Below are 142,154 nucleotides of genomic sequence, written 5' to 3'. Positions count from 1 at the left end.
TCTCTCCTCCTCCCCTGCTCATGTTCTGTCTCTTTCAAAAATAAAATATAAACATTAAAAAAAAAAAAAAGGAAAGGGCCTCAAATGCTCCTCCAGGGGTATGGACTCTGTTCTGGAGGCAGATGAGAGCCATGAACAAGTCTGAACTCACTCTGCTTTTTTTTTTTTTTTAAGTTGATTTATTTTGAGAGAGGGAGAGTGCATGTGGACAAGGGGCAGAGAGAGAGGGAGAGAGAGAATCCCAAGCAGACACTGTGCTGTCAGCGCAGAGCCCGACGTGGGGTTCAATCTCACAAACAATGAGATCGTGACCTGAGTTGAAATCAGGAGTCGGACAGTTAACTGACTGAGCCACCCAGGCGCCCTGAACTCACCCTTCTAACTCACATTGTTTCCATATCAAATCACATGGAGAAGCATCCTTACGGATTTAGCAGGACAGGATGGGTCCTAAATCCAAATGTCACCAAAGTGGATTTTTTTTCCTCCTTTCTCAAAATTATCCAGGTTACTTGCTACTAGGCCCTGCTTCAGAGGCTGAGCCACTAAGATGTGGTACTCCCTCTGGCCTCCTAGGAAGCCTGGGGGAAGGCAGCAAAAGCCGGTTCTCTGCCCACCCAGGAAGGCCCTCTTGCCTCAGACAGATTGATTTGCCTCCTGCTCTGGAAAGGAAGAGCTAGCCTTCTGCTGGTGGGAGAAGGTAGGGGTCCAGGCTTCCTCCTAATGGTACCATGTGCCAGGCTCATCACACTCATTATCTTCTCCCCTCGTGAAGTAAGTAACATTATTATTCCCACTTCACAGATGAGGAAACTGAGGCTGCCATTCTAGCCCCTGCAAATGCCTGGCCCACTTAATAAGCATTTCATCTTCCCATGAATATTAATTGAGCATCAACTGTGTGCAATGCTCCCCAGAAGACCCTGCTCCTTTTTTTTTAAATGTGTATTTATTTTTGAGAGAGAGAGAGAGAGAGAGAGAGAGAGCACAAGTGGGGGAGGGGCAGAGAGAGAGGGAGACACAGAACCCGAAGCAGGCTCCAGGCTCTGAGCTGTCAGCACAGAGCCTGATGCGGGGCTCGAACTCACGGACTGCGAGATCGTGACCTGAGCTGAGGTCAAATCCTTAACCGACTGAGCCACCCAGATGCCCCTAAAGAGACCCTACTCTTGAATAAGCCCTACATATGTCATGCTCAGGCTGGTCCCTTGACACAGATTCCTTCACCCCCTAAGAAGCTCCACGGAGGCTTCAAGATGCCGCTCAGATGCCATTTCTGTGCCACCCCCAGGCAGGACATGTCACTCCCTCCTCCACCTCCCTCCCACCCTGCAGGGCCCCCTACACTGCATGAGAGGGTCCGCCTCTCCGTTTGCCCTTCTTCCAGGGCAGAGACTGGGCCTAGCATGCCATCTGGCACACAGTAGGTCTTCAAAACACATTGGCTAAAGGTGTGAATGGATGAACGACCAAGTAGAATGGAAGGTGGGAAACACGCAGAGCTGAAATGGAAATCAGGAAAGGCCACCTTCTGCCTCATCCAGCCAAGCCCTGGGGTGTGCTCAGAGCAAGAAGGGAGGCGGCCCCCTCCAGCCAGGGTAGATGGACAAGGGCTCACGGAGGAGGCAGCTGTGCAGGGCTTTGAACGGGGGCAAAAAGCACTTTCATAAGAAAAGAAGGGAGTAGGGACCGCCTGGCAGGCTGGGACAGACAGCGGCCACGCTCGGGGGAAGCCAGGGGTTGGGGCGCTCGTTTAACAAATGGAGCCAGCATTCATTCCACAGCCCTTCACGGGAAGGACAGAAGTAATCTTTGGGTTTGTAGTTAATTTGTTCTTTTAATGGACCCATCTTGTTATCAGCTATTAAAATGGGCTTTCCCCATTAGCTACTGGAGTCCAGGGAGTCGGCTAGCTTCCCAGCCCCTCTGCCTTAACAAGGAGCAAATGCACCAGCACGTATGCGTTCCAGGCACTGGGGGGTGCGGGGGGCAGTCAGCTTGCCAATACACACCCGCTCAGGGGCATTGGAACCCTGTGCACGTGCACAGTGAAACTCACACAGGATATTTTGGACACAGAACATCGTGAATCCCACCAATGCCCACATATATGGATGGAAAAGACCCAGTGATTCCTTTAGGCACAAAAAGGCAACGCTGAAAAGGGCCCTGGGGACCATTGAGTTTAGAGCCCTTCTTTTGATAAAGAAAGGGAAGAGAAGCCCTAGAGAAGGCTTCCTAGCCCAGAGAAGGAAAACAACTTTCCCAAGCCTGCACAGCACGTTGATGTCAGAGCCGGGACCGGAACCCAGGTCTCCAGGTGCCCAGTTTCAGTGGTCTCCTAAAATACGAGTGACAAAGCCTAGTTCAGGTCCCTCGGAGCTGGGGTTCCCAACAATCCCCCAGGACTCCCCCCGTTCATTTTTCACTCTGCCAACCTGTTGTCTAAACACAAACCTAATTAAGGCATCACAGCTCAGCTCACAATAGTTATAATAGTTATACTCCCTGGCATATAGGCAGCACTTTACAGTTTATAAACCGCTGTACCTCATTAACTCTCCATCTCAAAGGTAGGCAAAGCTGGTATTATTTTAATCCCCATTTTCCAGATAAGGAAGCCAAGGCTCAGAGACAGTAAGGGATTTGTCCAAGCTTGCAGCTTGGAAAGATAAGGCCGAGACTCAAAGCCAGACCTTCCAAATCCAAATCCCAGAACCCCCCAGGGCCGCTCTGATTGCTGTGTACAGAAAACCAGGTTCCTTCTCCTAAAGCTGCACTCAGAAACCACACGGGAACCCACATGGGACCATCATCCCCACACATGCGTCTGAACAAACGAGCAAGACGGGATGTGTGAGCAGACAGACGGCCTCCCCTCTACTCACATGGTCCTCCCCACAGCCAAGGCTGGCCCAAATCTGCCGACACTCCCGGGCACTTAATAAGCAAAAACATCAAGTCACTCGATCAATGAGCTCAGCTGTTGACAACAAGCGAGAGCTGAGCGCTCCTAAGAGCTAATAATGCTTTGAGCTATAAACATGGCCATTAGCCGGGCTTCCGCCCTGCCATGCGGGCTCTGCGGCTGTGGGCAGGGGCACCCGCGCCTGTAGCCGGAGGCCATGGCATTTCGAGTTTGGCTGAACGCACCCGGCCTGCCCAGACCGGGCTGCTGCTGCCGTCTCCCTCCCCTGACTTCCTCAGGTACTCCTGAGGGGCCCCAGCTGGATCCCACCAGAACACATGGAAACCCCAGATCACCTCCAGGACTCCTACCTTTGAAACCCAGGCTGGCTCACATCCACGCAGTGTCACCCTCGGAGAGACCCCCAGCAAAAGAGGTCACACACCCAGCCCTCAAGAAAACCCTATTCAAAGAAGATGCTAGACTCCCAGCTCAGCCACTTATTTGCTGTGGGACCTCGGGCAAGCTCCTTAACCTCTCTGTGTTTCAGCTGCCTCATCTGTAAACTGGAAATAACCACCACCTCCGAATGGAATTTTGAGGCTTTAATGTGTCCGTTGTGGCTAACAGAGTGCCCAGCGCAAGAAAGAAGCCTGGCAGTCGAGGCAGGAGGAATGTGATCTGTGGGAGTTGCCTGCAAGGGTGGGAGAAGCCAGCATGACTGGAAGCGGGGAGGGGCATGAGCCAGGAGACACGCCTTGATCTCAGGCAGCAGCTAGGCAGAGGGTCTGCCTCTTTTGAGCTGTTTCCTCCAGATGATGTCTGACCTTAAAACTCCTGTTCAGCCAGGACAGGTGGGGGAGGTGAGGGATTAGCAGACCTGGGTGGCATGGGAAGACAGTGACCTGCCAGGATGCCAGCCCTGGATTAAGGAGGGCATTTTGGTGCTATTACCAATCCTAAATCTGAGTACAAGATTACACCAGCCTCTCCTTTTAAATGAATCTCAGTCCCGGCAGGGAGTTGAAACATCTGAGGGTTGCCCTTAATTAGTTGTTGTTCCAGCAGATAGAATCAGGGGGCACGTATTCCCCCAACTTCCCAGAGGAAAATAACATGACTTCTTAGTAAGTAGGATGATTTGAAAGTGATGTCAAAACAAAAGCCATTTTTTTCTCTCTCTCTGGAAATCTCTCAGCACTTCTGACTTTCCAGTGGCTTCTCCTGTCTGCACCTGTGTGTGTGTGTGTGTGTGTGTGTGTGTGTATCTGTGTCCTTTTCTGTCTCCCTCTTTGTCTCCCTTTATATCTCTTTGTCTCTCTCTTATCTCTCAGTCTTTGTGTGCATGTGCATGCATATGCAATCTTTTTTTTTCTTCTACGAAGACTCAGAATTCCTGAAAACTTTTAGATAAGTGTTCGTTCCCACAGATGTCCCAAGATAGAGGAGGGGTAAAGTGCCTTGGAGGCATGTGATTCAGAACCATGGACAGAGTTTTGCCTCAGCCTCGCTAGGACCTCCCGGCCTTGAGAAAGCAGGTGCCGCCCACAGGGTCCCAGTCAGGGTGAGCAGGCTGGGAAAAGGCTGAGCAGTTTGGGAAGAAGCTCCTAGAAATGAGAGGGTGGAAGAGGAGGAGCTTGAATCCACGGGCGTGGGCAGGGCTGAGAGCAGAGTGAGGGTGAAGGGCAGACACATGAAGAAGAGAAGGTGGGCTGAATGTGAAGACTAAGGCTACAAGTTCAGGTGTACCTGAGCATGAAAGTCGGGTTAGCAGATAAGGGATAGCCACGAGTGCATAAGACTATGTCTGTCCACTTGAGTGGATGTGGAGGCAAGGATGAGAGATGTGCAAATGAGAGCAACCCAGGACTAGAACTGGGCCACTCTCGGGCTTCCAGCTTCCCTTCTCGTTGCTCCTGGGGGGCAGCAGGGGCCACCGGGCTGAGCCTCAGGGAGGGCAGAGTGGCAGGAGAGCTGAGCTCACGTTTGGAGCTCCCCTTGCAGAGAGAAGGCAGAGAAGGGAAGCAGGCCATTCTACCAGGCTGGCGGGTAAATATTTAGAGGGCTGTTTCCACATGTATAAAAACTCAGCCCGTCTGGTAGGCAGTGTTTGCAGAGGCTGGGAGGGGAGCTCTGGACCTAGGCCAGCCAGGGAGCCTGTTTAAACCCCTCTAACTCAACAGCTTCCCCAGCCCACGTTGCACCGGCCTTCTGGCTCTCAGAGACACACACAGGGCACTCAGCCCACTGGGACACATGCTGGCATACCCCAGCACCCTGCATGCGGGGACATGATTAGCCACACACACGTACACACACACACACACACACACACACACACACACACACACAGTTTTTTGGTTCACACACAGTTTTTTGGTTCTCACACAGATAGATGCACATGTGAACACTCACTCGTGGCACCCAAATACACACCACACACATCTATGTGTGCCAGCTTGCGCTCTCTCTCTCTCTCTCTCTCTCTCTCTCTCACACACACACACACACACACACACACTGTATCACATATACAAACAGACCACACAACTCACATATCACTACAAATACGTCCACAGTGGCCCATACAGTCCACACAATAACACCTACACACACTCAGTTCACAAGGCATCACCCCCACAAATGTACATGTGACTGAAACACACATAGACCAGTCATCATAGATTAAACAATATCACAGGTGAACCAACACATACACAGAACATACACGTGATCTCTCACAGGGACCCAATCGCACACGGAACAGCACATCAGTTACACACAGGAGTGCATGCACACACACAGGCATTTAATACTCACAGACTTAACACAGCTTACACATCATTGCAAATACAGTTTATTTATCAGAGGCCCTAGACCCATTGTGATTGTGCAGCATCACACGTTGTCTTGCACAAGCAACCCACCACCACCTGGGAGGCTTTATGCTGTAAGTTTAATGCTTGCAGGGCAGTGGTTAAGACTCCCCTGGAGTCAGGTGGTCTGGGGTAGAACCCAGCTCTTCTGTTTGCCAACTGCTATTGGAAGGAGCAAGTGGACTTAGAAATGGTACCAAGCAGGGGCGCCTGGGTGGCTCAGTGGATTAAGTGTCTGACTTTGGCCTAGGTCGTGATCTCACCATTTCCAAGTTCAAGCCCCATGTAGGGCTCAGTGCTGACAGCTCAGAGCCTAGAGCCTATTTCAGATTCTGTGTCTCCCTTTCTCTGTCCCTCCCCGACTCACATTCTCTCTCTCTCTCTCTCTCTCTCTCTCTCTCTCTCTCTCTCTCAAAAATAAATAAACATTTAATGGGGCGCCTGGGTGGCTCAGTCAGTTAAGCGTCCAACTTCAGCTCAGGTCATGATCTCACGGCTCGTGAGTTCGAGCCCCGCGTCAGGCTCTGTGCTGACAGCTCAGAGCCTGGAGCCTGCTGCAGATTCTGTGACTCCCTCTCTCTCTCTCTGCCCCTCTCCTGCTCATGCTCTGTCTCTGTCTCTCAAAAAAATAAACGTTAAAAAATTGTTAAAAAAAATAAACATTTAAGAAAAAATGCCAAGCCCATGAGGAACGCTCAATAAACCCTAATTATCACAGGGTTCCCACACATGTCCTGCCCCCATTCCATAAGTAAGGGAGCTGAGGCCCAGAGGGTAGAAGTGACTTATCCAAAGTCATAAGAATGATGATGTTTGGGGTGGGGGAGGGTGACGCTGATGATGACACAGGAGCTGATGCTTATTTTGCACTTATGAGAGAGACAGGTACTACTGTGTTTTCACTATATACATTATTTCTTTCCATCCTCATCACAAGCATATGAGAGAAGCTCTGTTATTATCTCCAGTTTATACTTGAGGAAACGGGGCACAAAGAGTTACAGGATGAGGACAAAACAGGGGTAGCTCCAGAGTCACTGTAGAGTCCAGTAGGCCCCGCCCTGCCCGCATGGTCCACTTGCTGACCAGCCACCCCCAACAGGAAGTCTGGAACCTTCTAGTGGTACTGGGTTTTCCCCCTTGGACTCCTCTCCCCATCTTCAGGAACTTTCTCACTGACTACCAAACCCTCCTCTCTGGTTTGCATTCCTTCCTAGGAACCTAGGCCTTATTCTTGGTCCACAGTAAGGGAAACCCAAGGGGAATAGAGCCAAGAACCCAAATTCTGCTTCCTGGTCTGTCATTCAAATAGTCCATATCCTTCCAGAAAGTCACGCTAGAAAGGAAATGTTTCACGGGACTGGGCATGCTTGCCACATAACTGGATCCACCCCAGGATTTGTGACCTGGCTAAGTTCCTTAACCTCTCTGGCTCCCAGGCAGCCCATCTGTGAAATGGGAACAGCTGTGGCTCCTTCACAGAGATTAGGCAATCCACATGAGCAGTCTTTGTAAGCTCTGGAACTATCGACAGACATTGATGGCAGCATTGGAGAGCTGGGAAGCTCCCAGAAATCCTGTTCTCAGATTCTGCGCTCAAGGCAGCATCAGGATCTCAATTTGGCTTTGGTGGGAATTTCCACATATCTCAGCAATCCTTCTGAAGAAGGGCTCAGGGAGTGACGGTCCTGGGCCAGCAGGGACAGAGCCTTGGAAGCCTACCTACCTCTTGACAGCTATGAAGAAAAGGCATGTATCGGTCAGAATCGGCTATACTACACCTCAGTAACAAATAACCCCTGAATCTCAGTGGCTGAAAACCACATTACTTCTTGCTCACGCTGATCTCCATCATCAGTCAAGAGGGGGCTCTGCTCCCAGGCGTCACTGGACCCCAGACTGATGGAGCAGTTAATATCTTTCCTGTTGCTAGTCCTCTACCATGGAAGGTCTCACTTTGACAATTGTGCTTGGCCTGGAAGTGACAGGGGTCAATTCTGCTCACAGGTCAGGGGTCAGAACTAACACAGAGCCCCACGCAAGGGGACCAGGCAGTGCATTCCTACCATGTAGGAAAGGACAAGTGGGGACAGCTGGAAATAACCAGATAGCAGTGCTAATGATGACCCCAAAGACAAAAGCCACATCAGGTGCACTCCGTCCTGAGGTCACAGTTCCTGGGATGCATCCAGCCTCTGTGACAAGCGTTTCCAGTTCTGTGAAACATCCCTTCCCACTGTGACTTTCCAGAAGGATATGGACTATGGAGTCTCAGAGGCCTGAGTTTGAACACTGGGTCTGCAACTTCCTGCTGCGTGACCATGGGACAGTCATATTCTCTCTGAGCCTCAGTTTCTTCATCTTTAAAACAGCAAGCTCCCTGCCAGAAAGGACACCATGGAGATAGCACCTATATCGTGCCTGCTGCTGTGCTTGGGCGTGTTGAGGGCACTACATACATGGTGGCTGTGTGTCCCATGGGCTAAAGCACTGAAAAGACCTGTCCTCCACCGTGGCCCCAGCCTCGAAGCCTGGCCTTGCCCTCCCCTGTCTATTCCACCCTGGCTCCCCCTGCCCTCACCAGGTTTTTGCAGTCCCATCATGCCTTGTAGTGAGGCTGACCCATCCCTCGTTGGTAGTGCCTACCCATGGAAGGAGAGAGGGGGGTGCTGGCTACCTGGAAGAGGGTGAGCTGAAGAAAATCTCAGTGGCTCGTCTGCATGCTCATTAACAAGGAAAATTGTCATCCACTGAAACCTAGGGACTGGAGGGAGGGAAATAGCTACTTGGAGCTGCGTAGATACCTTCATCCTGAGCACCTCCTTCCTCCCAAAATGAAGCCGGCTGCCTCTGGCCCCAAAGGACTGGTGGGCAGCCCTCAGCTCAGGTAGCTGGAGAAAGGGGGAGTCTGTCCTCCTCCAGCCCATCCTTGCTCAGCTGCCTTATTTTCTCTCTCTATTCTTTCTCCCTGAGCACAGGCATGCACCCCATCGCTCCAGCTACCACCCATAGCGTGCAGCTCCCAGATCTCTCCCCAGTCCAGACCCGCTCCCCCAGCTCCAGTCCCAAATGCCCCTCTCATTCCGGGTGCCTCCATGTCCAAATCCACAGAGAGCCCAAAGCCAGCCTGCCAAACCTCACTCACCTTCTCTCCCCAGCCCACCCCAACCTGGTCTTCCTCCCACCTTCCCGCTGTCAGTGAAGGAACTTTTGAAGCCATTCATTTGTCCAACACAAATTCAATGCTGCCTGCATGCCAGGCCCGGTGCCAGCAGCTGGGGATGCTGAGATGAAAGTCATGGTCCCAGCCCTTGGCAAGTTCTCAGTCTAATAGGGAAGACAGAGACCAAGCACGGAGGGGCAATCAAAAGGGCATATGGGGCAGGGGAAGGAGTGATCAGCTTTGCAGGAGAGGCAGGGGGTGGTCAGGAAAACTTCCCAGAGGAGGCAACCTGAGGGCTGAGTGTCCTGGGCGCAGCTGAGAGGGGGCGCTCCAGGCAAAGGGCACCGCGTGTGCAAAACAGCTGAACAGCAGGACGCGTTCACAGAACACGGTCCTCTGTGGCTAACACCTAAGGTGGGAAACCAGAGGAAAAGAGTTGAGTGGGGAAGACATGGGTGCAAAGCAATCCGGGAATGCATGTTTCGGTGTCGCTTCGCTGGCTCCCTCCCTCTGCCGATGGGGGTGTTACTGTCAGGAAACAAGTGAGCTGTCTCACCTGGGAGCTGGAGATTGCTGGTGATCCCCCAGCAGAGCCCAGGTCCAACCAACCCTCCTACCTGTGGTTTGTGCTTCCTCCTAGCTTCAGGCCCCCTCTTCCCTTGTGCTCACCTGCCTCAATGCCTGAAGGCCCTGACCCTGCCTCCTTTTCCTGGACTCTGTCTTGCACTCTAGCTCCGTGCAGCCTTGGGTTGCCTGCCCTGGAGTTAGGTCCACCCCAGGTCCAGCCAGCCGAAACCCAGGGGAACCTGTGGCCGCAGTGAGGGCTGTGCAGAGAGGAGACTGACATGGTGGGGGTGAGGTGGGAGCGGCCCAGCTGCGTGTAGGTCTAATGCTGCAGCAGTTTCAAGGGGTCTCAGTGGAAACACCTGGACTCCGGGTGCAATGGGAAGCCATAAAGAGGTCCTAAAGGGGGAAAGTGACAATGTCGGATTTGTGAATTAAACAGATGATGGGAAGGTGCGAGCGATGCTCCCCCCACCCCCACAAGTGCTTGGCCATGTAGGGCCTGCTGGAACACCAGCAGCGAGGCAGCCCTGGCCATCTTTCCCTAAAGCAGGGCTTTGGGGCACGGAGCACCCCGAAGGGAGCTAGTTGCTAAAGCAGTGCATTCCCCACACTGGCGGGAGGCAGAACCCACCCCTTCCCACCTGTCATGAACATAAGCAGCAAGAGTCTTGCTCAAGATCAGTGTGAGTTGGTGCCCACGCTGAGCTTGAGCCCAACCTCCAGTCCAGTGTTGCAGAGGCTCTGTAGCTGAGAGCTGACAAGAGAGCCTTGAATGAAGGAAGAAGCCATCCCCAACTCTGTGTAAGAGAGTGGGGAGCCCCCCACCGGCCCCCTTATATGCAGCCTACACCTGTAGCCCCACCCCCACCACATCCCATTTTTCCAGCTTTCTGTGACACGGCCAGAGGTGGCTCAATCAGCAAGCATACTGCTGTGGGGGCCTGGCTATAAGGAGCTAGAAAGCTGTGAGCGAGGTCCCAACACCCTTCCCGGTGTGCACGCGAAAGAATTCCGAAGCTGCAACCCCACTCAGAGATGCACACACAGACACACACTCAGTAATGCACACACAGACACACACTCAGAGACACATACACAGGCACACTCAGATGCACACACAAACACACACTGGGATGCACACACACTCAGACATGCACACACAGACACACTCAGATGTGCATACACAGACACGCTCAGAGATGCACATACAGGTACACACTTATAGATGCACACACAGGCACACTCAGAGATGCACAGACACACACTCAGACGTGCACACACGCACTCAGACATGCACAGACACACACTCAGATGTGCACACACAGGCACACACTGAGATGCACACACAGACACACACTGAGATGCACACACAGGCAGGCACACACTGAGATGCACACATAGACACACACTCAGACGTGCACACACAGACACACTCAGACGTGCACACACAGACACATCAGAGATGCACAGACACACACTGAGATGCTCACACAGACACACTCACAGGGGCACACTCAGGCACACACTCACAGGTGCACACACAGGCACACAAACAGCAGGAGCTGCCGACACCACCGCAGCCCCTCAGAAGTACCTTCGGCTTCCCTGGCGGTCCTTGCTTTGGGCAGCTCTCACTCTGAAATAGGCAGGGGCGCGGCGTGGAGACCACCATACAGAGCAGTAGCTGCTTCCTCCTGCTTCTCCTCCTGGGCTCTGGCCTCCTGAGTCTCCACTGACATGTTCTCAGTCCCTTTCCTGCTTCCTGTCTCTGTGTCTATTTCTATATCTTTCTGCATCTTAATGAGTCTTCCAGCTGGGTCTTCCTAGGTCTCTCTGCATCTCTATCTTGGTCTATGTGTGTCTATATCTCCACGTCACTGTTTTTTTCTATCTCTCTCTCTTTTTCTATGATGTTTCTCATGGCACCATCACAGACGAACAGGGTAGAAAGAGTCTTTAGACCTCATCAGGCCCAACATGTACTTGTGGAAATGAGGAAACTAGAATAAAGGGGAGGGACAGGCCTCCAGATACACCTAAGCCTGGACTACTGTGGCTAAAACCTCTCTTGTTTTATCAAAGCTAAAGCCTTCGTTGCCACTTCATGCTGATGCCAAGTAGGAGCAGGATGTGCAGGAAAGAGAAAGCAATGGTGGTCCCACAGCAGCAAGGTGGAGTAGGAAGAGCTTTGGGCCAGTGGATAAGAACTCGGTTCTAGTAACAGCTTGTCAATGAGCCTGCTGTTCGACCTTGGTCATGTCACTTACCATCACTGAGCCTCAGTTTCTTCTGCTGCGAAATAGAGGTAATCAGAGCAACTCTGCCTGCTTCACAAGCCTCTGGTTAATTCTCATTAGTGCAAGGATATGGAAGTGCTTTGGAATAAACTGCCAACCACCAGGCAGTAATGGAAGGCAGGACAAGGACAGTGATTGATGATTGGTGATAACAATAACCCTGAGTATGATGGTGATGGTGGTGACGGTGATGGTGGTGACGAGATGAGAGCTGTGATGTGGAGGACCATTGTGATCATGGCCGTGGGGATGGTTATAGTGGTGATCATGTTCACAGTAACAAAATGTAACGCTCTGGATCCAGCCTTCTGACGCGGAGATGTAAAACAGTGGGTATGCTTTGGAGACAGCAGCCCCCTCCAGCTCACACCCAGGGACTTCTGTGCACCCTCTGCCAGCCCAGACCTCCAATCCCAACTTCCCCTTTAAGTTGCCCTAAAGCACAGATCCAAGCTCTAAACCTTCAGCTCTCTCAACTCCTCCAGCCCCTCCTCTGCAGATGCCACTCTATCCCGAGCCCAAGTGTCACTTCTCTCTCTGTAGCCTTGGCTCCCCTTCCCTGGCCACCTCCCCAACCTGTTCTTTCCCTTGACTCACTGCAACACCCGAGCAAGGAGGGTGAGCACACCCACCATGGCTATTTATACTCAGAACACCTCACGTTTCCCCTGCCTTGGCTTCCTTCCATCCAGCACTGCCCTGCAGTCAAGCTTTCTAAGATGGGAGGCAGGATGGACAGGGCTGTCTGCTGCCCACCCAAGGCTCTTCCTCAACTCCTGGGACAGGACCACCATGGGATGTATAAGGGCTGCTCGTGGGGTGGCCCCAAGCCCAGCCCCCTGCTTCAGTTTCTGCCACATGGGAGTGACTGCTTAGTCTCCGGAGACTGTGAAAGAGTTTCCTGCCAGTACGGATGAGGATCAGGGGCTTGTAAACTCTGTTGCCACTCTCCTCAGCAGGCTGGGTGAGGGGAAGCTGTAGGATGGGCCGTGTCCCATCTGTGCCAGGGGACAACCACGTCCTGTTCTGTAGCCCTCCTCTCAGCACACGGAGGGGTCAGGACCCGTCAGGAGACCAGGGAGAATTGAGAGCAGAAGGAAGACAAAGCTGTCTGCCAGCAATGAAAGCTGAGGTTCCAAGCTCCAGCATTCTTATAACCACTAACGCTTCTGGTTATGTCACCCCAATCTCCTTGTGCCTCAGTTTCCCTTTTGCAGGAGGCATAGCCACGGACAGATGCAGAGGCCCACTGGTTGCCCTCATTGCAGAACGGACAGGGGCTGGCAGCCTCCCCAGGGTCACTCACACACCGCCCGCACCTCCTCCCCCTGCCGTGGTTGCGCCTCTGACAAGCACCGCTCAGGAATCAATCACCCGAGCAGAGCCAGGCCCCGGCCCCTGACATTCCAATTAAACACTTCACTCTGACCTTGGTTGCATCATCTCGGCTTGGAATAACGTCATCTATCTTCCCCAGACGGACAGAGCCTGCAGGCCAAGCAGGGGGAACCAGAAGCCCCCATCCCCAGAGCTGGCCTCATCACTACAGGGACACGTTCAATCAAGAGGACTGCGGCACTCTCAGGAAGAGAAGCCATCAGCCTTCCCAGGGACAGACATCCATCTCCCTGGGAGGAAAAAAACAGCCATGGTCTCTGCCAAGGGGAGCCCCATGTTTGTGCCTCTGCCCTTCCCATTCGTTGGGCTGTCACCGGCCAGCCGGGACCTCTGGAATCCCAAGGAAGTGGCAAGCAAGGGGAAAGGGAGAAGGTATGACAAAGACTTAGTTTGAGGAGGGCGGGGCCCTTGGTGGGGGAGCCTGAGGTCCCCTACCCCAAGGTCTCTTCAGGCTGACGGGAGACAGTCTTCTTCTGGGGATGTGACAGACTGAGTGGAGAGCCCTGTCCTTGGGAACCCCTTTCCTGATGGGGGAAGCATAGCCCCGCCTTGTGGAAAGCCCTGAGTGTCTGAGTGACACAGGTCCCTCCCTGCCTAGGGGAGCCCCACACCCTGCCCAGGCTTAAAGGGGAACAGAGCCCCTTTCTGATGGCAGACACAAAGCACCTGCCTTGGGAAGCCCCATCTGAACGGCAGACATGGCCTCAGCCATATTCTGAGCATCCCCCTGCACCCCCACCATGTGGGCCCTGGCGAAGAAGAGCCCCTCATTTCAGGACTTCCTAAAGGAACGTTCCTCATCTTTGGCATTAGGCAGACGTGCCTGAGTTCAAATTCCAACTCTGTGCTTTTCTTCCTGTGTGTCTTTGAACCAGTGACTCGGCCTCTCTGAGCCTCTTTTCTTTACCTGGAAAATGGGGCCTGCTCTGAGGAGAAAGTGGTGAGGCTGTCTGCCACAGGGAAACCCTCGGGGGAGGACAGCAGCCTCCAGGTCAGGCCAACTCACCGCGGGATGGGGCAGAGGCAGCCCAGCCAGCTCAAGTGATCCCGGCCCTCGAGGGAAAAGGAGGCCGGGGTTCCACAAGGTAGTAACCAAGCCGGCGGAAGGACTAGAAGCAGGGCCCCAACATGCCACAGCCTTCCTTGGGCCACTAGAAGATGGCAGGAGGCCAGATGCCCAAAGACCATACTAAAGCTGACCTAGGGGCCTAGACTGTGGGGGCAGGGAGACAGGCCCCACCTCTCCAAGCAACTCCAGATTTAAGAATTATACCCCAGAAACAACAGAACAGTTCCTTGGACACCCCCCACCTCCAAAGAACTGCTTTTCAGCTGGCACTGCTTCCTTTGGGGTTATTTTTAGCTTGTTTTCCTGGTAATGATTCTTTTGGGTGGATTTCAGGGTTGTAGCTGTGTGCTCTCTGGGAGACGGGAGCGGTATCCATACAAGAAAAAAAAGGGGGTGTTATTCATAGTAATTCAACTGGATTTGTAAAGTTATTATTAAGCATTTGTCACCACAAAAGTCACTTTGATTTGGCTTTTCCTTGGAGCTGTTCTCCCTGCCCAGTTTTGCTTCCTAATCTTACAGAGGAGGCCTAGAGAGTTTCGAGCGCCTGTCAAGAACGCACAGGAAGAAATGGAGGCCACCCTTCTCAAAAGACAAGGGAGAAGGCAAACCCTTTGGGGCTTGCCTCTCAGAGGTGGCACAGATGTGGATAATAACGGCAGCAGACACACACAGGACTTACCATGAGCCAGTCACTGCTCCAAAGTTCTTCGTGACACTGCAAGGTAGGTAACTACCAATATCCACATTTTAGAGATGAGGCACTGGGGCACAGAGAGGTTAAGGCAGTTGCCCAAGGTCACACAGCTAGTAGGCAACAGAACTGAGCTTTGAGCACAGACAGCCTGGCTCCAGGAATTAGGGTTCGAACCACCCACTAGACAGCCCCGGGTAGCTGCCTATGAGGATCTGAAAGACAGGTGTCAAGGTGGAGACAAGGATGCCTTCACTTAGCTTCAGAAGGGAGGAGGGGAGCCTCCAAGTGAAGAAGACACTGCCATCACCCCCAGACTCTCTTCACCCCCGGCTTTTGGATTTTGAGGAAATCATGAGAAGTCATGGGGAGATCAGCCTCAGAGGACATTTATAATTGTGCTCTGAGCAGGTGACAAGAGCAAGCATTAGGGACAGACAGGCTTGGAACAGAACCCCAGCCCCACCCCTTTCTAAGCTGTGTAGCTTTGGGCATGTTACTTTGCCTCTCTGGGCCTCAGTTTCCTCATCACCCAAGGGGGGTGATATTTACATACCACTCAGCTACATAGTGAGGATTCAGATAGGTGATGGATGGGAAGTGTCTGAGCCATTGCAGGACACGTGTCCAAACCACGATTGCCCCTCTGCCCTTCCTGTATTCATTCATTTGTTCACGAACCATTTGTCAGACACTTGCTGCATGTATGGGACTGTGTTCAGTGTTGTGGAAGGATCTGAAGATGAATAAGATATAATCTTTGTCCTTAAGGATTTTATAAATGAATAGGAAAAGCTAAGAGATCAGGCGAATCCGAACTACAAGGCAGACAACGATTGATTCCATCTGGAGTGATGAATAAGGCTTTGCAGATAAGGCTCCACGAGGAGGTGGGGAAGGAGGAACGAGGCTTCTAAGCAGGAAGAGCAGCAGGCTAGGTGCCCCCAAGGTAGAGAAGTGCACAGCCGATGTCAGGGGGAAGAGTGGCCAAAGGTGAGGAGAAGGTGTGTGTCAAGTGCTAAATGCCAATCCGGGCAATTTGGAATTAATCCTGCTCCAGCGGGGCACCGGAGCTGGCCTTATAGCAAGGATGAGACATAAAGAAGCTGAGAATCAGATTTGGGGGTGGGGTGGGAAGGGAAAGCACGGGTTCCCGTCTTACAGGAGCAGAAAGGAGAACCCCAGTTTGGATCCCAGCTCTGAAGGAGCTCCCTGTGTGAAGTCAGGCGAGTCGCCCAGGGTCCTGGGTCTCCTGGCCCCACCTGTAGCACTCATGGATTTCCCAGATGGCCTTGAACAGGCGTACAAGCCTACAGAGTGAGGGCTTCCTCGCCAACGCTCAGCACACTTGCCTCCCCCTCTCAGCCTCCCCAGCAGCCCAGCCTGGCATTCTCCACCCCAAGCAGGAGTCCCGGGTGCTGCGAAGCCCAGGAGCCTGGCAGAGCTGGCTCCATAACTCTGTGGCATCACAGACGGTGGTTTGGGAGGCTCTGCGGAGAAGCTGGGCCCCGGGCCCTTCCTCCTCCTCCTGCACCCGGCAGTCACGTTGGCGAACAAAAGAGAACTTGAGTAAGTTGTAGGAAAACCAAGAGTTTACTGCCATTTAGCTGCTGGGCCGTGGCAAAGAGAGTGTGCTCGCTCACTCTGTATCTCTCTCTCTCTCTCTCTCTCTCTCTCTCCTCGGTTCTGGCTCTCCATTTCTCTGCTTCACATTTGATCAGAACTTTGCCCTGGAATTAAGTGAAGCCATGTGGGGGGGTGGGGAGGAAAAGACAAGAGAGCAGAGCCCAGGCCCGCATGGCCGGAGTCCAAATCCTCCCTTGGCTGGGTGCCCAGGGGTGGTCCTAGCTTACTGTCAGTGTGTGCCTGAGGGAGGAAGGGAAAGGGGACAGCTAGAGTCAGGGCTGGCAGAGAGTAGGGGCTGGAGGGAGCGTGCAGCCAGGAAGAACCGAAGGTGGAGTGCTCTGGGAAAATGAAACTAGAAAGACCGCCAACAGATGGTTCAGGGGGCAACTCATGTTGCAGAGTTGGTGAGTGTGCATGTGTGTGTGTGTGTGTGTGTGTGTGTGTGTGGCTATGCACACGCATGCTCTGTTAAGACGCTTTAGAAGCATCTCAGTGTCTTTGCCTGTGTACGTGTGAGGGTGTAACTGAATATAATAACGTGGGTGTGCGTGGCATCACAGGCATATACCTTTGTGTGCCTGCTTGCCTCTCCAGCCTCCGTCCCCAGCGCCACCCTGGCTCTCAGTGCTCCGGCCGTGTTGTTTCCTGATCATACTGTACCGTCCCCCTCCCCAGCTCCAAGCCCTCATGAAAGCTGCGCCCTCTTCCTACAGCCGCCTCCTCTCCTGCCCTTCCCCCCTACTTTCCTGATGTGCCCCCCCTTGCTGTTCCTTCAGTGCAGCTCAAAGCTCACCTCCTCCAGGAAGCCCTCCCACCACCCAAGACCGAGGCTGAACTAGATGCTCTTTGTTCCAGCCCTCACCTCTCCTGTGCTTCCTTCTGTGAAAGTGCTCCCAGCTCCCCTACCTCACAATCCCTACCTCTTCCACACAATGGTGAGCTCTCTGAGGACAGAGACCATTTGATTCAGCTAGCTTAGCTCCAGACACATAGTAGGTGGTCAAGAATTCATTTATTCAATAGCCATTAACTGAGCACCCAACAGGTGTCAGGCCAGAGGTATACAATGGGCACAACAGAGACATGGTGCCTGCTTTCCTGGGTCTCCCCATTATAGGAGGACAGAAGACACATGGACACAATGCCATGCATGCTTGGATTCAGGAAACAAGACCCCCCAAGTGCACAAAATAAGGATGGGTGTAGGGAGTGTCCAGGAAGGCTTCAGAGAACAAGAGGTGTCCAAAGTGAGACGGAATAAGTGAATGAGGTTGTAAATGCAATTACTAAACCGAATCTAAGGTCTGAGCTGAACCAAATGAGGGCTGAACCCCCAAAATAACGACCTGGGAGCCTCGATCCCTCCATCAAAGTGAAGACTGGTTCCCAAGTCCACAGCGGGACTGAGACGGGTGGTAAAACTTTGGGGATGGCCACACTGTGGGGCAGGGTGCCAGGCTTATCCTTGCACTGGGTTATATTCCTGTCTGTCAATAACTGGCTGTGTGACCTTGGGCCAGTCACTAGCTCTCTCTGGGCTTCGGGTTTCTTGTCTATACAATAAGAATATAGTGGATTCTTATCACAATCCTAATTGAGAACCTGACCCCCTACTAGGGGGGATGGGGGAGGGTGGGGATTAACCGTGTAGTAATGACTGGTTGCTCAGGACACAGAAAGAAACTGAGCAGGGTAACTAAGCAGGATTTGGACCCCTGCCTGGTGATGGTGCTGGCTGGCCTAGCCTGGCTGGGGCAGAGGATTCACACTGGGGAATTAGCTGTAGCACGGTGCTGTGCAAAGGACACTACCCTCTCATCAGAGGCTCCTGTCCCCGGGAACCCCTGTGCTGGCCTCCACAGCACTGCCTCCGCAGCCGCCCCCCCCCCACCCCGGCATTGAATGTCCCCACTATGAGTTTCTCCAGTCAGAGGCAATAGCTTTGTCACAGGGCATCTTGGGAACTTACATCTCACAGTAAAAGTGGTTAAATGGGTTACATACCTGAGTTGGAGCTCAGCTACTTTCTAGCTGTGCGAACTTAGGCAAGAGACTTAACCTTCTCTGAATCTCCGTCTCCTCATCTGGGAAATAGCAATAATAGTATATACTTTTTTTTAAGTTTATTTATTTATTTTGAGAGAAAGAGAGGGGCAGAAAGGGAGGGAGAGAGAGAGAGAGGGAGACTCCCAAGCAGCTTCTGCACTGTCAGCCCAGAGCCCAGGGCAGGGCTGAAACCCACAAACCATGAGACCATGACCTGAACCGAAATCAAGAGTTGGAAGCTTTAACAGACTGAGCCACCCAGGCGCCCCAATAATAGTATCTACTTAACAGGGTTGTCACGAGAACCCAGATAATAATGCATGCAAAATGCCCAGAACGATGCCTGGCATATCAAAAACACTCAATAAATGTTGGCTATTATATGACTAGGCACTCAATATGGGTTTGTAGAACTAAGCTCTTGAACTTCCCCATCTGGCTCTTGTCTGTCTTATCCAACCAATGTATTCCAGTACCTAACACAATGCTTCACATATAATTAGAGCTCAATAGAAAAAAGTTGAAGTATTTAATAAAATGAATTAACTAATAAAATGAATGAATCAAATGACCTCAGTTTTTGCAGCTGTAAACGGAGAGGGCTAATGTAGGAAATCTCTGAGCCCCTCGCCAGCTGAGCCAGACTAGGATTCTAGGGGAATCCCAGGAACTCCCCCCAAATGGTGACTTCCCCTTAGTGAAGTCCCACGTTGGCCTGTCCATCTTCTCTTCTCCACAGGCATCCTGAAACACGGGGACATGCTGATAGGGCAGATGTCATCAGGTCCACCATGGTGGAAGAGGTGAAGCCAGGTGCCTGGTTCAGCCTAGCTCCCTCGGGGACATCCACGCAGGGCACAGGGACCTGACATAGAGCCCCACTGACTCTTTGGCTGTCTGGCAGGAAGGTGGGGCTGCTCCAGGCAGCGCCCAGGAGCTGGGGATCTAGGACATCCCCAACCATTGCCAGCCCTCTGGCTAGAAAGACACCTGACCCTGAACAAACTGGTAACAGCAGAAAGGAGACGCCACCACCTGAATGAATAAGGCGTCCATTTGGGGAAGAAAAGTACATACATGCCGGTCCTTCCTCCAGTCTGGGCTCCTACCCAGGTTCCAGGTGGGATCCATGAGGAAGCCCCACAGGTGAGGTAAGGGCAGTCTGTGGGTGTGGCAGGAAAGGACTGCAGGAAGGTGTGAGCCCCTTTCCCAGTAAATGACATACGGGATTGGGATTGTTACGGCAGCTGGCTGTGTCTATCTCTGGCCCACTGCTCTCTCCCTGAGCTCTAGAACAGTAACAGGCCCACGGGGCACTGCAGCTGGAACAACTTGGGCATTTTATTCCCCAGGTGGGCTGCCAGCAGCCCTCCACTCCCTAGGGTGAGGAGAACGAACTGCCATTTGGAGCAACAGAGGATAATCAGATATGCTGACCAGGCAGAAGACTCTTCGATTGGGGGGGTGGGGGGGACCAGAAGAACCTGGGACTGAAATTACATAGCAGGCTGCCCCCCTTTCCTGACCTTGTGCCTCAGTCTCCTCCATAAGAGGAGCCAAAATGTATGTTGCCTTATAACTTATCACAGCGGCCATCAGTGATTGGCTGAAAGTCTGTCTTCCCCTCTAGAGTGGAAGTTCCATGAGGATGGGCTAGGTCTGCCTTAGCTCTCTGTTGTGAGCAGGGCCTGTGGGGCTGGAGTCACTCACTGAAGTGTTGTGAAAGGAGGGGGGAGGGGAGGCTACTTTCCCTTCACCTAAGAGCCGGGGGGAGGGGAGGGTGGATGCGGTGCAGAGAAGAACCAGAAGTCTCCTGGGCTCGGTTTCCGGAGAAGGCTGGGAGAGTGGCTGGAACTGCTGGCCCACGTCAGCGGCAGACATCTGGGGAGGATGGCTTGCCCCACATCACTGGGGGCAGTGGGTCCTCAGCTCAGAAAAGCAAACTTGTGTCTCTCCTCTGGACTTACTCTTTACAGGCCCTGTGCCCCCTTCCATTTGGGGAGGGAGAAAGGAAGGTAGCTTCTTTTCCCCCTTTCTTCCATACGCGGAGCTCCTCGCTAGCCTCTCAGTGGGATGGTTAATAAGCCTTTGGGTGACATTAATTGCCGTGAGGCATTAGGGGCCTAATGAGAATCATCTTCCTTGATGACTCCAGCACCTTCCATCCATCCCCAGGGCCTCCAAGTGCCTGGCCAGCCCTCGGTAGCTGCGCCTCGGAGCTCCAGACAGATGTGGGCGTGGGGGAGGGGCGAGAGCGGCTCTCGGCAGGCCCCGGTTCTAAGCTGAGACAGCAACAGCAGGCTGCCAGGGAGGAGGGAGGCTTCCAGGAACCGTCCAAGCCCATTTTCCAAAAAGAAAATGCCAGTTTCCTGGATAACAGGGTTAAGAAGTCTAGGGCAGAGTCAGGCACATGGGGGACATTGATTGAGCACCCCAGCTAGCCTTGTTCTGACCTACCTCACCCCACACTCTCTGGACGCATGCACAAGTGTGGCGGAGTGGCCCTCAAGATCCATAGCCACCACCCGCCCCCCATAAGAGGTATGTCCATAGGCTTGAAGACCCCGTCCCTCCCGAATTGAGTGGGATTGAGATCCGGCCCCTGGGGGCTGGGGCCCGACACCCAAGGATGCTATAAAATCATTGCCATTGATCGAACGCCTGGCTGACGGTTGACGGTTGACTTGTCGGGTCTGATCTGGGTTGCGCTCTAATGGAACCGGCCTGACGGTGGGAAAGAACGCCACCCCTGTCGCCCCTCCCCCTCGTCAGCAGGTGCTCTGGTGAGTGTGCCAGAGGGGCAGATCCCCACCACTACCCGCACGTCCCTTTAAAGGCTTGCAAAACAACCTGTAGAAAGGCACGTCCCCCTCCTCTCCCCCCACCCCCAGCAGCGGACGGGTTTTTCCCCAGCTGCGCCCCAGATCCATCCCAAACGAAGCTGAGCCGACGAGTTCCCGCGCGACGGAGGGGCAGGGCGCGGCAGCTCGGTCGATTCCCACCCAGTGCCCCCCGAGAGCCCCGCAGAGACTCAGGGGGTGGGGGTAGAGTGCCCCCTACCCGCGCCTCTGGCAGAGCGGCTGGAAAGCACCTCCGGCGCCCGGCGAGGAGCGTGCTTCCTTTGAAAAGGGACATCGGTGGTTGCGGTGGCGTCTACCCGGGGGAAATGCAGCCACCGCAGCCGGCCGGCCCCGCTCGGGCCCCAGCGCTAGCCTACAATGGGGAGGAAAAAATAAAACATAAAAGAGAGGCGAGCGGAATCGCGAGGTCGGCCGCGGCCCGAGTCTCATTAAGGAGCCGCGCGCGCCCCCAGGCTGGGAATGCGGAATGGACACGTGGACCGGGGTGGGGGGAGCAGGGTTGGGGGGGGGGGTGTCTCCGAGGCGCGCGAGTCGTGGGCCGCGCGCTCCGGGCCCACGTGACCACGGGGAATCTGGGAGGGGAGGGGAAGGGAGCGAGCGCGCCAGGCTCCGCGCCCGCTACTGCCGGGGTGGGCGCTGAATCCCGGACGGGGGAGGAGGGCGGGCGGGCGCGAGTGTGTGTGTCTCTCTCGAGTCATTTACGGCGGAGCAGCCGGCGCGAGCGCCGAGGAGGCAGCGGCGGCGGCGGCGGTGGCTTCGTGCAACTGTGGCTCCCCCCACCTCCTCTCTCTTTTTGCTCCTTGATTCTTCTCCCCCCACACACGTCCATGGGGAGCCGGCCCCCCTGCCGGCACCTCCTCTCGGCTCGGCCCCGTAGGCTCCAGCTGCCGCCTCCCTGGCCGCGGGCTGCGCGGGCGCCCGGTGCCTCGGCCCCTGGCGTGGCGCCCGGGTCTCGCCGCCCGCAGCCTGGGCTGGCGTGGCGCTCCGCTCGCCCAAACTGACTCCGAGAGAGGCAGCCGATGCCCGGCTGCACCGAGACAGCGCGCGAGCCGGTATCCGGGGGCAGGGCGGGGGCGGCGGGGAGAAGGAGACATCGGAGACTCTGAACCCCCGAAAAGTTCAAGGTTTGTGCAGGTCCCCCCGGGGAAGGCGACGAGCGAGGCGGAGCGGCGTGCCCCTCTGCTGAGACAGCGAGACCTGGGAGGAGAGGGGAGCGGCTCGGGGCCGCGGCGGGCTGGCCGAGCCCTTCTCCATCCTAGTACGGCTTACCCGCCGGGAGGCTGGAGTCGGCACCCCTGGCAGGGAGGGCGCGGGTCGAGCGCATTAGCCGGCTGTCCCGCTCCCCCGCTTCTCCGAGCCCCATCTCCATGGGGCAGCGCGTTCCGGCCGCACCACCCTCGCCCCAGCCGCGGAGCCGCTGCCCGGGCAGGCGGCGCTGAGCCAGCCTGCGTGGAGCCCGGGCCCTGGTCGAGACTGGAGAGAGCGCGCTGGAGCCGAGCAGCGAGCTCTGCGAGGGGACGAGCTGCTGGCCGCCTGCCTCGGGCATTTTGTCCCGGCGTCGCCCAGGGTGGTGGCGACCCGCGTCGCCGGTCTCAGCACCGCACGGAAACTTTTCCTGCTCCAGATGGATTAAAGTTGCCTGGATTTGCTCTTTCTTTGCGAAAGAAATCATTCATTTGCACCTAACCTGGAATTTCTATGCTGGGGCTGCTGCAGGGCGCTTGGAGGAAGGAAGCCGCGCTATCTATGTGGGGTTACTACCGAAACCGAAGAAACTGGGGCTTGCGTCGGAAATCTGCACCCTCGAGCGAGTTCGGGTTCGAGCTGGGCCTCGGGGCTGGGGGATCCAGCACTTGGCTCTAGGCAGTCCCCGAGACGCCGGTGGCCACTGGGCTCCGGGACCGCACGTGCGGCTCCCCCCTCGCCGCACAGATCCTGCAGGGGGCACCAGCCGGGGGAGGTGGAGGCTCCTCCCGCCCGGAGCTGCGCCCCTACCAGCTCCGAGGGTGTAGCCGGCGGCGCCTGGGACGCCCCCCTCCCCTCAAAGTGTCCCCGAATTGCACTCCCTGGCCCCCCAGAGCTTTCGGCAGAGACATTCGGGCGCCACGGCCACCCTGAGTTGGATGTGACCAAGCCCAGACTGGGGCCAAGTCGTCGAGGACTGTTGCCCCCTCGTCCCCTTCCCTCTCCCACCTCGGCCATGGCCCCAAGGATGTCGGGCCGCGGCGGCGCCGCCCTGCTCTGCCTCTCTGCGCTGCTCGCCCACGGTAAGTGTCGCGGCGCGGATTGGGAAGTGAAGATGCGGCGGGTGCCGCTGGAGGGGGCACAGGGGAGACTGGAGAAAGGCGAGCCCCCACCCCCCGGACTCGCAGCCGCGGTTCCCAGCCCGGCATCTCGGGCTGCTGCTCGAGTTACCTTCAGTCCCCTAGCCCTTTGGCGGGAGCGGCGGCTGCGAGCCCCGCCCTGGGGACCGAGCCCGGCTCCCGAAAAGGGCGGGGGGGAGGGGGGTAGGCACTCCAATCCTTTCCTGGTTAGAAAGAAGGGTCCAAACCCTAGAGTCTGGGGGCGTGTCCGCCCACGGAGATCTATGGGGATCCAAGGGATCCGCTAGATCGCATCCGGGCTGCCCCTCCTTCCACTTTCACCCCCGCACCCTGCGGGGCTGGGGGCCGTTTGGGTCCGCGGGGATCCTGTCTTCTCCGCCGCGGGCGCGCAGGCCGGTGCGGGGCCGCGCCGCCGGCCGCCTGGCTTCCTGCGGCGGTCCTCGGGAAGGGAAGTGGACTGACCCGGGCCCCGGGAGCCGCGGCGGCTCGCCGCTCGCCGCCCGCCGTCCTGTGAGCTGCATCTAAATGGCCGGCTTAGCCGAGCCTGGAGGGCGGGGGTCTGGGCCACGGGCGCGGGCCGGGGCGGCGAGCGGCGCGCGGAGGGGACGGGCTCCGCGCTCTCGCGTTCTGCAATCTGTTGCGTCTGCTCCCTAGGCTCGCCCCGGGCTCCGCGGTAAAGGGGGTGGGAGAGGGAGGGGCCGGGGTTGGCGCGCTTTGGCAGTGGGACAGCAGGGATACGGGTAGGGGACAGAGGGTCGCTGAACAGCACCCCCCCCTCCCCAGAGTGGGAACTCCGAGCCGACGGGAGAAGGCTGCAGCGGGCCTTCCGCAAGCTGGAGGCGCTCCAGGAGGCTAGGGGCGCTGACCGAGCGGGGAGGGAGAGAGCTGGGGCGGAGGAGGAGAATGGAGAAGAGAGGCCCCCTACCCCCTCCCAACACGAAACCAGCAGACCTGGGACACATTTCCCCCACCGGGGGGTGGGGGTGGGGAGGGCTTTGTCGCCCCACGCTGAGGGGTGAGCCTGGACAGGCTGGAGGCGGCTTGGATGGAGAGGGCAGGGGGCTCTCCGGGTTGATGGAAGACCCTCGATGTGTCGGGCTTAGCGTTTGCCCACATCTGCCCAGTCCTGAGGGGCCGGCCCAAGCCCCTCTTGAGCTTGCCCCCGGCCTCTAACCGGCTGCCTCTCTCACCCTGACCAAGGCGCGTCCTCAAGGTTGAAAGAAGAAGGAAAGGAATGGGTTCCGGGAATCTGGGGGCCTGGGGTTAGGAGTGGGTGGGGAATAAGGCCCACCTTCCTCTAGGGTAGATTGGCTCTTCTCTGCCGGTGGGAGGGGGGGGTTGACTCTGGGTGGGAGCCGGTTTGAGTTCAGTTCACCAGACACAGCCAACCTCAGTTCTTTATCAGAAAAATGGGCAGGGCAGCGGGAGGGGGTTAGGGGCAGGGGGAATGCAGCTGAGAACCAGAAATCTCGGCTCTGTGTGCAAGACTGAGGGTGGGGAGGGGGTGGGGAGGTGGGCTGTGCCTGTCTGGGCACTGGAGGTGCAGGGGCTGTGCCTGTGACCCGGCCCTGCTGAGCAGGAAGTGTGGGCGCCTAACAGGAGGAAACCGAGCTGGGGCCTGGGTCTAGGTGTGGTTCTGCTCCCCTCCTGCAGTCTTGTGTCTTATTGTCGGGTCTCCTTTCTAGAACCCAGCCATGGCCCCACCTGGGGGCAGCTCAGCCGCTCTTATTAGCTTCCTGACCCCTCAGCCTGGTATTAAAGATCCTTTCTCCTCCCTCACCTGTTAGAATCCTGCCTGCTTCCAGAGACCCAGCCCCAGTGGGGCCTTGGCGTCCTGGCCCTGCTTTTCCTGAGGGGTAGCAGTCTGCTTCGTTTCCTCCTGAGATGTTCCTGTCTTTTCTGCACCCCGTTAGTCCTGGAGTGGTCGAGGCAGAACAGTGGGCTTATTCTCCTCTGTCCCTCCACACAGCCAGTGCTAGTATGCACAGGACCCCTGGCTGACCAGCAATCAGAAAGAAGCTATTTGCAGAGGTGGGGTGGGATTCCCCCACTGACCAAGTGGTTTCCCTTCCTGGTTACCTGGCTCCCTTTCTGAGCCCCTTCCCGGAGTTCCCATGCCATGCCTCAATCTCCCCATCCTCAGGGAAGGGTGCCAGGAGATGCTCAAAGCTTGGGGAACTCCCCACTCCAGAGCTGGATAAGGCCAGAATCGCAGAAGTTCCTCCCCTCTTCAGAAACAACCCGTCTTCCCTGGACTTTCCTCCTTCGGGGCTGTGTGACACCCACCCACCCGGACCGTCCCTCTGTCAAGAAAAGCGGTCATGGATTTAGTCTCACTTCAAGCTAACGGTTGGGATTTCTGGGCTCTCCAAAGATGCTGAGATAGGGGAGGGACTTGTAGTCTTCGGTGCCCGGCAGGCCACTGAGGCCACAGGCTTCTGACCACACAGCCAGACTGGGAGCCAGATAGCCTAGGTTTCTGTCTGACTCTGGCGCCATCCGGCAGGGTGACCTTGGGCTGTCTCCCTCATGCTCCCCATCTTGCACAAGCAGTCCCTCGCGGCCCTGCCCCCCTCACATTCTGCCAGAACCGCTGGGCAGATACCACATGTGGACAGAACCCCACTACGTTTTTAGGGCCCAGCTCAGCCTGTGGGGCAGCAGCCCTTAGCCTCAAGGCTTCTGCCAGAGACTATCAGAGAAGGCCACTTTCCTGCATCTGGTCTTTGGGGAGGCTTTCTGCTCCATTTTTAGTTTGAATGGGAGTTTAGGGGGGCAGGGTGCTGGTTAAATGTGTTGTAGAGCTGATAATGTCAGCCTCCTACTCAGTAACCTGCACTGGCTCCCCGCTGCCTGTAGGATCAAGGATACACTCTTTGGCCCCCCCTCCCTCCTGAGATCAGAGGCCCTACACGATCTTGTCTAGGTCTGCGTCTTCTCCTCGGTGGCACTTCCTGCCTCTCCGCTTGTGCGCCCACCAGCCCCTCCCTCTGGAATACCAGCCTCCAGAAATCCTTACCTCGCCATCAGAACCCAAGTCAAACCTCATCTCGTCCAGGGAGTCTGCCTCTGTTACCCCTTGGCTTCCCACCAGCAGCCCCCTCCCTGTGACAGAAACAATGGCTTTTTCTAGTGCAGCCTTGGCTTTTTGTGAGGCCTTTCCAGCACTCCTCGTGCGCCGGAGTGTGGGTGTGTGAAGGGTGTGCGTGAGCCTGTTTGTGCATGTGCACCCCTCCTGGTCCCCACGTCCTTGCATTTAGCACAGAAGCTATGTGTTCTTCATTTTTGCCCCACTCTCCAGGGCTTGACACATGGTAGGTGCTCAGAAGAAAGGGATGGGGTGGGAAGACAGCCCCGTCTTGAGGGGCCCTCCAAGTCACAATTGAAAAGGGAGCTCTGGGGGCGCCTGGGTGGCTCAGTCGGTTAAGCGTCCGACTTCAGTTCAGGCCGTGATCTCACGGTTCGTGAGTTCAAGCCCCACGTCTGGCTCATCCCTGACAGTATAGAGCCTGCTTGGGATTCTCTCTCTCTCCCTCTCTCTCTCTCTCTCTCTGCTCCTCCCCAACTTTTGCTTTCTCTCTCTCTCAAAATAAATAAATAAAGCTTAAAAAAAAAAAAGAAAGAAAGAAAGAAAAAGAAAAGAAAAGGGAGCTTTGGCGGTGGAAGACGGAGGGGGGGCATGCAGAAGCCAGGACAAGGAGGAGGTAGGCAGAGACACCAGGAAGAGAGCAAAGGAATGGGGCAGGGCCGTGCCCACACCCTCTTGAGGGGCACATATAGGGTACACGTCTCTGGAGTGACATGTTATAACAGCACTCCATAGGATACGAACGTAGCGTCCCACGGCAATCTGACTGCACAACCTCAGATGCGTGCGTCCTCACCTTTTGGTCCCCAGCCTGGCAACCTCGAGCCTCCCTGGTAGGTTGGGGCCACGCTCTCCCCACCCCACCGATGACCCTTTGGAGATGCATGAGGGACACCGTAGAAGAGGGTCAGCACTGACCCCTGGAGTGAGGAATGGTGTTCCCCCCACCCCCCAACGCACACCCCCATCTTGGTCCTGGCCACATGGAGCCCTACACCACAACACAGCCTTGTTATGTTTAAGACCAGTAGGTGGGGATGTGTTATAAACTTGGCGGCAGAAAATGAGCTTTATTAGAATCCTGAGGATAACTCAGTGCTTGGCTGTAGGAGGCAAGGCCACGTTGGAACATGAGGGGAGGGCTTGGGGCAGCCTGGCTGGAACTGATGGACCCCAGGCCTGAGATTGGCAGTGAGTGCTCAATGAGGCTGCAGAAACTGAGACCCTTAGAGGCACTAACTCCAACCCCTGCCACCCTCCTAGGGCAGGGGGGCGGGTGGAGGCGAGGGGAGGGCTCACCTTGCTGCCCTACACATGGTGATGTCCATCCCCAAACCTGTGACTGAAAAGGACCACACAGCCACCGCTGCAGCCCTCACACAGATGAGGAAACGGACACTCAGAGAGGGACGGGGATTGGCCAAGGTCACCCTGCCAGTTTGTTCTGGAATCAGAACTAGCACCAGAGCCCAAAGGGAGTTCCTGGAGTGGCCGTCTGCTCCAGGCCACTTGGCAGGGATCCCACCGTCTCTGTTGCTGCCCCCCCAACCCCATCTCCCGGCTTTGTCCGAAGACGCGTTTCTGGCCTCAAGCCAGCCTCGAGTCCCAGCCAGTCGAGACAGCCAATCACCAGTGGCATTCACAGGCTTCGCCGGGCACAACAGGGAACGTGGAGGGGTTCCGGACATGATCTTCAGCTCTCTTTCATGCGTCCAGTTGAAGAGATGAGAAAAAGGCCCAAATTCTGAAATTCAAGGTAGTTTGAAATCAGAATTCCCTAGGAGAAGGGAGGCGGGGGTTCAGATCCTGAATTTGTCATCCGCTTGCTGTGCAACCGCAGTGAAGCCATCTCCCTCTCTGAGTTTTTTCCTTCTCTGTCAATGAAGGGACGGTGTCCCCCACGCCCCCGTCCACGTCTCTTGTTGTGATGGACAAGCCTGCTGTTTTGTCCCTTAACGTGTCTCTGCTCTGTGCGGTGCCTCGCTGCACAGATGCCCACATTAGATGCTAACAAGGGGATCGGCTTCCCTCTCTCCATTCCCTCCCCAGAGTTCTCCTTACTTCTTCCTTGCAGTACTCAACACAGAATTTTAATAAGAGATTAATGAGCCAGGTGTGGTGGGTTTTTTTTTTTAAGAAAATGAATTTCTTTTTCTATTTTCCTACTCTTTTTACGTGGAAAGGGGGCCTCCTTACCATCAATTCAGTCAGCTCTGCTGCCCTCCAGCTGTCCCCAAGGATGGGACACTGGTCTCTGGGAGGCCAGTGCAATAACAGGGCACAAGCCTCTCTGGGGACACATGCAGAGAGGCCAGAATCCCCTTCTCCTTTCTTCTGTCCTGTTTGCCCCTTTCAGTCCCGCCTCCCCCAGCCCCCCCATGCACACACCTCCACCCCAGGCTCTGGAGACAACCCAGCAGTATGTATGGGACGTTGGAAGCAATTGCCTGGATTACTCAACGCTTGTTGCAGCAGAGAATGAATGCAAGAATGAATAATTCGGTGCCGGAAAAAGGTGGAAAAGGTAATTGAAGAAAATCCTTTTTGGCCTAAATTTTCTGCCTTTGGAAAGTTTTGCTTTTTTTTCTTTTAATGTTGTATTTATTTTTGAGAGAGAGAGAGAGAGAGCGCAAGCCAGGGAGGGGCAGAGAGAGAGAGGGAGGCACAGGCTCCAGGCTCCGGGCTGTCAGCACAGAGCCGGACGACGTGGGGCTTGAACTCCGAGTGGCAAGATCATGACCTGAGCTGAAGTCGGCCGCCCAAACCGACTGAGGCCCCCAGGACCCCCTGGAAAGTTCTGCTTTGTATCAAACTTGAATCCTTCCTGCACTCTCTTGCTACATTCTCGCCCACACCTTCTTGGCCTGTGAGGATAGGCAACCCGTTACTCTCTTCTCTTGAGTGACTTTTCCTGTTCTGCCCACACGGGAGGCAGGGGGCAGGGCACATGCTTACTGGCAGAGTTTAGCAGCCTGTCTCCATTTCCTAGGCCCCTACCTCAGGGCCCTCAGAGCTGGGGAGTGATATGCCTAGGGTCAGCTGGGTAAACAGGACAACACTCAAAATAGTTGAGCTTTTCACAGGCATCTTTCTCCAAGAAGCCAGGTCTGAATGGCATCAGACCCTAGAGAGCAGTCCCCTGGCAGCCGGGACACCCTGAACCCTGAACCCTTGCCCAGGCACCCAGTCCCAGAGGTAGCCAATCCTTAAACAGAATGAGTCACAGTCGCACTGAGTGACAACCTCCCTGCTTTTCTGAGGGACAAAAGGAGAAGAGGGAAAATGTTTCTACCTCCCGGGAGTGCCCAGTATGACAAGGGGCGTCACGGTCTCGTGCCAGAGAAACCCCAGTCCGATGAAGGAGGCACAGCCCAAGCCCTCAGAGATGGCCTTTGTCCCCTTGCATGGTGAGGGTCTGACGGAGAGAGACAAGATGATCACCTTCGCCCAGAAGCGCGGGGCCCCACCTTGCAGACCTCCTCCTCCTCTCCCCGCCGCCCCCAGGGCTGTTGGAGAGCATGGCTCTGGGCCAGAAGCGAGTGTGTTTTGGGTGGATTGATACAGACAATGCAGCAGACTTGTCACGGCAGGAGAACGGTGTCACAGGGAGCTCGCAGCACAGGCTCACGCTCACATGTGCACCCACATGGTCATGGGCACACCCAGACATGCTTGAGAGATCAGGCAGTCCTTTGGGGTTCAGATCCACAAGCTCATCTGAGTTCCACAGCAGCGGCAGGGCAAAGGCAGCGCTTGCGATCCCCATTTTACAGATGGCAAAACTGAGCCTCCACAGAATCCTCACCACACCAGCTCTACTTTCTAACCCTGAACAGGGAAGTCTTCTTTGCTGTACCTGTCTCTCACAGGGAATAAGCACGGACATGGACAGACAGACACGTGGGCTCCCTCATCTCGAGCTCCTCTCCCCTTACTCTCTAGACCTCTTTCAGTCCCTTGAATGAATGTTCTTTTCCGTGCCAGAGCCTCTGGACATGCTGTTCCCTCTGACCAAAACACCCTTCCATAGCCATCTCCTGCTCAGCCTTCAGGCCAGAGTCTAACCACACTTCCTCTTGGAAGCCCACCCTGATTCTCAGGTGGGCAAAGACCCACTGCCTTCTGCAGCTCCTTGCCGATTTGCCGTGTTAGTGTAACTGTGCTGTGTGGCCTCCCGGCTGGCCATAAGCATGAGTGGACCTGGAAAGTGGGTGGCCTCTTCCCGGCCGCTGTATTCCCGTGGTCTGCTGGGAGGTCTGGGACAAAATAGGCGTTTGTTGATTTGTCAGATGAGTCTGTGAACATACCCTAGTGTGCATACTTGTGTACATAGACACCTTCCCCGTCACTCCGTGAGTATTCAGTCGGTGCTTACTGTGGGCCAGGCGCCGTTCAAGGTACTTGTCTTAATCCGTGAATTTAACAAAAATCCCTGCACTCATGGAGGCTGTGTTCTTGTGGAAGGTGGTAAGGCACGCAGACAGCAAGTAATAAATATACTGTATTAAATAAGTGAATTGTATGTTAGAAGGCAAAAGGGGCTATAAGGAAAATAAAAAAGGTAGGGTATGGGGAATTGGGAGTGTGTGTGTGTGTGTGTGTGTGTGTTTTGGGAGGGGTTGTGCAGTATAAAATGAATGCTCACTTGATAAAGTGTCATTAAGCACACTTGAAGGAGGTAGGAAGCGAACAAAGCAAGTAGGGGAATATTACAGAGGGCAGGCCCTAGGGCAGGAGTGGGCTTGACCATTCAGATTCAGCAAGGAGGCGAGACTGGGCTGGACAACAATGCGGGATGAGGACAGCTGCGGCAGACGAGTGGCTCTTGTAGGAACATTGACTTGTAGGCTCAGGGAAATGGGGAGCCATAGCAGGGTTTGGAGCAGGGGTGACCTGAGCTGCAGGCTTGCAGAGCCCCAGAACCTGTGGGGTCAGTGCCGCAGGGAGGGACCTCTGTCTGCTCCCTTTGGCCCATTGACCCTCACAATCCCGGCTGTGGCTGCCTTTCTGGCTGCCCCACAGCCACCCCATCGGGGGCAGGCCCAGGGTGCGGAGGGGGCAGGCTGCAGCAGAGACGATCCAAGCATTGGCAAAGCTGATTTCCAGACCCGCCCGGCCGAGGAGCCGTGTGGCTGTCCGGCCCTCCTCTGATGGGCTTGGACCTCTGGAACTGCAGCCCTGGATGCTTCCACGGCCTCTTCTTGCCAGGCCCCCACCATCGCTTCCGTGATGGATGCCAGATGCCAGTATCTTCATCTCAGCTGGGGCATTTGGGATGCTAAGTTAGCTGCAGTTTATGTCACAGATTTTGATTTTTTTTTAACTAATTATCATCCCTTACCAAAAAAAAAAAAAAAAAAAAAAACCCACTCCAGGGGTCAGGCAGATTATAGGCACTTGCTTGGACAGCGATCTTCTAGACCACTCTGATTTGGGAAGGAAGACAGCCAGGATGTGTGCCGGTTCTGTGTTCCAGGAAAGCAAAACCCAATTTCCCTGGATCCCTGAACACCCTGCAGTGACTCCAGATTACCTGTTGCTTTGACCTCTCTCTCTCTGTCCCTGTTTTATGTCCGCAAGAGCTGGGTTGGTGGCCCCTCCTTCCACCACCAGCCCCCTGCCACCCACATGACCTCTGCAGCCCACGCCCCTTAGGCAGGGAGGCGACCTGCCCCCAGGGTGGGTGTTGGGGGACCGCACTCTCCTGGGCCCTGCCCCTCCTGGGGAGAGAGAAGTGGTAGGAGGCCTTTGTCCAATAGGAAAGAACTCTTGGATTGAAAATAGGAAAAATTACCATTTTCTCAGCTGCCAACACAGCAGAGAAATGATCTCAATTTTCTGTGGCTGTTCTCGGCAGGAGGAACACTGCCAGCCGCCTGCCCCATGCATGAGAGGTCTGAAATGCTGGAGGGAGGAGGCAGGAGCCGGGGAGGTAGTGGAGTGAGATGCGGGGGAGGGGGGACTGGCATAGGGCAGAGGCCTGCAGCCCTCCTCCAGCGAGGCCCCCACTGACCACAAGCCTGTGTCAGAGGAGCTGTTGAATTATCTAACTGCCTCGCTCATCACTTCTGTTAACTGAGTACCTACCTTGTGCCACTCCCTGTGCTGGGCACCAGGAATTGTCCCCGGGGAGCCAGGAGTAGACTTTGGTCCGTTTTGTTTCAGCCCTGATGCCCACAGCTCTCCTCCCCTACCTTCACTTTTTCCCTGTGCTTGACTCTAAAACCAACCTGCCCGGCATCGTCACTTCCTGTGTGACTTCAGGCAAAGCCACTGAACCACTTCGTGCCTCGGTTTCCTCGTCTGCAAATGATTATAAAAGTACCCAACTTGTAGGGTTGTTATGGCTCGATAAATGAGTCATTGTTTCATGTCAGATGTTAAGAATAGTGACTTGGGGGCTCCTGGGTGGCTCAGTGGGTTCAGCGTCTGACTTCAGCTCAGGTCATGATCTCACGGTTCATGAGTTCGAGCCCCGAGTCGGGTTCTGTGCTGACAGCTCAGAGCCTGGGGCCTGCTTCAGATTCTGTATCTCCCTCTCTGTCTCTCTTTCTGCCCCTCCCCCACTCACACTCTCTCTCTCTCTCTCTCTCTCTCTCTCTCTCTCTCTCAAAAATAAATAAACATAAAAAAAATAGTGCCTTTGGGGCACCTGGGTGGCTCAGTCAATTAAGCATCCGACTCTTGATTTTGGCTCAGGTCATGATCTCACGGTTTGTGAGATTGAGGCCTACGTTGGGCTCTGCGCTGACAGCACGAAGCCTGTTTGGGGTTCTCTCCCTCCCTCTCTCCCTCTCCCCTCGCCTGCTCGCACACAAATGCTCTCTCTCTCAAAATAAATAATTAAACATTTTAAAAAAAAATAGTGCCCGCCCATATACCAAGTGCCAAAAGTGAAGGTTGTCAATGTCATTGTTGTTACCATACTAGCACATGCCCGGCACCTTGTTAAATGTAAAAATGAAGAAAATACGGTGCCTGTCCCAAGGGGGGCTTCTAAAGGGGTGCCCTGAGCAAATGAACCATGTCTGCACAGACTGTGATAAAATGCAGTCGTAGGTTGTCGGGAGGGATAAAGTCGTAGGTTGTGGAGGGAGAACTCTCATAACTATTCAAGAGGTCAGGGGAGGCTTCACGGAGGAAGTGCCACCCCTGAAGACCAATCAGTCAGCATCTACTCTGTGTCTGATACCCTAGGGAAGACAGAAACGCAGGGCAAAAACAGTTGCTGGCCTACAATTCAGTCCAGCGAGGGAGAACCAAGCTGCCTGGGAAGGAGTAGCAGGATAGGCAGACTAAATGCAGGGTATATGGTTGGTAATTCTTTACCTGGATGATCTTTAGAGATCTCTCAGAGCTTTGACTCTATGTTCCATTGAGTGCTAGGGAGCTACTGAGTGCTCTGGAGTGAGGGAGTGACATGATCAAAGCGGGGTTCTCAGTAATGAGTTGGTTGGGGCAGTCTGCAGATTGGAGCAGTGCTGAAGAATGCTGGTGGGTGAGGGCTCTTGGGAAGGATGGTAAGTGACCCTAGTTGTCCTAAGAGGTACCACCATATGGCAAGGAGCCCAGCCTTAGAACAGATCTGAGTGCTGGCTCTGCCATTCTTCCGTGGCCTGACTTCTTTCTACTCCTTGGTTTCCACCTGTGAGACCTGATGGCAAATGTGAGGTACAGAGCCTGCAGCGTAAGGCTCAGTGTTTGGAACTGTCTTGATTATTTTAGCAGCTAAGGCCCAGGGAGGAAAGGGCACTTTGGCCCACAGCCATTTATGACCCCTGGGAGGTGGGGGGGAGTGGGAGGCGGGTAGTCAGGAGTCCTGGAGAAAGTGGCTGGGTAGGAGGAGAGAGGCAAGATCGTCCTCAGTATTTTCAGCAAAAGCCCAGCCTCCCTCCTGTTCCCCACCTCCACTAGCAGCCAGGGCCAAGGGGACAGATCCCAGGGATCCCTGCCAGCTTTGGGCTCCAGGGAACTCTCAGACGAAGCCCTGTCAGGTCAGAGAATCGGGGTGGGTTTTCAAGTCATGCAAATGTAGGTTGACATCTCAGCCCTTGCCGCAGTGCAGCCGGGTGACCCAGAAGCCTCGGCTTCCCCCTCTGCAGAATGGGAGTAATGGCATCGTCTCTCTTGAGCTGGGCTGCTGCAAGGGTATAAGGGTGGACATGCCCGGAACAGGAGCCGTGAGCCTGCTGGAGGGCTCAGCCCAGTAAATGTGGTAGGTTCTGTTTATTTCTTCCCTCTCTTGCCTGGAGCCAGGCCTCGCTGCTGGAAAGCATGGTTAAGACAGTGCCAAAGACTTCCCGGAGATCTGTTTTCTGGTGGTTGAGTTTTTTCATTTCGTTTTGTTTGGGGTCTTATTTTTCTTACCCTTATGCCTCCTAGCAACATGCTGCCTGTTTGAAACACAGGAGTGGTCAGCAGCCGGCCCCTCGTCCTCCCTCCATTCCTCTTCCTTTCCCTTCCCAGGAAAGCCCCCATTCCCAGTGCCTCTCCAGGCTGGGGCCAGGGGAGGCGTTCCTGGGTCCCGCAGCCGGCCCCGTGGCACTGCCTGGGTCTCACTGGGCCGGTGAGGCCGTGGCTTCCTGATATTTGATTGCATTCTCAGCAGGTGGCCAGAAATGGGATCTGGGGTTATAGACTCGGAGCCAGGGAGGTTCCCAAAACACGTGCTCTGGTGCGTCCTGCAGCCCAAAGCACGTGGAGAACCTGGTCCCAGAGCTGCCTCCTCCCAGTCCTCCGGTTCAGATTGCCCGTCTGCAAACAAAGAAAAGCAAACCCGTCCTGTAGGGGCGTTGAGGGCAGGGTAACCGAGGTTATGCACCCTGCCGGCACAGTCAGAACTCAGTACAGGTCGAGGTAACCATTTCTTATTCATCTTGAGCCCCTAGGAGTCCCCTCAGAGCCCCGGTCTTGCCAGCCTCCCACCAAATCTTCCTCTGCCTCTGGGCTGTCTCCGCCAACCACCGGCCTTAGACACAGCCTTCTTCCCACTGGAGTTCATTCTCCTTGTCTCTGAAATCGGGGCTGCTATACTGGGTCCCTGAAATCAGGGCTGCTATATTGGATCATTGCTGCCCAATGGAAATATACCACATGTGGAAGGTACGTTTTCCTAGTAATCACGCGAGAAAACAGTGAAAAGAAACAGGAGAAATGAATTTGAACATACTCTAACCGATATATTCAAAAGGTTGTCATTTCAACATGTAATCAGCACGAAAGTTAGTGAGGAATTATTTTACATTGTTGGGTGTTGTTTGTTTTTTTTTTTAATTTTGTGTTAAATCTTCGAAAGCCCCTGTGTCTAACTCTTACACATCGCGATCCCAGCCAGCTGCGTTTCAGTGGCTCAGTAGCAAAGCCTAGAGAGTAGCCACCACTCTGGACGGTGCAGGGATAGATGCTCCCCAAGGACCTTACCAAGTTCTCCCCTGGGAGGTTCCTTGGGGAGCCCTGGAGTCAGCCCCCTGGGACTGATGAGGTGGGCCACTGTCCTTTCTGTAGTCCTTGGAGATTCCCTGCCTATGTGGAGTCGACTCAGTTCCGCCCCAGCCCTGGGGTGATTCGTGGGGGACCTGGAGACCCATCCATGCAGGGCCCGGCAGCTCCCGGCAGCTTCCCCTTCCTGCTCTACCGGGAGATCCTGTAAACCACACATCACACCAAGTCCCTCTCCGGCTCAGAGCCCTCCACCTCACTGAGAGTGAAGGCCAAAGTCCTTACTGTGGCTGACAAGGCTGGCACGATCTGTCACTTTTCCCGACAATACCTCTCTGACCGGATCTTCCTTCTCAGCCACTTGGCCCCCACCACACTGTCCTCTGCTGTCCTCATACACGCCAGGCACAGAGCCTCAGGGACTTGGCCCTTGCTGTCCCCCATCTGGCCTTTTCCCCCCAGATAAGGATGACTCATGCCCCCACGCCCTTCAGGCCTCCACTCAAGTGCATGCTGCGGGAGTGCCCCTCCCTGGCCATCCCCTATCCAAACTGGCCCTGCCCACACCTCCATCTGCCCCCCACTGTTTCCCTTCACCGACAGGTCATGTAGTTACGTGTCTGCTTGTTCATAGACTGACACGCCCTTGGAATGGAAGCTCCTGAGAACAGGAGCCACATCTCTTTTGTTCCCTGCTATATTCCCAGCACCTGGCTCGGGGCCGCACAGGACAGACACTCAGTACAAATTTGTGGAAGGAAAGAATTAAAAGCTTGCTTCTTTCTCTCCTCTCACCTTTCTCCCCAGGGACCCACTGGGAAGAGAGATCTAGGAGTTAAATGGGTGACAGAGACCAGAGGGAAGTAATTTCTTCCTCCCTGCCTCCCTCCCCCCCTTCCTGCCTGCTTTCCTTCCTTCCTCCCTCCTTTCTCCCTCCCTCCTCCCTCCCTTCCTTCTTTCTTTCCTTCCTTACTTCCTCTCTACCCTCCTTCCTCCTTCCTTCCTTCCTTCCTCCTTCCTTCCTTCCTTCTTCCTTCCTTCCTTCCTTCCTCCTTCCTTCCTTCCTTCCTCCTTCCTTCCTCCTTCCTTCCTCCCTTCCTTCCTTCCTCTTTCCTTCCTTCCTTCCTCCTTCCTTTCTTCCTCCTTCCTTCCTCCTTCCTTCCTTCCTTCCTCCTTCCTTCCTTCCTCCTTCCTTCCTCCCTTCCTTCCTTCCTCTTTCCTTCCTTCCTTCCTCCTTCCTTTCTTCCTCCTTCCTTCCTCCCTTCCTTCCTTCCTCCTTCCTTCCTTCCTTCCTCCTTCCTTTCTTCCTCCTTCCTTCCTTCCTTCCTTCCTTCCTTCCTCCTTCCTTCCTTCCTTCCTCCTTCCTTCCTCCCTCCCTCCCTTCCTTCCTTCCCTTCCTTCCTTCCTTCCCACACTCATCTGCCACATCCTAACTTGGTGGTCTTACAAAAATTACTTCACTGCACTGTGGCTCAGTTTCCACGTCTATAAAATGGGAGAATAAGGGCACTGGTCCCATAGGGTTGTTGGGGTGAATAAACACCTTAATGCCAGTAATGTGCTCAGAGCAGTGCCTGGCTCGTAGTAAGTGCTCAGTAAATGGTAGCTCCAGTTTTACTCTGCACACATTTTTGAGCACCTACTCCACGTCTACTGTGACAAGCAGTGGTCATGCGCAGGGAAGACGTGTTCGCCAGCTGATGTGGGACAAGGGCGGAAACCTCCAGTGCAGCAGAATCAGTGCCAGGGCGGTAGAGGCGCCGGTGACTTTGGAGACGCGCAGGGTGTGGCTTCCCGTCATTTTGCAACAACCACTCTCAAAGGCTCTGTGAACTGGTGACTTGAGCTCCGGTAACAACAACTGGGGCAGCCATTCTGTGCAGAGTCTTGCCCGCCCAGTGACTGTGGCATGCTCGAGAGAGTACAGCAGAGCGGTTCGAGAACCCCGTTATGAACAACACCCACCTCTTAGATCATGGGGTCCGATGGGCTCGTGTACGTAAAGTAGCCAGCACTGCCTGGATGCAGAGTGTAGACCAGAGAGACCAGACCTATTATTACCCTGGCTATTGATGTACTGGCCAGAGGGAAGGCAGACAGTGTGAATCTCCCTGCACACGGCGCCCTGCCTGCAGCTGGCACTCTGTCAGTGCGTGTTGAATACACGGAAAGCAGGTGTCCTCTGATGTCCTACCTGCACCGTGGCACAGAAGGGCCGCTCAGTGGGGTGAGATACTTAAGGTCAGAGAAGCTTGGGTCAGGGAAACTATATGGGAGCTAAGTGCCCCTCTCATGCCTCCCATCCATATTTGAAAGATAGGGACACTAAGGTCCAGAAAGGGACAGATCTTGGCCCAGCTCACACAGCGGTCTGTGATAGCAAAGCCACACCTAAGACCCAGGTCCCTGATGCCCAGCCCAGTGGGCTTGCCAGGGTGTCTTCAGAGGTTTTGCATGAGGGCATTAGAGGCGAGGGCGTGGCCAGCAATCACTGGAGGAAGCCGGTTGGTCAATCGCAGATCAGGGTAACCCCGCCATCTCCGGCTTCCCCCACGGCTGTATCTGGGGGGTAGGTCTCAGCGGGCATGGTGTTTACACCGAGTAACCAGATTCCATCTGCAATAATCACATCACAAACAGCATGAAATGCGAACTGTGGGGAAGGCTTTGCTAAATGTGCAACCGGTTTTCTGATTTTCCCTCCGCTCGCTCCCCGCCCCCACTTCTCTCGCCGCCGAATCGCACGCCCGCACATGGATGCACACATACGTGACCTGCATTCTCCAGACATCCAATTCAGGCCTCTGATCCCAGCCCAGCCAAGGTCACTTAGGTCCTTGTTCGGGAGAGCAGTTTCCCCTGTCTGGGGGGCTGGGCAGGAGGAGGGAGTGTTTGAAGATCAGGTTCTCATCCCTCAAGTTCGCCACCGTTTCCTACCGAGACCAAGAGTGTGGTACCCTGGGCAGTTCAAAAGTGGCTACCACACACTTTATCACCTCATCACAGGTAAGCCCAGCTTGTGAAATTGGCAATCCTGATCCCCATTGTATGGACGAGGAAACTGAGGCTCAGAGAAGGGAAGTGACTGGTCCAGGTCATAGAAGGGGAAGGCTGCCTTTGCCTCTTGAGAACTGTCGTCTGCTCCCCCTGGGCCCTATCTCCTGAGTCTGTTGGTCCAGGCCCAAGGCTCCTCCTCTTGCCCCAATATCAGAGGAAGAGTCACACCCGTTCAGCTTGGTCCCAGAGCCATCAACTCACCCATGCAGGTGCCCCAGTTACAAAAGGGGAAACCAAGGCATACATCCACTGGTGCCGGCTCCCCTCCTCATGTGTCACATCTCTTCGCCCACCATATACTCCCCATCCATCCATTTCCTGGGTCCCTGGCTGCTGCTACCCCAGCCTTGAGAGATTTGTCAGAGCGGGACCCTGCAGGCCCCCTCCCCCTCCCCACACCCCTCAGAATCCAGATTCTCCTTCTTGGCAACCCTGCAAAGCTGATCTGCATAAAACCATCCCTGGGCCCTGCCTTTAAAAGTCTTCATCTTTTCTCTTCTCCCTAAACGGCCCCTAAATGATTTCTGTAAATTGCTCTAAGTAGCTCAAAAAAAAAAAAAAAAAAAAAGAAATAATAATAACTCAGCGAGTGGCTGCCTGACCAGAATGTGGATGGCTCTCCTGTCTGGCCGCAGCTCCCAGGTCCTTCAGGCCCAGCACCCACGCACAGGGTCCTCTGCTCCTTAACCCAGGAAGGGGCGGCACTGCCTCTGAGACCCCACCTTGCCTCCTCCCTCAGGCAGGAGCATCCCCCATCAGACAGGAAGATCTCTGGGACACTGACATTCTCCCTTCCCCCTCCCCCACCCCTCCAGCCTGTGGACCCGCCAAAGGTAGGGCTGTGCCTCCCTTCTCAGTCTGGGGCTCCTCCCCCATTAGACATGAGGCTTTCCCAGGAGAGACTGCACCTGCCCGGTCAGGCAGGGGGTTCTCTCTGGGCAGGACTAACTCTCCTTGTTCTGCAACCAGCTGCCCTGTACAGCCTCATTTCCTTCACCCATGTTAGAAGCTTGGGCCCTGATTCCTAGACTGGGCTCCATTTCTATGACTCAGTCAAGCATGCACACATTCATTCATTCATTCTACGAAGCTTTCCTAAATACCTCCTTTGTGCCAGACACTGACTGGGCAGGTGTCCTTCTGCAGAGTTGACTCCTTTATGGTGCTCCTATAAGCAGGGCCCTCAGACATAGGCCTACTTCTCCTGGGGATAGGGTATCTAGCCAGAGGGCCAGCCGGGACGGCATCCCTCATGGACATGAGCCCAGCCTCACCACTTAGCCACCGTGATGACCTCTTGGCCAAGGTGGACCAGAGAGGGGCCCCTCTTGGGGAGCAGAGGCCAGGGGTGGGAGGGAGTTACTTCCAAGGAGACCCTGGCCTGCCCCCCGCTTCCTTCCATAAACTCTCCCCAAGCCCCCCACCCCCACCATCTCCTGGCCACAAGGGGCTGAGATCAGGGCCAGGAGACCTTGATCCTAGCAACCTAAGTCCTAAAATGGTGGCATGGACTTAAACAAGTCTCTTCTCCCTTCCGGCATCAGTTTCCCTTTCTAAGAGATGACAGAATTGGACTCCATCAGTAATTTTTTTTTTCTGACCAGGGAAATACATAATCCATAATATAATATGTAATATATATTGCCAGGGATATACATAATCTATAATGTATCATATACTATATATTACATATGATACGATTACTATAGGATGCAGTCAAAGCAGAGCTACTCTTTAAATGGAGAAGAGAGGTGTCCCCCACTGAGGGCTCATCTGCCCCACCCTCCCCTGCCACCCCAGAGCAGCCCTGGAGACACCCGAGGGAGCCCAGCTGGCAAGCTCTGGGTCTACTTAATCCATCCCTGAGGCCCCATCCACTCTGCCTTTGGGGGGGTCTGGCTAGAGCTGCCTGATTAGGGGCAGTCCTTCCACCTCTCTGGCCCCAGTTACCTGGGGCCACACTCAGTTCCCCTGTGGGGTGAAGCCCATGAGAAGACTTTGGCTTTTGCCTGGACCCCCAGCACCCCCTAGGGTCCCTGAATGGGTCCAGCCTCCGGTTAGAAGTGCTGGCATGAGAGCTACTCAGAAGGTGGCAGGTGGGACCGGCCCCAGGACAGCCCTGTCCATCCCTGACAGGAGGTAGATTGTTCTAGATGGGATGAATCCCATTTGTCACCCTCCCTGCACTCCCAGTGATGCACAGAAGTTGAAAGGGGGAGAATAAACAGACACAGCCCTCCGCTTCCTCTCCGATTTAATTGGAACCCAATTAAGTGAATAACTGTTACAAATGTGAAATCACCTTCCACCAACTTGGGGACGTGAGCCTATGCTCAGCCTGACCCTGTGGGACCCAGGCAGGGACCCAGCCCTGGCCCAGCAGTGCAGGCTTTCCAGGGGCTGGGGAAGTGGTGACTCACAGAACTCCGGACCACGCCCCCCAAAGCTGGGAGAGATGCAAGGGATCCCGTCCAGCCCCTGCTGCCCAAGCACAGCCTCTGGCCTCCACCCTCTGGTGTCACATTTGGCTGCCAAACTTGATTGACCCAGGATGTGGACTCCTCGCCCCAGGTCTCACAGACACTTGCTTGGTCCGAATGCAGGTGCTTGGAAGTGTCACCGTCGAGGCAGGGACGAAGGTCCCCAGAAGAATGGGGGTGAGGAGGGGTGAGGAGCAGGTGTGATGACAGTGTCTGTGGATTCAGGGGCAGGGAAAAAAATAGAACAACTCAGTTAGCAGTTCTGAATCTTGGCTGCACATTCAGGAGTTTGTAGATAACTCCTGGTGTCTAGGGTCCCAACCCTAGTGATTCTGAGGCCACCAGCTTGGGGTGTGGCATGGGCTCCCAGGTGATTCTTCAGACTCGCTACTGGGGCAAAAGGGGTCGGGGAGGAGTGAGACAACTGTCCCCTTCCAGGACCCACCCAGACCCGCCCGCCTGGCGTGGCTGGGGAGGGGTCTGGGAACCTGCATCTTACAAAGCTTCCTAGAACCTGGATGATCCCGGTGGGAATGTCCCCATGCTGGGGTCCTCTGGGGAGGGGACACTTGGAGGGCCTGGGGGCCAGAGGCGCTGGGGTCCCTGGGGAAGAGGAGGAGGCTAGAAAAGGTGTTAAGGATGGGCCTGTCTATTTTTAAGTGATTTGAAGAGAAACTTTCTCTGGTTTTCTCTCTTCTCTTTCTCTCTCTCGCGTGATCCTGTTTCAGGACCCAGAACTCAAGATGACACTCTTAGAACTGCTGTTCAGTTTCATTACACACATAGTAGGTACCCAATAAATATTTATTGAGAGGCGCTTGAGTGGCTCAGTCGGCTAAGCTTCCGACTCTTGATTTCGGCTCGGGTCATGATCTCACAGTTCGTGAGTTTGAGCCCCCATCGGGCTCTGTGCTGACAGCATGGAGCCTGCTTGAGATTCTTTCTCTCTCCCTCTCTGTCTCTGCCCGTCCCCCATGCTTGCTCATGCTCACTCGCTCTCTGTCTCTCTCTCAAATAAAATTTTAAAAATATTTAATATTTAATAAACACTTTATAGGCAAAATCTGTTGGGTGGGCTAGCCTGGGAATGTAACTGCTGTCAATGATACTGGCTCTGTGGAAGAAGGCATTGAAATGTGTTTCTAATACCCAATTTCCAGCAAACTTTTGATGAGCAGCCATGTAGAAGCTGGGATGTGTGTGTGTGTGTGTGTGTGTGAGGGAGAGAGAATATTCTGCTCCCAGTCAGCCCAGCATGGACCTCACCCACCTTGGAGCCCACAGTGAGATGTGATATGGGTACCCGGATTGAACTCAGTGGGCATTTATGGAGATGGCAGAGAGGAATGTGGTCAGAGGGAGGAGGGCCTGAGTGGTGGTTGAGGAGAAGGTCAGAGAAGGGCTGAGGCATCCAGGACAGGCAGACGGGCAGGGGTTAGAGTGGCCAGCGCTGAGCTGGGGCCCAGGATGTGGCTGTGAAGGACACAGATGTCAGGGTCCTTTGCACACGGCCTCCTCCACCGGGGCGGGGGGGGGGGGGCGGGGTACAAAGACAGATCAAAGATTCCAAGTAGAAAAAATGGCTGGAGATGGGGAGCTGTGAAGGGGAGGCCATGAGGTCACGGGACCCCCTGACCTGGAGCTTTAGCCCAGGTCCAGCTCACTGTGGGTCTCTAACAGTGTTTGCTGTGGGAAGAGAGAAGGGACAGTCCCCACCAGGGAGCAGGCAGAACCCAGGAAAGTTTGGAGTGGGGAAGAGTCTCCTTACTGCCTTCTCATGACACAGGATTTGGGCAGTGACAGCTGACCAGAGTCCTGGGAAGAGTGTCACCAAAGACCAAGGAGGGCTCTGGCTCACAACCTTCTAGGGTTTGTAGGAGACCCCAACTTGACCATCACCCCAGCGTCGTTAAGGAATATGGTGGAAAGAAGAGAGAAGCAGAGCCTGGTCCAGAGGCCTGGCCAACAGTGTCCCTTCCCGGAGCCTCTAAAGTGCAAGAATCAGGTAGCATCTCCAAGGAGGAATGACAGTCAGCCTACTGGCCATTGGTCCCCAGGGCATCGCTGTCACTCCAAGGGGCAGCCATTAAACTCAGAATGAGGGGCTTGGGAGAGCCCCCCAGCTCTCTAGGCTGCCTTATATCTGGGACCAGGCTGTCTTTCCTACAGCCAGGCTCAGCCCGGCAGGGTGCTCCGACCTCTGGCCCAAGGCTGTCTTTGTCCCCAAAGTCCCAACCCTACTTCCTGCTGACAGAGGACTCCAGAGAGGCGGCCATTCACAGGAGAGGTGACCCTGATGGCCTTGGGGGAGGGGGCTATCCCTGACCACACAGGGTGACAGTGATTAAATGTACCAGCAGCTGGGCCATCCGGGCCCTCCCTGCTGCTAATTTGGGTCAATTAAGCCAATTTGTCTTTGTCGACTTGAAGTCCCTTCTCTGTAATGGCTGCGGTCCCTCTGGGGCTTCCAAGGGAGGAGGGAGCGGGAAGGGAAGGAGGAGGCAGTGCCCTGGCCTCCGTGGCCATTCTCCCATCCCCATCCCAAAGCCCCAGGCTCAGGGACATTCCTGAACCTTGTGACCCCTCCCATTGCACTGCCCAAGGGCCTCTGCGGCTGTCACCCCTGCAGGGGCCCCATAAGGTAAGTCAGGCAGGTTAATCCCTGTCCCACAGATGAGCAATTAGAGGTCCTCCAGGGAGGAGATGACTCCAGGTTAGCGGAATAGAAAGATCTGAGCCAGGCATTCAAAGCCCAGTCCAGCGCTCCTCTCCCCAGGCCATTTGGACTTAACAATTTCCTGAAGGCGCTCAGTCTGTGCTCCTGGGGCCCAGAGGAGCCCCGCTGCCATGGTCCCTGAGAGGCTCCAAGGAACACAGTTTGGAAATCACTTCCCCACTCTCTCAGGTTCCACCTTCCACAAGAAAAGAGAGGCAAGGACAAAAATCAGTGTCTCCAAAGCAAAGCCAGCTGCCTCTGCTTGGCCTCCCGGCCAAGGAGAGAACGGCCATCTTCTGGAAAGGGCGATAGTGCTGCCTGGAAGCTGGTCCCTGGGAGCGTCTGGACCTGGCCTCACCCACAAGAGGGGTGGGAGCAGCAGCACTTTAGGCAAGCACGGGGTCAGAGGCCAGATCCCCAGCCCGACATGCAGCTCCAGCTACCTGGAGTCTCGTGAGGCCCCTTCGCTCCTCTGGGCCTTAGTTTACCCATCTGTAGCATTGCCGGACCCGAAGAGGAAATTGGGCTAGGACCCTACGGCTCTCACATTTGACAAGTCCTCCTAGAGGGAGTGGAGGTCGAGGGGAAGGAAATGGAGTGCTCCCTCTCTGCCTCCGTTCTGTCGAGGTGAGAGCAGGCGCAAGAGGTGAGAGCAGTCCTGGAGGACTGGCAGGGAGGAGGGGGATCCAGAACTTCACAGTGTCCCCTGAGGGCAGCGGCTGCTCAGATTTCATCCCCAGGGACCCAATCTGGGGCTAACACTCAGGGCAGAGGGAGGGCATCGGCCGGAGCAGTGGTTTCCGGGGGAGGTGGGCAGGAGAAGAGAATCTGGAAGGCGCCACAGGCAGGGTCAGCGTCCGGCACGCAATGAGTCGAGCTCCCCGTTAAGCCCCTACCAGGTGGCTTCCTCAACCCATCTCATGACCAGGGTCACTTGCACCAAGGGCAGAGGGTGGGGGAGCACGTCCAAGTGGGATGGGGTAAGTGCACCGTCTGCAGAGAGATGAGAGTCCCCTCTCGGGAGACCTCCAGCTGCACAGGGCCACACAGTGGCTCGGCCTCCTTGGGAGTTCGTCCTGTAAGAGGCGTCCCAGCCTAGGCCGGGCTCCCAGGAGAGGAGGAGGGCCAGATGGCCGGGGCGGGGCCCAGAGGTAGTTTGTTGGTGCTAAGTTCTTACGTGAAGTCATCTTTGTGGCTGCGTCTTGGCCGACGGGAGACGGGATGGGTGAGGGTCAGGTGCAGGAGTGTGGCAAATGCAGGAGAGCCTCACCTCCCCGGCATCTTCTCCCGGGTCATTCCCTTTGAGGGAAAGCCAGTGTTCCGTCTCAGATGTGCGTGACCTCAGAGTCTATGGTATCGGGGCCCCCAGGACAGGAGGCTAGGGCGACAGACACACAGACCACCTGGAGCCTCGGGGCAGAGGCTTCAGGGTGGGAAGGGACCCAGGGAGGGGCCAGCTTAGCCTCTTCCTGTTGTTACTGATGGGGAGACTGAGGCCCAGAGAGGTCACAGGGCTGGCACGCTGTGCAGACGTGCTCCGTGAAAGCCAGCCGACGACTCCCAACCTTGGCCAAGTTGTTGCCTTCGGGGTCCTATTTAATAAACCTCCACGCCATGGTAGGTGGGAAGAAGGGACATATGCCATGCCCACTCCTGCACAGGCATCCATTTGACAGGGGACACACGGGACAAGGTGGATGGCGGAGCTGAGCAGGCTTTGGCCTGGACCTTGGAGGGAGCCCTCAGGGGCCGTTCCTTCCCTGGGTGTGATCGGTGGCACTGTCCTCCTCCAGCCAGCTCTTTCCCCCGGGTGTCCCCATGTCCCCCGACCCTGCTTTCTCAGCCTCCTTGCAGCTTCTGTCCGTGCCCGCCACTCTCAGCCATGTGCCCTGGTGGGCAGCCCTCCCCCTCGGCTGTCTCGGCCACGCTCAGATCCCTGGGCGCCGGACCCAGCCATCATCCGTGTCTCCTCACACGGCTTCCTCACTCTGGTCACCCACTGAGCCTGGTCACCCCTGAGCCCTCCGTCATTCACTGCAACTGCCCTCCTTCCACCCAGAAGCCCAAGTGGGCAAACTGCCCACCATCTAGACCTCTCCCCCTCCTCCTCCTCCTCCCTCCCTCTCCTGGCCTTGGGTCTGGTTGACCGAGTTGCTTTAAAGTGACAGCAACAAACACTATATGTTAACCAGCTTGGGTTTAAACAAAATTTTTTAAACAATAAGAAAAGAAGAGAAGAGAGAGAAGAGAAGAGAAGAGAAGAGAAGAGAAGAGAAGAGAAGAGAAAAGAGAAGAGAAGAGAAGAGAAGAGAAGAGAAGAGAAGAGAAGAGAAGAGAAGAGAAGAGAAGAGAAGGAAGAGGAGAGGTGAACGTGAAGCCAGGACCAGGCGCACATATGCCCTCGAGCCTGCGCTTCACAGTGACTTCTCTGGAAAGGGCCTCTGCTTCCTCGCTGTCACCACCCTGCTCGGGGCTCCACGTCTCTCTGCTGGACGACTGCACCTGCATCCGGTGTCCGGGGAGGACTTTCAAAATGAAAGTCTGACCGTGTCACCACAACCCTCCCACCTTTCCTAGTTGCCTATGTATGGGGTGGAGGTAATATAGGGTGGCACCAGAGGCCCTGATCTGGACTTGCTCTTTCTCCTGTGCCATCACCCACCTCTCTGCTCTCTCCCCCTGAACACATGCCCTCAGGCTGCCCCCCCACCCAGATGGCCACTGGTGCCTGAACTCCCCAACCCCACAGGTCCCACAGCGCCTCGCTGACCCGCCCATCCCTGGCTCTTCCTGGCAAAATCCCGCTCACGGGCCCCAGCTGAGGGCCCTGCTGAGTCCCCATCAGACTCCATCATTCCCTGCTCTGTGCACCCTCGGCAGCTTAGTTAGCTGCCTGTGAGTCTGTCCCTCTTGGAATCCAGTTATGACCTCTCTGGGCCTCACCTGCACATGGAAAGCCTTTGAAGGACCAAATAAAGGAATGGATGTGTTTTCAGGAAGATCAAGTCCTGAGCCTAATGAGAGTGGTTTATTATTAATAACCATTGCGAGCCTTTATTACTGAGCACGTATCTGTACCAGGCACCACACGCGGAGTTTGCTTCGTATCCTCACGGCACCCCCTTGAAGCATCCACTTTAATGGAGAGGTGGCTGAGGCTCAGCGAGGTTGAGTCGCTCGCTCAAGGTCACACAGCTGGAAAGAGGCAGGGCTGGGATTCAAAGCCAGGTTTCTCCGAGTCCGAACTTGAGCTGCAGACCCTCCCACCCCCACCACTGCTTGCACTCCCGCTGCCCAGAACAGCCCAGAATAATGGGGCAAGCCTGGAGGGGCCGTGCCTACATGGGCAGCACTGAGCGGGACGTGCCTGTCCTCTGCTGCCTGAAGAGCGGCTTGCATTTCCGTATGTAATCAGCCATGAAGTCCTAAGTGAGCAGACTCAGGTCCCTTGTCCCTGACTGTCACACGGGCAATTGGGGCCCTCAGAGCATGAACCATATGATGACTGAGGGCTCAGCCCAGCTCCAGAACCACGTGGTTCTTCACAGCGGAGCCCAGCGAAGGTATCTCTTTTTAGAATAAGGGGTCGGGTCAGCTGTGCTTGGCACCCCCATCTCCGTAGCTACGTGGGACAGGAGGGGCTGCCCCTTTTAGGCAAGTTCCTACGGAGACCCTTCCTCGGTCATCTAGAGCCAGCCTGGAGGAGGTGCCAGTAGCCCCCAAATATACCCCCAGCATCAGAACGGCCTGACCCCGTCCCGCTCTCCCACCTGGGCTGCAGACAGACAGGGAACTGCGCTGTGACTCCAATAAGCCATGGTCTCGTCCACTGGCAGAAGAAGGGCTGAGACGATCTTTCAAAGTCCCTCATCAGCACCAGGATTCCACACATCCAGGAAAGGCTATCAGTCAGCTATTGCCGTGACAATGCCGCGTAACAGACTTCCCCATCTGTCTTAAGGTGTGCCTATTTCTTGTGAGTCTGTCTGGCGTCTGGGGTTTGGCTATTCTAGACCGGGTTTGGCTGGCTGGACTCCAAGCCACTGTTTGGACCCCAGTCTCTCCATGTCTCCCAACACCCTCTTTGGACCAGGTGCTACTTGAGGGCTTACTCTTCTTGTGATGGAAAGTCTCAGTCGTGCAAGCACATCTCAAGCGTCTACGTGCATTTCCTTTGTTCAAATCTCACTAGCTAAAGCAAGTCCCGTGGCCAAGCTCCAGATCAGGAGCTGGGGAGGTATACCCCACCTACCACAAGGCCACGGCCAGGGCACAGCTGCACCGTACGGCTGCAGGACGTTGAAGAACTGAGACCAATAATTCCATCTGCCACCCAGGGAGAAAGTGAGGCAAGTCAGAGCCGGAAAGGGACCAAGAGATCACAGGCATAGAAACTGAGGCCCAGGGAGGGGATAGGACATGCCCAGGGAGGTGCAGGACCCAGTCTCATGCCCTTAGTTTGTGCTTGTGTTGGATGGACCGGACCACCTGGAGTGGGGAGCAGTGTGCACCCCAATCCCATGACCTCTCCTACCAAGCAGAGACATGACTTCTTCAGTTTCTCCAGCTGCAGTCCTATCTGCCCTCCCTGCCCGCGCCTGGACTGCTGAAAAGACAGCGCTGGGCCTCTTATCCCCTCTCTGCATCTCGCACTCACCCCTTCCCCCCCTCCTCCTTTCCTTTCCTCCGCCCTTCCACAGCAGACAGCAGTTCCTAAGAACGGTAGCCTCCCAGAATCTCATGGTTGGAAGGTCATCCAGGCCAACCCTCTGCCTGTGCGGTATCACCGATGGAGATCGTCAGCCTCAGGTGGTTGGGATCCTTCTGGGAATGGGGAGCTCACTACCCCCACAAGGCAGTCCTTTCTGTTGTTGGGCAGCTCCGACCCCAAGAAATTCCCAACTCATTTTTAGTTCCAAGTCTTCCTCGCCCCCCCACCCCAAATTCCATTCACTGATCTTAGTTCAATATGTAGGAAAACATACATGCCAGCCGGGATCTGGGGATACAGAGATGAGAGTCTGCCCACATGTCCAAGGGGCTGCAGTCCACATGGGAGGCAGACAAGGGTACAGGGTGACAGGCATTTGGGTGGGAGGAATCATGGTTGTCCTTGCGAGACGTCCTCACCTTCTTGGAGCGTCAGGACATCTTGTCCTCTTCCCCAGGGCATCTTGAGACGCTCTGGTGTGAGCAAAGACTGTTGAGAATGTGACTCTGTTATCTCCCTTCTGGTTGCTTCCTCTCAGAAATGAGCAGTGTCGTGGGGCCCTGAGAACGACCAGGGGGCATTAGGCCCACAGAGGAGTTTGAGCAGATCTCTTTAGCAGAGATCGGGGAGCAGGTGGCCTTAGCATGGAAGAGAATGTCATCTGCTCTTATATGGCCCCTCCCAGAATCTGAGGGCTGCAGGGAACCTCAAAAATGTCTAGTTGAATATCCATCTGGGTGCTTGGCGTCAGGAGGGGTAGGCACACTACAGACGGACACAGAAGCCACTGTTCCCCCATCCGGCCCTCACAGAAGACATTGTTCATCACGTGTGGCTCTCTTCTTCCCTTGAATGTGGGCTCAGATTCAAGCCACTCTCAACTCCGGCTCCTCTGCAGGAGGGATAAGAATTTCTTGACCAGTCTTGCTTTACAGCAGCCCACACAGGCTTCCTAGAGGAGGCGGGATTTGGGGATTGAAATGAGCAGACATGGGGCGAGCACGTTCCAGATGTGGAGTTGGGGGGACGTCTGGGGAGGGCCCTGTGCTCAGTTCTCCTGCCTTCCCGGCAGGTGCCTGTGAGATCTCTCTCAGAGAGCCTCTGGGAGGCGCTGGTGTGGAGTGGGGCAGGGACAGGGACAGGATGGGAGAGGAGGGAGAAGAAGGCAGTTGTGAGCGGAGGGGGCCATGGGGTGAGGTGAGGGGCTAGGACAGGTGCCCGCCACGGGGTCTGGCCCCTTCACCTCAGGATGCCTGGAGCCCAGGCTGACCTGACAGGTTGTTGCAATAACATAAGCTCAGGAAATTCTTTGTAATTATGGCACTTACTTCCCATGCCCTGTATCAGCCCCTCTGAACAGCAGTTTTATCCGTGTCTCCTGCTTTTGCCTGCTGTCTTGAGTGTATGTTGGGGGTGGGGTGCCTGGGAGGCGCTGGGAGACAAGGCAGGGCCCCACCTCTGGCCTCCCTGCCTTGCTCCAAATCCCTAGGGGCTCCCCATCACCCGCAGCATGATGGCCCAAACTTTTAAAGGCAATTATTCACGTGAAAGCCTTTGTGAAAATCCCTATCTACAAAACCTGCCGAGGACCTCTGTGGCACCCCCCTTGCATCACCCCCAGGCCTTGTAGGGTCTGGGACCCTTCTGCCGGGCCCCAGGGCCCCTGGGAATACAGTCTGAAAACCATTGGGATAAAATCCCCAGACTCATCCGTCCAGCACCAAAGCCTTTCCCACGCCCTCGCTGCCACCTGCTGTCCACCTCAGCTCCCTATGCCACCCAGCCCAGAGCTGCCTTCACCCCTGGCCCCGTTGCCCACCCCCGCTCACTCCGCCTGAAAGCCCCCCACCTCCCGGGTCTCGTCACACTCCTCGGTTTATGTATTTCTTCTACCCTCCTCCAAGGCCCGCCACTCAGTCCCTCCTCCCCCTCCCGGCGTTTCTTGTGTGGGCATCTGGCTCCTCCTAGAACACCCAGCGTACCCTGCACTCCTCCTGAGCCTTGCAGCATTCTACCTTTTAGCGTGGTTATTTATGTACCTTTCTGGTCTCCCTGTTAGCCTGCAAATTCCTTCCAGGCAGAAACTATCTTCTTTATCTCTGGCTCCCTGGCAGCTCCCAGCAGGGTCTTGAGCAGAGAAGGGGCTGAGTAAATATTTATGTGTTGAATATCTTTATTGAGGACTGTTGTACTGGGTGGTCAGGTTGCAAGGTGAAAGGCCCAGCCCCTGCCCTCAGCAAGGCTTCGGTCTAAGAGGAAGCAAAACCTGTACAGAGAAAAATGCAGAATGGTGAATGCGAGTGGCTCAGAAGTGACTAACCAGGTCTTGGGGGCGGTCAAGGAGGGCATCATCGAGGAGGTGACCCTTGGGAGGAGTCAAAGGTCAAGGAGCACCCACCAGGCGGAGCGTGTGGGCAACAGCACCACAGGCATAGGGAACAGCATGTGCAAAGGCACAGAGGCAGAGGGCATGGCTGGAGTGGCCCAGACCCAGGTGTGTGGGCTAGGGAGTGGAAGGAGGTGACTCGAGAGCAAGTAAGGACCCACGACCGGGGCACTGTGGGAATGAAACACTCGTGGGGACGTGGGACCGGGAGGAGGAAAGAAAGCATCCCATAAGGAAGAGGAATGGGTTGCACTGAGGTAGAGCAGAGGAGGAGGAGCAGGGTGTCTATGTTCTCCAAACCTCAGTCTTCTCATCCGTAAAGTGGGTGGTTACAATCAGAGTCTTGAAGACCCCAGCCCTGGATCAGAAACGCCCATGGCGCATCAGGTAGATGACTGACCGTCAATCATTGTGGTGCCAAGAGAAACCAGGCACACGAGGGCCTAGGCTTCGAGGGGCAGTTAGGGTAGGGCAGAGCAGATCCGGAAGGCTCCATGGGGCCGAAGGGGGACACCCGTGAGCCAGAGTCTGTGAGAGCACTCAGTAGGGATTCCCACACCTGTTCTTTATAACACCCGTATAGAGGTGGCTTTCCTTGGCCCCATTTCGTGGGTGAGGGAGCTGAGGCTCAAAGAGTAAGTGGCTTGAATCCAAGGTTGTGACACTGACCCTCTGTTCTCTTCCCAGCTGGCAGGCGAATCTCATCATCCAGGGCTCCCCGCCTCCACCCCCAGGAAACCAGCCCATGTCCTACAGTCACCCTGCGGGACACTTCCTAGTTCTTTTTAACACCCTTTGACAACCCTGTGGGGCAGACAGAGAAAGGATGGTTAGCCTCCTTCTTAAAGTGACCAACTGTGTTTTGCCCAGGACGGGGGGGGGGTGGTGGGGGGGGAGGTGGGGACTGTCAGTATCAGATTGGTCGCACTACTCATTCTGCAGGCCCAGGTCACTCCAGGGGGCAATGCCCTCGTCCCCAAACTCGCCCTCACACACACATATTCCAGCCCAGGGGCCAGCGCAAGAAGGGGCCTCCCTCCCCAGCTACCCAGTTCCCAAGGCCCCAAGCTGGGGGCCACAGAAGACTCTCTAGTGAAGACACTAGACAGCTTGTAAGTGAGTCAGGAAGACCAAGGCAAGGCTCAATGCCGAAGGACAATCATGGGTTCCTCCTCCAGGTCCGGATGCCCAGACCAGCTTGGAGTGCGCTCTCTTCCTTCCTGGGTGGCTCTCTCTTCCCCAGCTGGAAACTCCCCAGATGGGGCTTTGGCTGTGCAGCCCCAGCAGACCACCCCCCCTACCGCCACCCTGCTGACCTGTCCCAGGGGCCAGGAGTCTGAGTTCCAAACCCTGCTCTGCCACAGAACCCCTGAGATCTTGGACAGATACCCTCCTGTCTCTAGGCCTCAGTTAAAACGGGCTCAGAGGAAGGCCCACCTCTCGGACCGTTGTCAGAACGTCAGACCTGGGCTGTGGACGGGCTGAAAAGCCCTGTGTTCGTAATAGCGTCAGCCGCCGGAGCTGTTCTGGAAACACAGCTCAGTTGGTCCAGCATGCCAGGTCTCCTGCTTCCATTGCTTCCAGGAAATGAGCCCAGGGCTAGGGAAATCAGGAGGACTGAAGGAGCCTAACCCCAGCTGTGTGGCCTTGGGCAAGCCTCTTAGCGTCTCTGAGCTTTGGTTCCCTCATAGGCAGAAATAGGGATGTTATTTATTTCCTGGAGTTATCGTGGGGACAGGAGTCTAGCCTAGTGCCTGCGGTCCGTAGGCAGCCTCTAAATATGAGCTGGGCCCCCCCACGGGCTTGCTCGGCCCTTTGGGGCCACTCTGTTCACTGCAGCCCTGACCCCCAGACTGGGCTGGGCTGGGCTGCGGGGGTGAGGTGGTTCCCCAACTGTCCCCAGAGCCTCCCTTCCCAAGGCCCAGCTCCAAACCCCACCCCCACCCCCACGGGCAGACACACACACACACATTCTCTCTCTCTCTCTCTCTCTTTCTGTTGTTTGCGGCTAATTGTTTATTAGGAGATGCGGGGCGGCTGCGCCAGTGGGAAGGCTCAGCTTGCTCCGCTATAATTAGGATAATGCCCACTAGTCATTTAGTGAAACTCAGAGAGCAGCCCCTCCCCCGCGGCTCCTGCTGCAGCTCCCAGGCCCGGCTGCCCAGCGTGCTCCAGTGCCAGGCCGCCCCACCCCTGCCCTCGGCCCACCTCCTTACCCCTCCATCCCCCTGGGCACCCGCCAGGCTGAGGTTTTCCTCCCTCCCTCTCCTGGTTTCTTTCTCTCTGTCCTCTTCCTCTACCTCCCCCCTGCTCTCCTGACTCTAGCTTCCTCTCTCCTTTTCTCAACACCAACCCCCACCCCACCCCCCCACCCAGTTCCTTCATCCTTGCCTCATGTCTGCTCTCCCCCTCCCCTTGCCCTCCTGGGAGCCTGAACCAGAAGCTGGGTTGGGAGGGTCAGCAGAGTAGGTCAAGCCTGGGTTTCCAGGCCCCAGGCGGGGGCAGTTCTAGTGGAGGCTGTGACCTCCTGGGGGACCCGCCTCCCTCAGGCCTGCTCCCTTGGAGGGGCCCTCCTTGCAGCTGCCCTCCCCTCTTCCCTGCCCGAGGCTGGAGGACTGGACTGGTAGAGCAGGGCTTGATCTCCAAAAGCCCCCTCCCAGGAGCACAGCAGTATGACTCTATTGCCCTATCCCCCATGCCCTTAGGGTCTTCCTGAAATCCCAGAAACAGGGGTGTTTGGGGGGTTAGGGGCTTAGGGTTCTGGGTGTGAAAGTGGGGACCACCACAGGAATGGCCAAGCAGGGAGCCGTCCGCCTCACGTGGCCCGAGGTTGGGAGGGGCAGCGGGCTGCTGAAGAGTATCCATTAGTTCACCAGCAACCAGGGGCTCTTCCAGCAGCTTCCTTTTGTTCTGAGCCCCACAGCCACCAGTGGAAACCAGACCTGACCACATATGAACCCCAACCCCTCTTCCTCCACCCTGGACCCCACCCCCCACCCCCGCTCAGCCCTTTCCACCACAAAAGAGACCTCACATCAGACCCATTACAGCTGGGCAGACTGAGGGTTTCACTCGCCCTGATAGTTGTTGCAGGGGGCAGAGGTGAGGACGGGGTCCCTTCCAGCTTTTCAGAAGTCAATAAAAGAGCTATTCCCCAGGGGTGAGAGATGCTTGCCTGGAAATACAAGGCCTCCTTGTCCTCACAAGCCTGTCTGAGCCTCTGGTCCCCATCCTGGGATCACAGATGCAGACAGACTAACAGACAGACACACACTCACGACTCATAAGGGCAGGCTCACAGAGCAGGCACTGGGAGGGGGGCCTGGGACACTGGGCATCTGGAAGGGGCCGGGCTTCTGTCCCTCCTCTCCTGGGCTCCCCCAGCCCAGGAACCCTGTCTCTGGGCTCAGGCTCCTCCAGCCCAAGGTCACCGTCCCACATCTTCAAGTCCTTGCCCCCAAGAGGTCTGTATCACCCTCTCTAGGGCTAACGCTTCTCACCCTCCCTCTCTTCATGGGCCCCAAGGCTCTGGACCCCCGGGCCATCTGTAGCTTACAGCATCCCACAGAGAGAGCAGAAGCTGGAAGGGAAGGGAGTGAGCCTGGCTCAACCAGTCCCTCAGGACCAGGCTTGGTCTTGCCCTGGGACTGCTTCCCTCTGGCTGCAAGGCTCTGGGGCCAGCAAAGATAGTGCCCCTGGGACCAGCAGGGAGCCGGGGAACAAGAGCCCTGGCTCCAGCGGGTCTCCCATCTGCCTTGCTGTGCACCCAGGATGTCCTCCCTGCCTGGGCCTCAGGCCCCCTGCCAGGTGCCCAGGAGCAGGACTGGATAGATGGTCAGCGCCAGCACGCAGGGGCCACAGCAGCTCCCTGGGGGGCACGGCTACCCGAACTTCCGGTGCCCTGGCCCTCCTTTGGGCCCCTGAGAAGCACTCCCAGCCCCCAAGTTAGCGGAGCTTGATACTGTCTCTCATTCACCAATACTCTCCTCCTCCCCTCTGTTTCTGCCTGCATTGGATTTCTCCCCTTGTTCTCAAAGATGACCGGTCACAGCTGAGCGGCAGGCAGCCGCTGGTCTCATGGAGCAAGAATGGCCAGGTCAGAATGCCAGCCCGGGATAGGGCTGGAGCAGGGGGCCTGGAAGCGGGAGACTGGCCCAGACTGCGTGTGTGCACGCGCATGCGGGCGTGCGTGGCTGTGAATCAGCACACACAACCTCCCAGGGCCCCCCCCCCCCACCCCGGTCGTTCATTTGTTCATGGCTCTGTGCAAAGCACCAGAAGGCTCAGACATAGTGAGGAGGGGGAACAGTCACTGGGTTTCAGAGGCTCTCTGGGCCCTGACTCAGGAGGCTGTGTGGGTTCCCTTCAGTGATGGGGACAATGACTGCCAAACCATAGCTGACATTAAAAGAGGCTGACTGTTGGGGCGCCTGGGTGGCTCAGTCGGTTGAGCCTCCGACTTTGGCTCGGGTCATGATCTCATGGCTTGTGGGTTCGAGCCCCGTGTCGGGCTCTGTGCTGACAGCTCAGAGCCTGGAGCCTGCTTTGGATTCTGTGTCTCCCTCTCTCTCTGCCTTCCCCCACTTCCCCTGTCTCTCCCTCTCTCAGAAAAAATAAACATTAAAAAAAATTTTTTTAAATAAAGAGGCTGACTGTGCACCAGGCATGGGTGAAGTACTTTATAGGTCATCTTATAACATGTGCATTTCCTTCTCAGAGCAGCCCAGCGAAAGAGAGACTATCGCCCCCTTGGACACTTTAGGAAACTGAGGTAGAGGGATGCTAAGCCGTTTGCCCAAACTCACACAGCTAATTGATGGCACAGCCAATCTGAGGGGAGCCTTCCTGACCCTCAGTTTCCTCATCTGTAAATGCAGGGTAGGGATCCTGACATCGCTACAGCTAAGGGACCAGGAGTTCTCCGGTAGATGCAGGAAGAGACCTGGCCAATCATCAGTGCCGCAGGCAGCAGGCAATTTGGGTGGAGTGGACAGGTGCCCCTTCTACTGGCCCCTTCCCTCAGCTTGTTCCATCCCGTGTGGCAGGGGGTGTGACAGCATGGGGAGGCTGCCTCCCCAGGATTTGCAGCCTCCTGGGGGCTGTGGGATACTGGAGGCTTGGCTTGCCATGGGTCCTCTCCCTGGAGCTCCTACTCCACTCAGCCCAGCCAGGGCTACAGGCCCACAGGGGTCCTCAGTGCTGGGGGCACAGGAGTCAGGTTCATGGTGAGAGAGCCTCACCTTGAGGGAACCGCTTTGGGAAGAGGCAGAGCGAAGCTGGGGAGGCAGGGATAGTGGGGCTCAGGGTGGGGACAGACATCTCAGGACCCAGACCTCAGGGAGGCACCCATTTCTCCGCTGGGCTCCTCCTCAAAGAGGTGGTTCACCACAGCCCCAGCCTTGGGTGGGGACATACCTATATCGACCAGCCCAGATGGCATCACATAGGGAAAAGGCAGAAGCATTTCTGCATCAGGCTCTGGGCTTGGTGAGCAGAGCCCGGGGCTGGGTTTAATTTCCTGCTGGCTCCCTGGACCCAGCATCTTTGTACAAGACCCAAACTGTTTAACAGTATATAGAGGCCCTGCCTTAGGGGATACGGGAGGGCATTGTTTGGGGCCCACGGGCCCAGCTGTCACCTCTCCTTTATCCGGCTGACCCCTGCCTGGCCCAGAACCCACCAGACTCCCTGCACACATGGCCCCTGCCCACCCCCACATCCCCCATGTGGCAGGCAGCTCAGGGACTGTCTGCTTCTTCCTGATGAGGTCCAGACGGGGGAGGAAACTGCCCCAGTTCACTCAGCAGGCCACCGGCAGATCTTCCTGAGCTGGATTCCAGGGGCCCCCAAAACTAGTAATCCTTTCAGCCTCGGTGACACTTTCGAGCTCCTTGGGACACTGTGCTTCATGTGCCTGTCATCTCTGTACTTGTCCTTTTTAACTCAACAGACATTGACAGAGGGCCTGCTGTGAGCTAAACAATGCATCCAGTGCTGGAGAAAAGCAGATCAGCACTTCTCCCTTCTCACAATGAAATAACCAATACGTGTTGAGTGAATAAATGAATAAACACTGAACGCTGAACACTGACTCTGTGCCAGGAATTACACCAGGCAATTTGTTTATTTAGTCATGGCAACCCTATGAAATAGGTTCTATTATCCTCATTTCCCAGGTGTGGCAATCGAGGCTCAGAGAGGTTAAGTAACTTGCCTAAGGTCACACAGCTAAGGAAGTGTCAAAACTGGGATTTGAACGTGAGTTTGTGTGGCTCCCAAACCACACGGGTTCTTTCTTCCTTTTCTTTCTTTCTTTTTTTTTATTTTCCTTTTTAAAAAAAATCTCGGAATAGCTTCAAACACTTTCCTTCATTTTTAATGACATTTATTGTTTTCTTTCTAATTTTACAAGCAGTACATGTTCATCGCAGACAACTGGAAAATACATAAAAGCATAAAGTAAAAAATAACAATCACCCGTAATCCTCACCCCCCAGAGATAACCACTATTAGCATTTTGATGTATTTCCTCCCGGTGTCTACATCTTTTTATGTAAAATTGGTATCATGCCATAGAGCCAATTTTACACCCTTCTTTGTTTAGTTCAAACTATTTTGTGAGCATTTTCCCATCTGAGTAAATATTTTTTTGAAAACTTGATTTGTAATGCTTGCACACATCCATTCTTAAGCATTTGCTTTTATTTAACCATGGCTTGCTTTTGGACACTTACGTGTTCCATATTTTTTACTTATAAACGTAACATCGCAGTGAATATCTTTTTACATAAATCTCTGAGCCGATATCTATGGACGAGATTCCCCAAGGGGAGTTCCTGGGGCAAAGAGCATGAGCATCGCCAAAACCTTTAAAACGTATCTTGAAAGTGCGTTCTAGAAAATTGTCTACGGTACCCTCCGACAGTAGGGCGTGCAGATGCCCCGTTTCTTAAAACCCTTGCTAATACTGGATCTCACTAATGAAAACAACCACAAATGAAAACCAAAAACCTTCTTCAAGACAGGTTTTTCCCACTTCAGCACCTCACTCCGTGGTTCCTGGCATATGGGTTGATGATTGATTCTCCGTGTTACTGATATGGGGAAATGGGTCCTCAGAAATGGCATGCTTGCCCTGGGTGGGAGCTACTCGTTAGCCAAGGAAGAGCAGGACTGGAACCGGGGCACCCCTCCTCCCGGCCAGAGCCCTCTTCCAGGCACCCTCAGAGGGGAGCTTCCTCCCCTGCAGCTCTCCTGGGCCAGGGGTGTTTCACACCTCTGCTGTGGGCCTGGAGGTTTGAGCTTGGGGGGGGGGGGGCCACTGTGCAAACCCATCCCTGGCCTCTTGATAGTGGACCCATAGACCCCAGGATCCTCACCACCTACAGCAATCATATCTCTTGCTCCCATTCATTCATTCATTCATTCATCTCTTCACAGATTTGGCACCTGTATGTGCCAGGCACCTTTCTAGGCTCTGGGTACTTCATCATCCACTGTCAGCATCACCAAATTATGTCATACAAGTCACTTCAGTGTCTCCCAACCTTTCCCGCTCGGCGCCATGTTTTCCAAACTTCTGTGATAACAGCGCCTGGGGTGCTTGATAAACACACATCATCAGGTCTCTCCCCTGGAAACTCCGATTGTGTTAAGCCTGGGTCCAGCCCTAGAATCTGTTTGCTTTTGTTTTGTTTGCTTCCGCTGATTCTTACATTCAGGCAAGTTCAGGAGCAAGTGCCAAAGGCTCCCCAAACATTGACATCTGGTGTGGCACCTGTGTGTGTGTGTGTGTGTGTGCGTGTGTGTGTGTGCACACACAGGTGAGTAGCCAAGCGGCTCCCAGCGCAGCCCAGCACCCTCAGGCCCTGCTAGGACACCCTGCTGTGTCCCTCAGCCTCAAACTCACCAGAGCTAATGACAATCTTTTTTTTCTGATTTGCAAGCGATTAGTTTTAATTTGGGGACAATTAGAGGTAGAAGCAGGAGGCATCTGATCTTGATTAGAAGCCGGGAAATGGCCAGAGGCACCCCCATCCCCAGCCTGCTTGGCTGTAGCCTCTGTGTAGATTAATTTATATTTTCAGTAGGTTTGTGGGGGTGGCAGGCTGGCCTGTGTGTCTGGGGAGAAAGTGGGAAGGTTTTGTGGGGGTGGCCAGAGGCCCCTGCTGTGCTCCCAGACCACAAAAGCCAGAGCGAGTTGAAGAGGGAGGGCCTCTGTGGGGCACCTGGGTGGCTCAGTCATTTGAGCGCCAGACTCTTGATTTCAGTTCAGGTCATGATCTCACAGTTTTGTGGGTTCGAGCCCTGCATCGGGCTCTGTGCTGGCAGCTTGGTGCCTGCTTGAGATTCTCCCCGACTTCCTGCCCCTCCCCCATTCATACCCTCTCCGTCTCTCAAAATAAATAAACCTATAATCTTAAAAACAAGGAGGGGGGAGGGCCTCTGTCCAGCCACTGGCCCTGCGCAGGTGTCTCATAAGAGGGTAGAACTGAGATTTGTTAAGCACCCCAAGTGCCACCCTTTGCGCTGCGCAAAGCTGGTCCAGGCCCCGTGTCTGCCTGTATCGCCATTGAGCTGGAAAAGCAAAAGCATAAATAAGTAGGTGCCTTCTGGTGTCGGGGGTGGCTTGGGAGACTTCTGCACAGGTGAAGGGGCGCGTAGGCCAGCGTCCTGCCTGCGGGGAGCATTCACTGAAGTGACTAACGAAGCAGTTCGATGGTAATTTGCATGTTACACCCAGACCAAGGCCAAGCTCCAGATCAGTCGGACCCAGAGCTGGACAGAGCAAAGCAGCACCCACGGGTCCTAGTGAGAGGCGTGGGGGAGTGCTTCAGGAGGAGGCAGAGCCGGGGCGGGCGTGGAAAGAAGATGGGACCCCCACACCCCATCCCAGCTGAGCATAACCCCAAAGTGGCCCCGGGTCGGTGCTCCCCAAGGGACTGGGCAGATTCAGTGCCCAGGGAAGCTGGGTGGGGGGAGAAGATTCGAGGAGGATGGGAGTTCAGGCCTGTTGCATCCACAGACACCCCATTCTTCGTTACCAAGCTGTAAAGAGCTGTATCTGCCTTCTGGGGCTGTGGGAAGAAGGAGCTGGCTCAGCTGAGTTGGGAAGGGTCACACTCTGGGTCTAGTCTCGGGGAAAAGCTGGGTCTGCCTCAGCCGCCATCATTATCCCTGAGCACAAAACCAGCATGATCCCCGCCCAGCTTCTTCCCCTGGATGGTGTCTCCGCTCCTGACTGGGGAAACTGAGGCTGTTGGGGGGCAGAAACAGCCAATCCCCATGTGTTCATCTGCTTGGGCAGCCCTAACAAAGCACCACGGACTGCATGACTAAAACAACAGATTTTGGCTTCTCGGTTCTGGAGGCCAGAAGTGCAAGGTCAGAGTGGCAGCAGGGTGGGTTTCTCCTGCGGCCTCTCTCCTTGGCTTGCAAAGGGCCATCTTCTCCCTGTGTGTTCACGTGCTCTTCACTCTGTGTGTCCGTGTCCTCATCTCCCTACTTGTTGGGACACCAGGCATATTGGATCGATGACCTCGTTTTACCCTGGTGACCTCATCTTACCCGGATCACCTCTTTGCAGACCCTGTCTCCAAACACGGCCACATTCTGAGGTCCTGGAGGTCAGGTCTTCCACGTATGAATTGGGGTGGGGGTCACAATTCAACTCCTAACACCCATCATGCGCCCGAGAAGATGTGGAGAAGCCCTCTCTATCAGAAGGCGGCTCAGTCGGTTGAGCGTCCAACTTCTGCTCAGGTCATGATCCCACAGCTCGTGAGTTCGAGCCCCATGTCAGGCTGTGTGCTGAGCTCAGAGCCTGGATCCTGCTTTATACTCTGTGTCTCCCTCTCTTTCTGCCCCTACCCTGCTTGTACTCTGACTCCCAGGGCTGCACCCAAATGCCTCCGGAGGCCCAAAGCTGTTTACACAGAGGGAAACCTAGCTGCTGCTCCGGGGGAGAGTCAAGGCCACTGACAGGAACACAGTGCAAAGGGTGGTCCGCAGGGTGAGCTGGGCCCAGACACAAAAGCAGGAGTTGGGAGCCTGGAGGCCAATGCTCTGGGGAGCAAGTGAGAGGGTGAGGGGCAAAGAGTGGCCAGGGTTCAAAGCCAAGCCTGAAGAACCCTGTGAGGTGCCTGATGTGGGGCCCGAGGGGCGGATGTGCGCCAGCCCGTGAGATCAGCCCCCCTGTGTTGGGGGGGGGGGTCCAGGCTGTCATGTCCACCCCAGCCACACCCCTTCAGCACCTCTCCCCCACCTCTGGGCCCAACCAACCCCAGTTCTGTGTAGATCCTCCCCTCCCCCGACTGTTGTCATTCAGGGAACCTGCCAGCAGCTCTTTCCTCCCAAGGCCAGGCCCTGCTTTATGCTGAGATAACAGGCCAGCACGCACATTAGCACACACACACCTTCCCAGATAGCCTTCCAGAAAACCTGACCTGTCTGCTGACAACTCCACGGGCTTCAACTTCCTCCCCTCCAGCCCCCCACCCACCCCAGACCACCTCCAGGGCCTCTCCCACCTCCCTGGGGAAACTGAGGTCCAGAGAGATCAAGCAGCTTCCTTTATGCTCCAGAGTAAGTGGGCAGGAGAGCAGAGGTTATAGTGCTGGGGCCTCAGAAACACTCACCTCCACCACAGAGGAGGCCTCAGGGCCTCAGAGGATAGAATGACTCACAGTGGTGACTGGAGGGGGTGTCGTGTGTCACGATGACACAAATACGAAAATTGCACCACCCTAATACTGTCTTTTCTGGCTCTCCTTTCTGAAAGCGAGCTGTTTTCTTAGCACAAGTCGCTTCCCCTTTCAGAAACCCAGACTCTTTATCTGCAAGGTTGCTGCCTGCCACTGAGAACCGTCCCCCTCAGCGGCCATCCGGTCTTCTCTTGGATGCCTCGTGGAGGAGGCCCTTGTACCCCACAGAGCATCCCAGTCATCGGGTTCTGAGAATCCCACTCATTCCACAAAAATCTATGGAGGGCAGAGGGGTGCATGCGGACATGGCCTCCAGGCCCCTCCCCCGTGCCCCTCTGAGTCTTCTCCCCATCTGGTGGCTCCTGCCTCCACTGTGCCTCCAAGGGGTCCAGATGGCCAACTGTGGGGTGGGGACAATGAGAGTGTCGTCAAAGGGGACTAAGTGCTTATTTAGCAGCCTTTGGGATCTCCTGAGGACAGTAAGCAAGGCAGGGTCAGTGGTTATGAGTTCTGTGTCCCCAGCCTGTCCACCCCGGATGCTGAGCACTTACTGCTATGACAGCTGCCCTTCCCCAACCCCAGCGGGACAAGCACGGTGGCCCCTCCCCGCCTTGGCCCAATGCCCACAAGCCCTGGACATCCCACCACACGGAGCAGTGCCCCCCTCCTCCTCTCCCTTGGCCTTTTAGCCACTCTCCACATCCTCGTGGAGGGGCTGATGTCACCATCTCAATTTTAGATATGGGAACCAAGGGAAGTATCTTGCCCATGAGTGTCACGGGGAGAACCTTGCACCTGAGTCCTGGATTCTTTGTTTGCCTGCTTCCTGCCGCTTCCAAAGCAGTTTGGGTGGTTTCTGAGCTCTGGCTCGGGCTGTTCCCCTGGACTCCAACATGTGTCACTTGGACCAGCCTCCCCCTGATGGCAAGGACAGCATCTCAGAGACTCCAGGGGTAACTGTGGGGCAGGGACTGTGGCCAGGAAGGCTCTTCCCATCTCTCCAGACATCTTCCTGTCCTCATGTTGGACCTAGCTGTCCGCCCCGCCACTGCAGCCAGCATACCTTGCAGGGTTCAGAGCATCTAGTGGGGAAGGTGGCCTGGGAGCAGAGTTCTCTGGGGAATGGGAGGAGCAGTCTGGTGATTAAAGCATGGGCTGCCCGCCGCACGGGCCTATGCCCTGCCCCAAGCCAAATGCCTCTTTTTTTTGAATGAGGAAATTAAACCACAGATTAAAAAAAAAAAAAAAATAGGCCATAGGTGCCAGATCCTCAAGAGCGGGGAATTTTTAGTTCATTGCCTTTATGAGGAATTGGATGTGAAGGTCTGTAGAATTATCAAGGTTTCATTGATGGTGGCAAAATAATAAATGGGCATAAACTGCAAGGAACCACTAAAGCGTTGCTTAGAAGGCTCTTCCTTGGGACACAGGTCTCTGCAAATCACTCTGTGTCAATCAGGAATGATTTGTCAGAGGCTTGCTCAGTGCACGGCCTCCTAGATAACTAACTTCCATACAAGACAGGATGCGAAGTCCCCTCCGAGAAGGAGAGTCCCAGGGATTTGAGGTCATACCTTGGAAGGCTTCCTGGAGGAGGTGGCATTGGAGCTGGACCTCGGAGGAGGATTCCGATGTGGATGCGTGCAGTTAGGAAAGGGGAGAATTTGATGCAGAAGGCACAGCATGAGCAAAGAGGGCAGATGGGGCAGAATCAGCAAGTGCTACAGGCAGAGATGGTCCAGTCATGCTGGCAGCGCAGGTTTGGGAGGGGGAGTCCTGGGGCAAAGGGGAGCCTGGAACCCCACAGTAGAGGACCCTGAATGCCACACTCAGGCCCAAAGTGAGTCTGGATTTTGTCCTGTAAGCAGAAGGGAGAGAGTCTATAAAAATGCTTACAGACACTGGCATTGCGATGCACAATTTATAGAGTTCTTTCTTATTTGATTCTCGAAAACAGAGCAAGTGACAGCACAACATCCTTTAAGACCGGTATTATTATTATTATTATTATTATTATCAATTATTATTATTAACTTGATTTTAAAGGTGAGGAAAGTGACTCAGCACCGATGGGAAGATGGGAAGAGAACTGCTTCTCAAACCTCAAACCCCCACAGCTTGGTCCTTCCTATTCCAGAACAGTGTCCAAAGGGAATTGAGCTGGTGGTGAGGGGCCAGCAAGGTCTCATTTGTGTCCAGGAGAAACAAATCTCTCTGCTGCTGTGGGGGGGAGTGGATGCCAGGGAGGTGGTTAGAGGGAGAAGGGAGACCCAGTCAGGCCGTGTTATGTTGTCATAGCAGCGGGATCAAGGCAGGGTTCTGGGGATGGAGGACAGGGGGCAGCTCAGGACACCTCACAGAGTCAAGAGGTAGAATTGCTTTGGGCAGGGTCCTGCTCAGATGTGGGGAGGGGACCAGAGATGGCAGACCCAAGGCTTGAGTTGGGTTTGGGAGAGTGGGGTCCCATTCCCTGTGTATACAGTGCATGGGGAGAGGGCGTGGGGGTGGGGGGAGACAAGGGATCTCTGGGGGCCCTGCACCGTCTGAGGCAGCGGGAGCAGGAAAGGGCTTGGGTTTGAGAGTCAGGTGGCCCTGGGTTCGAAGCCTACTGCTGGCCCCTTTGGCTCATGTGGCTCGGGCAAGTTGCTTAAGCATTCTGCACCTTTACCTGTAACATGTGAGAATAAGCTCTCAAAAAAGAGAAGTTGTTGACAGAACACGATTGAATCCGTGGAAAAGGTAGACTGTGTAGCTCAGAGGATCCATCTGAGGATCAAATAAGCTAATGCCGGTGGCGTCAGCGTGGAAGCAGGTTGGAATGGTAAGAGCGCTTTCTGGGGGCCCCCTCTCCGCTCTGGGCCCTTTACCCGCACACACTACTCGGGAAGTCTTAAGCAACCGCACCTGGAGGCAGAAAGCAATTTTATCCTCATTTTACAGATGAGGATGTGGGGGGATAAACCCTCTTTAAAGCCTCACAGGGCTTTGCGCTAGTGTCCGGTTTACACGCACGCTGCAGCCAAAGAAACCAGGCAACGGTGAGCGGAAGGTTAACACAGCAGCACAGGGGGGCGCGCTTGGCGCGGACGCCCGCTGCGGGGTGGGAGGCTGGGGTGCCCTGCCGTGCCAGCACAGCCTCTGCTCACCCCTCTGGGCTCTTTCCCCTGTCTGTCCCCAGCCTCCGGCCGCTCGCACCCGGCCAGCCCCAGCCCACCCGGCCCGCAGGCCGGCCCAGTGCTGCCGGTCAGCTACCGCCTGTCGCGGACGCGGCTGGCCTTCTTCCTGCGGGACGCGCGGCCCCCGCCGCCTGCGGTGGCCAACGGCTCCCTGCAGCGCTCCGAGCCCTTCGTGGTGTTCCAGACCAAGGAGCTGCCCGTCCTCAACGTCTCCCTGGGGCCCTTCAGCACCAGCCAGGTGGTGGCCCGGGAGCTGCTGCAGCCGTCCAGCACCCTGGACATCCCCGAGCGCCTGACGGTCAACTGGAAGGTGCGGGCCTTCATCGTCCGCGCCCGCGTGCCTGCCTCGCAGCCCGAGGCCCAGGTGCTGTTCTACGTGGCCGGCCGCGACTGGGACGACTTCGGCGTCACAGAGCGGCTGCCGTGCGTCCGCCTGCACGCCTTCAGGGACGCGCGGGAGGTCAAGAGCTCCTGCCGCCTCAGCGGGGGCCTGGCCACCTGCCTGGTGCGGGCGGAGCTGCCCCTGGCCTGGTTCGGGCCCCCAGCCCCCGCCGCGCCGCCCGCCGCCCGCCGCAAGTCCCCGGATGGGCTGGAACCCGAGGCGGCCGGGGAGAGTCAGCAGGCTGAGCTCTACTACACCCTCCACGCCCCGGACGCGTCTGGGGGCTGCGGGGGCGCCCGTCGGGGGACCGGGTCCGGGGCAGGCGCCCGCGCGGAGAGCCCCACCCAGCACCCGCTGCTGCGCATCGGGAGCATCAGCCTGTTCCGCCCGCCCCCCAGGAGGACCCTGCAGGAGCACAGGCTGGACAGCAACCTGATGATCCGCCTGCCTGATCGGCCCCTCAAGCCTGGCGAGGTGCTCAGCGTCCTCCTCTACCTGGCCCCCAACTCCTCCTCTCCCTCCAGCCCCAGCGTGGAGCATTTCACACTCAGGTAGGGGGCATGTGGGGGGAGGGTCCGCCCGCATCCCAAGGTCAAATGCATACCTGGCCGCTTGCAGGGGTGAGCCAGCACCCTAATCCGACTTCTTCCGTTTCTCACTTGAGCTACTTCAGGAAGGCACCTTACTTATTTGAGCCTCAGTGTTCTCATCTGCCCAGTGACAACAAAAATTTCTGCCCTACCTCCCTAGCTCACAGACATGGGGAAGGAGAAATGTTCCTTTTCACAAGCATAGGTATCAAGAATGATAGAATGGGGTTGGAAGGGCCCTTGGGCCTTAGCTGGTGTAACTTAAAATGGTGTACCCATTTTGCAGATGAGGAGACCAAAGGCAAAGAGAAGAAATGGAGATCAGACAGCAGCCCGTTGGCTGGGAGTCAGAAATGAGCAGTAGTGTGCCCATGTGTCAGGACATTTGCCCAATCTTGGAATTAAGAGAAAAATTTTCAGGACTCCCAGGCTTTTCTGTACCCTGAACAGGATACAGTCCACAAATTCAGAAATACCTTAAGCCATATCACATCCCCACAAAACAGAATGGAATTTAAACCATGTTGGATGATTCTGAGAATGTAGCAAAGGCCCCACCAAAATATTCCCCCCACCCCAGGCACTATGCATAGGACCCACAACATTGCCGTTAGCCTCCGACTTCTTTGAGTTAAGTATTACCCTCTCTCCTGAGTGTACCACCTTAAAGTTCAGATCTTCCTGGAAGGGATGAGACCTGATTCAATGATTGATACGTGAATGTGAATATGAGTTAAATCAGTCATCACAGATCTTGGGCTACATTAATAGGAGTAAACATGTAGAATTAGGGAGGTGATCACCATTCTGCTTTAGCCAGTATGAATTGGAGCATAGCTGAAGTGTTGTATTTGGTACAGGGCGCTACAGGGTACTTATGTGTGCAGTGTCCAGAGGACAGTGACCTGAACCTGTGGCAAAAAGTAACAATTGGAAGAGCTAGAGATTTTAGGCCTGGAGAAAAGAGAGACTCAGGGAACACCCGCTCCCCTCCGGCTGTCTGAAAACTGTTACAATTGAGACAAAGGAGGATTGTTCTCTCCTGCCCCAGCAGAACCCATGACTAAGTATAGGAATGGGGTTTCCAATCCTTAAGGGCTTTCTGAGAATGGAATGGGATGTGCACAGTAGTGAGTTCCCTGTCACTAAAGTATGCAAGTAGAGGTTTGGTAAAACTTGGCAGAGAGATGGGGTAGAAGCGATTGTAGCCTCCACTGAAGGTCAGCATTTTCAGTCACATGATACCAGATTCCCCAAGTTCATCTCAAGCATGAAGTCTAGGACTCAGGGTAATGTACTCACCTGCTCCCCCTACTCCCAGCCCCAGCCTGGGGGGTGGGGGTGGCCAGGTGGGCAGCCATTGGGCCCTAGGCTGACCCTCTCGCTCTTCTCCCTCCCACTTTGTCCCAGGGTGAAGGCCAAGAAGGGTGTGACCCTTCTGGGCACCAAGTCACGGAGTGGTCAGTGGCATGTGACCTCGGAACTGCTGACTGGGGCAAAGCACTCAACAGCCACTGTGGATGTGGCCTGGGCACAGGGCACACCCCTGCCCCCCTGGTAAGCTGAGGTGGTGCCTCTGCCCACCTCTTTGCAGGATAGCACCTGGGAGGGGTGGGGGAGTTCTTGATGGAGGAAGCCAGACCAACAGAAGGGCTGGGGCTCAGATTGTGGGGGCTCTGGGGTCCAGGTCCGGGCACCTCAGGTAGCTGGAAAAGGCTCAGAAAGCTCCAGGAGGCAGGATGCCAAGGAGGGCAGGGGTCCTCATCGGGGTCCTCATCCCGAGCTGCTCCCAGCTCTTCCTCCCGGGCTCTGCTTCCTTCCTCCCCCCTGCAGGGAAGGCCAGGGGCCCCTGGAGATCCTGCAGCTGGACTTTGAGATGGAGAACTTTACCAGCCAGTCGGTCAAGAGGAGGATCATGTGGCACATTGACTACCGCGGCCGCAGCCCCCTGCCTGACCTGGAGCGGGCGGTCACCGAGTTGACGGTCATCCAGCGGGATGTACAAGCCATCCTGCCCCTAGCCATGGTGAGCGGGGCAGGTGACTGGGCCAGTGGATGCATACATCTGTCACAGGCGCGTGTGTGTGACAGGCACGTGCACAGCTGAGCGTGTGTATAGATCAACACATGTCTGTGTGAGCCTGCGGCCAAGTGTGTGCCTGTGAGTAAAGGTGTGTGTGTGTGTGCGCGCGCGCTCACTGGAGGCAGGCGGTGCTCTGTGCCTGGTGCTCGAGTAGGACAGCAGAGGCTCACGGGGACAGAGGTGGGAGAAGTCACCCATGGAGAGGGCACTCAGGAGAGGCTTCCTGGAGGAGGCGGCCATGCAGTTGAACCTGGAAGGAAGGGCTTCTATAACCAGAGATGAGGAGGGTGCTCGAGGCTGAGGATCATGTGGGCAAAGGTGCGGTGATGGGAACGTGAGTAGTTTGTTCTAAGGAGCAATGGACTTGGGGGTGCCATGGCTGGAGTCACTGGGCCAGCCTGAGGGCACCTGGAATGGTCAGCAAATGTGTTGGATGTGATGCTGAGAAGCATGTCAGATGTTGAGAGAAGATGGTGGGGGACTGGCAAAGGGTTGTCTCCTGGTGGCACAGTGGCTTCCTGAAGGCTGTGGCAGGAGGCCAGGTGAGCAGAGCACCTGAGAAGGCAAGTGAGACTGGGCGGAGGCCCCTCTCTGCACATGCGTGCTGGTGTCCCCAGGGGAAGGACGTGCATCTGAGGAGCGGGGGCTCCAGGAGCCTGAGCCTTGGCTGGCCTGTCGTGGGAGAACAGATGACCACCATAAGCACCCCAGCTCATCACAGTCCCACCCTCCCTGCAGGACACAGAGATCATCAACACGGCTATCTTGACGGGCAGGACGGTGGCCATCCCTGTCAAGGTCATCGCCATCGAGGTGACTGGACTTGTCCTAGATGTCTCTGCCCTGGTGGAATGCGAGTCTGACAATGAGGACATCATCAAGGTGGGCGTCCTGGAGATGGGCCCCCCACACACAGGGAAAGAGGCCTCAGACCTTCAAGGGGAGCGGAGCCCCAAGCCAGTGGGGATTCACATCCCAGGCAGCTCCCCTTGGTAGGCAAGTGGAGGAGAAATGGGGATGGGGGAGAATAGCTTCGCATCCCATGTCTAGCCTGAGGGGGGTGAGGAAAAGCCTTGGGTACTGCTATCCTAGAGGGCTTCCTGCAGGAATTTGAAAGAGGCCATTTGGCAGGCAGAGGGGAGAAGGCAGTGTTGACAGCCTGAGCTCAGTCCAATCCAGCAAGTGATTATTGAGCCCTTGCCCATGACAGCCATCAGGGAAGGCAGTGGGGGTAGGGAGGGAGCCTACCCCTCAGGGACACGCCCTGAACCCAGATGCTGGTGACCTAACGGAGAAGCTTCAGCTCTGGGAGGAAGCCCCAGAAACATGCGAGTTAGTCCAAGGGTGAAGGTCGTGTAAGGAAGGACTCTCTCAGGGCACAGGCCCCCAAGTCCTCCAACTCCCGAAGCCCCCCACCCCCCACCCGCTAGAGCTCCTCCCCAGAGATCCACTCTGGGCCCCCGGTCCTCACAACCCAGCAAACAGGACATCGGTCTGACTCACATGTCCCAATTTGCCACCTCTCCAAGAGGGCCTCCAGATTTGCCCCTGCCCCTGGTTTTGGACGGTGGTCACAGGCCATGATGCACAAGGGTGCAGCCCCAGTATCTGTGTGGTGGGTGAGCTGTTTGTTGGGCCAGCCTCCAGCAGGTGCCAAAATCAGGTGATCAGACAACAGAATCTGTTCCCTGTGTCTGTAAATAGCTCAGCGTGAAGGAGAACGGGAGGAGTGGGCTGTGGGTGTCCTTCTCCCTCTGGCTAACTGGGGCTAGCCTGGAGTATGCTCGCTCTCTCTCCCCACATTCTGTCCCAGATCCCTCCAGGTCTGGGGAGCTGGAGCCTCACTTCACCCATTCCCCACCCAGGAAGAATGCCCCCTTCAAAGTCAGTCAGAGCAGATTGCTGGGTACCACAGCCCCATCCCCTGCAGAGCAAAAGCCTTGCCCAGGCCCTTGGGGCTTCCCGGTGCTGGCAGGCTGCATCAGGAAGAAATAGACCTGCTCTCAAAGGCTGTCACCCAGCACCTGCCCCTGCCCCCCACCTCCACGCTCCCCGACCCTGGCCGCAGAATGGACCAGAACAAAGTCTTGACGGCTTAGATACCAAAGGGGAATTCGCAAAGATGTTAAGTGGAATCTGTTTCTGTTCTCAATGAAATACATTCAGGTTCTTTATGGAGTTGGACTCTGAATGGACTTTGCCAGCCTTCTGAAGTGGGAAATGAACATTTCTGGCAGGGCTGCTGTCCCACGTCCCACCACCCCCATCTGAGATGACTAAGGGAGCTGGCAAGAGTTTGGGACGAGCCAGGGGCTCATCACAGATGAACCACAGCCCCGGCCCCCTCCCCACCCCCACCAGAGCCTCCAGAGTGTCCTACGCCCGCAAATCGCATGATTAGACCCTCCTCGCACGTGCACGCGAGGGTGGGCACCCAGTGGCCTGTAGCGGCAGGAACACTTAAATGCGTTGCACACAAGATTCACTGCTGCGTGCGCCGGGTACATACTGGGCACACTTGACGTGCACACCCACCTACATCTGCCCTGAAGTACCGGCACAGGTGTCCACCAGGATGTGTTCAGCAGGCATGTGCCCACCCAGCGAACCTCTAGGAGTATAAGCCGGTGTCCTGGTGGGCATGCATCCGTAAAAGCTGCACCCACTGGTGGCAACCATCCACCTGTCTGTCCTGATTTTTCCTCTCCCCGTCCCCCACCTCCACCCCAGGGCTAGAGCAGTCCCGGCGCCTGAAATTAACTAGCGGCTCATTTTCCTGGGGCCGCAGGGCCAGATGGGCCATTGAGGAGTCGTGGGCTCAGGACAGGCTCCCTGCCCCCTCTGCACTGTGGAGGGTCCTACCAAGTGACACCTGCACCAGAGCGCAGGCAGTCATGCGGGGGAGGGGAGCCAGCCCGGCCGGGGGCGGGGGGGGGGGGGGGGGGTCGTCTACCGGAAGTCTCCTCTGAGGGGTGGTCTGTGTAAAATCACGGGCACGCTGGCTCCTTGCCAGGGAGCAAAAACCTCCCATAGTAGCCACTGAGAGATGATGCTTGGTGGAGAAACAGTGGGAACAGGGACACCAGAGGCTGACGTCTCCCGGAGGAAATAAATTCGTCACCTCCCCTCCAGCCCACAGGATGCCCCCTGTAGGGCAAGACAGGCCAACCAACCTCCCTCCCCCTCCCCAGGTATCCAGCAGCTGTGACTACGTGTTTGTGAGTGGAAAGGAGTCTCGCGGGTCCATGAACGCCAGGGTCACCTTCCGCTATGACATCCTCAACGCCCCCCTGGAAATGACAGTCTGGGTCCCCAAGCTGCCCCTGCACATCGAACTCTCGGACGCACGCCTCAGCCAAGTGAAGGGCTGGAGGGTACCTATCCTCCCCGACCGGAGGTACAGCCCCTCCACACACAGTGGACACTCGGGATACTCACAGGTGGACACAGCCTTGGCACATAGTCTGATCCACGCATGTGTGTAAGACCCCAGGTGTATACAGTCTGCAGGTCGGTGATGCAGTCAGCAAACTTATATTGAGCAGCTTCCTGTGTGCCAGGCACTGATGGGTGCTTGAGACATGGGGTGGGTGTGGCCAGTGCCTGACCCGGCCATGCCACGAACATGGTAGACACGGGAAGCCCTGTGCGCAGGGAATCGAGTGGCACTAAAGGAGACAGCCACCTCTTCCTCCAGGAGAAGTCCAAGCAGGCTTCCTAGAAGAGGTGACTCTGGGTATGCCTCTCTGGGGCACGTCCTCCACTCACCCCTCATTGCTGCTGGAGAGGAAAGCCAGCAGGGCAGAGAGAGAAAGAGTGGCAGGCAGCTAAGAGGGGAGGGGAGGGGCTGGGGGAGAAGCAGGCAGCCAAGGGAGAGCTGGGCTCAGCTCAGTTCTGTAGAGATTGGGAAAAGCAAGGCCCGGTGGGGTGGATCAGTGGATAGGAGCCTCTCAAATTTGAATGTGCACATGAATCCCCTGAGGGCCTGTTCAAATGCAGATTCTGACCCAGTAGGTCTGGGAGGGGGCCTTCTGCAGGGGAACCAGCCCCTGCCCTGCCCCCCCCCCCACCAGGTGCTGCTTTGAGTCATGACGGGGGAGTGAACTCTGCAGCCAGACTGGCTGGGTTTAAATCCTGACTGCTGTTTACTAGCTGGGCCACCTTGGACTACTTACATAACCTCTCTGTGCCCCCGTTTCTTCGTCCACAAAACGGGCACGTTAACACTTACCTCATAGAATGGTTGTGAGGATTCATTAACACGGGCACAAGAGACCTGTGTGAAGGGATATTCTGGTTGCTGGATGCGTCCAGAGCAGTAGCAAAGCACGAGCCACGCCTTCTGCTCTCTCTCCAGAGCACGCTTCCCTGACAGTGAAATCTTCTGGTTTTAGCCTCTTAGGCAATCTGGATAGGCTGAATTTCCCAAATCCTCAAGTCCTGGCGCCCTTTTGCTTACTAGTGCCTCCCTCGGCTCACCTCTCTGCTCTCAAGTTTCACGATGAGCAGCAAGGGGAACCAGGCCACACATTCCACACGCTGCTTGGAAATCGAAATCGCACCAGCTAAACCTCCGAGTTCATCTGCTTGCCGCACGGCTGTAAGGATACAATCTGGCCGAGCATTCTGGCAGTCTGTAACAAGGCTGCCTTCGCTCCAGTTTAGAGCTGAGAACAGGGCCAGGCGCATGCCTGGCGCCTAGAGAGAGAGACAGCACTTGTCAGGATTTGACATCAGCTTCTCCCGGGCGTGCCCAGCAGAGGCCGGGAGGCACAAGGGAGGGTCAAGGAGGTGCCTTTCTAGGAGAGGAAAGGCTGGGGACTCTGGGCTCCAAGCTTGTCAGAGACAGAAGGAACGGGGCAGGGAGGGGGCTTGCCCCTTTGCACGGCTCCCACCCACAGCGCAAGGATGAGGGAGTGACCCCCCTGTGCCCCACCCCCCCAGGTCGGCCCGGGAGAGCGAGGACGAGGACGAGGAGGAAGAGGAGCGTAGGCAGAGCGCCAGCCGCGGCTGCACCCTACAGTACCAGCACGCCACTCTGCAGGTGTTCACCCAGTTCCACACAACATCGTCCGAGGGCACCGACCAGGTGGTCACCATGCTGGGCCCGGACTGGCTGGTGGAGGTCACTGACCTGGTCAGCGACTTTATGCGGGTGGGCGACCCCCGCGTGGCACGCATGGTGGACAGCAGCACGCTGGCGGGCCTAGAGCCAGGCACCACGCCCTTCAAGGTAGGCACACGGCCAAGGCCAGCAGCTCTGTGGATCTGTGGGCAGAGAACACAGATGTTCCCGGGACGGGATCTCTAGGGCCTCTGGGGTCCACCCCAGCCGGCCCCCAAAACACACTCTCTTCCCCTCACCCTGCCCCTGCCCGCCCCCCCTCACCACCAGAGGTGAGCTCCTTCACTGCCCCCTTGGTGAAGGCTCTCCCTGCAAGCCCTATCAACCTTTACCCATCCGTGTAGATCGCTCAGTGTGTTCCCTGAGAGCAGGTGTGGATGCGGAGAGGCGGCAGAGGAGAGGGCCCAGGGAGGGGAATTCAGGGACCTTAGGAATTCAACTCTGACCCTCCTACAGCGGGGTGCCTGGGCAGAAACCATCCATCTAAGAGGTTGTGAATAATGGCCCCTGGGCTAGGATCTGCCCGCAGACGTGATTTATCTGTAAAGCAGTGGATTCAGTGTTGAAATCTTGGGAGGTTTCTCATTTTTCAAAATCTAGATTTCTGGTTTTACAAAATACCAGGCCCACAATCCCACCTGGCAATCATCAGCTGGTCGGTACTGGTGCCTCCTTGACATGAGCGTGAGTTCTATCTGCCAAGGTCCCTACCTTCCCCCTTTGTCTCTCTGACATCGAGGCCAAACATCAATGGCTATTTATCGCTGTGGGGGGCTGTTGTTGACCTTAACATCTGCCCACCTGTCTCATCCGTGTTCCTGCCTGGCTCTGGCAAGCCCCTGACCCTCACCTGGCCTCTGGACCCTGGTTTCCTGTTGCAGCCCTAAGGCAGAGCCCAAGAGTCTTGCTCCCCCCAGCCTGCCTCCAGGGGTGGGCCTCTCTTGCAGCACTGGCTTTTCTTCCCAGGCTGGGAATTGGGGGGATGCTCTCCTGGCCTTCGCCCATCCCTGCCCCACTCTGCCTCAGGTGGTGTCCCCGCTGACGGAGTCTGTGCTTGGGGAGACGCTGTTAACAGTGACAGAGGAGAAGGTCAGCATCACACAGCTGCAAGCCCAGGTGGTGGCCAGCCTTGCCCTCTCCCTGCGGCCCAGCCCAGGGAGCAGCCACACCATCCTGGCCACCACGGCCGCCCAGCAGACCCTCAGCTTCCTCAAGCAGGTAACTGGATGCCCAGCCGGCCAATCTGGGGGCTTTCGGTGTGGAAGGAAGAAGGAAACTCCACTTTTCCCTGGGGCCATGAGTCCCCAGGTTAGGGCTCGAATGGAAGATCTGTCTGCCCTTTGTGCCCTACACACCCGACCCACCCCATTCCCCTGCCATCTGCACCGGGAGTCTGGCCAAGGTCCCGCTTCTTGCATCTGCCACCAAAGATGCTCCTGCTGAGGGTTCCCCCTCCCAGATTCTCAGAGAACCCCCGTCAGCTGTGCCTCCACCCCCAGGAATTACCCTCAGTCATCTCTGGAGCCTCAGTTACAGCCGCACCCCCCCCCCCCCGCCCGACAGATCCACCAGGGCATAGGCTACAGGACAGAGGTACAAAGGTGACAGGCAGGAGCACAGGGAGCCAGAAGGCTGCTGTTGAGCACCGGGCCAACGGTCCCCTGCCCCTAACCTGCTCCATGACCCCAGGCCAATCCCTTCTCCCTGGGCCCTGCTTCCTCATCTGCAGGAGGGGCAGTGCTCAGAATGTTTTAACAGAGGACAAGGGTGGGGTGGGGTGTGTGTTCTCAATGTCCACGTGTCTCATGGGGATGATCCCAAGGTCAGGCATGGAGATATGGGGTTGCTCTTGCAGCAAAAGGGACTTGAGGTAGACCCAAGGCAGAGCATACGTTCAGCCCATCGAGAGGCGAAGGATAAAGTGGGCGAGGAAATTCTCAGGGCCGTATGAGGCCATACTGAGCCCCTGACACTCCCCACAACCTCCAGAGGAAGACTTCCTGCTCCAACAATTCCTCCTAAGCACCTGCCACCCGTCAGGCACAGTTCCAGGGCTGGGAGTGACAGCAGGGAGGCAGAGTACCCCAGTCCCTGTCCTCATAGAGCTCAGCATCTGCTCGGCATCTCCCAGTGAAGCCAGCCAGGACTAGCTCTCTGACTCCTGTCCCCTTCTCCTCCTCCTCCTCCTCTTCCAGGAAGCCCTCCTGAGCCTCTGGCTCTCCTACAGCGATGGCACCACAGCCCCACTCTCCCTGTACAGCCCCCGGGACTACGGGCTGCTGGTGAACAGCCTGGATGAGCGGGTGGCCACGGTGACCCAGGACCGGGCCTTCCCGCTGGTGGTGGCCCAGGCCGAGGGGGCAGGGGAACTGCTTCGTGCAGAGCTCACCATCGCTGAGAGCTGCCAGAAAACCAAGCGCAAGAGTGTGCTGGCCACGACCCCCGTGGGCCTGCGGGTGCACTTTGGGCGGGATGAGGAGGACCCCACGTACGACTACCCCGGGCCCAGCCAGCCGGGCCCCGGCGGGGGCGAGGACGAGGCCCGGGGAGCCGGCCCACCGGGCACCGCGCTGCCCCCAGCCGAGGCCCCGGGCCCAGGCACCACCAGCCCCGCGGTGCCGCCCACAGAAGACTTCCTGCCGCTGCCCACCGGCTTCCTGCAGATGCCGCGCGGGCTCACGGACCTGGAGATCGGCATGTACGCGCTGCTGGGCGTCTTCTGCCTCGCCATCCTCGTCTTCCTCATCAACTGCATCGTCTTCGTGCTGCGCTACCGGCACAAGCGCATCCCGCCCGAGGGCCAGACCAGCATGGACCACTCTCACCACTGGGTGTTCCTGGGCAACGGGCAGCCGCTGCGGGGGCAGGCGGAGCTGTCGCCGCCCGCGGGCAACCCGCTGGAGACCGTGCCCGCCTGCTGCCACGGCGACCACCACAGCAGCGGCAGCTCACAGACCAGCGTGCAGAGCCAGGTGCACGGGCGGGGCGACGGCTCGTCGGGCGGCTCGGCCCGGGACCAGGCCGAGGACCCCGCCAGCTCGCCCACCTCCAAGCGCAAGCGGGTCAAGTTCACCACCTTCGCCACGCTGCCCACGGAGGAGCTGGCCTATGACTCGGTGCCTGCCGGCGAAGAGGACGAGGAGGACGAAGAGGACCTGGGTTGGGGCTGCCCGGATGTGGCGGGCACCACGCGGCCCACCGCGCCCCCAGATCTGCACAATTACATGCGCAGAATCAAAGATATGGCGTAGAGGCGCCGTCCCGCCCCCTCCCCCCGGGGGGGTGGGCTCTGTGTGGGATGCGACCGGGACCCCTGCTCACACTGACGCAGGCGGGCCGAAGCGGATGTCGTACTCCCTGCCCCTGCAGCTTTGCTCTGTGCTGGGCGGCCGCCTGCCCCAGCTGGGCCTTCCCCGCGGCCACCTCGCACCATACCCAATTGTGCCACCGAAAGCGGAGGGCTCCTTCCTCAGGAGCTTGCTAGGAGGAAAGCAATCCTTGTTCGACTCTTTCCAAACCTCCTCCCATCTTAGACAACCCCCTGCCCCAAAAGTGAGGCATGGAGGCCAAGCTTGGGGTGAGGTGGGCCCACACTGTGCCCCGCCCCTGCCCCCCCACGTCCCCTGTCTTCCCCCTGTGTGGGGGAGCTTTGGGGGGGGGTCTTGTGTCACAAGCTGCACAAAGACTTTTCTCAAACCAATATTCAGGGATTTCTGTCCTGCAGGGTGGGGAGACGGCGGCTGCCCGCCCTGCGGAGGATCTTGCTGTGGACAAAACATGTGGGGAATGGGGGAGACACTTGTAGCATCTGCTGACTTCCGGGTGCCCCCTCCCCCTCCAGTCCCTTCCCAGGACCTGGGAGTTGACCCTACAGAGGGGTCTGGGACCAAGCCAGGCACCTTCCTGAGATCTCAGGACTCCCTCCCCTATCCCAACCGGCTGTGGGCGGAGCCTAGAGGGGGAGGAGCCCTGGGCCGGCCCTGAGCAAGCCACACCCCAGCACTGTGGTCTGAGCAGTCCAGGGGAGGCCCGGTCCCCCTGCTAAGCCCACAGCAAGGTCAACACTACGCCTTAGCCGCTCCTCTCACTCTGCTGACCACTCCTCCCTCTCTGCAGGGGCAGCCACCCATCCCCCCCAGGGAACGGAATCGGTGGGAGGGGGAGGAGGCACCAGGGGATGCTGTGGAGGACCTCGGGATGGGCAAAGGCAGTGGGGAGCCGGGCGTCTCCCTTACCCCTCCCAGCCCACAGCCACTTCTCTCTTGGGTTCTACCCACCACTGTGTCGGATTTTCTTAAATAAATGGGGGTGACCAGACTGGAGCGGGGCAGCAGCTCCCGGAGAACAGAAAGCGCATGGTGGCTGGCTCTGCGTCTGGTCCTTGTGCGTGCGTGCACATACACACACACACACACACACACACACACACACACACATATACACACACACACGCATGCGCACTGTGGACACACTAAATGACAGAGATCGACGCCCGGCTGAACCCCGTTGCCCCTTCCTCCAACATCCACATCCCTTCGGGCCCTGTCTTGCCGAAGCGGGTGCCCACGTCCGGTGTGAAGGATTTGCTGGCCCAGAAATGTGCCCTTACAGAGAGGTAGCTCCCCTAGGAAATGCCAAGGTTGCCTCGGGAGGGTGGGGCAAGCCTCAGGGCCTCGCTTCGGGAGAAAAGGCTTGGGGAGTGAGGGGGCACAGAAGAGTAAGGAGAGGGGTGAGAGCAGGTTGGTGTGCACACCTGAGCTGCTTCTGGATTCCCTCTCCACCTGTAGTCCACCTTCCAGAGACGGTCCCTCCCCGTCACTGTCACTGTCACCACCTCCCAGGGAGGCCTCTCTTCTGCATGGATTGATGAGGAAAGCCTGGGGTGGGGTCTCCATGTCCAAGCTGTAGGCAAGAGAGAGCGAGGGCTGTTGGGTGAGCACATGGCCTCCGACGGCCCTGGGGCACTGCTCCCCAGAGGGGCACAGGGGACCTGGCCAGAGCAAGAGCCCAGCCGAGGCTGCCTGGCCAGCCTGCAGCACCCTGGACGGGTGACTACAGCCACCAACATCTGTTCCAGAAGGGACCAGGGAGGAGGCCCGGACCTCCCTCCTGGCTCAGAACCAGGGCTGCATTGGCACCCGTGCCCAACATGCTGTTGCCCACCACAAAAGGAAGCCTGCTTTCCTCAGTCCTCTGCTCAACAGATCATGGTGGCCCTGGGGTTGTTGTGAGGACCAAATGACACCACATATGCCCGGCAGGAGATTAAGCTCCTAGCGCACACCTGCTCCTAGAGGTTCCCAACAATTGGAGTTTCTCAGGCCTCAATGTTCAGGATCCATTTGTTTATGCAACACATTAAGCTCCTGCCGAGCACTGGGCCCTCCTGGGGAGCGTGGAGGCAAGATCATGGGCCTGTCCCCCAAGGAGCCCCAGCCCCGCTGGGAAGATGGACGCGTCAACTGACCACGGTTATCTGGAATGATTGATGCTATGATAGCTTTACCCTGGGTTGGTGGGACGCAGGGGAGGGGGGAGGAGACATTCTCAAACTGAGTTTGCTGAGGATGGGGCCAAGGGCATTCCAAGAAGGGAAGGGAGCGGGTATAAAGGCCCAGACGCCGCCTACTCAATACCCTGTACTTTCTTTTGCTGCCGTGTCTTTACGCATGTTTTCTTTGTCTCTCTATGCGCATGCTTCTGGAATATGAGTCCCAGGTGGTAGGGGGAACACAACAAACATACGCAAAGTTGTGGAGGCTAGAGGCAGTGCGGTGGGTTCAGCATGGACTGGGGAGTCAGGCTCAGACTAGAGGTTCAGACGGTCTCTGACTGGGTGCCTACAGGGGCACCCAGCTGCGGAATTGTCAACTGCGTCGTCCTACCTGGGGATGAGGGGGAGGAGACACGAGCCACTGCTTGCCACAGAGACCTCCTTCCCTAATGAACCTCAGAGACCAGGCTGCCCCAGAAAACAAGGTGGAAGCTTCCACAGAGGTGTCTGTCAGCATCCAGGCTTTCACAGACAGGGAAACCAGGACCCAGAGAAGGGGAGCCGTTGGCCAAAAGTCACACAGCAAACTTACTAACGGAGCCAGCGGCCTGCCTCCTGCTCTGTCCTATAATTTGTGTCCCTTTCTGTTCATCCCTCACCCCCTGTCCGGATGCAAGAACTCAGAAGCAATTGCTAGAAACAGCGAGCCCTGACCCTCGTGCAGTTCAAGAGGGAGCAGGCTTGGAGGGAACGAGACAGGACATTAAGTTAACAGCCCCTCTGGAATGGCCCTGGCACCGAACTTCTCTTTAAAAATTTGTCTTCAACCCCAAAAATGAATCGAGGGACCTTGTAAAGAATAGTTATTGACGGAGAGCTGCTCAGGGAGCACTGAGACACCAGGCCCATGAATCAGCTTGTGAGGGAAATGAGATTTCCCAGACAGCCAGGCCTGGCAAAGGCAGAGCCAGAGGTACAGAGAAGCCACCTCGAGCCTGTCCCCACCCTGGTGCTCAGCTCCTTGCCCCACCCCACACCGCTAGCTCCCCACCCCCACCAGCCCTGCATGTGTCTCCGTGCCTGCCTTCAACAAATATTGACGGGCACCTACTATGTGCCAGGCACTACGTTCCCCCTGAGAGAAGTCTTCAGGAGAAGAGGGAGAAGCCATGGAGCCTGTTGAGAAGGCTGAAAATAGAATGCATGGGTCGGAGAAAGGAAACTCTCAACTGAAAGGATGATTCTTCCCAAGACAGGTTGGCAAGGACTCCTGGGTCTGACAGTGCATTTGCTGTGTGGCCTTCAGCCAGTGTATCACCAGCTCTGGGCCCTCGTTTCCCCTTTTGTACAAACATGGAAATCACTACTGCTAGGCCATGTCCACTGACCTCCCTCACAAGGCCCCAACTGTTTCAACACCTGTATCACTACAAAGAGTCTAGAGAGGTAGGAATTACTACTCCCATTTCCAGGAGACCATAACACAGAGAGGGCAGGTAACTTGCCAGTGGTCTCCAGCTCAGAAGTGACCAGGCGGGCAGCTACAAATCTATCCTCCTTTTGCTACCTCCTTAAGCACCTTTGGCAACTGAAAGGGAAAGAGGTGGCAGAGATTTGGGGGAGGTTAAGAAGGGGGTCTCTAAAGATTTGATGGGCTGGGATGGGGGCAGCCTGTGGGGCCACCGTTCAAGGCATGGATAGATCACGGAAAGTGTCTGGGGACAGATGGAACATTATGAACACTATGACCTCTCTGCCATCGTCAGAGGGACAGTACTCACCTGCTGAGAGAATTCTATGACTTGCCTCGTGGCACATAACGGATAAACGGCAGAGTCCGGATGCAAACCCAGATTACGTGGTTCCGAGTTCCAGGTCTTTCCGCTGTCCCGCACCGCCCTCCTCAGCGGGCATCTGGACTCCAGAGGATCATTCTGATGAGGCCGAAAGAACAGCCAGGCTGGGAATCCAAGGGCTTGGTGCAAGTTCTCAGCCACAAGTCTGGCATGGCCATGTGTGGAACAAGCCAGGACCCTCAGCTAGAATCCAGGGGTCAGATGGTCCCTCCAGTCCCTTCAGTCTTGACGCTTTGTGTATCTTCAGGTGGGAATCCCTGGGCACCACCCAGCCCTGCCAGGCCACACCTCCCCCACCTTATAGAGATAGTTGCTGTGGGGTAGAAGGGAGAGTAATGGGCCTCAGCGGTCCTCAAAGCTCTGCCAGCCTCTACCCGACGCCAGCATGGGTTTGGATTGGCCGTGTTGGGGTGGGAAGAGCATGGTGAAGGAGCAAAGGGGGGTGGGAACGGTAGCTATCCCTGTGTGAGCCAAACAGGCAGTGGGTCTCGGGGCTGAGACAGAGCGTGAAGGGTCCCCTGCCCACAGGGAGCTCCCAATCTGATGGCAGAGACCAGAATCTGTTCCACGGGAGCTCCCGGTCTTGGGGGAGGGGGCGGGAAGCCACCTGCCTGTGATAAATGACCAATCTGATCAGGGCAGCAGGTCACACCCTGAAGAAAGGACATCATGCGTTCAGAGAGATATAAGCACTGAGCCCACAGAGCAGAGGGGATGAAGTGGACGTGGAAAGCAGACAGCTCATCCAGGAAGGCAGAGGGGAGTGTCAGGGGCGCTGAGGGGAGTTGTGAGGAAGGGTCTACCAGATGGCTGGGACTGGGAAATCGGGACCCAGCACTCAGAGGTTTGGGAGATGGGATGGATTTCTCCTGGAGGAAAGGGATGGAGTCCTGCGGGGTCCTGACCAAGAAGAGTGGGTATGGGGAGGCAGGATGTGACCCTCCCTCGGTGACCCTGGAGAAGCCCTGGGCTGCTGGGGAGAGAGCCGCTGTCCAGGCCTGGGAGAGGCAGGGGAGAGGGCCCCAACCTTTTACACCCTTAGGGGAGGAAAAGGAGACTGGTGCATAGTGGGGAGGCCTGGATGGGGGCCAACAGGCTTGGATTCCAGCCCCCTGGGCATCCCCATTGGCAACGGGCCCTGGCATGAATCTCTGGCCCTCCTCTGGCCCCCTCCTCTGGCCCAAGGGATCTGGACTGGATGGCATCAGAGGGCCCTCCCCGGACTGACCCTCCCATCAGGAGCCCCGTGGTGCCCCGTTTGCAGACACATATACATCAATTCGAGCACAGGGATCACTGTGCCAGGCAGCCCCTCCCTGGGCAGTAGGAGGGGACCTCAGGGAGGGGTACTGTGGCTGCTCCCCATAGCTCTCCCACTCCCTCCTGGAGTGGCCCCGTCAGCCAAGAGAACTGATGGCGAGCAGAGCAGGGCTAGGCACGGATCTCTGCGCCCTGCCACCCAGCACTTGCCCTGAAAGTGGCCTCCACCCACAGACCTATCCGGGAGGGGGGTGGGAGAAAGCCACAGCCAATGGAAGGAGGCAAGCAAAGGGTCACCTAGGCACCCCCTCTCTGCCCTCCTTATTATTTACTCCCCACAACCACCTGCACAAGACAGAGTGGAGCCCACCCCAGGGATGCACTTCATCAGCGCTGACTGAGCTAGAACGCCTCTTCCAGGCCCTCCTCCCTCTCACACTTTTGCCCACGGGGTCCTGCCTCTGCCCCTCTCCTCCCGGGTGCTCTGGTCCCAGTCCCTTGGTGGGAAGACTCTCTACCCAGGGAAGGGGTGGGCCCAGAGGAGGGGAGCTAGACTGTGGTTGGCCCTCGGGTCGGGGACCACTTCCTCCAGGGAGGGAAGAGGGGAGGAGGGAGAGCGCAGACCACTCCAGCCGCTGCAGCTCAGCCAAGGAAACCTCCAGAGACGCCAGAGTCACGAGGCGACCCCTCCACCCCAGCAAACCAGGCTCCAGGAACAGACACAACAAAGCACCAGAAGCATCCAGTGATTAGAGAACTGCCTTTGTCAAAAGATGAGGAGCCAGGCTCTGGTGAGTGGTGTGGGGCAAGCAGATCACACGTACACACGCTCCCCACACGCGTGCAGAGCACACATAAACGCACGCTCTCTGAGCACCGCTGCGCATCCACACACCTGCCGAACTCGCTGCCCCCCAACACGCATGCACACACAATAAACACATGCACACATGCACACACAGGGCGCGTGCACACTATAGCCCCAGCGCAGTAATAAGCAGAGGCAGCCAATGTTTTTTTCACTATTTTTTTAATGGTTGTTCATTTTTGAGAGACAGAGACAGAGCGCAAACAGGGGAGGGGCAGAGAGAGAGGGAGACCCAGAATCAGAAGCAGGCTCCAGGCTCTGAGCTGTCAGCACAGAGCCCGACGCAGGGCTTGAACTCACAGACCAGGAGATCATGGCCTGAGCCGAAGTCGGAAGCTTAACCAACTGAGACAATGTTTGAGCACTTGAGGGGGCAGAACCCTCCAGGCCCTCCCCGCCCCCAGGCAGGAAGGCCCAGAGTTTGAGAGAAGGTCTGCAGGGGCCTCATGAAGAAGGGCTGGAATGAAGACAGGTGGCACACTCTGGGCTCCAGTTGTCCCCAAGGGGTCTCTGCGAAGGGGTGCTGTTGCCCCTCTGTGGAAGTACCCTGGGGTGGAGGGGGGAGTGTGGTCGACTGTAGAGCAGCTTGTCTGAGGGAGGGGCGGTCAGGAACATCTTTACCCCACACTTAAAACAATAAATAAATAGTCTCAGGCACTCAGAGGAATTTCCATTTACATGCAAGCCATAACTGAGTTAATTACAAAGATTCTTATCTGTTCATTAAAGCAGACTGGAGGGCCCTCTATTTGGAAACACTTTGCAGTTAAAGGGACCATGTTATTAACTCTAATGAAATGATTTATTTTGGACTCGTGCCTAGTGAGGTAGAACCTGGGACCAGAAGCCCTCATGGGGTGGGGAGGGTGTGCCCTGGTTCTCTGCGCTGACGTTCTTGGTCCCGGAAAACCTCTGTGGGAAAGGGGACAGGGATCCGCAGAGATTAACACCTCTCCTGTGGATGGAGGGAGCCCCGCTGAGGCTGGCTGGAGGGGAAGGGCACCCAAGGAGACTTGGGGGCCATGCTGGCCAGTCTGCCTTTGCCGCAGAAGGCAACCGAATTGATTCCTCCCTGAGCTCAGTTCCTTGTCTATGAAATGGGGGTAAAATAGCACTTAACCTCATTGGGTGCTCGTAAGGATAAAATAAGTTCTTGCATGTGAATAACAGAAAATGTCCAGCCTACAGCTCACCTGAGTAAATGCCAGCTATTATTTTATCATCTTCCAGGGAAAGATGAATTTTCTAAAGTGATGTGACACCTGATCTGATCCTCCCTATGATACTCCCAATTTTTTTTTTCCCAGCTTGGTGTTTAGATGTGGGACTTCCCTCTTAGGTTAAACCACCTCTCTGGGGTACCTGCACAATTTGGAGGGGAGGCTTGCAGTCCCTAAAAGGAAGATATCGATGTTTTGCTAATTTGGGGCAGGGGGAGTTCAGTCAATTCATCTGAGAGCCCAAAAGAGATCTGAATCCAGGCCGGCGTCAGAATACCTACATTCGAAATATTTTTCAGGACGGACTCTCTACTGATATTCCTTGGAGCCATTCTAACACTAGGAGGTATGAACTGAATCTTTTGCGTGTGCTGGGAGCAGAGGGGTGGAGTAACTCGATTCTCTTGGTCCAGGTGACCTCATCAGGAGTAGGAATGCTTCAGGAGAGCAGGCCCCTGGAGCTGAGGCCAGGTACAGTCGACTCAGAGAAGCAGGATCTCAGCTAAGGCGGGCCAGGGGGCAACTTGCCAGGCCACACAGATCCTGCTCCCTCTCCTCAAGCTGGCATGGAGCTCAGAGGACCACTGTGGGCCATAAGCAGGCAGCCAGGTGGAGATGTATATCTGCAGGGTGGAGATAAGGCCCAGCCCAACAGCAGGGGGCTTATCTCCCGCTGGCCTGTCTCTCATGGTGCTCACTGGCTGGTTGGCCTGCTACCATGGCTCCCCCCCATCCCCAATTCCCAGTTCCAATCCCCTCCTGAGGCTTGCATCTCAGTGAGCCCCCCAATGAGACCCTGCACCGGAGAGGGTGTGTGGTTCTGTCTGGGCCACTCTGTACTCCAGGCTGGGAGGGAATGAATGTATAGCGACTTTGTTTCTCGGCCACTGGGGCCCATGGGTTTGGAGACAGCCCCGGCTGGTCCCCAGGGACATGGTGGGCGGCTCCTGCCTTTCCTGGCCCACCCGGGACTGACAGCCCGTAGGAAGGCATGGCAGGAGCAATGCTCAAAGACCAGACTGGAAGAATCCCTCCCTTCGAGTCCTCAGGCTCAACCCTCCCTACCTGTGCTTCAGTCTCTTATAAAAACAGGCTCTACCTTGGGGTGCCTCAGGTCTACCTTCCGGAGGGTTTCCTGAGGGGTGCGGAGGGGAGTGACACAGAGTCCAATGGCCAAATAGAAAAGGCACTGAGAAGCTCAAAATTTCCTCCTGGAAACCACATTAGGAGAACTTTTGCTGGCAAGGGAGGAAACCCAGACTCCAAAGAGATCAGAAGTAAGAGGGAACCCAGGGATTTGGAAACACAGAAGCCTTCTCCCCTACCTCACCCCCACCCACCAGAGCTCAGCAAGCAAAGAGGCAGGTGAGGCTAGGAGTGTGGGCTATATCCTGGGGCCCACTGAGGCCTGAAGTTGCACTAGGTGTTACCTGAGTCTGGGAAAGGGAATGCTGTCCCCCAGAGCTCTCTCAAGGCTCCCAAATACCTCTTTTCCATTATTTAAAAAAAAATTTTAATGTTTTTTATTTATTCTTGAGAGAGAGAGAGAGAGAGAGAGAGAGAGAGCATGAGTGGAGGAGGGGCAGAGAGAAAGGGAGACACAGAATCAGAAGCAGGCTCCAGGCTCTGAACTGTCAGCACAGAGCCGGACGCGGGGCTCGAACTCACAAGCAGTGAGATCATGACCTGAGCCGAAGTCCGACGCTCAACCGACTGAGCCACCCAGGCACCCCACCCCCCCACCCGCTTTTCCATTATTTACTTCTCCGTGAAATTCCCTAAGTTCCAGGCCCCCAGGTGTCTCTGCACCCTGGGATGAGCACATCATTGAATAAAGACTGTGGAGCCAACAGGGCTGGGTTTGAGTCTTGGGTCTGCCATTCACTTCTCAAAAGTCCCTTCAAATCAGCATCTCAGTGATCCAAAGTGTAAACCAGGGCTAAAGTGCTCTTGTGAAGACCAGCCATCTTTTCCATACTGTCTAAGGCACACAGTAAGTGCTCAATAAGTGGTGGGACATTCATATCGGATCTTTCAATCACCAGTGCATCATCTGTCACCAGCCCTGGGAGGAATCCATTCCAGTTGTGGAAGAAAACAAGACCCAGAGCGGTAGAACGATTTGCCCCAAGTCCTAGAATTTCACTGATTCGAATCTGGAAGGAGCCGGATTCAGATCTGGGTCTCCAGACCACTGTTCCTTCTTCCCAGCTGCCCCATCCCCAGGCGGACCTGCCCTTCGGCGTTTCCGTGAAATGACTGCCCTGTGTCAAGTTTTAAGATTGGGTAAGGCTACCAGGCCCGAATGGAGGGCCTCATATCTCCTCTCCCCTGACCACAACCTCATCCTCTCTCTGTCTTCCGAGGCCCAGGGCGGGCCTCCAGCAGAGCGGGAGAGAAGGAGGAATGTTCCTCTTGTCTCTCACTCTCCCCTGGGCCCTAGAGCGGGGCTGAGGGATAGGCCAGTGCTCTGTCAGCAGCCCCGGTCCAAGATGGATGTGGAACCTGGTAGGATGGTGTCGGCAACACTTGGTGAGATTCATTTTCCCCGCTGCTAGGGGAGAAAAATGTGGCCTCCGCGCCATTTATCTGCTCTGCAGCGAAGTGGTAAACAGGCAAGCCTCTCGGAGAACAGCCTGGAGCGGAGCCCAGCTCAGCAGGCCTCCCACAGGGGCTGGGATGCTAGGAGAAAGCACTGGGACTCATTTCCCCGGGGCGCCCACGACTGGAAGGACTCCCAGGTGTAGACCCACGGGGTGGGACCCTCGGGGGAGCCACACACACCCTCAGGAAGCAGAAGTTAGGAAGTCAGATGGACCATCTGGCCACCGAGATGGATCCCGGAGAAAAATGGCTGGGTGCCCCCTGTCCCTGAAGCCCTGCCTTTGCCTGTGCTGTCCCCCGCATGGGGTGTTCTCTCCGCGTCCCTCCTGGGAATACCTGGGGCCAGCCCACAAGTCACCTCCTCCAAGGAGCCTTCCCAGATCCTAGCAGCTTTATTTCCCACTGCTCTTGGCATATATCCTATGAGCAAATTTGGCTTTAAATGGTTGAATAATTTTTATCCCACTTTGGCTCCCCGCAACTGTATCATTTCTGAGCTTGGTCCTCCCGCGCTTCCCCTGTAGTGAATTATCTGTATTCCAGGGCAGCCCAGGACTAGGCTAGAACATGCGTAAAATCAAAGTTCACTATTTCCTTCCTAGGTCAAAGGCTGCCTCCTTCCTGGCAGGCTCTGTCAGATGCCCTTGTCAATTCTATTGTGCTTCCGGGAAGGCAAGTAGACACGCTGAGTGGAGTTTGATGCTTCCTTCTCGGGCCCTCCCTCTCCCTTCCGCACTCCCCGCCCCCATCACTTCTTCTTATACAACAGTCCCACATCTGTTCTCCATAAGCATCAAAGTGCTTTCATGCCCACCCTCCTGTCTTCGGGCCTTGCTTGCAAAGAAGAGTTGCTACTATGATTCCCATTTAACAGATGAGAAAACTGAGGCCAACACATAGAGAAATCTTGCCTGGAGTGACAAGAAACCAAAGCACACACGAGGGCTAGATTTAATCTGAACCTTCAGAAGCAATTCCTTTCCACAGTTTTCAAGTTCCCAGCCCCAGCATGAGATCCGCCCCTCCCCACTTTGTCACCGGCAGGGACAGGGCTGGCTCCAATGCTCTTTCTCTCTGCCTTCCCACCTGCTAGGGCTCACCAGCACCACTAGAACACCCTCCTACCTGGCTTCCACCGCAGCCTGTGACCTCCACACCCCTCAGTGAAGCTGCGCTATGTCCCCTCCCCCTGCCCCACACAGGTGTCTTTTGGGGGAACCAAGATCGGCTGACCCAGGCGAAGGGTCCTCACAGGTTGCCAGCCCTAGGAACCTCGGTGGAAGCAGTCAGGGCAGCCCAAGCACACACCACACATCAGAGGCTTTGCTGGAGGCCCCTGGTCTCACTCCGCCTCCTCCCCACCCCCACCAGCCCCTTCACCCTGTGGTTCACAAGGAGAAAGGCATGCAGGGAGGCTCAAGAAACCAGGATTCTCTCACTCGGCACCCCTCTTTAGCAGAGATCATGCAGACGTGAAGATGAACACAACCCAGCCCAGCCTCCGGATCCATCCACACACGTGTCATAGGACATGGGACAAGCCCTTCTCCCTCCCCATCTGTTAAGCAAGAGGGCAGAATCTGAGAGATCTTGGGGTGGGGAGTATGAACCCTTTAGAGAAACCATGAACCCTTCCCAACCACACACACTTTTCTAAAATAAATTCCTCCTCATACAAAATTTCACCTGCCACTCCGTGGGGGTGGTGGACAGACCCCTGAGGACCCTGCTTAAAACTCCATGGAAGCTAGGGACACCTGGGTGGCTCGGTGGGTTGAGCATGTGACTCGATTTCAGCTCAGGTCATGAGTTTGGGCCCCGCGTCAGGCTCTGTGCTGACAGCATGGAGCCTGCTTGGGATTCTCTCTCTCCCTCCTTCTCTCTCTCTCTCTGACCCTCCCCTTCCCCCACTCATGCTTTTTCTCTCTCTCCAAAATAAATAAATAAACTAAAAAAAAAAAAAATACACGTTCACAGAGGCCACTTCGGAAGCTCTTGTAAGACAGTTCCTAAGAACATTTCCAGCTTCAGCTCTCTGACATGGTCTGCTTCCGCACGACCAGGAGGAGGCCAGGCGGACAGCAGTCTCTCCCTGGTCCCTGGCAGCAAGCCCCAGGAAAGGCTGGGGGCGGGGGGGGCCTTTCTCACCTCATCCCTCACCAGGGGTGTTAGCGGAGATGGCCATTACTCACTGAGCCAATCTCTCACTCCGACACAGGCCCGACCCTACCCCCTCCTCCAGAGAACAAAATTAAAAGAGATTTGTCCTCGAGCCGAGACAGCTCATCTCTCTCACCACAGCAGCGACAACTTTCCTGGGCCCACAGCTCTGCGCAGATTGCCGGGTGAGCCTGGGCAGGAGGCCTGAGAGCCCATCTCCTTGGCCTTGGTCCCCCCTGCTCCCCGAAGCCCCTCCCAGTTCAGCCCCCTCCCTCCAGGCCTCTCCTCTCATCCTAGTTTCAGCCCAGGAACCTCTTAAAAGGATCCAATTTAAAACTTCAGGAGGAATCCCTTCCCACATTTTTAAAGCTCACAGCTCCAGCATCAGGCCCTCATCTCTCATTTGTTCATGCGTTCGTTCAGCAAGTAGCCCAATTTGTCACCCTTTGCCCAAGCATTCCCATCCCTGCAAGCTGAATTAGGGTGTCCTACTTGGAGCTCTTAGAGTGAGTGCTTCCTTGAGGTTTGTGCCCTCAAAGTCAGGGCCCAAGCTGCTGGCCTCTCTGTCTCTCCCACAGGACAGTGAGCTACTTGGGGGCATGGACCCTTTGGATTCATTTTTGTACCTATGCCTGGCATAGGGCACATGCCAAGATGGCTGACCACATGTACTGACTGTGGAGCTCCCATGTGCGGGCCCTGAGTAGGCCCACAGGGGGCTGACCAAGGACGATGCATCCAGTAGAGGAGACAGATGCAGAATCAAACAAAATGCTTCTGTGACCAGTGCTGCGATAGGGGTGAGCAGCCCCCCGCCCCAACATTTTGCCCTCTACCTCTGGCCACATCGTCTCCACAGCTGAATCAGCCTTCCCCAGGCACGCAAGGCACTCGGCTCACCAGCATAGCTTGGTCATTACCACCACCATCCAGGACACTGGGGCCAGAAGACCGAGCTTAGTATCAGCTCTGCTCCTTGAGAAGGGAGTGGAGAATTGTGGGAAATTCCATCATGGCTCTTCTTATAAGGGATGGGGAGTGGCTGACAGAAGCAGGGAAGGAAGAGAACCGTTCTCTTGATCAGCCCCAACCACTTGGCCATGGGTACAGCAAATTCACTGCAGAGAACACCTGAGGCCCTCAGAATTTAATTTGGGGGACCTTCCTAGCCCCCCAGATCTCCTCCTTTAAGGGGCTCGCAACCACAGCAGAAGTCTAGACTGGATCTGGACTACACAGGAGATCTCAGTTCGAGGGCCACCAAGGAGAAGAACCACTCAGACCCAGGCAAGATCCTGCCCTGGATTGACACATTATCTTAAAGCACCAGATAACAAATATTTCAGGCTTGCTGGCCACACCGTGTGGGCTCTCTCATGGTACAAAAGCAGCTACAGACTATACCTGAGCAAATGGGGTAATTCTGTGCAGTACAAGCTTATTTATGAACCCAGGTAGTTGTCTGCTGGAACTCAAATATCACACACATGCAGGAACACACACACACACACACACACACACACACACAGGCACACAGACCCTTTAAACAACTCAAGGCCACCTCTTATCACTCAGGAATACTATACTATGCTCAGTGCCACCATGGTAAACCCCCTAATCCTAAAAACCCTCACGATTAACACTGTTCAGGCCCCAGGGATGTGCACCTCCACGTGGTTTGGTCCAGGTTTGCAAAATAAAAACCAGCAGATTGCTGAGAAGTTTTCTGGGACCCGCTGCGGCTGACATCACTCTCCACTTGATGGAATGGGGAACATGGAAAGCAGCAGAAGCCCTTAGGTAACCAAGAAGAAAAATTAATTAGCTTTTCAAAGCCTTGCTCTTAGATAGCAAGAATGCAATAGATTCTTGAAAAACAAACATCGCTTCCAAGTAATGCCAAGTGTCCTAGCTATCTGACTGCTCCAATTAATGGTTCTGGAAGTACCCACAATTACCAAGTTATTACTTGTAGCATTTGCTACAGTTGGCACAGCAGCTAAGGAACATTTTGCTACATTGAGCAATTCGTATTAATCACATGTTATATGTGTAGGGCTAGATGTAAAAAGCATGATACTGATTCATTTCATTAACCAAAAAATTGAACAGTTAATGCTGTTTTCTCATAAAAGTTTTTAGACAAATATTTAATAATATTTAAATATCTTTTCCAAAAAATTAGAATAAAATTTCAGCTTTGTGTAAATAATTTTGATTTAGAGTTTTGATCTTCTTTAGTTACAATAGGAATTACATTGTTTAATTTGGATAGACCATTTTGAATGCTTTTCAAAAAAGCATGAGAGAATTTAATTTCTGACTATCGGTTGAACTGAGGTATTTAATGAAAATATATCCAAATTTCGTACACCTTGGGTTAAGATTTCATCCCTTAGCTGAGCTGTCCCACAGAGTAGCCACTCTATATGTGATGACTGAACACTTGAAATGTGACCAGTTTGAACTGAGAGGTACTCCAAGTGTAAAATGCACACTAAATCCCAGAGCTCTAGTATGAAAAAAGGAACACGAAATATGTCGTTAATAACTTTTTATATTGATTGCCTATTGAAATCACATTTTGGATACCTTGGGCTGAATAACATGTATTCCTAAAATTAATTTCACCCATTTATTTTGACTTTTAAAAATGTGACTGCTAGAAAATTATACACGCGACTCCTATGGGACAGGGTTGCCTTAGCTCAGTCCTGTAAGTAGAACACGAATTATATAAAAATCCTGATTGTAACGACAAGATTGGCGATTTTGCTGACGTGATGGCAAGAAAAACTTTGGGGAGTGGATACGTGATAGTTGAAGCATTGTGCACAGCTATTTTTGTGTGATATTTTAACACTGAGTTGTTCTAAATTTCTCACGATTCTGATGTTCAGTTTTCTGTTATTATATTCGAGGCATAATTTACATATAGTGCAACGCCCTCGTTTTTAGTAGAGAGTTGGATGAGTTTGGATGGGTGTATACTCCCGTCTAGATACGAGACAACCCCACACCCCAGACTGGTCCCTCGTATTCCTTTTCCTTGAAACCCACCCCCTAGAAACAACGGATTTTCTGATTCCTATCACCACAGATTGATTTGACCTGTTCTTGAACCTCCTGTGAACAGAATCCCGTATTATCTACTCCTGTGTGTCCAGCTTCTTTTACACATTTTTATTTTATTCCTCATTCAGACATCAACCCACCAACAGGACTCCGGGACAGCCATGGCAGTAATTAAATTGTTTGATGTTTACCACAAAAGCCTTATACATTCTTTGCAATTTTGTCATTACGAAGGTATGTTTGCCGGTCTGCTAGCTGTCTCCGTGACATTGAGGTGCTTCGATGTGTGGTGTGTGGGCCCCCCTTTGCAAGGCTGCCCGGGGCCCCACAGATGGTAGGCATGGGTGGGTCAAGGAGGGAGAGAAGAGAGGCCAAAGCGGCAGGGGAGCCTCCTCCACCCTGCAGTGCAGGAGCCTGGCTGGGTGAGGAGACTCAGCCCTGAGTGGCTGTGTAGGGAAGGACCCTCCAGCTATCTGAGAGCCAGTAGAGAAATCCTTACCAAGGAGGCCGGGGTGGAAAGTTCAGGGTGGGTGGGAGGGAACAGATCATGGTGCTAGGCTAAAACAGGCACTACTTATTCAACTGATCAGTATCGAGCATCTCGTTATGCCCACAGTGTGCCAAGTTTGGGGAGGAGATATGAATAAAAGATGTGCCCCCTACCCTCCTGGAGCTTACAAATTGGTAAGAGAGATCTTAATCAAATAGTCACAAGCACAAGGGATAAAACCGACCGGATCCAGCCCAAACTTTCCAGACAGACATTCAAGCCTTTATCGCTGCCTCCCCTCTGCCGGAGAAGCCCCCTTCTGGTTCTTTCTTCTGCCTGCAGAAGTCCCTACCCATTCAGGAGGCCTGGCTCCAAATGCCTCCCCTGTAAGCGACCTTCCCTGCTGTCCCCATCTGAAGCTCGGGCCCCGCCCCCTGAGTTCCCAGGGCACCTTCTTCTCCCTCCCTGCATCATATTAGGTGGGGGTCGTTGGTCACCGCATCTGTACCTCCCACCACTGAGGGTTCTCTGGTGGGGGGCAGGAAGGGGGCGGTGTGATGAGCTTGAGGGTTGCCTTTGTCCAGGTGAATTGCTGTCTCTGAGTCTTGTTCCTGGTTTATACAATGGGAACAATGACTGTTACTTCCTAGGGTCTTTGTGAGGATTAATGATGTCTATAGGCACATACAGACCCTGAGTAAATGTTGGTGTTCGCCTACCCTCCCCCGTCCCTCCCCTCTTCCCTGTGGAAGAGGAGCTGACCCCCTCACCCGGCCATAGAACCCCTGCATAGCCTGGCAGCGCGGACAGGCAGCTAGAACACGGGACGCGAGGGGGGCAGAGGCAGGCTGGAGCTTCGGGGGCCCTGAGTTCCCCTGGGGGGCATTGGTTCCCATCTTTAATGTAGCTGAGGGTAGGGAAGAAGCTGCTTCTCCAGGCAGCATCCGAGCTTGGAGTCAGCTGCCAGGACGGGCCCTGTGTGGTGGCAGGACAGGCCCAGAGCAGCTGGGATCCAGGTGGGCAGGAGGCAGGCTCAGGATGCTGGCGGACTGCCCAGGGCTGCTTCCCCAACCCCATCTTCTCCCCACTCCCAGGGTGTGGCTGCCACACTGCCAACAAACCTGGCAGCGCCTGGCTCCTCCGTTTCCAGAGCAGCCTGGGAGGCTGGGACTCTGCCAAGCTAGTCGCCAGTGGGGTGAGGCGCCCCTGCCTGGGCCCCGTGGTTACAGCCCCTATCGGCCCGTCACTAAGCTCTGGGATCCAAACCTTGATTACAAGCAGCCCCGCCCAGGCCCGAGGACAGCCCCCCGACGCCACACAGAAGACTGGGGTCCCGAGCTGGAGCTCACGGCTCCGCTGCTGACTCATTTCTTGAATCCCGGCTTGTGCACGCCTCTTCCAAGTGTCCGTTTTCTCATCGGCTCCGTCCTCCCTAACCTCCGCCACTCTGTGGTTGTAAACGGAGATCGCGCAAGACGATGCATTTTACACATGGCTCAACCTACTGTGTGACCTTCACCCGCTCGCTGACTTTCTCTGTGCCTCAGTTCCTATGAGGCAGCGCTAGGCAAGAGGCTGGTAAGTGTATTCCCCCTCCCTGCCCACACCCCCACCTCAGGGAGAGAGGAGAGAACAGCTCCTAGCTGGAGCCGCCTGGGATGAGCCTCAGGTTTCTTTCCCCCTCCCCACCCCCACCTTCGAGAAAGCCAAGGCTTGATTCTCACACACACACCCGTCTCGGTCCATCCTTGGACACGTCCAAGGAAGCTCCTGTGTCCTGGAGAAAGTCCAGGGGGCTCCTGCCCTGCGAGATACGTCCCCAACCAGATGCCAGCTCTCCTACCAGCAGCCAGCCGTAGTTGGGCCCCACCCCTCCCTCCCGAGCTAATTATCACTGTCCCTGCCAGCTCCTCTTGGCAGCTCAGACCCCTACACCTCGTCCAGCCAGGCCTCTCCTCCTATCGGTCCTTCCCCGCCGCTCCACTTCCGCCATTTACTTCCAAAATCACTGCATCCAACTGGGATTCACTGCGAGCCTGCTAAGGTCCAGGCACCGGACCAGGCTTGGAGGCACACAAGAAAATGAGACACAGCCCCGCTCAGTAGGGCGGACGGATACCGCTGGCCCCAGCGACCAGAGGACGATGCGCCTTCTCACAGGTGTAGAATAAGAACAGTTCACATTGATTGGGTGCAGCCCAGGTCCCAGGGCCTGAAGGGCTGAAGGATTTACAGGCATTATCGCCGCCCGGTGAGGTGGGCGCCATTACTGGAATGCAATGGTCCCATTTTTAGGCACAGGATCACTGAGGCTCAGAAAGGGCACCTCCCTCCCCAAGGCGTGAGGTCGCAGGAATCATTCCACCGTTCCGTGCGGAGTGCTCAGGCCACACGCTGCTCACCAGCAGGTAGAACGCAGGTCTCCGATGGGCCCCTTGGCTCAGCCCGCTTCCAGGTTGCGCACAGGTGCGCGGCGCACTGCGTGTGCCGGGGAGCCCCGCCCACTGGGAGCGGGCCTGCGGAGCGCGGGGAGACTACCCTTTGCAAAGGAAAAGGCGGGGCCCTTCCCATCTCCTTCCCTGGACCCCCGCCCTGCTGTCATTCACGTCCCAAGTGATAATAATGCAAATACTGCTTGCCCATACAAATGCAAATTACTTTCGGAGGCATGCAATTGATTGTTGTTCTGCGGATACCGACTAGATTTGCCCGTGTTTGCATCTATTTGTAAATTCACTCTAGCAATACCTTCCAGGACTATAGATGTGAGGTACTTTGAATTCTCCTTTAAACAGGTGGTAACATCTCACGGGGTCCCTCGCTAATTATTGAGTTAAATACAATCTTGACACATGTTCATTTTATTTCTATACGGGAGTCATGATGGTCCTTTTTCAAAATAAATGATCCTTTATTAAAACTCCCAAGATGGCTGGCAATTTCTCATCCGGAAACTGGAATCGTGGGGGTTAGGGGCAGGGTGCACCCCAACAGTCCCAGTACTGCTCCCCGCTACTTGTTCCCCTGCCATGGGGCCTGGCCAAGGGGGTGGGGGGCTTCTAGTGATCTCTCCCAACATCTGTTCCACTACGTTTCTTGCTAACAGAAACGTGGAAAAGACATCAGTGTTCCCTCCTGATGGGAGGCCCCAGCCCCACATTCTGAGCAGAAAGGGGCCTCCCTCTTTCCGGTTGTGCCCAGTCTGTGAGCTTCACAGAAGGGGACTCTGGAAAGCAGGGAGCTCGGGATCTTTTGCTGGGCTCCTCGGTCCTTCATTCGAGCCGTGTTAACTGAGCACCTGCTATTGCCAAGTGCTCTGAGAGCAGAGCCAACCAGGAGGGCTCTCCCTTCAGGTCTCTTTCAACTTCCCTAGGCCTCAGCCCTGCTGTCATTCATGTTCCAAATGGCCCTGGCATCAGGTAGGCCCTTAAGGAACCAGAGAGACCCTATGTTCCAGTCCCCCACCCCTCCAAGAAAGCCTGGCCAAAATCCTCTTGTGGGAAGCAGGGCTCTCCAGACTCCAGGGCAGCTGGCCTGCCTCAGTGGCCACAGCTTCCACTTACAGGGGGGCCTCCTTCCCCAGAGAGGAAATTAGCACCTCTCTCCACCAAAGCTCCTGGGTCTCTAGAGCCCCCAGTGTGGTTCAGTGAAAAGTGTACAGGGCAGCACGTCAGATAGTGTTGGGGCCTCAGCCCCTCCACTAATTACTCGCTGTGTGACCTTGTGCCAGGGGCTTCACCTGTTTTCCCACATGGAGGATGGGGACCATATTAGCCCCTACTCATAAGGTTGTGAGCAGTAAATAGGACCATGCAACAAAGCTAAACTCCGAATAAACGCTGGCTGGTATTACTGCGGTTATTAATTATTCATCCACCCCCCATAAAAGGCTAAGTGGGGTCAGGGTTGTTAATTCCATCCTATAAACTGGCAAATTGAGGTCCAGATGATAAGGAGATTCAAAATGTCTCTAAATGTAAGTTCAAGTACAAAGTCAGAAAACGAGATTCAGGGACCCCCACCCCCCCCCACACACACACACCCCCGATTTGAATTCCCCTCATCAATTCCCCAGGAAGGAAAAAGGGCAGGACTATTTAATGAGCGGATCAGGCAGAATAATAAGGATGCCACACAGACCCAGGAGCCCTGTGCCCAGTGTGCCGTGTCCAGCTTGGCGTGGTGAAGGAGCTGGCTTGGAGCTCCAGACACCCCGGCCAGGGTGCATGGTGCGCGGGAATGTCTCCTCCACCTGGGGCTTCCCATCAGGATGCTCTACCCCAGTCCCCCCCACACCCCCTCTGGGCTGTTACCAGCCCACAGAGCAGCACGGGGGGGCCTCCTGGCCCCCATGGAGGCTCATTAAAGAGCTTTTGGGAGGCTCCAGCTGCGCGAGCCTGCATATGGACAGACGGATGAGCAGGAACGTGGAGAGAGGTCTTCCCAGGAGACCACAGCCCACCCCACCCCACCCACCATTCCCCCTCCTTCCAGTCATAGCAGATATGACAGGGATAAAGGGGAACTCCCAGAGTGGTATGGGAGGAAGCAGATCAGTGTCCACGGGGGGGCGGGGCATACATGGGACCACATCCTCCTGCAGGCCAGGCATTGTGCTAATAACAGGTGAGCCTCATGTGAGGCACATGCCTTACCAGGCAGCGGTCCAGACACTTTACAGGTGCTCCTTCGTTTCGTCCCCGCAACCACCGTGGGAGGTGAGTGCTATCACGATCCCCATTTTACAGGCTAGGAAACTGAGGCTCAAAGAGGTCCAGTGACTTGTCCTAGGTAAGCACGGTGCATGTAAAAATCTCACTGAACTGTTCTCACCAGTCAGTAGGGAAAGGGACTGTTTTGATCACTATTGTATAGAGCAAGAAACTGCCTAAAAAAAAACACGGAGAAAGAAACAATGTAACTTGCACAACACCACACAGCTAAGAAGTAGGGGAATATGGCCTAGGACACAGGCTTTTTAGTGATCCCCCACCCCAAGATTGGGCTTTTATCACCATGTGATTGCTATCAATCCAGAGATGTAGGTGTATTATCACCAAACCCATTTTCTAGAGGAAGAAAGCAGGCTTTCAAGGACCAAGTGACACGGCTAGTAATGTACCAATCAGCACTGGAGCCCAGCCTGTCTCCACACTCCAAAGACCGCTGTTTTCTGGGATACCACGGACTGGGGGTGGCTCGGTGTAGATAGAGATGATGCTTCCTCAGGCACAGCTGCCTGAAAAAGAGACTTGTGGGTTCACAGTAGGGCTTCCCATCCCTGAAGGTCCACATCAGACCTGAGGGAATGACTGGGGTGCACTTGGTGGGCTTAGTTTTGGATAGGAGCCTGTTTGGTGTGAACTTCAGTGGACCTGATCTCAGAGAAATTTCACAAAGTTCTGCCCAGTTCCTAAGAGCTTCCCCTGTTATCCTTGACCCTGGGGAGCCTCTCGTGCCCCCTTAGGACCTATCTTCTGTTCCCGTGAGTCTGAGCCTGAGGACAAGAGCTTGAGGGGTGCACTGGCTCCCAGCCTCGCCTCTCTCTGCTTGCGTACTTCTCCACTGAGTGACCTTGGCCAGGGGCAGCGGGGGAAGCCTCTTCCACGATGGGCCTTGTCTCTGCAGGGGAAGCAGAGGGCCCTGCCCTCAAGGCGCCACACGCATGGAGCCATAACATACTCCCGCCAGCAGAAGCAGCCAGCCCAGGACATTCAGGAAAGCACCCCAGCGGCCACTCACATGGTCTCACACTGTCCTAGGAGGCTCATGGAAAGGGGCCCTTGTAGAGAGGGGCTCACCACCACCACATGCAGCCAGACAAAACACACAGGGTACATACAGCAGGAGAATGGGAGGGAGAAGGGGAAAGGGAGAGAGGGGTAGAGATCGAGACATGGGGGAGAGAGGAAGGACAGAGAGACAGAGACAGAGAGGCAGAGATAAAGGAGAGATAGAGTGACACAGTGGGAGGAAAGGCAGAGAGACAGAGAGATGGGGGAGAGACAGTGAGGCAGCCAGAGACGCAGGCTTACCAAGACGGGAGCAGAGATGAGGAGAGCCAGCCATTCAGCATGACAGAGAACACAGAGAGAAACACCCAGAAAAGCAAATACAGAGCCCAAGAAGGCCCGGCGGCAGCGGGAAGCGGGGAGCAGCCAACTCAGGAAGAGAGGGGAAGGTGGAAGGCGGAGGGCGAGGCGGAGAAAGCTAAGGGGAAACTCGGCAAGGAAACCTGACAGGAGACGCGGAAGAGAAGGGCCGAGGCCGGGACCGTCGGAAGAGAGGCGCAGGGGCGGTGGGAGGAGGGCGGGGGCGCAGGGGCGCAGCCAGCAGGGAGCCGAGCGGAGGCGCCCCGCCCGCCGCGTGCCTGGGCATATGGCTCCCGGTTTCCTAAAGGCACGGGAACGATAACCATTCATCTCTATAAATAATTTTATCCGCCGAGCGTCCTAAATGGGTTCTGTGTGTCTGTGAAAGCTTTTAAAAACCATTTGCTTGGTAAACAGGCGGGCGGCGAACAAAGGCCTCTTCCTACCAGCGGGAGGGGAGGCTGGGAGACCAATTAGGCCGAGGGGGTAATTAAAAGGGAGAGTGAGCTCCACTAGGCCCCTGCCCGCCTCCTTCCCTCCCGGGGCCTCGGAGCCAGCTGAGGCTGCCAGTCCGTCTCAGACAGCGGGTTCCCCCCCCCCCCCCCCCCCGCTCTTCACCCCTGTCCCCTCCGGGTCCCTGGCGCAGTGGCCGGCCGCGCCCGGGGGACCGGGGCTGGAAAGGACACCCCCGCGGCACGTGGGCCGCCCACATACGGAGGGCATCTTAGTCGTCACAGAAGCCTGAGCCTGGTATTCCAAACGGTTTAGAAATGACTCTGTCTCTAGCCTGAGTCCCTCCTGCGTTTCCATGCCTTACAGAATTTACCCCTGAGGTTTTCTTGGTCACAGGGGTCTAAAAACAGACAGGGGGTGCGGTCACATAGGATGTTTCTTATCCCTAACTCTAAACCTCAATGTGTAGTGTCAGGCCCAAGACCCTAGGTGTTGGGGGGTGAGGGGGCAACCCTGGATACTGATATCCCACTTTGTCAATATCCTGTGCTGAGTATCTGTACCTCCCCCCAAAGGAATCATTGCTGCCTGCAGCAGGCCCTCTGAGTATTTGCTAAAGCCCCTAGGTCATCGTCACCCCTGCTGGGGCCCGTCTTGGCTCTTGGGACACCCAAAGCAGATGTCCCCTTTGTCCCTGTTAAGTTCGTCTTGTCCGATTCTGGTGTTTGTTCCAATCATCCAAGATCCTCTTGGACCCTGATTCTATCATCCAGTTTATTCCCCCAGTCCTTTCTGGCCTCTATTCCACCCCTGGGGGTGGGCTCCTGAGCTCTGCTGGGGACGCGCTAGGTGTTATTGGGCACAAGGCACCCATATCTCCACTTACTCCTCAGGGATGATCCATGTGTTGGCTGCTCTGGCTCCCTGGACTGCCCACTGCCATCACACCCTCCATTCATGCCACCCATGGTTGCCTAGACATGCCAGAGAGCCTCACTGGGGACCCTGGCTTCACAGGACACCCAAGGTGGTCCAGTGGTGCCAAGGCACCTCCAGCCAGCCCTCTCTGACCCCGGAGCACCCACAGTTCCCTGACTCTATGAACTTAGAACCCACACAGACTTTAAAGAGCACAGAGGGGCCTGAATACCACCACCCCCCTCCAAGCCGCAGCTCTGATTATGGGGAGCCTGCCCCTCCAATGCCAGAGACCTTGGTAAAAATGGCCAGGGAGGGGAGGGTGACGGATGACAGATCAGTTTCCCAGTGCTGGCATTTAAGAGCTCTCTGCACATGGCCACAGGTCATCCAGGGATGTGGTAGTTGTGGTTTCCCAAACTCTACCTGCTTCAAACTGGATGGAAACGGAGGAGCCCAGAACTCCACCCAGCCTTTCTCTGAACCCTGTGTCCAGCAGGAACAAAGGCGGGGGGGGGGGGGGGGGTGTGTGTGCAGGGCAGAAGTCACTGGATAGAATTCCTCCTGGATGGACTCTTGGAAGAATGAACCGCCTGACAATGAACATTCTAATTCAGTGCCTAAGGCCGTGAATTTTGTGCTTGAATGCAGCTCTGTTTCTTAGCTGCTAGGTGACCCTGGGAAAGTTACTTACCCATTCTGAGCCTCTGTTTTCTGATGCGTACAATGAGAACACCACCGCCTCCTTACAGGGGTCGTCTGAGCATCTGTTGAGTACCCACAGCATCCAAGGAGCTGCAGAAGGACCTCTTCACCTCAGCCCCATAGATGGATGCTGTGGGTCCAAATCCATTTTCAAAAACCCTTGGGGGCATCTGGGTGGCTCAGTCAGTTAAGCCTCTGACTCTTGGTTTTTGGTTCGGGTCATGATCTCGCGGTTTGTGGGATCAAGCCCCACTTGGGGTTCTCTAGCTTTCTCTCTCTCTGCCTCTCCCCCACTTGTGCTGTTCTCTCTCGTGCGCTCTCAAAATAAATAAACTTAAAAAAAAAACCTTGGAACCAGATGTTTTAAAAGTAATTCAGTGCATAAAATGTTTATTTTATAAAGCCTCCAGGGGTGCACCCCATAATCAAGTACATTAACGTATCTGCAGTGATACACGTGACTTTCCGCATCAAGCAAAGTAAGTAAACTCTAGGTTTACAGCCTCATGTCAATTCAAGTCAAGTCTGCCACCAAATGAGTTTTGAACAACAGTGTTGTTTTCAGGGATTGGTGGTTTCCTGAATTCCAGGTACGGAATGTGGGCCCGAGTTACGGTCCCTATTTTACGGATGCAGCAACTGAAACCAGAAGCCAAGAGGGCTCAGGCCATGGACGTGGCCGAGGACACCCGGAGAGCGTGAGTAGGGCCGGACGTGAGGCTGAGATCCGTGTCCACGGCCTGAGCCCTTACCCGGCCCCCACATTTGGAGGGGTCGCTACAGGCTTTTGCCTTGCGTCTCCTACCTGGCCATTCTGGGTCAGGTTTCTCCTTCCATCCTGGTAACCTCTGCCGGGCAGACTGGGAGGGTCTCAGACCCGAGAAGGAGACGTCAATGCCCCAGAGTGGCTGTTGCAGGGGCACAGGGCTTTTGTCTTTGCTGCTCTCCACTTCCCTTCTTAGCTGGCCTCTCTTTCCTTGGAGAGTGTCCATCCCCCAGGTTTCAGGGCGGGGTCAGAGGTCTTCCCCACTGGCTACCCACTGGTGTAGGTGTGTGCTTAATTGTGAGCCAAAGGCAAGTATGGAGGGGGAGGGAATAGGACAGAATGAAATGACGGAGGGACTGTGGGTCAGGGGCATGGCTTCATGGTGCTCTGGAAATCCTCTCCATCCTAGCCCCCACCGCAGCCACCAGGCCAAAGGCGCAGACTTGAGACTCCCTCCTGCCTGCCTCTCCCCTTCCCTACCCCCCCACCCCAGCCCACAGGACAGCCCCTTCCCCAGGGACTGCTCCCAAGCCCTGAGGGTCTCCGGTTTACTGAGGGCCTGTGTACTGTGCTGTCCCCAGGCTCAGGTACCGCTTCTGCTCAGCCTCCCACCCTGAGACCAGGCAGCTTCCAGGCATATAGTTAGGTTCCCGACTGCTGTAACAAATTATCACAAATCCGGTGACCTAACCAATATAGATTAATGTTCTACAGTTCTGGAGGTCAGAAATCTGCAAAGGGTCTCACTGGGTTGAAATCAAGATGTCAGCAGGGCCATGTTCCTTCCGGAGGTGCTTAGAAAGAATCCGTCTCCTTGCCTGTCCCAGCTTCTAGAGGCCTCCGGAGATTTCCAAGGGCTGGTGGAGCCTCCACATTGTTTCACTGCCACCACATCCTGTCTGCCTCCTGGCTCCTCCCCTTCTGTATTTAAAGACCCTCGTGATTACTTTGGGCCCACCTGGCTAACAGGGGAGGCTCCCCCTATCTTAAGGTCAGCTGATTCACAAACAATTCCATCTGCAACCTTAATTCCCCTTTGCTTTGAACCCAACACACTCAAAGCTCCGGAGGTTAGGATGTGAACCCTGGACATCTTTGGGAGGCCACTGTCTGCCTGCATTAGGCCAGGAGCCACAGAAGCCTGGGAAGCAGTGTAATGAGGGTAAAAGGTTCTGGGTTAGGGGGTGAAGAGGTCTGCCGCTTAATGCTGGGGTGACCCCAGGCAAGTAACTTAACCTCTCTGTGCTTCCCTGTGTCATTCATTCAACAACTATGCGTGGAATACCTGACTATATGCTGGTCTAAGTGCTTGGGATAAAGCAAGGGCTCTTCCTCTCATGGACATATGTTCTAGTAGGACGGAGATGGAAAAGAACCAAATCAGCATACAAGATGTCAGGTGGTGGGAATAATTGTTATGGAGGAAAATTAGCAGGGAAAGGGAATGAGGACTGAAGGGTGGGGTCGGGTGCTCTATTAGGAAAAGTGGTCAAGAAAGCCCTCTTGGATGAGGTGACATTTGAGCAAAATGGAGTGAGTTGATCAAGGCCTGTGAATGTCTAGGGGAAGCGTGTTCCAGGCGGGCAGAAACAGTAAGTGCAAAGGCCCTGAGGCAGGAGTGTGCCTATAGTGCTTGAGGAGCATCAGAGAGGCTAGGATAGTAGAAGGAAGCAAATTGTAGGTGGGGTCTTTGGAGAGGCCATGGGGGCCACAGTAGGTAGGGCCTGGTGAGCTATGGGCGATGGCCAAGTGGAGGGTAGTAACTTTTTGGGAATTAATGTGTAAAATCACCTTGCACAGGGTCTGACATATAACAGAGGTTTAATAAACTTAAATCTCTAACCTCCAGTGCAAGGAACCGTGTCTCCTCAAGTGAGTCTGGCAGCTCCCTTGAGCTGGGCTGGGCCCAAGGGGATCCCTCATGGATCAGGTTCAGACCAGACCCTCCCACCCCCCTCCACAGGGCCAGCAGCCCAGCGCCCAGCCCTCTCCTGACAGTCTCCGGCTTCCACTCCGTGGGTGTTTGCGTAGTGTTTCCTCCACAGCCCCCGCAGTTCTGTTAGTTTTCACTGCTCCTTTATTAATTGGCTTTTCTGTTCTTGGGATTATTTGATTTCCACTTAATTGCTTGATGACAGCAAGGTTTGTTTTTGTTCTTTGCTTTCCCAGAGGAGGGGCAGATGCTGGAGAGTGGGCCATGCTGACTGCTGAGGGCTGTGTGGTCTCCTCTGGAGCAGCCTTTCTCTTCCACCTGGGGCCTCAGTTTCCCTTCCTGTCACCCTACAGGGGACCGAGGTGGGAGACCAGAGGCCACCACATCTTGAAGCCTCAGACCAAGGCTGCAAGGGGGCAGAGGGGCAAGGCCACCCTCTGTGTTTATAGCCAGAATCTGGTGCCGGGGATCCAGCTAAACCCCTCGTTTGTGGAGCGTATCCTGAGCCAGCTGGGTTGGGCCTGGAACACACACATCACTCACTCTCCTCGGCCTGAAAGCAGGAGCCATTCAAATCCCAGCTGAGACAACAGAAGCTCCTAGAGAACTTGCCTGGGGCCACAGAGCCAGCCTGTGGCAGGAGGAGAGCCATCGGTGAGACACAAAAGGCAGACCCCTCCCCCTGGCGGGTGACAGACAAGTAAACCAACAGTGAGCACTGAGGTAGAAAATGGCCCTATCGTGGGGCTGGGTGAAAAAAAAAAAAATCCCTCCAGTATGTTCCCACTTTAGTTAAATGAACACCTATGTATACACATATACGTGGAAAGATTCATTCCTTCGACAGATGTTCACTAAGGCCTTGTGTGCTGTTTCTCATGTAGCTACTAGGGAATGCAGGCTGGCAAACAAAGTAAGGCCCCTCCCTCGAGGAACCTACGTTCCAGAGGGAGAGGTGGTTCATAAGTGACTAAATCAGCAATTGGTAATTTTAAATAATAATACACACTGTAAAAAAAAAAAAAAAAAAAAAACAGAGGAGAGAGAGCATCACTAGGGAAGACTTCTCCAAGAAGGTAGTGTTTTGCGGCAACTTTATGAGGAGCTGGTCATGTGACACTAAGGGCAAGATTGTTCCAGGCAGAAAGTACAGCCTGTGCAAAGGCCCTGAGGCAGGAATGAGCTTACTGTGTTTGAAAGCCAGACAAAAGCCTGGTGTGTGAGTGGTTGGGGGGGGGGAGGGGCGGGAGGGGGAGGCCAGAAAGGAAAGCAGAGGCCAGATCGGAAAAGGTTTTGTGAGCTGTGGTGTGGAGTGTGGATTTGATGTTAATGGAATGCTACAGAAGGATTGTAAGCCATGTATTTAAAAAGGTCTTGTTTATGTGGGCTGGGCCGGGCAGGGGTGAACCTATGGATAGCCGGTGGATGCTGGGTGTGTGGGTTTGGGGGCAGGTTACTCAAGACTGCCATTACTGGGGAGGGGGAGCATGCCAGGGAATCTGGCAGAAAGTGCCTCCTTCATCCACTGGGGATCTGGGCCCAGGCCTTGCAAGGAGCACCCAGCAAGGCTCTCTGAGCTGCCTCCTGCCCTTGAGGCTCCCTGTCTGGGGACACTCAGGGCCTTAACTTCGGGATCCATCCCCTTCCCTTCTACTACATTTGGGCTTCCAGGGCACTTGAAAACATCAGTGAGCCCACCCCCACACCCCACCCCTCCACATACTACCTACAAAGTTACAAGGGATCTGGAAGCCTGCCCAAACTGGCTCCAAATGCCTCAGGCACCGGTCCCTCCCCAGCACACCTGTTCCATCCTGTAACAAGCCAGGGGTCCTGGCCCAGGGGTCGCTGGTGGCCAGGAACATAAACCCACTGGTACTACCTCAGGGAGTTCCATGGAAACGCAACAGGATACCTCCTACGGGGTCTCCAGGGTATCTATCCGGCTTCTCTCTGCTCTCTGCCCCCTTCTCCTGCCCTCCGTTGTGGGCCTGCTTTCTCTGCTTACTCATGGCCCTATAACCCCATGCTGGCAGGTGGCTTTACTTTGCCTCCAATTCCCGCTCCCATGATGAGCTTTCCCGCCATCCATCTGACTAGTTCTCAGAGTCCAAGTTCCCAGTTCCCAGGAGCAGGGCTCTGATTGGCTCAGCATAGGCCAGGAGTCCACCTGATCCAATCAGCTGTGCTGGCAAGTGCGGGAGTTCCTTGCACATAAGGCCGTCCTGTCTGGGGGTCCCCGGTCTCTAGGCTGAGCAAGGGGCCTGGAAGCAGTGGTTGACATTGGGCCGCTTCCTGTTCCTCAAACAGACTATACTCGCCCGCCTCTGAGCCTTCACTCATGCCACACCTCCACCTGGAGCACTGCCCACAAATCTCGTCCTTCGTGGTCCACGCCAACTTCTGTGAATTCTCCAGTGTTCCAATCTGTTAACAGCCCTTGGCCTCCAAACACCTTGAGATGGCCCCATACACCATCCTTGCACCGTGGCCTGCCCAGGCCCTCCCCCCACACACTGAATGGGTCCTGCCTGGCCCCAGTTTGCATGGGGCACAACATCCTTCATGCCAGCCCTCACCCGGACCCCAGGACCCAGCGCTGATGTTCAAGCAAACTGAATAGGGGGAAGCAAATGCAAGTTCTGAAGACCCCATCAGGCCTGTGAGACTAGCTCACTGGGAAAGGCCATTTGCCAGGGTTTTCTTCAGCAAAACTCACCCATTCTCTACACTGAGCACATTTCTCACCAGCCCAGCCTCCAGGTCACCTCCGCCCTCTGACCAGACCTCTGTGGTCAGATTCCCCCAGCTGTCCCCCACACCTTCCCCAGTTTCCCATTCTGGGGCACACCGTCTGCCCTTCTAAGGCCTCATCTGCAACTTCTCCACCCCTCCCCACCCCTGAAAAACTTTTTTTAAATGTGTATTTATTTTTGAGAGAGAGAGAGAGACAGAGCATGAGCAGGGGAGGGGAGAGAGAGAGGGAGACACAGAATCCAAAGCAGGCTCCATGCTGTCGGCACAGAGCCCGATGCAAGGCTCAAACCTACAAACCACAAGATCACGACTGGAGCTGAAGTCAGACACTTAACAGACTGAGCCACCCAGGAGCCTCTGCTCCAAAAGCTCAGATGCTGAAGATAATAATCCTGCCCCGCCCCCACCCACCCTCTTTGCCTGCAGAGCAGGTTTTGCACTTGGACTTTCCATTCTAAGCCCCGTTAATTTTTTCCCTCTTTCTTCTTTTTTAAACACAGGGTAATTTAAACCCTCGTTTCACAGATGAGAGACTTTCAACTTTGGCACCAGAACTTGGGTTTGATTTTTTTTTTGTTTGTTTGATCCTCAGAATAGATTTTTCCCAGCCAGAGGGACCCCTGATCCTCTGGGCCAACCTGGAGCTTTTACAGAAATGATTGCTCAGACCCAGGGAAGAGAGGTGACCTGTCCAAGGCCACATAGCACAGGTAGGGTGAGAACCCAGGTTTCCAGAGGCCCCTTGTCTGGATTTCTCTCTCCTCTCTCTGCTGCAGATGGCTATTTTTTTATAACTTGCAGAAACTATGCACTTGAAGAGAAAAACAGGGGGTAACTGGACCAGCTAGTGTCACATGAGAGAAGGCAGAAGCCACACACAGGGTGTGTCCCTAAGTGACCCATAGTGCTAGAACCACAGCCACCTCCAGAGCCCCTTGGGCCCCAAGCAGGGCCAGGGGCACTGACAAATAGTGGCTCAGGTGCCTCTGTCTCCCTGGCACCCCCAGTGAAGTCAGGATCCCAGCATCTGCCCTTGTTCTGGCTGCTGCCGTAACAGAAGCCACGGTTTACTGAGGGCTTGCTATGTGCCAGGCCCTTTGCACGCATCATCACATCCAGCTCTCCCACAACCCCGGGAGACAGGCTCCATTCCACTATGCCCACTCTACAGATGAGGAAGCTGAGGCTCAGAGGAACTCAGCAACTTGCTCTAGATCACGCAGCCAGGCATATGGTAGATCTAGGATTGCAAGCCGTCTGGCCCCAGAGCCCACGCTCTTCCTAATACTACCCTCAGATTCAGTGTTTGAAAATCCCACAAGCTGGGAGGGAGCCAGGTGGAGAGGGTTGAGGTAGGGCTGGGGGATCATTTCATCCACTAAAAAAACAACGCTGTCGGTCACAAGTGCTAGGTCAGAGCAAGTCAGCAGACTTGGACCAGCCCGGGGTTGGGGGGGGGGGGGGGGAGGCGGGACCCCAGCCAGCAGCACAGGCAGATCATGTGCTCGCCTGGGATCTGGTCTTTCTTCTTTCCTTGCAGAGGCCTGCCCTGCCTGTGTGGACAGCCTGGCTGTTCCGAGACTGAGGCACCTGGACACCCCCAGAGCCCTGGGCCATGGGGTTAAGTGGCACCCGTGTAGACTGGATGGAAACGCTCTGTGCCAGGACCGTGGAAGGACCCACCCCCATCCCATAAAGTCCTGGATGAGTGGAGGAGGAGGGGGAGGAGGAGGAGGAGAAGACTCTTGATGGTAGAGCAATAACACTGCTCTCCTTCAGAGCTTGGGTCTTAGGAGCACTCCCCATGGGACTGGAGCTCAGCCAGAGTAAAAGCCTGCAGTCCTGCCCTGGCCGCCAGGGACCTGTTTGACCAAGACCCTGTGACCTTGCTGACCTCACGTCCTACTTCTGTCCCTGCTGCTTACCCCTCCCCAGCCGCATGGGCCCCCTCTCTGTTTCTCAAACACCACAGGCTCATTCCTGCCTCTGGCCCTTTGCAATTGTGGGTCCCTCTGCCCGCACGACCTTCAGACATCACATGGTTGGCTCACTTTCTTCTGGTCTTGACTGGAATATCATCGTCTCAGAGAGCCCCGCCCTCGGCAACACCATCTAAAGTTGCAAGTCAACCCCACCGTGGCCCAAACCCACTTTCTTGCCCTTTCTCCTTAATACCTCCGGCCATCTAGTGTAATGTGTTTCATCCTAATTTATGCATGTGTTCGTCCCTCTGTCCCACAGAAGCTCTGTGAGCACAGGGACTTTGGTCCATCTTGCTTTATCTCCAGAGTGTCTAATGCCTCCTGGCACACATGGGCACCGTCCCTGAATGAGGTCTTTAACCTTCTGAAGGTGGGAACCAGCAGCACCTGGGCCACAGTCTGGGTTGGTGTTTGGAAGTGACAAGAAGATGTCACATCCAGGCACCTGGAAGAACCACCCAACTGTGAAAACAAGTGTGCGTGAGCGAGGGCAGTGGGAGCCAGGCCAGGCCAGGCAGGAAATTTCCACTGGGTGGTCCCAATTATCACGGTAATTATAGCCAAACTTTTCTCCCCATGACAGCATAGGCTTCCGTGCTTCTGTTCAATCAGGAGGGTCCAGACCGGCACCGAAGGGGCGGGGAAGAGGGAGGGAATGAGAGGGGAAAATTTAGAAAAAGATATTCAGAGTCAACAGGCAGCCACAGACTGACGGGAAACCAGAGGGGGTGAGCCAGAGAGCTAGAGTTGCCTAGAATATCTCACAGTTGCTGGAACGCGACACCTCATGCTGTTGGGATTCTTGCCACACGGATCACATGTGTGGACTTGGATGCACTGAGCTCTCTTTCTCCCGCTGCAGCGCGGGCTCTTTGAGAGGAGCCCGCGTGCCTCTCACCTTGCCCTCCCGTGTGCCTAACTGGTGCCTGGGGGGCCCACACACCTGTGAGGGACTGACTCAGTTTTAAGTGGATTGAAGTGGCTGGGCTGGGGCAGGAGCAGTGGGGGGCGGGGGTCTCCTCCCTCTTTGCCCCTGACCAGCAAGGTGGCAATGGGATGGCTCTCCACCCCCTGCAGACCTCATTCTGGCACCTGTGACATAAAGGCAGGAGGTCATAAAGACATAAAGAGACCAGGTGATCTCTCCAACGGTCTCCAGCTCTAGCATTCTGTGGATTCGTGAGGGTTTTGTTCCAAATTCCGCCATCTACTTCCTGAGGGAGGCCGCTGCTCCCCTTCCTAAGAGGGAAAATGAGTAAGTGCCAAGAGAGACAGGGTGTGTCCCACCCCATTGCCCAGACCCTCCTCCTGATGATGTGTGCCAGCTCTCTGGAACCCGCACTTGGCTTTACGTGGCATCACTGTCCACTCTATTCCATGTGGCCTCGCACAGGCCGAGGAGACCCCACCACCTCTGCAGCGTCACCCCCTCCCCTCCCACTGTCACACCTCCACCAGGGAGACCACATCACAACACAGCTTGGATTACCCCTCCTACCGATCCTTCAAAGGCTCCCCACTGCCTACAGGATCAGGCACAATCCCTCACGGAATAATCAAGGCCCTCCATGATTTAGCACCACCTTCCCTTTCCCAGCTTCGACTCCCTTTCCCGTCCCTTTCTCGTCCTCTGTTCTCTAAATACTGTGCTTTCCCACCTCTGCACCTTTGCTCACCCTAGTGTCCCCTCCCGGAGTGCCCTCCCATCCCAGTGATAACTACTCATCCTCCGGTGACCCAGCCAAAGGCCATCCTCTCTCTCTGTCCATTAGACCTTTCCTGATTCTCCAAACAGTTGGAACATTTGCCCACTGCGCCTTGTCTGTATTTGCTGTGGACATCATGGAGGAGCATGACAGGGACTATCTCTGACTGATCTTTGCAGCCTTTGTGCACCAACCGGTGGCTTGCACACTCTGGGTGCTCCATATACTTGGTGGTGGGATGCCAGGGATCCTCCACCAGCGCTGGAGCGCATGTTCTGTTCCAGCCACCGCTCCAGCTCCTACGTGCATGGACTGATTTCACCCCACAACAGTCCTGTGAGGCAGGTACTGTTACTAGCCCTGTCTTACAGGTGAGGCCACTGAGGCTCAGGGAACTGAGCCCGAGGCCGCAGAGCTGGTGGCAAAGCTGAGATTAGAGCCCAGATGGTCCGGCAAGCAGCCTAGCCCACATTCTTAGCAGCTGTCCCTACCTCAGGCCCTCCCCCAAGCCCCTGGCCCAATGGAGCCCAGCTCCTGTGCCCTCCCAGCCCTGCCCCTCCTCTGTCAGGAGCATAGGAAACCCGGCCTTGTCTGGGGTTGGGCAAGGCAGGGCTGGTTTCTTGGAGTCCCTCCTGTAATAGGCAGTGGAGGGGAGAGCAGTGTGGATTATTGACCCTGAGCCCAGAAGAGAAGGAGAGCAGAGGGGATGAGGAGATGAGTGTGAGCGGAGGTCAGTGGCGACTGGCTGTAAGAGCTGGAAGGATTAGGGACGGCAGATGGGGCGGGTCCCCTCTAACTCCCCCTCAAACAACTCCAGCCATGACAGCCACATGGCTGGCCACGGTATTAGAAGAAACCTCCCCAAAGCCCCCAAAAGGAATGTGCCAGCAAGAGCAGCTGCATTCTCCTATTAAATTCCTCACGGGGTTGTGGGACCCCAAGTCAACAAGAGGGGGTTCTAAGAAAGTGCGATTAAGGGCCCCCACGACTGTCTTTATCTGACACCCAACATCTGGATGAAACGTGAAAAATCATCATTGTCAAGGTTTCTGTCTTTCTTTCTTTTCTTTTTTCTTTTCTTTTTTTTTTTCCCTGTACAAAGCTCTAGGTATTTAGAAACATCTGGGTGATGGGCTGGCTGGTTCTGCTTTTTGTCCAGATGTTCAGCGTTCCCTAGGTTCAGCCTGACGGTGGTTGCTGTAGAGACAGATTCAAATTGAGGAGGCCAGGGGATCGTGAGGGAGGAGAGGTGGCAGTTCTGCCCTGTGGAACCTTCTGCCCCTTGGCTCACTCTGTCCTCACCAGAAAATTTGTTCTCCCCAACCCCCGCCAGGTTGCATGGAGCTAAGAGACACTGCCTTTTATACAACATCTTCCACTGGGAATCGGCCTGGCCCAGCACAAAATTAGCTGGCGTCTTACGGCTCCTGGATTATCCAGGCAGAGATTTTGATTGAATCTGGCAACCAGATTTATGAATCAGTCGATATTTATTGCGGGGAACAATCCATCTTCATGTCTGGTCTGTGCACACAGAGCCCCACTCAGGGCACACCCGAGGCCTTGGTGCTAAATGTTGGAACGGTCTCCGTGAACACATCTGAGGGAGGGGGCAATGGAGAGGGGTCTGACACCAATCAAACAGGAGTCAGCGTATAATGAGGGGAAGTGTAACGGGGGGGCGGGGGGGGGGGAGGTGGGGAGGGCGAGAGAGAGCTACCATAGCTATCCCATGTTTGTTCCTGTCTGCTCTTCTGAACCTTCTCCCATTCCCCCACACCATCTAACAAAAGTCAACTAATATTACATTATTTGAAGTCAAACGTGATATAAAATTTTGATATAATGCATTCTAAAGTAAAACGAAATTGTGTGTGTGTGTGTGTGTGTGTGTGTGTGTGTGTACTTGCGTGTTCTAATGATCTACTCTTGGGTTCCCTCCCCTACCCACTGGTCCAGGTATTAAAGGAAATAACTGAGCCTGACCACCCAAGCTCAGTCTTCTGATGGACCAATCACAGAGCTGGGGGTGTGACTCGGCTGATGAATGGCCAGGGAAAAGGCTACTCAGGATTCGCTCATTTGCATGCCTGCGATGATTGGCTGAAGCACTGCCCCCTGTGGTGGAAAGCAAGTTCCCAGTCCAGGCAGAGGGAATCCAGGAGTCAATCCCCACCCCCCCACTCCCCCCAGGCATTCAGCTCACTCTGAGACCCAGGAAGGGTCCCTTACCCATCTGAGCTTCTTAGCCTGATTGTGGTAAGGGCAGAATTTAAGATGGGTGGGAAGGAAGAAAATAAGATGGTGTCCCCAAATCACCTTCCGCTGCCCCCTTTCCAGCTCTGACTCAGCCTCCTGTCCCACACACTCATTCCTCTGTCCTTGTCTGCCAAGGTGACCACCTTTTTGGAACCGTACCTGGCAGCCCACCCCTCTCCCAAACCCTTCCCCAAGTAACCCTAGTTACAAGGTAACTACGGGGCGTTGAGAAAGGACAAGGGAACTATTTGGAGGAGCAAGCTCCCCGCAAATTGTAGAACAGAGTCTCTCTAGCTGGGAAGAGAATGGGCAGCACCCAGAAGGGATAAAAGACAACTGCCCCCACTCAAGGGCCAGGACACCTGGGCTCTTAACTAGTTCTGGACCTCTGGTCAATTACTTCACCCCGGAGGCCCTTATAAGATGGGGAATCACCTCTTCTCAGACTTCCCCCAGAGCTGGTCGAACAAGACAACACCCATGAAGGGCTGGAATCTCCGTGGCTCCAAACGGACAGAATCGCATCCCATGGGTAAATTTACAGGCGGTCAGGCTTTCCCTTGGTGTGTAGAAGAACCTTTCTATATTCAAAGTGTCCAGTAATGGAAACGGTTAAGATAGTGATTGAGCACAATTCAAGCATCCAAGCAGTTTGGATGACCGTCTGTTGTAGAGTATAATTTCTGGACACTTTGATGCACTGGATGAGAATTTTGGCATAATCTGCTGGCTGCCTCCAACTCTTTATGATTCTATGACTCATTCATTTAGCAAATGTTTATTGGCTACCCGCTAGACCCAGCTCTGTGGCTCGTGTGCTGTGTGACTACCAGTTTCCTCTCTAGAGTCCGTTTCCCATACATAAAGTGAGGGTGTTGGGCCAGTGGACCTCTAAGGTCTAGAGCCAGCTCTGATAGGCTGCCTTGTTCTAAATGGAATCACAAGGAAGTGCAATAGCCCGCCTGCGCCCCCCTCCCCATCCCCTAAGACTCCTCTTTCTCCCACTTTTTCCTGCATTACCCATAACTTAGCAAAGTCGGGACAGAATGAACTTCTCCTGGCCCGGGATGCTGTGTGAAACAGATGGCCCTGTTGCCATGGAGACCAGGGGGCTACTTGTCCTGCGGGGCTGGGACTGGGTGGGGGGCTAAGTCAGGCACGGGTGATTTACTCCTGCAATAGCCCAGCCTGGAATCTACATGAATGTTAAAAAGGAGTGGCTCTAGGCAATCACTCAGCCAGACAGATCAGAAACCACTCAAGATGAAAGACCCAGAGCATCTCTTCCCAGGGTGCCAGCTACTTCCTGGCTCCCCACCCCCACTGTATAATCTTAGGCCATTCAGCCCCTCTCTGGCACAGGAGATTTGACCCCGAATCTAGAGGAACACACAGTCTGTTGTGAAGAGGGGAGATACAGGCAGTTCTGGAAGGGACATTCTGCTGACTCAGGAAGACTGACTTCCTGGGCTTGTTGGAAAAAGGAGTTCTCTGGCAATCAGCACTGTGCAACCACGGATGGGCTGCCCCAGGAGGCAGTGAGCTCCCCACCCCTGGGAGCATTCAGACTGGGCTGGGAAGATCCTCGGTCCGAGATTATCAGAACAACTTCCCCCATCAAGTAAGGAGATACTAAAGGCAGCTCTTCCAATTCTGAGATCTTGTGATAGCAGAGGCAGCGAGATGTGATGGTTCTGAACATGCACTTTGGAGTCAGACAGACCTGGGCTCAGGTCCCAGCTCTGCATCCAACTTGCTGTGTGACCTTGAGCAAGTTAATTTTCTCTGAACATCTATTTCCTCACCTGTGAAAAGTGAGTCATAATACCAGCCTTACAGGATTTTTTGGGAAAGGATTAAATCGAAACACAGCATCTGAAGTGCTTAGTATAATATCTTGCACATGTTAAGTACCCAGTAAGTGGCAGGTATCATTATTAGTTTATAATGAGTAAACTTACACAGGAATGGAAAGTTCCCCAGCTGTTTGGATTGGACGCCTGGCTCCTCATCTGCCATTCACTGTGTGAGCGTAGGCAGATTCCTTTTTTTTTTTTTTTTTTTTTTTTTTTTGTATAGTTGACACACAATGTTACATTAGTTTCAAATGTACGACATAGTGATTCAACATCTCTGTAGGACATTGTGATTCAACGCCACTATACATTAAGTGGTGCTCACTACACATGTAGCTACATGGAGAGAATTTCCTTACAAAAAAAAAAATCTCTGGGGGCGCCTGGGGTGGCTCAGTAAGTTGAGTGCCTGACTTCGGCTCAGGTCACCATCTCGAGGTTCGTGAGTTGTGAGCTCCCCACATCAGGCTCACTGCTGTCAGCAGAGAGCCTGCCTTGCAAGGATCCTCTGTCGCCCCCTCTATCTACCCCTCCCCCATTTGTGCCCTCTCAAAAATACACATTAAAAAATAAATAAATAAATAAATAATCTCTGCGCCTCAGTTTCTTCGTCTTGTAAAATGAGGCTAATAATAGCTCTTACCTCATGGGCATATTGTGAGGGTTGAATTCTATAATCCATGTAAAGTGTTTGGAACAGAACGTAGCACAAAGCAAGGGTCTAGTAGCCATGTGCTAACGTCACTGTCACTGTCATGACCATCACCAGCCTCAGCCTCAGCTCTAGCTTACCTCCCCAGTGACTGGTTCTTGTTAGGACTTATCCAAGATCAAAGTGGGATTTTTTTGTTGTTGTTGGAGATTTTATTTTTTTGTTGTTGGGAGGGAGAAAACATTTAAATTCTACTGTTAGCAAGTTTCAATTACACAACACAGTATTATCAACTGTAGTCACCATGTTATACATTAGATCCTCAGACCTTATGGATCTTATAACTTCTACCAGCCTCTTTCTATTTCTGCAACCCCCCCCCCCCGTCAGTCTCTGCCAACCACCTTTTTACTCTTTATTTCTAGGAGTCTGACTTTTTATTTTAGATTCCACACATGAATGAGAGCATACAGTATTTGGACTTACTTCACTTAGCATAGTGTCTAGGTGAGGTGATGGATGTGTTACTTAACTTGATGGGGGAAATCCCTTCACAATGAATACATATATCAAGTCATTACGCGTACACTTTAAATATCTTACAATTTTGTCATTTACACATCAATAAAGCTGGGGTGGTGGGGAAAGACAAGACAAAACAAATGCTGGCAAGGATGTGTAGAAAAGGGAACCTTTGTACACTGTTGGTGGGAATATGAATCGGTGCGGCCATTATGGAAAACAGTAGGGAGGTTTCTCACAAAATTAAGAGTAAGACCACCCTACGATCCAGCAATCCCACTTCTGGGTATATAGCCAAAGAAAATGAAGTCAGAATCTTGAAGAGATATTTGTACTCCCATGGTCACTGAAGCATTATTCACAGTAAGCCAAGACATGGAAACGACGTAAGTGTCCACCAATGGGTGAATGGATAAAGGAGATGTAGTATATGTACACAATGGAATATTACTCAGCCATAAAAAGAAGGAAATCTTGTGGAAACACGGATGGCATTTGAGGACATTATCCTAAGTTAAATGAGTCAGAGAAAGACAGACTATGATATCACTTACGTGTGGAATTTTTAAAAGCCCAAATTTGTAGAAACAGATTGTGGAATGATGATTGCCAGGGGCTGGGAGGTGGGGAAATGGGGACATGCCAGTCAAGGGCACAAACTTCCCGTTACAAGGAGACTAAGTTCTGGGGACATAATGTACAACATGGTGACTATAATTAATGATACTGTACTATATACTTGAAAGTTGCAAAAAGGGTAGATCTTTTTTTTTTTTTGATGTTTATTTAGTTTTAAGAGAGAGAGCAGGAGCATAAGTGGGAGAGGGGCAGAGAGAGAGAGAGAGAGAGAGAGAGAATCTAAGCAGACTCTGTGCTGTCAGCACAGAGCCCGACTCAGGGCTCGATCCCACGAATCATGAGATTATGAACTGAGCCAAAACCAAGAGTCGGACACTTAACCAACTGAGCCACTCAGGTGCCCCAAGAGTGGATCTTAAATGCTCTCACCATGAAAAGGAAATGGTAACTATGTGAGGTTATCCAGGTGTTTACTAACTCTACTGTGGTGACCTCTTCGGAATATATACATGTATCAAATCTTCACATTATACACCTTAAACGTGCACAATATTCTATGTTGGTTAAATCTCAGTAAAGCTGGGGGGCGGGGGGGGGACAAAGATCAAAGGAGTGAATGAGCCAGACATGAGGTGAACGGGAAACCCGCATCAACAAGAAGCATTTGTAAGGACTTGCGGTGTTTGCTGCCCTAGGCTAGCTGGAAGGATGCAGAGGACCTGCCCTTGCAGAGCTTACACTGAGTTTAGACAACCAGCACCTTCAGGAAGAAACAATCAAAGGGTCATGATATCCCAGATGGTAAAACCAGTCATGCTTCCTGGAAGAAGTGAGAGTTGCATGAGGCTGGAAGGAGGGGCAGGAATCTGGCAAGTATCCAGACATGGGGGTGGGGGCTGGGATGGAAGCATTCTGGAAAGGGGGCCAGTGAAGGCAAAGACCCAGGGTGGCAGCACATGGCCTTTCTGGAAGACAGTGAAGGATACACAAGGATAGGCCCCAGAGTTTCTCTACATTCTCTACAGGGCCTTTTTATTTAATTTAGTTTGTGTGTGTGTGTGAGGTCTCAACCTAGAAGTGGCAATGGAATGGGCTAGAAATGCCCAGGAGCAACTCACCTGGGCCCTGGTGAACTTCCCACAGATATCTCCCCTTTCCAAACCAGCGTTATGACTGGATTGGCCCTTGTGGTTTTTGTTACAATTTCAACAACCACCCTTCAGCAACAATTGTCAGGAACCTTTTTAAAAATAAAGGTTTTATTACTTACAAGACCTGGAAATTACACAGCACACCTGGGGCCACACAGCGAGGTCACCGGTGGAGACAGAGCCCATCTGGATGGGGCTCCTGTTTTTATTGGGGTCAAGGTTGGAGGCCACAGGTGTCTCAGGCTCACTCTTTATTGGTAAATTTAAAATATAAAGGTGGGGGCACCTGGGTGGCACAGTCGGTTAAGCGTCTAACTTCAGCTCAGGTCATGATCTCACCGTTAGTAAGTTGGAGCCCCATATCAGTCTTGCTGCTGTCTACCTGTCAGCACAGAGGCTGCTTCGGATCTTCTGTCACCCTCTCTGCCCTCATCCACGCTTGCACTCTCTCAAAAGTAAATTAACATTAAAAAATAATAATAATAAAATAAATAAATATGGGGCACCTGGGTGGCTCAGTCAGTTAGATGTCCGACTTTGACTCAGGTCATGATCTAACGGTTTGTGAGTTCAAGCCCTGCGTCAGGCTCTGTGCTGACAGCCCAGAACCTGGAGCCTGCTTCAGATTCTGTCTCCCTCTCTCTCGCCCTGCCCCTCCCCACTTGCACTCTCTCACTCTCTCAAAATTAAATAAAACATTAAAAAAATTTTAAAACTAAATCAATAAAATATACAGATGGGAATGTAAAGCACAGGGAAGGGGGGTGCCTGGGTGGCTCAATTAAGTGCCCAACTTTGGCTCAGGTCATGATCTCTGGTTTGTGCATTCAAGCCCCTCGTCGGGCTCTGTGCTGACAGCTCAGAGCCTGGAGCCTGCTTCAGATTCTGTGTCTCCCTCTCTCTCTCTCTGCCCCTCCCCCACTCATGCTCTGTCTTTCTCTCAAAAATAAGTAAACATTAAAAATTAAGAAAAAAAAAAGCACAAGAAAGAGAAAAGACAAGTGGCCCAAATGGTGAGTTATCAAAATGAGCTAGGATCTCTAAAACAAAGGAGCCTCAGCTAGAGGAAGTGGCCTGGGTCTTTACCCAGTCTGTGGCCAGCTAAGTGCTTATTCCAGATAGTGAGGTCACAGTCTTTGGAGTAGATCTCTTGGCAAAGCGTAAGCCAGCCCTTGCGTCACAAAAAAAGAAAAACTGTCAGGGCTTACGCTCTAGGCATCTTTGCCTGAAGATGAGGGAGAAGAGAATTAGGAAACAAGATTCCAGCTTCCCCGGGGAAGGCAGAGACCCAGGTCCGTTTCCTCCTAGTACTTGAGTGACCTTGAGCAAGTTACGGTTCTAAAGCCTCAGTTTTCCTATCCTTACCAGGACACTAATACGCGCCCCTAAAAAGTAACTCTAAGCTAACATTTATGCAGCACCTGGAAAGCAGTGGTACTCAATCAATAGTAGCTATGGTTTGTCCTGGGAGTGGTAAAGAACAAGGGAAGCTTTTTCCTGATATCTATCTATCATCTATCTATCTATCTATCTATCTATCTATTTATCTATCTATCTATCTATCTATCATCTATCTATCTATCTATCATCTATCTATCTATCTATCTATCATCTATCTATCTATCATCTATCTATCTATCTATCTATCATCTATCTATCATGTATCTATCATCTTTCCTGATAGATAGATATATTCTTTTAAATTCCAGTACAGTCAACACACAGTGTTATATCAGTTTCAGGTGTACAATAGAGTGATTCAACAATTTCATACATTGCTCAGCGCTCATCACAATAAGTGTGCTCTTAATCCCGTCCACCCGTTTTACCCATTGCCCCCCCCCCGCCCCCACTCTGGTAACCATCAATTTTTTCTCTGTAGTTGAGAGGCTGTTTCTTGGTTTGTCTCCTTTTTTCTTTGTTCATTTGTTTTGTTTCTTAAATTCCACATATGAGTGAAATCATCTGGTACTTGTCTTTCTGTGACTGACTTGTTTTACTTAGTGTTATACCTTCTAGATCTGTCTATGTTGTTGCAAATGGCAAGATTTCATTCTTTTTTTACAGCTGAGAAATATTCCATTGTGTGTGTGTGTGTGTGTGTCCATTCATCTACCAGTGGGCATTTGGGCTGCTTCCATAATTTGACTATTGTAAATAATGCTTCAATAAACAAGGGTGCATATATCCTTTCAAACTGGTGTTTTCATATCCTTCAGTTAAATACCCAGTAGTGGAATTACTGGGTCATATGGTAATTCTATTTTTAATTTTTTGAGGAACCTCCATACTGTTTTCCACAGCGGCTGCACCAGTTTGCATTCCCACCAGCCGTGCACGAGGGTTCCTTTTTCTCCACATCCTCACCAACACTTGTTGTTTCTTGTGTTTTTTAGTTTAGCCATTCTGACAGGTGTGAGGTGGTATCCCACTGTGGTTTTGATTTGTATTTCCCTGATGACAAGTGATGTTGAGCATCTTTTCATGTGTCTATTGGCCACCTCTAATGTCTTCTTTGGAGAAACGTCTGTCCATGTCTTCTGTCCATTTTTATTGACTTATTTGTTTTTTTTTCAGTGTTGAGAGTTAGAAGTTCTGTAAATATTCTGAATACTAACACTTTATCAGATATGTCATTTGCAAATATCTTCCCCCATTCAGTAGGTTGTCTTTTTGTTTTGTTGATGGTTTCCTTTGCTATGCAGAAGCTTTTTATTTTGATGTAGTCCCATTTTTCCTGCTATGTTTTAATGAAATTAATCATTGCATGGTAGGAAAGATGGATTGGAGTGGGGCAAGGGGAAAGGCCAAGAGATAGATTTAGAGATGTGTCATTCAGGAGTAATGTAAATTCTGCTTCAAAATTTAGTGGAGACAACAGAGACTGAAAGGAAGAAAACGAAAAGGACCCAGCAGAGCAGATGTTGGTAAATAATGGAGAAGAGCAAGGACTCACTGGTGACTTCACACTTTTAGGAAAGGGAGGAGAACCGAGAGAACAGGAGAAGAAGGGATTGATGGAGAAAAGGGTGAGTGGTTCCGCATGAAAACCCTGATCTTCACAAAATGGTTCTATATTCAGTCAACAAACATATGTTGAGCCTAAATGGTGTCAGGCACTAAGAATATAAATATGAACAGACATGGTTCCTGCCCCCCAGGGACTTTATGGTATCAGTAGGGGAAGCAAAGACATCAACCAATGCATGCAGTGAAGTATAACAGATGCTTTTATCCACAATGTCAGTCCAATTAGACCGCAGAACAAGGAGGTGATTGATTTCACTAGATTTCAAGGAGGAAGTTACTCAAGAACTGTGTAAATGTTCTCCAGGAAGACTTTGAGGGAAAACATACTCCATATGGAGGGACAGCATGAGAAAAATACCAGTGAGTGAAACATGACATATTCTAGACTTATAAGTTGGTCTGATACTTGGGACTATCAGATCCAGAGCTGAGGCTAGAGATGCCTAAAGATACCATGGCATGGACAGTAGTGTGGGCCATAATACAGAAAGAGGGAAGGATCAAGACGAATGTTGTGTTGGGGGTGTTAGAACCCTAATGGGAATTCAGGACCCATGGGTTTGATGTCAGAGGAGAGTTCAAATGGGAAGAATCAAGGACAATTCTTCCTTTAAGGTAGGAGGGAAGGAAGAAAGAGAAGGTAGAGGCATGTTGAAATAGGGAGGGGGAACTGACTGGCCTAGGAGGTCCACCCTTGACCTTCCAGAAAAGTCAGAGGCAAGAGCATTAGTTCAAACACGTTCCTTGAAAAATGAAAGTTACTAAAAATGACAGGAGATAAAATAGGAAAATCTAAATAGCCTTATATCTATTAAATAAAGCTAATTTGTTATCAAAAACTTGCCCACAAGGAAAACTTCATAATGATGGTTTCACTATGAATTTGATCAAACATTTAAGAAAGAAATAGTATCAACCCTCTATAAACTCAGAAAATAGAGGAAGATGAACATTCCCAACTTGTTTTACAATGCCAGATTAACCCTGATACTAAATCCTGACAAAAACATTACAAAAAAGAAGAAAAGACAACAAATATCCCTCATGAACATAGATCCTTAACAAATTGTTAGCAAATAAAACCAGCAAGACACAAAAATATACATTATGACCAAAGAGGTTAATCCTAGGAATGCAAGATTATTTGAACACTCCAACTCATTAATGTAATTCACTACATTAACAGAATAAAGAAGAAAAAACATGACTGTTTTTATCAATTCCAACACCTGTTCATCATTTTTTTTTAATCTGAGCAAATTAGGAAAAGAAGGAATTTCTTTAACCTGATAAAGTACATCTATGAAAAACCTACAGCTAACGTCATATTTAGTATGATTTTTAATACACATTCTCCCTAAGATTTGGAACAAAACAAGGATGTCCAGTCTTACTACATTTATTTAATATTTTGTTGGAGGTTTTGGCCAGGAGCCAAATTGCTTAATTAGGCAAAATAAAGGAATAAAAGGCACAGAGATCAGAAAGAAAGAACTAAAACTTTATGCACAGATGACATGACTTTTTATGTAAAAAAATCCTAAGTAACCTACAAAATAGCAACTAGAACAAGTAAATGAACATCGCAAAGTCACAAGATAAAAGAATAACACTCACAGATCAACCACATTCCCATATACTAGCAGCAAACCACTGGAAAAAGAAATTTTAAAAAACCTCATTTACAATAAGGCCAAAAAACATAAAAAATACTTAGGAATGGATTTAACAAAAGATGTACAAGAACTATACCCTGGAGATGGCTTAAAAGACGCTGAGATAAGTTAAGGAAGACATTTTTGTTTTTGTAGGCAAAGACTCAATATTGTTCAAATGTCAATTCTTTCCAGTTTGATCTACAGATACAACACAATCCCAATCCCAGTTTCCAGCAGGCTTTGTTTTTGTTTGTTTGTTTTTGTTTATTTGTTTGTTTCTAAGTAAGCTTCACACTCAGCCCAGGGCCCAATGTAGGGCTTGAATTCACAACCCCTGAGATCAAGAGTCAATGTTCAAGTGACTGAGCCACTCAGACACCCCCAGCAGACTTTATTTGTGGAAAATGATGGGCTTATTCTAAAATTTATGTGGAAATGCAAAGGATCTAGAATATCCAAAGCAATCTTGACAAAGGAAAACAAAGTTAGAGAACTTAACATTACCTAATTTCAAGGCTTGCAACAAAGCTGGTATGCTATCTTCCAAACAGTATGGAAGTATAAAGAGACACATATAGTTCAATGGAACAGAATAGAGAGCCCAGAAACAATGAGGAACCAAGCAATCTTATGAATAAAGCAATCTTTTAACAGGTATGGCTGGCAAAACTGGCTCTCAATATGGAGAAACGTGAACACTGATTCTTATCTAGCAAATACACAAAATTTAATTTGAGATGAATTATAGATCTAAATCTAAAAGCTAAAATTATCAAGTTTCTAGAATAAAACTTAAGAGAATATCTTCATGATCTGCAGATGGGCAAGGTTTCTTAGGTAGGAGGCAAACAATAGAAGAAAAAATAATTGTCATCCAGATTTTATAAAAATTAAAAACTTCTGCCCATCAAAACTACAGTTAAGAAAATAATGGTGTGCAATGGCTGCAAACAGTGGCTTCCTCAGTAATATATGCAGTCTGTTGCTTGTGTGGGTTGTCCTAAGGGACCTTAGAGACCACACTTGCCAGTGAATATGCATGTCTGAACTCATGCTGTCCCCAGTCTAGGCTCCAGACAGTATTCAGAGTGTCTTTGGAAAGTCCCAGGGCACAGTGGTCATGGTCCACATTGGCCAAGTTGTCATGTCCTTCCACGCCAAGTTGCAGAACAAGAAGCATGTGATTGAAGCCCTCCATAGTGCCAAGTTCAAGTTCCCTGGTGGCCAGGTGGTCCACATCTCCAAGAAGTGGGGCTTTACCAAGTTTAATACAGATGAATTTGAAGACACGGTGGCTGAAAAACAGTTTATCCTGGATGGCTGTGGGGTCAGATACATCCCTAACTGAGGCTCCCCAGGGCAAATGGTGAGCTCTGCACTCCTGAGAGCTTCTGCACTGCCCCTCCTTAGGCCCACCAATAAATCCTAATTGCTACCCAAGAAAGAAAATGATGACAAGTCACAGACTACGAGAAAATATTTGTAAAACATTTCCATTAAAGGAATTGTATCAAATATATACAAGGAACTAAAACACAAGAATAAAAACACAAACAACCCGATAAAGAGAAGGGCAAGAGAATTGAGCAGACATTTCAAAATAAGGTGGATGAACTAAATGTATGCCTACCCTATGACCCAGTAACTCCACTTCTAGGTATTCACCTAAAAGAGAAGAAAACATACAACCACAAAAATACTTGTACAAGAACATCCCTAGCAGTTTCATTCACGGTAGCCTCTAACTAGAAACAACTCCATGTAATGGGAAAAATGGATAAACAAATTCTAACCGTTAATGGGTGATACAAAAGGAACACAGCACTAACACATGCAACAAAATGGATGGATCCCCAAAACATGATGATACTAGTCGGTTCCATTCACATGAAATTCTAAAAAGGTCTGTCTAAAAATGAAAACTGATTGCTTCTGCAAGATGAGAACAGTGATTGACTGGAAATGGGCATGAACAGACTTCCTACATGATAGAAATGTTCCATATCTTGATAGGGATTTGGGTTACACATGTGTAAGCATTTGTCAAATCTCCTGGAAGAATATACTCTGTGCATTTTACCATTTCACTGATATAAATTTAACACCCCAACACACACACACACACAAACCACAAGCAAATATTGAATTCTGCTTAATGATATGCATGCTGAAGTATTTGAAGTGAGGTATGCTGATGATCTACATCTTATTTAAAAATATACCAAAAATAAGATGTATTGAAGGATAGATATATGGATAGATGTTTGAAGAAGGGAGATAGAGCAAAATGTTCACATTTGAAGAGTCTACCTGCTGAGTAGCCAATTGTGAGTACTCACAATTCTTTTCATGTTTAAAATTTCGCAATAAACCTTTGGGGAAAGGGGAGTCAAAAGATGGGATGCAAAGCTGATCAAGAATGGAAAAATCTCACAATAGCCTTGAGGTGAACCAGGAAGGAGTGGTCAGAATTTCCTGGGGTGAAAGAAGGGTTCAGCTAGGTTTCTATAGCCCTTGTGTGTCAGAAAGTCAGTCAGCCTGTGTCCCAGCCGTTCTTTTTCAACAGTCACACCCAGTCTGCCTGATCACACCTATCCAATAGGACATCTGAGAGACAGCATGGTGACATTACATTTTCCATCTCCCCATGAGAGAGTGTCCTCCCCACAGGAGACCGGAGATTATCCCAGGACAGGGACTAGGTATCCCCCAACAGACTAAATGCTTACTTTATTTTTTTAAGTTTATTTTGAGAGAGAGACAGAGAGAGTGGCAGAGAAAGAGGGAGAGAGAAAATCCCAAGCAGGCTCTACATTGTTAGTACAGAGCCTGACGCGGGGCTTGATCTCACAACCACCAAATCATGACCTGAGCCGAAACCAAGAGTCAGACGCTTAACCAACTGAGCCACACAGGTGCCCCTAAGCACTTACTTTAATTTTTTAAATGTTTATTTATTTTTGACAGAGAGAGAGAGAGAGAGAGACAGAGCATGAGTGGGGGAGGGGCAGAGAGAGAGAGGGAGAGAGAGAATCCTAAGCAGGCTCCAGGCTCTGAGCTGTCAGCACAGAGCCCGCCATGGGGCTCGAACTCACGGACCACGAGATCATGACCTGAGCTGAAGTCAGACGCTCAACCGACTGAGCCACCCAGGCGCCGCCCCCCCCCCCCAAGTACTTACTTTATTTTTTTATTTTTTTATTTTTTTAAATTTTTTTTTCAACGTTTTTTATTTATTTTTGGGACAGAGAGAGACAGAGCATGAACGGGGGAGGGGCAGAGAGAGGGAGACACAGAATCGGAAACAGGCTCCAGGCTCCGAGCCATCAGCCCAGAGCCTGAGGCGGGGCTCGAACTCACGGACCGCGAGATCGTGACCTGGCTGAAGTCGGACGCTTAACCGACTGCGCCACCCAGGCGCCCCCCAAGTACTTACTTTAAATAAGACCTGGGTCTTCCCCATCACACCGTGAGCTTCCTCAGGCTAGAAGTTAGCTCTTCCATCAGTTTGGGAACTCTGTTAGGATGGAAACTAACTCTACCACCAGAAGGCTGCCCTGGATGTATCTGCCATTTGACAGGGGCCTTTCAGAGAGCTGTCAATTGTTTCCTGTGTTTCTCCCATGATTCCCACTTGAGCTGTGCAGGTTGAGTGCACTCAGCAGAGAGTGAGAGAGGAGTTACTGACAGTTTCCAAGCAGGAATGCTCCAACTTCAATCATCCCAGAAGCTGACACTCTTTTACATTTAGCTAGGGAAAAGCAATATGAATTCACTGTAGTGATTGAGACTTTACACGCCCTAAAGTGAAGAAATTCTAACTTGAGGTTCCCTCAGCAACTGTAGCTGGGCAACGTCACCCCCAGGCATTGGCAACAGGTCACAATGCTCAACAGCTCATTGGGCAGGTGGAAGCACATCCGCCTTCACACACCTGGGCTCACAGGAACTAAGGGTGGGGTGTACCCAGATATCCAGAGAAAGGGGGAGGGTGCTGAGGCTCCAGGAAGAACAGACAGGAAAAGAGAGAGGGGGAAGAGCAGAAGTGTTTTCTCTGCTTCTCTTCTTTAGAGAACCCTATGAGACAACTAGTATATCTCCCCCTTATCTCATTCTCTCTCTCTCTCCCTCCCTCTCTCTCTCCCGCCCTCATGAGTACACAGATGCACAGCTTAAAGTATGATTCATGTTCTCAAGGGTAGGTTCCCTAGCAACTCATGACACTTTTTCAAGGGGTTGCATGATTGGACGCTAGACACCTGGCTGAGAAATGGAACAAACTTGGTTATTCTATGGGATACAAGATCTACTCATCTCCCATCCTTCATGCCAGTTTCCCTAGAGCTTCCCCCAACCTCTGACCCCTATAAGTTTGATTACTTTCCAGATTTTCTTTGGGACTCGGCTTCTAACATGATAATACAGTTTGTTTTTATTATTCTGGGTGACATGGAGAGAGAGACATTGAGCCAGGCCATGAGAACTAATCTCCCATTTTCTATGCCAAAATTTTTCAAAGTGTCACCCTGTGCTTCTTCCAGTGATAGTAAACAAAATGACTTGAAAGGTCTTTCACTACAAAATAACTAGCTCCTGCAAAAACAGACTTAAGTGCATTTCTGGGGTCAACATAAGTAAGAGAAATATGTATAATCCCATCCATCCCCCAAATTTACTGAAACTAGGGCAACAAGTAATAAGCAGCAAGGAAACGCAAAAGACAAATGTTGGAGCAGATAAAGATACTTACATTCACCACTGCTATTTAACATTGTGTTACTAGAACAATTAGACAAGAAAAAGAAATAAAAGGCTTCTACGTTGGAAAGCATGAGGTAAAACTACCTTTGCTCATAGATGACATGATCCCATATGTACAAAACCCCAAATAATTCACAAGAAACTGCTAGAGCATTCAGTTCAGCAGAGTTGTAGGGTATAAGATCAGTTGTGTTTCTATACACCTGCAATACAGAAAGGGAAGTTAAGGGAACAAAATCATTCATTATAGCATCTAAAAGGTTAAAAATATTTAGGAATAAACTTAACCAGGGGCACGAAAGACTCATATACTGAAGACCACAAAATTGCCAAAAGAAATCAAAGAAAACCTAATGAAACGGAAACTTCGGGGAGCAAAATTTACCATGCATCTCTTTGCATGTGGGTTATTTTAAGCTGATTATTTTTAAGAAATAGAAGACTCAGAAGTTTTTCTTTATTGCCTCCCTACTAACTGCCTATCTAAAAGAATTTAGACAGAGGACCTGTTCCTGGAAGGGAACGATCACCATAGATGACTACAGTATAATATGAACTAGGTGTCATAGACAGAAAGGAACCCAACAGAGTAATGTTAAAATTCCTCTGTGTCCCATTGTTTCTGCATGGCCCAGAAAATATTTGTTTACCAAACCTTTACTCTTTTTCAACCTCCTGTGAATTGTCTTCCTTCCCTTTGAAGTCCCAGACCCCTACCCCCTTCTCCTTAGCTCTAGATGGTATATAAGCCTCAACTGTCTGACTGCCTAGAGGTCTCATATTTTTATGAAGCTCCCATAGGTGCATGATTAAACTTGATTTCCCCCTGTAATCTATGTCAATATAAGTCTTAGACCAGTCAAAAGAACCTCAAAGGGTAGAGAAAAATTTTTCTCCCCAACAAAGCACAGCTCACATTCATAGGTAGGAAGACCATATTGTTAAGATGCCTATACTACCCAAAGTGATCCACAGATTCAATGCAATCCTTATCAAAATTCCAAAAGCCTTTTATTTCTGAAATGGAGAAGCCAAACATCAAATTCATATGGAGTTATAAGGGGACCCTAAATAGCCCAAACAATCTTGATAAACAATAACAAAGTCAGAGTCACTTTTCCCCAATATCAAAACTTACTACAAAGCCATAGTAATTAAGAGTGTGGTACTGGCATCAAAAGGAATTATCAAACAATTGAAAAGACAACCCACAGAATGAGAGAAATTACTTGCAAATCATTTGACCTCAGACATTGGAATTAACCCACTAGAGTCTCAGCTGCATGAAAGCAGGTATTTTTATGTGTTTTGTTTACTGCTGAATCCCCAGCTTCTACACTAGAAACTGGCACATAGTGGGCACTAAATAAATACCTGATGGATAGTCAGATATAAAAAATAAAATGAATACATAGAAAATGTTTAGAGAAAACTTGCATATTTGAAGGTCTTTTAGGACACTTACCCAAAGTCACACAGCTAGAAAGTGGCAGGATTCAGGACTCAATCCAAGAGTATCTGACGTCAACACCTGGGTCTTTAACCTTTATATTATTATGCTGCTTCCCCAGTAACCCAAGGTAAACCAAGGTTTGGTTTTCAAGAGGAGACAGCAGAGTGGAAGTTTTCAGACCATGTCCAATCTGAGTTATTTCTCAGGACTCCATCTGGATTCCTTCTCAACACCTACTTGCCTTTCGAAGAAAACATTTCCCAGGAAATGGGCACTCCGTGTCTTTCCCTACATATGAATAGAGTGGGAGGAAGGGAGGGTTGTTGAGGGTTTTTTCTTTATTTCTTTTTTCTCCCTTTTTTTTTTTTTTTTTTTTTTGGAAACTGTCCGGGGGACGTGGTGCTGCTACTGGTGGTGGCAACTGCTACAATCAGAGCTGTTTCGAAGCAAAGAACTAATTTACTGCATGAATGACTTTAGCTCAAAAGAAGAAATAAGGACGATCAGGAGTCCTAAGGGAGCAGAATAATAGGGTAATTTACACGGGGAGATGAGGGAGATGGGAGAAACATGCAGGGTAATTCTTCTGTATAATCTTTATTTTATATTTTTGCCCTTTTTCCCTTTGCCTCTCTGGGGACAAAGCCTCAGCTCAGAGATGATTCCTGGCCATCCCCAGGGTTGATGTCTGAAAAAAAAATGAAAGGGCAAGGAAGAGGAGGCTTCTCAGGCTGAGGAAGAGAAGGTCGAGAGGTGGTTTCACGGCAGTTTTCTAAAGCTAGCTTCTACTGGGAGGATGGTCTGTGGGAGGCCCCTATTAAACCTTGTGATTGGTGAGGGATTGCAAAGGGTAGCTTCAGATGTCTGAGTGCTGTGTACAAAGGAGCTGTTATCTGTACCACCAGCTTGGGCTGGCCCCAAGCAAAGAGCTCACTATTGCCCCTGTTATGGACTGAGTATTTGTGTCCCCCCCCCTAAATTCATATGTTGAGGGGCACCTGGGTGGCTCAGTTAGTTAAGCATCTGACTTCGGCTCAGGTCATGATCTCTCGGTTCTTGAGTTTAAACCCCGTGTCAGGCTCTGTGCTGACAGCTCAGAGCCTGGAGCCTGCTTCGGATTCTGTGTCTCCCCCTCTCTCTGCCCCTCCTCCACTCTCAAAAATAAGTAAACATTTTTTTAAAAATTAAGTAAGTAAATAAATAAATAGATAAATAAATTCCTATGTTGAAATCCTAAACTCCAGCCTAATGGTATTAGGAGGTGGGGTCTTTGGGATGTGATTAAGCCATGAGGGTCGAACCCTCATGAATGAGATTACTGCTCTTATAAAGGAGGTGCAAGAGATCTCCCTCACTCTCTTTCCACTATGTGAGGACACAACACATAGGGGTTGTGTCTACATCCCCAAGGGGGGGTCTCACCAGAACCCAACCAAGCTGGCATTCTGAGCTCAGACATCCAGCCTCCAAAACTGTGAGAAATAAATTTCTGTTGTTTATAAGTCATCCTGATCTTTGGAAATTTACTGTAGCAACCCAAATTGACTAGACCACCCCAGATTCTTAATTTCCCAGCACAGAAAAGATATGGGCTGGCAGGACTCTTGTATAACATTTAGTCCAAGACACGCATAACAAAACCACCAAGTCTTGGGTTCCAATGCATCCAGTTCTTACTTCAGTGCATACTAGCTATGTAACCTTGGCCAGACCCTGGAGCCATGGGTTTTCTCCTCCGCAAAGTCAAGATTATCATCTTCACTGTCATTTGTGAGGATCAAATGAGATGGCACCTGACAAAGCACTTTGTAAACTGAAAATTACCATATGAGTGTGAGTTATTATTGTTATTTGTCAATGAAGGAAACTGAGTCCCACAGGGGTCAAGTGACTCATCCAAAGTCACCACACCACACCACAGAGACAGCATAGTGCAGTGGTTAACAGTACAGACTTTGGAGCAGGCTGCCTGGTCTGCCATTTGCCACCTGTGAGACTTTGGGTAAGTTAGTTAATGTCTCTGTGCTTCAATTACCCCCATCTGTCAACTGGGGATAATAATAGTACATACCTCATAGAGTTGTGTGACTATAACATATCCAAGAATTTAGAACAATGCCTGCAAATGGCATTTAATAAATGCTAGCTATCACTATTATTCAGGAAATATGGACTAAGCCCAGGAGATTTCAAATCAGGTGGGGATCCCCCTTGTGGAACCTTTCAAAGACCAAGAATGAAGAAATGAGAGTCATGTTCAGCAATAGGAATTCAGGTTAGGCTGAGGTAGAGCTCCAAGTCTGGTAGAACTAAAAGGTCCTGCCTAGGAGTCAGGAAACCTGCGTTCTGGACCCAGCTCTGCCACCTAATTCAATCTCTCTGAGGCCCAAGCTCTTTGTCTATAAAATGAAACTGACAATCTTTCCCAACTTGTCCGTACCACAAGGCTTTGATTACACCCAAGTGGAAAGCCTCATAAACTATAAAGTTCTGTGAATGTATTAAGATTATTCCTGGAAGTATAGATCACTGAAATGACTTTTGCAGGAAAGAGCAGAACTGGGAAGGGTATGACATTTCCTGATTCTGAAAAAATGCAAACAAGAGCCAACTTACAGAATTTTGGGTTGCAGTCCTTTCTGACAGTTGAAGTATGTTCAGGGTCCTTTATGGCATAAGCTTGGCCAAGGACCTCCCCAGAGTAGACATAGGGAAATGGAACAGAGTAAGTCAGCTACTTACTCCACACTAGCCTCTACATCCTACAACACTCATACAGGTGAAACCAAGATAATTATATATCTCTACATTTTTCAAAGTCCCATATCAGACATCTCCCCTCCTTCAGAAAGACTGCCTGAAGTCTTCCAGCAAAAGATGCTCACTACTTCCTCAGGATTCTTATGCTGCTTGCATAAATAGCTAAATTTCAGTTAAATAGAGTAATGGGACCCAGGGGCATGGAAAGAAGCCACAGACATACCTGAGTCACAAATAAAACAAAAGTGTCATCAACTGTCCATCACATGTTATCAGATCACTGTGGGTAAAGGGCACTGGACCCAGAGGTACTCACTTCTCCAAAGGGACTTGGAATTTGGGCAGGGGGTAATGCATGTATATGCAGAAAGGAGTTAACCTTAGGATCAGAAAGCTTGGAGTGGGGATGAAGAAGTTGAGGTGGGCTGTTCCAGTTGGGGCACAGGTAGAGGCTCACATATGATCCTCTAACATGGAATCACAGACATTCTCCCTTCGCAAAAGAGATCTCAATATACACTAATCACCTCTTATGTGTCCCCTTGGGGGAATGAATCACATCCCACTTTCTAAAGTATTTTATCCACAGGCAATGCATTAATTAGCCCCCAGATAATGACATGACAATAATTTTATTTTTCACTTCCCTTACTATATTATCATTTATTTGTTACTTTCACAACTCCCCTACCATCCTGGGAACTCTTTGAAGGAAAAGATTGTGTCTAATTCACTTTACACCCCTTGTGTCCAGAGCCTGGCATACCAGATGCTCAACAAAATTTTGTCCAACAACTGTTTGTTAAATTTAGAGATTAGAACGTGTCACTTGTCGTTAGAGACATTTCTGGATAGCTGTCAGCTGCACCTCTTTGCCTCTTCTAGACCTTTGGGAACAAAAAGATCTTTACTCTACAAATCCACCTTTTGCCTTGTGACCCTGACAGATAAGGGGAGGCCATAGAAACCCTTAGTAGATGGAAAGAGAGGAGCCTAAGCTCAAAGACCAGACCCAGAGCTGAGTTCTGAGTGTTGACAGTTGCTGTGACTCACTGAAGAAAAATTGGGTGGCTGGGGGAAGAAAATCCAAGGAATACTTCAAAACATTCTGCTTCCATGTGGCAAGCTGAGCCTGGGCAATTGGAAGAGCCCAGGCTGGCATTGTCTTTGGAGCTAGCAGAGAGAGTTACTCTAGTGATGAGGCTGGAGCCAGGAAAAACAGAAGGACTAGGAGGAAAAATAACCTGCCTCCAGTCCTACGGAAAAGCAGTATCACATTTGATGAGAGTTCACAAAACACAACAGGACTTTCATTATTCATTGTGTTTCAAGACAAAAGATCTTTCTGTTTCTGCTTTACACTGAAACAATTTTTAAATTACCTAGAAATGGAAACCAGTTTGAGAGTCCCAGGAATATCCTCTGTTGGCAATTTGCATCCACCCTTAAGGAGGGCCTGGCACTTTAGCCAAGACCCCAACAAATGATCCAAGTATATCATAAAACATTGGCAAATGAAGCCAATTTTACTGAAGATTTAATCAAAAGATGGAAGAGATGGTTGCATTGCATACCACAGAGCAAAACTTAATACAAGTGATGATTAGGAAAAAAACACCAAACAACATCCTGCTTCCTATATCCCAAAGTGAGCATTACCAATCTGACCTGAACACTGGGCTCGTGCTTCTTGGGGGCTTCTTTGGTCATGAAAGTCAATACTGGCCACACTTTTATATACACTGACCTAGCCCATCCCAGACTTCATTGTCCATTCACCAGTAAGCAGCCACAAGAACTCCGTAATGGGCCAGTCATTGCCACAAAGTTGTTCTCTATTACCTGTACATAAGTGTTCCTACTTAATGTGTAGGAACGAATGGGCTCTATATTTATGGTTGTAGCTGTTGCATTGCTGTAGCCTGTGGTTTTATGGCCCTAATTTCATAATCAACCGTAGTTTTAATTTTTCTCCTTCTACCCTGCAGCCAGAGTCTCCTGGATGTGGGGGAAGGGAGAGAGTTCCTGTCCAATCGCTCTAGGCCACCTGTCACAGCAAAAATCCTCACTAGAGCCAAACCAACCCACCTGCTCCTTCATCAAAGAAGAAGGTCACCTACCCTGTGGGGAGGAGGCCTGAGCAGCCCAGATGCCCTCCGTGTCGGAGGCCTGAGCTTTGAAAAGTAGCAAGTTCATCCTGTAAATGTGCCAGGACAGTGCCAGCTGTTCAGAGCCCTCTGGAGATGCCCCAGCTAGGGCAAAGGGAAGGCAGGGGTCAGGAGAAGGAGGCCTGCCAGTTGGAGGACCTGACCCTAGCCGTAGGCACAACATCATTAAGCAGAGAGAAGAGAGGAGTGTGGGTAACAAACTCTGTCTCTGTCCGTGGTTCTGACTCATGCTTGTAAACTTGATCCTGAATGTTTTCTCCAAAACCCAGGATTCTGGTGACTTTGGTCCAGATTCCTTTGCTTTTACTTCCCTTCTTGATGACATTACCAATTGTTTTACACTGATGCAAAACAAACAGAATCAGGACTTGCATTCCACAACTGATGCAATTGGTTTCGCGTAATGTTGACAATTCTATCACATTTCCAATATTTACAAGTGTTTTCCTTTGGGTATTTGAGGGGCTCCTCTCCCTTAATGCACTGTTGCTACTCACGTATTCCCCACACACAATGTAGAGGTGAGAAGTGGAGAGAGAATGGCATCAGCAGGATGTATTGGATGAGTAAAGTTGGTCCCAGCAGGACACATCCCACCTGCAGATTTATTATTCTAGGGAGCCACCATACGACCCTTGTGGAGGAGAGCGGGCTGTTTGAACATTTCTAATCTTGCAAAGCCACTCAGTGTGACAAAAACTCTCCCAAGGGGCATATTTGAGACCCGGAGGGCAAGGACAAAGAGGGAGAAACCCCACGCAGCTTCACTCTCCAGAGAAGGGAGAAGGAGGACTCACTCTGAGAAGAAATCTGGTATCTTACCTGCCACAACCAAGGCAGGGGTGCAGATGGAAAGAGATGAGCAATTTGAAAGGACTTATTAAGAGATTCTTATAGGCCCATTCTGTTCCTACCCTTGGCCTGCCATTCATTTTGGAGTAGAAGAAGTATGGGTTCTGTACTGGAGACTAAGACCTACCTCTTGCTAGCTGGTCAGTTTGGATGAAATGTTTCATCTCTCTGGACTTCTGCTTCTGCATCTGTAAAACTAGTATGATAATAACAATCCCTCCTCACAGGATGCTCCTGAGGACTGGATGAAATAACAAATGTAAAACACTCAAAGCTTGAGGAGGACCCAAGGAATGGCAGGTTCTCTTCTGCTGAGAGATTTTCTAAATTCAGTCCACCAGAGTGAGACCTAGAGTGGGGGAAGGAGTCTTCTGAAGTCATTCGGTAACCAGGTGTGCTCCTATGACTTCCAGACCTTTTCTCACAACTCAACAAAGAGCACACAGTGCAACAACTTCAACTTGGTAGAAGGAGGCATGATACTTACATGCGTGTTTCCAATTTGAGCTTTTCTGCTCCGGATGAGGAGGACAGGACAAGAGAATCTTTTTCTTGAGGTTTCCTTGTCACAGTTTCTGTCAAACAAAATTAGAAAGAAGGTGTGCCTGTCCTGGACATGTGATTGCATGTGTGCATGCGCACAAGTGGACACACATGCGTGCACATGCACACACACACCTCAACTTTATCACTGGGCTTCCTGAGGTTGATTTACCTCTCTCCCTCTTCCCTCCAGCATCAAGCTGAATGCTTTTTCCATCATTTCTTCTCTTTGCATTTGAAATTTATATTTTCCCCTTTCAGTCCCCTTAGCTCCTTCAGACCCGCTCCCCGCTAGGCAAAGACACTGTCTTCCCCACCAACCCAAACATGCCCTAAGGGAGGCAGCCATCATACCTGGTTAGTTGGACACCCCTCCTCACTGGGAGCTATGCCTCCCTCACTGGATTCATATTCCCAAGGGACAAGGGCTGGTCTTTCCCAGGAGGAGGTAGAGGCCTCTCTCTTTCTCTCCTCAAAACTTACGATGATAGTGTGAGCTCAGAGGAATGGAGTAATTACAAGAAAATTATACTTGGGCCAGGAGTCCTTCTAGGAACCAGACACCTTCTTAAAAGTGTGAAGGAAGTGCAACACCCAGGAGTCTGCAATCTCTCTTGCTACATTTTTATGGGTTCACATCCTACTCCCATCTTCCCCATCCCAGCCCCAGAAACATCTCCATTATTCAGTGTATACAAAGGCAGGAAAGCATCTTGGGAACTTTGGTGCTAAGCTGAAAATTGGGGTTTGTGGCTTGGAGAGGTGGGTTCTTGTGCCACAGAGAAAGTGTTCATGTGTCCTTGCCCACTGGAGCCCTGAAATGGGGCTGTTTCTTGACACCCCCCCCTTCCTGTGGGCAGCCATATGTCTATAAAGCTAGAAGCTGTAGCCAAAGTACTATGTGTCTGTGGTGGTAATGACCAAGTCCTGAGAGGCAGAAAGACCCCATTCTAGTTCACTGATGACAAAGGTCAGCCCTGATGGCCTGATGTCACTCCAAGCCATTTATGGTTCTCAACTCTGATTTGGGGGAACTTGAAAACTCTCACCTCTTAAGCACACAAAGACAGCACTCAGAGACTTTAGAAATCATTTGGTCTAATCTTTCATTTTACAGATGGGTAAATATAGTCCCAGAGAGACTTTCATAGTGATAGAACATTCATTCCATCTCTAAAACTCAAAACTCCCACCTCTCAAGCAAGAGAGAGGCATCATGGGAGAGTGGAAATGGCTCTGGTGTCTGAGTTTGAATCTGGACCAGATTCAGACCAGCCTGGAGTTTGAATCTTTACACTGTCCTCTGAGATGATCTGTGTTCTTGGGCAAATCACTTAACCTCTCTGAGTCTGTTTCAGTGTTTAGAATGGGCTGGTGACGGGTATTGTGGGGATTTAATGAGGCAGCACACATGGAAGAGCTTCATACACAACAGATGACCCAAAAAGTGAATTCTCTCTCCCTAGTGTGGATTTCCCCTTCACCTGCAGTCCACCCCCAGCACCTTCTCAACCCCATCAGCAAATTTGCTCTCCCTATAGGGCCTCCCCCCTTACTTTTCCTGCCATCATCTAAGTGCTCCTGACCCCCTCCCCACCAGAGTGAGCTGGGGAAGGAGGGATTGATGAGAGGACTTGGAGGCCCTCGTGAGCTCTCTGCTCCGAGCGCAGAGGCAGGGAACAGAGCAAAGGTGGGAGGAAGCAGGCAGGGTCAGTGAACTGGCCTCTTTGTTCCTGGAAAATGAGCACAATTGCCATTCTTTTCCGCAGGAAGCTGGGTCCGGCGAGCCAGCAGCAGCGAGGTGTTGCCTTGGTGAGTAATGGTCCAGCAATGGCTCTGCCCTCCACTTATACCTCGTGCCCCAAAGATGAACTTAGGGCCCATGAACCAGGGAAAGTGACACTTCAGTTCAGCCATACCAGCGTCCCCTCACCAGCCCCTCAACACTCTGCGTTATTTCTCTCCTCCATGGGGGTCCTCCAGACCTGGTCTCAGGAGAAGCTGCCAGAGGGTGATGGAGGCCCAGAGAGGGGAAGGGCCTCATCTGAAGGCACACAGCCGCTCAGAGCCCTACCACCTCAGAGCCACCGGTGCCCCGTCACACAGAGCCTGTGGGACAGTCTGACACTCCCAGGGCTCTGCCACTAGCCTACGTGCTTATCTACAAAGGAAAGACTAAAACTAGAGGGACCTCGATTCGAATGACAGCTCACTAGCTAGGTGACCTTAGGAAAATGATGTAACCTCAGGGTTCCCATCTGCAAAAAGGTGATACTGATGGTATCCCTGGGGCGGTTAAAGAATTAAATGGGTCAGCATAGGCAAAGTGCTGCACACAGTGGCCAGAATACAGTAGGTGCTTAATATGCATGATTTCCCTCCCTCACCCATTCACGAAGCCTGGGCACTTTTCTTTTCTCCATTTCCTCCCCAAACATGGCCGGGGGAGCAAGAATATCCAAGAATATCCAGGGTGAGACTCAGAGCCAGTGCTGAATGGCTTCTAGAGGGAACTGACGACCAGAAACAGACAAGACGTTCCCAGAGTGGCCTACAGGGTCCCTCAGGCCCAGGTTCCCACAACAAGATCAGAGATTCAGCTTCTGCTGAACCACGTCCCAGCCCTGAGCCTGAGAACTTTAGACGTGGACAGAGAGAAGTAGGATGTGCTACATTTCTGCATCTGCCGCTCTCCTTGAACGCCACCAGGCCGTGGAGGGGACACCCAGCTCTGTGCTTGTGCCGTGGCCAGCACAGGCCGGGGTGAAATGATGCCCATTTGCAGAGCCAGAGGAGGACTGGATCTGGAAGAGCAGAGAGGAGTCCCCTGAGGAATGCAGAGGGAGACTTTTTAAGATCCCGTCCCTGAGGGGACGCCTGGGTGACTCGGTCAGTTAAGCATCTGATTTTGACTCAGGTCACGATCTCATTTTGTGAATGAATTTCACGATCTCGGTTTGTGAATTCGAGCCCCGCATCGGGCTCTGCGCTAACAGCTCATAGCTTGGAACCTGCTTCGGATTCTGTGTCTCCCCCTCTCTCTGCCCCTCCCCCGCTCGTGCTCTGTGTCTCTCTGTCTCTCAATAATAAATAAATGCTAAAAAAAAAAAAAAAAAAAATCCCGTCACTGACCACATCCATAGTCTTCCATGCCTGCTTGGAGGCGCATTATGCATCCTGCCCCGGGTGTTGATCCGCACTGCCTGCAGGTAGGTGAGTAGGTGGGTGTAAGCAGGCAGGCCTCCTGACCCACTGCCGGTGCTTCCCAGCATAAGCCGCTGTCTCATCTGGGTCTTGTCCGGCCCAGGGAGGGACGTTTAGAGTCCCAGCTTTCATCTTTAAGCTTGTTGGTGGATGGCAAACCTAAAAAAAGCTCAGAGAAGAGGGGCATGTGGGTAGTCCACTCAGTTAAGTGTCTGACTGCCGCTCGGGTCATGATCTCATGGTTTGTGAGTTCGAGCCCTGCATTGGGCTCTATGCTGACAGTGTAGAGCCTGCTTGGGATTTCTCTCTCCATCTCTCTCTCTGCCTTTCCCCTGCTCACTCTCTCTCGCTCTCTCAAAATAAATAAACTTTGTTTTTTAAAGGCTCAGAGAAGTAAGGCAACTTACCCAAGTCACCCAGCCTGGAAGTAGCAGAGACGCGACTTGAAGCCGTGCCGGTTGAGTCCAAATTTAGTGCTGTCTCCATGAAAGTGCCGCGCGCACACACGCGTGCCCTCACACGCTCTCACCAGCACACGGCGCGTGTGGCTAACCTGGAGGGCTTACTATCGCCAGGCCCTGTTCCCAGGGGTTTATTAGGTCAAGTTGAACCGTTTCAACACCTGTGGGAGGCAGGTACCCATTATCCCCATTTTGCAGGTAAAGAAACTGAGGCACAGAGAAGTTAAGTAACCATTCAAGAATAGATAAGTAGAGCTTAAATGTGGATCTAGAGTAGTCTGGCTTCTGAACCCAACCTCTTAACAGCTCTGCCGTCCGCTACACTGCCTCTTTGCACACACATGCCTGCATACAACACACAACACACAATACATAACACACACACACACACACACACACACACACACTGGGCAAAAGGAAGCTGATTTAGGCCCTAGAGTGGACACCTTTTCCCCCCAATCCCATCCCCTGCCCTGCCCAGTCCCCTCCATGGAAAAAAAAAACACCCACCACTCCCTTCCCTTGCCTGAGTCTCTATCTCCCTTCGGCCCCATCTCCTTGGCCCCCCAGGGGCCTTGGTCACATTGCAAAGATGTGTTCGCAGTCGGGAGGCAAGAACAGAATGAAATATATGTAACATCTTATTAGTAAAGGACATCTGAGCCTCTAATTAAAATTTGCCTAATGACCCAACTTCTCCATCATTTTCGCTCTCAGAGATATTAATTTAAGGTGACAGGTACTTAGGCAAAGGGAAAATTAATTTTTCCTGTAAAAAATTAAAGGGGGAAAGAGGGGCCCGCTCCCTTATTTATGGATTTATTTTTTAAATGTTTATTTATTTTTCAAAATCCTTCTCATTCTTTCCCAGTAAAACCTGGCATTGGAGAATAATTCAATGACGGGAAAGGGATTGGAAGGAAAGTGTCATGGGGGTGGGTGGCCTGTGGTAACCACTTCCGCTGGAGAGGGCAGGCTCTCTGATGCTCCGGGATGGGGCTGTTGTGGCTCCCTCGGCCCAAGACCCCAGATAGCTCACTGAGAAGCTGGCTGTTGGTGCCGGGATTCCGCGAGAACCTGTTTTCAATTTCATCCAGGCTGTTTGACTTGGCAGAGCCAATGGTATCTGTTTCTTTACGGAACAGATGGTGGGCACCTCTCCCTTGACACCAGGCTGCAGCCTTACATTCTGCCTGGGCATATTTCCCCCAAGCAACAGGCTGCAGCCTAGAACATGCTCCGTAGGGGCACGGACCGGGTGCAAGATGCCCAGGGAGTCAGCCATGGTCTGTCTGCATGACCCCTTTCCTGGTCCTTGGAATTCCTGACTACCAGGTCTAAGGACAGGAGAGGGTTTTGAGGCAGGGGCGGGGCCATCTGGCTGAGAAACAGGGCACGGGCTGGATGCTATTCCAAGCTCCAGGTTTAGAGTCTGCACAAACTCACTGGGGAGATTGGTCTAAAGAATGTAGAAACATTTCTTTGCCCCCATTATTTTTTTTATTTTTTTTATACATTTATTTATTTTTTGAGAGAGAGAGAGAGAGACAGAGTGAGAGTGGGGGAAGGACAGAGAGAGAGAGGGAGACACAGAATCTGGAGCAGGCTCCAGGCTCTGAGCTGTCAGCACAGAGCCCAACGCGAGGCTCGAGCCCACAAACCATAAGATCATGACCGGAGCTGAAGTCAGACTCTCAACGGACTGAGCCACCCAGGCGCCCCATTTATTTTTGTTTTATAGGTTCCTCTTCAGAATCTGAGGTTCTCTTCAGAACCCTGAGGTTCTCTGCCTCTTCCTGAGGGCCTCATTCCATTCTCCATTTCCATCCCATGCACCCCCCCGCCAAGCTCTGTCCTCATTCTTCAGGATGTTAGCTTTGCAATTGGACTCTGAGTAGACTAAGGGAGAGAGGGGAGAGGAGAAGAGGAGAGGGGGAAAGGAGAGGAGGGAAGAAGGGTCCTCCTTTCTAGAGACCTGGAAGTCCTGTTCCTAGCTTCTCTCTCTCTCTCTCTGTCCCTCTCTGATTCTCTTTGTCATCCTCCCTCTCTCCATGTGCCCTCCAGCAACAGGACTGTTGCTGGGAAATCTGTCAGGTTTTGCTTCCTGGGGAGCTGAGGGAGGTTTTTCTAGCAATTAGGCCAAGGCCTCTGATCCGAGAGATTGCTGAACACCTGGCGAGCAATAACCCGCTCCACTGGGCCCCGTGGGGAGGTGGGAAGGACAATAGTCAGAGCCTCTTTTCACCTCCTGGCCAAGGGGCCAAGGCCAACGGCAGGAAGGGCTGCCAGGGAGGAGAGGGGGGTAGGGGTTGTGGTGGCAATACAGGCCTCAAAAGTCCTTCCTTGCACACCACCTTTCTTTTTTTTTTTTTAATGTTTATTTATTATTCTTGAGAGAGAGAGAGCATGAGCAGGGGAGGAGCAGAGAGAGAGGGAGACACGGAATCTGAAACAGGCTCCAGGCTCTGAGCTGTCAGCACAGAACCCGATGCTGGGCTCGAACTCACAAACCGTGAGATCATGACCTGAGCTGAAGCCGGACGCTCAACCAGCTGAGCCACCCAGGTGCCCCTGCACGCCACCTTTCTAAGGGCCCCAGGCACAGCTGGGTCCCAGCCAGACCATCCAAGCTGCAGGGTCCCCTTTGTGTAAGGGCTAGGAGTTGGTGACACTGTGGGCAGAAGGAGAAAGTGAGTGTGCAGAGCAAAGAGAATGGGGTTTGGAGTCAAAAAAACCTGGGCCCAAGTTCCACCCCTTCTTCCTACGTGATCGTGAGCATATAACTTCACTGCTTGGAGCCTCATTGGCCTCCTGAGTAACACAGGGACAGACAATAACGACACCCACTGCAGAGGGTCCCAGGGAGGGACAGATGAGCCCATGGACAGAAACTGGCTTTGGAAGGTGGCCAAGGACCGTCTCCCCCGGGCTGGGGTGAACTGCAATTCCACTAATGCAAGGAGGGAAAAAAAAGTGCCAAGGTTTTAAAGATGCCTGTTCATCTTGCTTTGCATACATTTGCATATTGAGTTCAAGAGGCTCGTCCTAATTCTGAGGATGGAAAATAAAATAAATTAACGAATGCAAGATTAACAAATGCGATTCCCGCAGCCATTGTCTCCCCGGCAGTTCTGGGCTTGACATTAGGGAGACAAAGAATGTTCTCAAGGCAATCAGCTCAATCATCTCTGGGCAGGAGCCCCAGCAGAGGGCCCGGAGGCCAGGAGCTTGGGGGTCAGGGCAAAGAGGGACCCTCAGTGCACCTCACTGTGAACTTGCAGTGCCCGACTTGGTGGTCGAGAGCAGGGGCTCTGGGCTACACTGCCCAGGTGTGAATCCCAGCTCTGTCACATTCGGCGTTGCAACCTCAGGAAGGTCATCTAAGCTGTCTGTTCTTGGGTGCCCTCAGGAGTCAAACAGGAATAATGTGTAACACCTACTCCATAGGGTTGGTGTGAATGAGTGAAACATGGGTAAAACACTCAGAGCCGCACCCAGCATATGACAAATGCTTGGGAAAAGTTCGCTGGGACCACTATCTCATCACCGTCATCATCCCCATCATTACCATCGTCATGATGTGGTAGAAAACGCATGCAGGACCAGGAACCAAGAGATTTCGGTTTTTGTTCTTACCCTGCTCCTCATCCACAGTGGGGCCCTGGGAAAATCCCCTGGCCTCTTGGCCTTTCTACCCCCAAAGGGATGGCCCAGGTGCCCTTCAGCCTGTGACACTCTCAGGCAGCCTCAGATCCCAGCTTGCCCCCAGGCTGCTTGAGAACAGACTCTGGGGCAGATTGTCATACGCACAGCATCATGTGAAACATGCAAATGGCCCTCTTCCTTGCGATGCTCAGCTCCTACACATGGGAAAGACGCTGCCCGGTCCCCTGGGCAGAGCTCTGTCTTCCTGCTCCCCGCACTGCCCCCACTCTGCCACCCCGGCCCCCTCACCCTCTGCCTGGACTGATCTGAGTTGCCTCACCGCCTCTGGAGAAGGCACTGAGTGGCGGATCAGATTTCACCGAGGTGTACAGGGCATCCCACTTTGCTCTCAGCCTTTCACTCATTGGTCACATTCTCCCCTCACTGCCGGGAGGGTGGTATCAGGATCCCCACTTTAAGGTGAGGAAGCTCGAGGC

At 53.4% G+C, this 142,154-nt stretch overlaps 1 protein-coding gene and 1 pseudogene across 1 annotated transcript; both read left to right on the top strand.

Annotated features, from left to right (window-relative positions):
* Window positions 1-22,153: 22,153 nt before the first annotated feature.
* TMEM132E (transmembrane protein 132E) lies at window positions 22,154-78,123 on the top strand. The gene is made up of 9 exons (XM_058703218.1): window positions 22,154-23,772; window positions 65,587-66,517; window positions 67,967-68,113; window positions 68,390-68,582; window positions 69,378-69,521; window positions 71,831-72,036; window positions 73,584-73,872; window positions 74,791-74,982; window positions 75,960-78,123. The coding sequence occupies exons 1-9, from the start codon at window positions 23,706-23,708 to the stop codon at window positions 77,013-77,015; spliced, it is 3,225 nt and encodes a 1,074-aa protein (XP_058559201.1). The 5' UTR covers window positions 22,154-23,705; the 3' UTR covers window positions 77,016-78,123.
* A 44,600-nt stretch (window positions 78,124-122,723) lies between these two features.
* On the top strand, window positions 122,724-122,832 carry LOC131498622 (small nucleolar RNA SNORA70; annotated as a pseudogene).
* Window positions 122,833-142,154: the final 19,322 nt, after the last annotated feature.

This window comes from Neofelis nebulosa, chromosome 16 (assembly GCF_028018385.1).
Source record: "Neofelis nebulosa isolate mNeoNeb1 chromosome 16, mNeoNeb1.pri, whole genome shotgun sequence".
Classification (NCBI taxonomy): domain Eukaryota; kingdom Metazoa; phylum Chordata; class Mammalia; order Carnivora; family Felidae; genus Neofelis; species Neofelis nebulosa.
The sequence above is the reverse complement of the archived record's forward strand: the minus strand, read 5'-3'. Positions and strand labels throughout refer to the sequence as shown.

Bases quoted from the DNA above. Each gene is read 5' to 3' on its own strand.
- TMEM132E (XM_058703218.1), top strand. From the start codon at position 23,706: ATGGCCCCAAGGATGTCGGGCCGCGGCGGCGCCGCCCTGCTCTGCCTC. The intron at 72,037-73,583 runs GTACAGCCCCTC...CCACCCCCCCAG, and splicing joins CCTATCCTCCCCGACCGGAG to GTCGGCCCGGGAGAGCGAGG. The intron at 74,983-75,959 runs GTAACTGGATGC...CTCCTCTTCCAG, and splicing joins CCCTCAGCTTCCTCAAGCAG to GAAGCCCTCCTGAGCCTCTG.